Source organism: Chelmon rostratus, chromosome 18 (genome assembly GCF_017976325.1).
Source record: "Chelmon rostratus isolate fCheRos1 chromosome 18, fCheRos1.pri, whole genome shotgun sequence".
Classification (NCBI taxonomy): Eukaryota; Metazoa; Chordata; class Actinopteri; order Chaetodontiformes; family Chaetodontidae; genus Chelmon; species Chelmon rostratus.
This window is the reverse complement of record NC_055675.1, coordinates 16131981-16276159: the sequence shown is the minus strand read 5'-3', so window position 1 is coordinate 16276159 and position 144179 is coordinate 16131981. Positions and strand designations below refer to the sequence as shown.

Below are 144179 nucleotides of genomic sequence, written 5' to 3'. Positions count from 1 at the left end.
TGTTATCTTGCTCTTCTCGACACAACAATATCCAAAATGTTCATTATCAAAGCATCATTTTACAAAAATTCAACTGAAAGTGATTGTTGATTTAGCTGATGATTGTGTACTGCATGCAGCAATACTATATCTAATGCCATCCATTTCTTCATCAGTTAGGAGACTTGTGTGTATGTATGGCCGCTTGTTGATAACATATAGATTATTAAATGTTTAAGGTGAGGATGATGCTGTTTTCTTACCTGTGAAGTGTATCTAACCAGCGTTCTTTCACCTCAGGCGAGCTGTCGGCAAAATAACAGCATGGTACGAGTTACTAATCCACAGAGAGGAACAAGCAGGCCAGCAGATACAGTGGGAGGAATGAGACAAAGTGCGCACCCACGGTCTCTTTTAACAACTCCGATGGAAACGGTAACTCAGTCATGGGAACAGGAAGCAGCGTCACGGCGGCCCCCAACCAGACACCTTCCACTTCCTCCTTCACTATGTTTGCTGTGGTTTGTTGTCCATCAGTGGAAATATGACGACGAAACAGATACGTGTGCCTACATGTACACCTGACAGGCTGCACCTTTTGATAACCTGCAATACGCCGTGGCCTATTTAGCGCCGGGCAGCTTGCAGTCCCATATGGCAGTAAGTGTCAACAAGCGAGCACATGGTTTCTCATACAGGCTCCTTGGTCATCTCAGTGTGAGTGAGAAGGACTGAAACTTTCCCACACTGAATCATTACCAGAGTCAAATCGTCCAATCAGAAATCGCATTTTCAAACAAAACAACTCAAAAACCACCAGGGGATTCATCATCTTGGAAGTCAATAGCGAGGCAAACACAGTTTTATGGTTTTATTAATTACTTTGCAAGAAAGCGTGGGAGTCAATGAATAACACAAATGACTGTGTTTCTCAGTTGGTGCCATTTACTGCCTTTGATAAGACGTACTGAGAAGAAAAGCAAGCTTTCACTCCTTTTGGTCGATAACGTTGTCTTAACATGAAGCATGAGACAATTTCTCCTACGCGTTGTCTTTATTGTAAAGACTAGTATTTCCAGATAAAGTCAGCTGATCCCCTCACATGGAGATTGGTTTGGTGGCCAGCTAAGCACTTCCCATTTTGCAACCTCTTGCGATGCTGCAGGGAGGACTTTCTCTTTGCTACTTCCCCGTTTTCATGAAGGTCACAAATCATATGACCATTTACTATAAGTGTGAATGTTCCACAAACAGCCTAAGATTTCATTTATGTGATGACTGGCAAAAAGAGGCTGTTATTAATAAATACAAATCATGTGTTTGTCTTTGTGAACCAGTTTGACCTCAAGACCTTTAACCCTGTACGGCCCAAATACCCCCAGAGTTTGCAGGTTGTGTGAGTTCATGGTCTGATTGCCTGACCTATAAATCTATCTTGGTTGTTTAATCCATACAGAACCTAAAGAGGTGCTCGTGGGCTGATCTTGTTCATGTCGGACAGAGCCAGGCTAGCTGTTTCCAGTCTTTGTGCTATGCTAACTGGCTGCTGGCAGTAGCTACATATTAAAAAAAAAAAACAGACACAAGAGTGGAACTTAATAAGTTTGGCGTTATACTGAACTAGTCAAATTTTTTTTTTTTTTTTTTGCAATGTATTGTAAACTGTGACTTGAGTAAATACTGACTACAGTGACAGCAATTTCTACAACAAAGACAGACCCAAAAACAGACTAAACACTCCTTGGTGGTCTCTGTGTTTCTTTATGATGTTTTTCTGTAGTCATGAGACGTGGCTGAACAGCACTGCTTCTGCTTTGGTCAGTTAGCATGTAGCTGCTAGATAGCGAATGTCTAATGTCAAAAACACAAACAAGAACAAAGAAATCACCCTGCTGATTTGGATATCTGTGCTGTATTCAGTTTAAGTATCTGTTTATGGGTCTTTTTGGGATAATCCGCGTAAATACTGGTAGGTAGCAGGTGGTGTAAGTCTGTATTGCACATGAAAAACTACAAATATGACATTTTAGTCATGTTTAAGTCGCATTTTGCAGGGCCAAAAAATAAAAGCCAAAATTGTTAATTTAAATTTTTTGGCCATATCATCCAAAATAAGCATATTTCCCACAATGACAGCCGATTCCTTTAAGGCCCTCATTACAACAGGATTTCTTTTCAAAGCAGATTTTATAAGAGGACGGATAACAGTCAGCTTAAGATCTTCACAGCCACATGCAGAATATACACGATCGCGTATTCAGGCACACAAGCTCATGTGAATCAAAACATTTAACGCTGTGTCGACCGTATGCGAGTCGTCACACGTGTGAGTCTGCTCACCGAAAACACACCAAACAAAAAGTGAGAGCCCAGGCCAAGACGAGGGTCACCCTGAGGTCCACATCCTCCGTCGTTCCCTCCTCATCCTCCAGTTCATCTTCAAAACCGTAGAGCCAGACGTCCTTGAGGCTCACTTTGTGCTTCAGGCGGTAGCTTGTGTTTGACCTGTTAAAACCAGAGCAGAAAGAAAGGCAAAACCCATCTGCTGTTTACATTTCACCCCGTATTTTTTATTTTCAAGATCACAATGCAGGTTTCAGTTCCATAAATGTCTGTCTCAATGATTGCTTCTGGTTCCCTATTCATTGTTTTCCCTATCTGCAGCAATATTGAGGCTGAATATAGAAATAAAAGGTGTAATTTATCATGTAAGAGCCTGTTTTGAACCACAAATATATGGAAATCATCTGTGCAGTCTTAACAATTCCCTCTGACAATTGATTCCTGTACATGAAAACCTGGCGAGGAAATGTCTGTGATGCAAATGTTGGCTGTCAAGGGTAAAAAGACAAAAATTGCTTTTTGACGCTGTTGATTTCATTTCTTCAGTGCAGCAAGATGATAACGAAGCACTCACACTTTTGAATAAGACGCCGTCAGCTTTAACAGCTCTGGGCAACACATCGATGCGCTTTATACACCACAGGAGCATCAAAGAGGCTTAACTGACGTTGCTGTAACGGCAGCTCTTTCAATTGTGAAAGGTGGAGAGAGAAGGAAATTGAGTCTGAATGAAAGGCTTCTGTAAATGGTTCAAAAACAGCTTCCACAAGAAGTGGCAGGTCAGTCATTAGAGAGAAATCATCAGTCACCTTCAAGAGCCCATTATTTGCACCACACACAGCAGGACAGCTTTGTCAGTTAAAGTCACTATGTTGTAATTTGATTTAACATACACAAATGTGAATACTGCGTGTACCATTTATCATTACCAGCAGCATTATGTCAAATGTTGCCAGATAAATAAATCTGTGCATTTAGCCAAGCTTAGCATACGGACTGGAGGCAGTGGCAGGCTGCAGGCCGGACTAGTTATGAAAAAATACACCTCTAAAATGCACAGATTTTTACAATGTAGCTTGTTTCTTTAAAGGAATAGTTTAACATTTGGACAAGTAAAATAATTTTAAGTTAATAATAATTAATAATAACTTTAACTTGACTCAAAGAGTTAGCTGGAAGATCTGTGCTAAGTATGGAGCTAGACCCCAGGGGGCAGTTAGATTAGCATAAAGACTGACCTAGAGAGTAGCGCCAGCTAGCTCAGTTCTGAGCTTTAAAGACTTTACATATCTATTTGTGTTCATAAAAAATAAATGACATGTAAAGTAATTAATTAGTAGTTACTGAGCTTTAGAAGTGTTGGAGGTCATATTTTTTAACTTTGGACAGAGCCAGGCCTGCTGCTACCTGCTCTGCTTCTTGCCTTTACGCTAAGCTAAGCTAACCAGGTGCAGACTTTGGCTTCATTTAATGTTCAGGCTTGAACTGGTATCAATCTCGTCATCCAGCTCTCAGCAAGAAAGTTAAAAGGTGTATTTTCCAAAAGTTTGAACTACCCTTTTGAGGTTATCATATCAGTTGATTATTGTGATTTAGCGGTGCTAATTCCTAAACCAGTTTGGGCTTCTGTGGTCCCCTGGAGTCACTGAAGACATTATACAGTTTTCACAACCGACTTGCCAGAATAAATACTGGCATTGTATAGATCTGCAAACCAGCATATGTTGAAACTTAACATTTCTTTACATTCAAACTTTATGGTTCTGTATGTTTCAGTTTTCAGGTTTATGTTGTGACAACGCTGTGGTTAAAGTCTATAGGTACAAAAAACACTTGGCGATGGTTAGGAAAGGATCTCGGTAAAAATTCCAGGTACTGTTGCCACAAACGTGTCCCGACATCTTACCCGGTTTTGTCATGAGAACCAGGGCTCAAACAGTGATCGCTGCCATCACCCCTGATGAGAAACTCAGATCAGATACATGTACCGTTAATCTGATCTACACCACTCTCATACCTATTATAGAAACATTGATATGATACGTGTGAAACGTAGAGATTTAACAAAGCTGTGGTTTGCAGAAACGTACAGTGTGAAAAGTCAGTCATTCTGGCAACTGGGCTGGTTTTCAAAGGATGAAGTAGGCCTGCTCACAATGATCGGAAAACTGAACTCGATGAGTAAAATCTGTGAACACTGAATGGTACTACATACAATCATTTCTAGAAGTAATGAATGTTCATGTATATATATATATGTAGACTCATAAGGCTCCAAAGTCTCTGTGTTGTATCCCAGCTGTGCATACATACTGGAACAGTGGGCAGGTTGTGGTAAAGAGATGAGTGTTATTGTCCTCCCACACAAAAGCTATAAAACTTCCACCGGCTTTGACCGAGGAGGAGCAACCACTTAACACAACGACTTAAAGACTCGTTGATTTAGTCTGTTTAATTGGGTGGAAATCTGGAAAAGCAAGATAATACTATCCAACATGAACGAAGGAAAGTGAGATTTCCATTGTGCCCACCAATAATAAAAATAAGACGAACAATACAAGTAATTAAAATTGGCAAGGCGTTGCCATTATTTTGATCATTTTATATTTAAGATAATGTTATCAATGAACCAGAATTTAGAATTGAAAGTATCTCACTAAAAAAGGCTGAATATGTGTTGACATTACATTTTGGAACGAACACATTTTCGTCAGTGTAAACCGTTGAGTTTCTCCTCATGTGACTCCACTCGAAGGGAACCACCATGCTTTCCTCCTCTAGTCGGTGTGACTAAACACAAACAGTCTGTGAGCTGGGAGAGTCCCCAACAGTCCGAGTGTGCAGTCCAAAAATACACATTTTGCTTTTACTTCCTCTTTCACTCTCCCACACCAACTGTAGGCAAACACATATGTGACAAAATTTTCGGCAGAAAGTTACTGAAATCCACACCTCACCTTTTCCACCAGTTGTTTCAGTAATTTCCGAGTCAAAGTCCTTTGTTTGATTTTCTTCACATTTCACTACAAAAATAACTAATTATTGGCATCTATTTTTTGGGGTACATTGTATATTAATGACTTCTTACTTGAGTTTGGCGAAGACAATGACATCGCTGAAGAGGAACAGGTGTCTCTCCTTGGTCTTCGAGCCCTCGGTCACCTGAACGCGCTCGTCCAGCAGCAGCTCGCCGTTCTCGCCGGTGAGGCCGAGGACGAATGGACTCTGCTCCACTGAGACCCAGCAGGAAGCCTCCTCCCTGAGTGTAAGGACACACACAAAAATGGGTGGGTGACGGGGACAGCCCACAGCCAGACCAGTCTGACTTTGGTATTTATGTTCGTGAAAGTGAAAGATTGTGTGCTTTGCAAGATTTCCGACATTTTCCATCCTCTTAGGACCATAACACTGTGTAGGAGGCCATTGGTATATCTGACATGTGTATTCTCACCAACCTTAAACTGCAGGTGTTTTCATAATTCAAAAAGAAATGAGTGTTATTGACACACAACATCTGAAAAGTCTGTATTTGATGAGAAACAACCAACTAAACATTAGAATTAGTGTGTTCGGTTGATTGGAATTTGGAGACCAGAGCACCAAAACACAGTTAACTCACTTCCTAAACACATTGTGGACGTAGTTGAATATTTTGGGAAGAATATTTTACTTGCAAGTAAACATTTTCTTTTTACAAACTAACAAGCGTTAAGCGTAAAAACGAGAAGTAGTAGTTTTAGAGAAGTAACGGCACAGACACATAATCCCCTAACCCACGTCGTTTTCTCACTTTATTTACCCGACAGACATCAGAGTGGTGTGGTTCCTCTTTCGCCTGTCTCCGGATCAGCAGCTCAGGGAAGTCACAGCTGACATGTCTCGTCTGAAGAGGGAGCGGCTTCATAACATTGCTCCACAGTTATGAATATTAACCATTACCTGAAATTAAATATTCCTTCAGTGTGTCCTGTAACACATTGCATGAGCTTTGCCTGATCATCTTCTGAGAGCAGATAATTAAGAACTGAATTAGTATTCGTGAAGCTGCCTGGTAGCTGCCATAAAGGATTCATCCTGTGTTAAGAACGCGTTACCAAATTCATTACAGATTCATCACCACACCGATATTCAAGACGTTTTGCTCTCAATTTCAAGTAAGAGCACATCGTATGTACCAGAAGTCCCACATTTTCTTCTCTGAAACTCAGGCTGTCTCTTGAATTAATGTTCAAAATTGAAACAGGTAGACTGATCCAGGCTTTCACACATATTAGAGAGAAGAATTCATATTTGTGTAGCCCAACATTGTTGTTTTTCTTCTTTCCTTCTTTTCCTTTATCATCCCATGAGCCAATCACTTTGTTTTATGACCTGTTGGAGGGGTTTTGACTCCCGCGCTGCCAAAAACCAGTCAGGATCAATGATTTCCAACCTAGAGGTGAACATATTCTGCTTAACAAAAAGTACATTATTTTTTATTTCTTTAATCATATTTACTAAAGATTAAGAAATATTCAAATTAAATAATCTGAAAAGGGCTTTTGTGGGCTAATCTTTACTGAACTACACCAATGGCAACAGGTCACAAGAGGACTCTGCCGTGTTTTAAAAGTCAAAAAGGTTGGGAACCACCAATCAGGATCGGCTACACCTTTATCAGTCCCCATCAGTGCAAACAGCTCTCAAATCTGCATCTGTGCGGTTAACACCTCTTGTTTGTTTCATCCTCCTGCAGGGGTGAAGCTAGCAAACACCAGCATTGATACTGCACAACCACTCTAAAGGATGAACGATCACAGCAGATCAAGATCAAGAGTGACTTGAAGAAAGCTGCAATTTGTTATGGAAAATCAACATTCACCGGCCGTAATACCACTGTGATCCATGCCCAAATACCACAAAGAGCTCAGAATCGTGCTTTAATTTGAAGAAAAATGTCAGGTCCATGTGTGAAGGCGTCACCCACCCTTAATGGATCAACATCTTGTCAATATCCTGGTATGATTTTATTACTGGCATCACAGAGGAAACCACTAGGACTTACAGATTTAAGTTTGTTTATGGGTGGATGCATTTTTCTGAGGAGCGGTGACTTCAGATGCAGTTTTCGATTTTAGTGAGGTGTTGCCGCTCATCTCACTTGATATTTCACAGTGCATAGCCTAATCTAAGGATAAAACAACATGGAATTAATAAAAAGATCAATCTTATGTCATCGCTGTGCTGTCATCTCTTGAAAAGGTTCGTTGCGCATCAAATCAACACACACGTCGAGGTGTAGTCAAGAAGTAAGAGTTGTTTGTCTAAATGGTTATGAAACCACTGTCGGTCATTGTTCTTCCCACTGCCTCTGTGTTCAGGGTACAAATTCAAATAGTTGCAGCACAGGTACTTTCCCTTTCACCCTCCAGGCCCACTGAAAATGACACATAAAATACCGCCAAATCAAACAGTGGGAGAGATTAAAACTCCAGCTGGTGTTTATCGCGGTGCTTAGGTGCAAGCAGCAGAAAACAACCACAACATAAGATTTAAGCAGCGGTGGAAGTTTTCAGATCCTCCACTTCAGAAAAAGTAGTGATGCCCATAGTGTGGAAATATTCTGTTACAAGTAAAAGTCCTGCTAACAAATGTATTCAATGTATGAGCATGAAAATATACTTGAAGTACCAAAAAAAATTACTAAACTTTAGAAAAATACTGGATTTTACTACTGGATTATAATTAGTGATGCATTACATGTGTATTAATTATTCATGTTTTGTGTTATTAATCTGAATCTGCAAAGCTACTTGTAACTAATATTATCAAATACATGTAGCAGAGAAAATATTTCCCTCTGAAATGCAGTGGAGTGCAAATATAAAGTAGCAAAAAGAGGTAATACTCGAGTACAAGTAACTCAGAATTGTACTGTACTGAAGTGCAATACTTGAGTTAATGTACTTGGTTACACTCCACCACCGATTTTCAGTAGTTATAAAAGCATATAAACACAGTTAACATGAACCGCTGCTGGGCTACTTAACTGCTATTACCTATTAAAGAAATAGTTCAACATTTGGACTTTCTTTCCAAAAATTAGATATGAAGCTACAGCTAGCTAGCTTATTTTAGCAGCTAGCCTCACTCTAGCTTACCAGCTAGAGCAAATTCTGTCCAAAGATGACAAAAAAACGACATTGGTTGGCGTTGATCCTTCACGTGTCTGGAACTTAACCAACTGTGAGACCACAGCTTGTTGTTTTTACACTTTATTTTTGCAAAATTTGGACAGAGCAAGTCTAGCTGGTAAGCAAACGCTAGCCTGGTTAGCTCCACAGCTAACGGACAGATAGGAAAGTGGTACTCACCCTAATCTGATCTAATTCTCTGCAAGAAAATAAACAAGCAGAGTTAGATTATTCCTTCAGTGTAACTAATGGTCATATTCTATTTACTATGATGTATAATATTAATTAAGACCATGTTGTAAACATTCAGAACGAGTGAGGAGATGTGTGCTAGCATCAGTGCTCCATCCATGAAGCAGTTATTGTTGTGGAATAGTTATCTAAGTAAATAGGCTACATAAAATTAATTATCTTCACCATATATATTTCTTATGCCGACGTACACTCTACGTCAGAGGCAGCCCACTACAGTGAAACTAACGCCCACGAAGCCCCCTCCTCATGGAAATGCACAACGTTTGAGAGCTGTCTGGTCGGAGGCGTGAGTGTGGGACGTGTCTGACTCTCCGTCTTCTTCTTCTTCTCTTTTGCTTTGATGGAGTCGCCCACGGGATGCTCTGGTGGTCCGTGTGACTGCTGCGACAGCAGCCCCGAAAGGTTAAAGAGATGAATGTCAGATGTGCAGGAGGAGGTGATGAGGAGCCGACACACGACAGACTGTAGGTGTGTTACAGAGCTCTCCAACCCAGAGGGTCAAACCAAAAAAAGTTTGACTGTTGGCAAGAGCCTAACGACTGATTTTCTTTCTATTTCTTTGTTCTGTTACTCTGTTATGTTTCAAAGCAGTCCTTAATCCTAAAAAAAATATGAAATCAGGGTTTGGCAGCAGGATTTTTAAGAAAAGCTGAGGTCATGAGCTTAAGTCCCTTCCACAACTACCCACCATCCCAACATAAATAACAGAGACCATACATTATTTTCAGTTAATCTGACTTCCTGCCGTCATATATCAAGTCACCTTTTTCATTACATTGAAGATCCAAGATAAGTGCAGTTTCACACCTTTCTGACCAATGCTAGGAATTAGATTCTGATGGGCAAATACTGTTTTACTACAATTACTCCAATTTAAATACAATGAGTGTAAAAAAAAACTGAAGGAGCTGTTGAAGTACAGACCAAGTGTTTTAACTGAAACTAAACTCCATCCAGTTTGCAAAACCCCCCGCTGAGGACATGACCTCAGTGCTCTCAGTGGCAGCTACGGCCCGACTGAAATGTTATGAATAGATATAAGCGTCAGATACTTTGTTTAACATTATCTTAAATTTTAAGACACAACATTTAACATGAAAAGTTGCTAGGCTCACGTGAACCGTATACAGGCTTAAGAAACCAGCACTGTAAATCTGGAAAAGAAACCCAGGGCTTCATAACACACAAACATTCTCCCAGAGGTGGTGTTAAAACAAGCGGGTGAAGCTGAAGACTGAGACGTTTGTATTTTGTCTGTCTTTAATAAAAGTAGACTGAAGGTCGATGATCGAGGCAAAAGGTAAATGAAGATGCTGAATTTACCCTCTGGAGTTCAATAAATGCTTATCTTATCTTAAGATTTGGCCTCTTTTATGCGTAACACTGGACACTTTCATGCCTTCAGACTTCTAAAAATCCTCCAAACGATACAATCTTTGAGGAAAAAAATTTTTTTTGGTCGAGTTTTCTCGATAACGTTCACATTGAGGACACAAGGGGTCAAAGGCAAAAAGTTTGGAAACTTCTGGTGTACTGTATGCAGCCCTGTGCTACACTGCTTTTATGTATAAAGTTTATTATTGAATGTTGACACTTTCTATCTCTTCAGTCCTGTTATCATTGTATAGTTCTGAGGATCTCCAGTAAATTAATCTAACAATCAACTACAGTCAGTCTGAGTGTGAAAAGGTCAACTTTCCCACGGTATAGATAAACAGTGTGGCAAATGATTTGAAACAGAAGACAGATCAATATCATACAACCAGTCTGGCCCTTAAGGCCAGTGAGGTTCAAAGCTTTGAGTTATGTGTAGGTCAGTGTTTGAAAACCCACTCTGTAAATCCCCTGCAGGCACATCTGCGTCTGTGGCCTGAACAGAGTCGGCTGCGGGTAATATCATGACACCGTTTGACACGTGGGGGGACCGTGGGGAGGGGAAAATACACTTTCCTTTATATGGTACGTCAAGCGCTTCTCTGTGACAGCAGCGGAGATGTTCTGAGAATGTATCCCTGCGTGCTGCCATCTGTTGGCTGGAGGGTGAAGTGACGAGAGAACACAACTCATTTCCTTTCCTCAGGCTGCATGTGAACAGAAAGCACCTCAATTACTTGATATAATCTAATTTGTTAATGAACAGCAAGATTAGTGACTTTATAAATATGTAGCCTTGAATTATTGATGGGCAGCATTTCTTCACTCACTCTGAAATGTGGCCTAGACGAGCGACAGCTCCTTTGAATCAGACTAATGACTTCATTCTCAATTATTTCTTGATTTGTGGATTAATTGTTTATGTCAATAAAATGTCAGGAAACAAACTCAAGATGACATCTTCAGATGTCTTGTTTTCTCCAGCAAACAGTCCAGACCCAAAGATATTCACTGTACTATCACTCAACACAGAGAAATGAAGCAAAACATCACAATTCAGACGCTGCAACCAGAGAATTGTTAATAAATCAATTAATAAGTCGGTTATCAGAATATTCGCTGGTTAATTGTGTTTCAGCTCTGTTTCAGATCATGTTCACTAAACACCAGCGGTCACTCTCTGTGGGTTCACGTCCTACTCTAGACTTGTTCTTGCATCTGTCGCCTGTCAAAAACAAACCAGCAGCAACTAAAATCGACCTGAAGCAAGAAGGCATGAATACACAACTCAAGTACACATAGACACTGACAACTAACTAAGAACTATAAGAGAAACAATTTTAAAAATCAACTCTGCAACTGTCCAAAACAATTCATCGATGGAATTATTCCAACTAAAAACATGTAATGAACAACACTGACCACAGACCAAATGACTGTACTGTATGGAAACATAAATAATAAGTAAACTTTAATCATTAAGGTAAATCAGGATATAAAATCAAGATATAGTGTTATGTAAAATAATGTGTGTAAATGTAATCTGTAGATTACTAGAACTGTAGATGTTGGTTGTCACATAGAGGGTAATGCTGGGTATTGCTGTGGTGCTGATACCAACACAATAATTTTTACACCTTAGTTTGAGGAAAATAACCATTTTTACATTTTTTAAAATCATTTAATAAAGTAGAAGAAGAAAACATTGAATTCAACCAAAGATAAAAAAAAGAGAGCCAATTAGATTCTTCCTTTTATAGTGTACTGCAGCCAAAGCAGCTGTGTATTTCTTCCCTCAGCTACTTTAAAGCAAATGTCAGCCTATAATAAGCCTGAAGAGATAAAACAACCCAGTATTTCACAAGAAAACAGCAAAGACAAGTGAAGTGTCTGAAAAAGTTACGGACCATCTCAATCCCCCCTCACATACAGACATCCTGAGCTTCAGGTGTGGATCTGTTATTACATCCCATATAATACTTTTCATTCCACCTGATCTGAGCAACTTCACTTCACAGCCTTCAGGGGGAAAGAAACGCTGTGAAGAAACAATAACTCCTCAAAAATACACCAAAACAGACTAAACCTGCTGCGAGCACCTGTTTTATTACTTTTACTTCCAGACGACCCACATGTACGATCTGCGTCAGCGTCTCCGGTGGGGTTAAAGCTGTCAGGTAATTGGGTCGCAGGTTAGAGGCGAACTGAAGTTTGGTGACAGCTGCGAACAAAAGGTGAAACAACCCAACAAATTGTTGTTTATGTAACATCACTGAGATTGCGTCATCTAAAAGAAACTATAGGTTTGACCTTTGACTTTTCTGATGTTTTTAAAGCTCAGAATTTTGGTTTTGAGCTTGAAAAACGTCTCTTCATCCCTCATATCATGTGCTGATTGTGCTGACTGCAGTGTTGTTTTAGCTGCTGTAGCCTGATCATAATAGGTTCAGTTTGAATAAGACTATATAAATAAATTGTGGGTTCACGCTTTATGTCATAATCCCGGCAAAGACATGAGAGGTAGGTGCCGGTAAATTGCATTCCTTTGTGTCTCCAGACCGCTTCAGGAAGATTTGACGTGCATCAAGTGAAATAAACAACCTTCCTGGCAGGATGCCCAAACAGCTCCTGTTAAACCGCTCAATTGTCCACAGACAGTTGAAAAAGACTGCGATTGTACTCACCGCTGTATGAATAAGAGACATGGCATTGCAGAAAATTATCCAGCAAATGTTTTAATGGATGGAAAAATGTTTAAAGCAACGGCGTACACACCTGATAGGAGACCATGGCATCCCCAACGCCTTCCCAAAGACCATTGACGGCGCTGAGCGTCGTCTCTGAGCCAAGTGCCTGAGGTGCTGTAAGAAAACAGAGCCGAAACAGCTGTTGATGACAATGTGTTTTACATTGCAAACCACACAACACACCATGCTGTCATTGTCCATCCACAGTATAATTTGTCTCCATATAATCCCACAGAAAGTCTCACATCTCTTCTGACTCTCTGAGAATGAAAGGGTTGTGCTGGTATCTTTCAACCTATTTCCCCACTTTTGTGTCTGAGCGACTAATGGGGAGACTCATTTTTGAAAATGGTCTCGTATTGAGCAAAAGCGCTGCAGACACAGAATATTTTCACATCTCTCTTGGTGGATGAAGGGTTTACTTTGACAAAACCACTGTTGGTGATTGTGGGAACAGTGGAAAGACCAACCCATGCTGTGTTGTCGAGTTTTGTTTGGTCTCTGCTGGGTTTGAATAAAGTGTTATATAATGATAAAATGGCTGTTTCTCTAAATGGAGTCTGGTGGCTTTGACGAGAGCAATATAACGGCTGTTTCTAGTTAAACAAGAAGGACTCTTAGACAGAAATGTCCGTCTCTGTATGGATCCTTTCCGTAACGTTGACACTTAGAATAACAATCTGAGTCTGTCAGTGGCAAAAACAAACACTTGTAGTGGACGGACATTGAGGAACAAATTACATTCTTTAGGACTATTATTGCTACTGTTGTTGTTATGGTCCTCAGGTCCTCGCAGCCCAGGCTTTAAAACATTCCCTGAACCACCGGCTAATGACATGCTTATTTACTTTTTAAAGGACCTGTTCCTGGCTTCTTCACCCCCAGCACTACACTGGAGTGTGCATGTGTTTCTCTTTTATGCACACACAAGTACAGATCCAGCGAGAAACTGTCCTCAAAATACCAAACCCCTCAGACTGATATTAATCACACAATTCTGAGAGCATTACAGCCTCAGCTACAGATACTGAGTCAGAAAACTGCAAAGAGAAAAAGATCCAAGCATCAGCTCACTACATTTACCAGAACAGATCGTTTCTGTTCACTCTGTTGAGCGGACAGACGGCAGCAGCATCACCATCACAGGAAAGTGTTTGAATCCACCCGCCCATGACAATAACATACATAGTCCCGGCAGCGTGTGATTTTGAGCATCTGCCATCGATCGCTTATGTATTAACTCTCCGGTGCAGACAGGATTGACAGCAGATAATATGTTGCCTAGCAACAGTGAGGATTTCACACCGCGACTGTGACTTGGATCAGAGCTCTAGATTAAGCCGTAGCATATCAAATTTTTAATAAAAAAAAAATCTTGTGTCAACGTTGAGACCACAAAACCACAAAAAATGTCAGCCTGTCTTTGTTTTAATTTGGTTTCAGTCATGAGAGTGTGCAATATAGTGGTATTTTGCAGGGTCTTATGGTTTGAAACACTTTAGTGTGTCTGGGTCAAATTTGATAATTAAGACTAAGTAATAGCAGTCAAAATTATGACCAGCAAGTGATCTAGAAATTAAATTTAAATTATAATTTTGAGATACTGTCTCATAATGTTAACAAACTAGAGTACATCACGATAGCTAAATACAGACATTTGAAAAGGAAAATGAAATTACTCAAAAATTAACAAAAACAAAATTATTAGAGCTATGCGTAACATGGCTCATACTGCCACCTTCTGGCAAAACTACACTTTGTGCAGCCTAGTGTAATCACTCCATACCAGTTTACAGAAGCACGCCTAATTTGCATTCGCATTTTCTTTATTGTGACATTTCAAAATTTAGCAATTTTCTTGTCAATAGATGGAAACACGGCTAATGAGACATTACAGTCTGGAGGACGCATCCAGCAAGGCTAGCACCCAACCTTCTCTTTCACCAATCCTAACCTTTAATTTATCTTTTAAAATCCCAGCAGGAACAGCTCTCGCACACACTGACTCTGTTTGCTTCATTTAGGTGGCAGAAAAGAAAACCGATTTTCCACCTCGCTGTGGCTGCTCTCGCGCTCTAATTGCTGGACAAACTGGGTTAAGCACAACTGAAGACAAAGAGAAAAAGAGCAACAGAAATCAAACAAAAGCAGGAACACTTGACAAAGCTTCGCTCTGTCCCTGCAGCCAGTTTCTACCACAGCAATTACTGACGCTGAATGCTCAGGGCTGACACATCACACGCCAACACCTCCAGATACTTCTCAGACTCATCTGGAGTAGCTGAACTGATTTCAATCTGACCCTGGGCCTGTTTCCTGTCACCTAATTACAGTAAAGAGGCAGTGAAAGAACGGACGAATGCTGTTCATCAGTTTCCTATCATATCTTTACCCATCTGGCTGTTGATTCAGGGCCAGAGTGGCCAGCTGGAACATATTCAAGAAGTCTTTTATTCCTTTTGTCATTGAACACAGAATTACGTCAGGGAACATATGAGATTATAAGAACCATACACAACATGTCCTCATACCTAAAACGACCGAATAGGTTGATTTCTGGTGACGACATGCATCACTGTTGGGTAGTTTGCTTTGGTTTAAGCACTACAACTGCTTGGTTAGGTTTGGGAGAAGATCATAGATTGGGTTAAACATTACTGTCACATGCGTTATGTAAAACATTGTGTAAGTTAAAATAAGTCAAAGGTGACTGTTTTGCACAGGATGCAAACAGCAGCCTCCTGGGTGGAGGTCCTGTCTTTGTTTGATGGACAACTCATTGGAAAGTCTTTGTGCAGACTTTCTTACCATTGACATCACGTCACACAATTTACTTGTTGGCTCCATCATAATTAGTACGACCACAAGAGGTCGCAGCCTAACGATAAAGCTAACTATGGGTCGTAATAACCTACTTGCATAGACGACATATATGGATGTTTGTCTGGTTCTTCCTGGGTGAGACAGCCGACATAACCTGTGGGGTCTGTTCTAGGTCCAGTCCTTTTTGGCCTGTACATGCTACCACTTGTCAGCAGAAAGCATAAAAATTAGTTTCCCAGCTATGCAGATGACACCCAGTTATATATCTCTCTACCCCAAGATGATCCTTGCCCCATTGTTAGGTTGGTGCAATGTTTATATGACAAATATATGGATGTCACACAGCTTCCCAGAGCTGAATCAAGACAAGACAGAGATCTGAGGCAAAAGCCCAGAGAGAGTAGCTGGCTGTGCACCCTCAGTCATTAGCCCTTCATCGCGAGGACTACGTCAGAAAAGCCCCAGTCCTGACAAAGACAAGACTGAACAGATATTACATGATTTTCTCATCATTGCATTGGTTGCATCCATTTCAGAACAGGATTTTCTGACTCGTTTCTAAATTACTGAATCTCTCAGATATGCCTTTTAGCTAAATACCCAGCAGTTCTATCAGCTCCTCTGCAGCTGGTCTCCGAGTTGTCCCAAGGATTTCAATGAAAACATCTGAGGAATCGGCCTGCTGCTACTTGAGCAGTTTCTCTGTATTTCTGAAGGACATCTTTAAAAGATTTAACACATTTCATCTTTTGTTTATTTTATTTTTTTTGTTTTTGTATGTGCTGTTCTAATCTTGCTCTGTGAAGGACTTTGGGCAGCATGTTTGTATGTAAGGTGCTATATGAATAAATCTGAGTTGAGTTGAGTTGTCCTTGATATTTACTGGCCTCTTCTCAACCATTTTATCTAGCACAGCCTTTCTCCACCTCATACACAGCAACTAATGAACAAGATGCTGCAGTATAGGTGTCAGATTCATGAGTCTGGAACAATTGCAAAGCAGCATCTTTTTCACCTTTGGATGATGGATCAATACTCACAGGGCGAAGAGAAGCTGCAGCATCGTCAAAGCTTCCTCTCCTCATTGCTGCAATTCCATAATCTGGAGAGTCCATGCTGGTGTCTCAGAGTAAGCCCTCAAACCCCCCGTTATCCTGTACTGTAGTTTGCGCAGTCAGTTGGAGGTTTTTGCTCCGCGAGTAGAGCAGAAATTGTTTGCGTCCCGCTTTCTGCGGTGAACGGGCCAGGGAGCGGCTGCAGAATGACGCCCACTGTCCTGCAGAACAGCTTCTTCGAACTGCTGCTAATGAGCTTTACAACAATGGGGGCCCGGCTGGCACACAAAACAGGAGAGGGGGTTTTTGTGCCCAACCTGGACCTGCACTGCCAGCCTGATCAGAGCCAACCCACAATTCCCCCATGAAAACATCCACCCCTCTCTCCATCCATCACAGCCTGTCCTGTTCCGCTCCAGTGGGGCAGCTTCCTCCCATAATGAGATCTCCGCGCATCCCATCAGGGCCTGCCGCCTCGTCCCCATTTCCAGGCTAACGAGGGCGAGATGCCGTGACATCCAGTGCCCTCGAAAAACAGGGTCTCACAGATTCCCCCCATCCCCCCTGTGCTACATGAATAGGTGTACACACAGATGTAGTTTTACAGTTTAGTTTTAAAGTCTAGTGCAGCCTATGTTCAGTTTAGACAAGGTTAACAACTAATAATTCAAGGACTTGACGAGCAGCAACAAGCAGAAGAAGTATTCACATTCTTTACTTCAGCAAAAGTACTAACAAAACAATATGAAAATACTCCATTACAAGTAAGAAAAAGAACAAAGGTATTATCATCCAAATGTGGAACTGATATATTGTTATATATCTCATCAGATTTTAAATACTTGCATTGTGCTTAAGCAGGGTTTTACTGCTGCAACTGTATCTTTGCTCTAAAATAATGAACTATTGATTTCACACATAATCACCAGGGTGATAGTTGTTTGCATTGCTGTTGTCCAATATGTCTTTTCATTACAGGCAAACCAAGAGGAGTGTTTTCTACCAAAAGTGCATACACCTTATTTCACCTGCATTCAGATCATTTCACAGATTTGCTTTCCTTCATTCATACTTAGAATAAGCATAGCAGACCTGTAGAGGTCTTACAGAGCACGATCACAGGAGAATGAGCTAAACAGCAGAACACGCAGGAAACCTGACATTTTCTGATTCTGATGACAATTTTCTTCCTACTTCGCTGTTGTTGGGTGCTACAGATATTACAAATGCAGTGATAACTTGTCAGTGGGGGACATTCAAACAAACAAACAGAACTTAGGCCCCTTTGTTAGGAGTATTTTGAGTTGGTCCTGGCCCAGGAGTGCTCCATTTAGCCTTGTTAAGAAAAAGTTAATGTTGTCATCTAGTTGTGAAAAGCTCAGCATGGAGGCAATTCTGAGTAGGTTGCTGTTTTCATAACTGGTTTGATCTTGGCTGTCTGGTGGAGTGGCAGTGACCTTCTGTGGGTGCATTCAGTTATTTTCAATGCTGCAATTCATGCCATTTCACATATGTGTTTCATCAATAGATGTGTTTTATCAATAGATCCAGATTTCAGCCAGGTTTCCATTTTCTAGAAGTGTGTGTGTCTGTGTGTTTGATTGGCACTGTAAAGCAATAAAGCACAGCCTCTTTGTGAAGCTTTCCCACACATGGCTTCTTCCTTTCAAAGCTGAATGTTTGAACACACTAACCGGAGCTCCTTAACTGAGTGCAGCTGAAGTATATATATATATATATATATATATATATATTCAGCACCCTCTAAATTTTCCACCCCCTACCCGAACAAGGGTCTGTATCCAATCCCTACTTTCATTTTTTGACTCTACCTCTTTATTTTCTACCCCCTACCCGAACCAGGGTTTGTATTCCCACCCCGCTTTTTTGGTGCAGTTGGTGAGAGGCAGGTGCAGATGATGGTAGTGTGGCAATCGGCAGTTACATGTGGCATCTAGGCCTGTGGTAGCATTGTAGCAGCTAACAATAGCTGAAGCGGTGAGAGTGTGATAGTATCTTAGCAGTTAGTATTGGTAGCTAGCAATTAACATTAACAGTATAGGTGAATCTAGCTTTATTGTCTTCTTCTCTTCCTCTTAGCAGGTAGCGGTTAGCACGTAACATTAGCTAAATGGTAGCTTCGGAACTGTATTGTCTTCTTCTGTTCTTCTTAGCGGTTAGCATTAGCATTAGCAATAGTTAAATGGTAGCATCGGTACTGGCCACTACCTGGAGCATCACTGGGTCAGTTGAATGTGGCGGTGCTGTTTGGATTGTGTAGGAGCAGTGTGAACTGGCACTAGGGGGGGTGACTCTGGTGACACTGCCTAACCTCCTGGAGGTGTAGTGGGCACAAGTATCTTGTGTTTAAATTAACTATATATATATATATATATATATATATATATATATATATATATATATATATATATATATATATACAGGACACCCTGTGATGAGTCGATACAGAGAAAATGCTGTTGCTGGACAACAACAGTGGAGGAAACACATTGCAGCTTATCAATGCAGCCTATTGTCAAGAGGTTATATAATCTGTAGCTCACACACAAAGCCTCGGTACACATGGCACTGCTCATCTTCGAAAACCTTTCACAGGAGCAGTCTGACGCAGTATCTGTAACCAGGGCTTTAATCTGAGGTTTTAAGGTCATGTCTGGTAAAAAGCATTTCACGCGCTGCGGCTTTAAAGCCAGCTGCTGATGACTGTGATCGCGTTTCATTAGCTTTATTCAGACCTGCAGTCAGAAGTGCCGTAAACACAACATTTGCGTAATTTGCTTTTTCACACATCGAGCAGCGTTACCGTTCGTTTGGCTTCATGTTTCTGGCCACCTGATTAATGAGTCTGCACACAGGAGGTGTAGCGTGAGCGGGAGCAGCGGCTTCAGGCTGTGTCTGCACAGGAAGGCAAAGTGTTGAGTGTAGGTCGGCGTGGCAGCGCTAAGAACCCAGAACACATTCGCTGCTGTTACGCACATGCCAGAACGTGAGTGACCTACACTCATTACTGTGCCTGAACACTGACGCTGCTGCTGCGCCGCTCACGTTACGCCTCCTGTGTAGACGCAACGTAAACCCAGCACTCGCGCTTGTTTTAGCTCTGTTTTGGTCTCCGCCGGCTCTTTGCACCAGCTAGGTCTTAACTTTGTCAGCCGTTTGGTGTTGGCTGGGGAGCGTCCTGTCAGTTTTTAGAGCTCTAAGCTGAAAAGGGCCACCTGCTCCAGCCAAAAACAACCAGAGTGGATCCGAACCCTGAAGACGAGGGCCTGAAAGCATTGAGCTGATATAAACATATGTGGCATGATAAATCCCTGTGGGTCATTACTAAACCACACATTCACGTTATACTGTACATCAGTCCGATGTCATTAATGAAATATTGATTTAGCTGCGCTGAATAAACTAAATCATCAAGACGACAGGACAGTTATCACACTCCATAAAGCTCTAATTGCTACCACAGTGGAGAACAAGGAGCGCTTTAAACAACGAGATGAGACAAATGAATCTTTGCCTCATTAACATGAATGAAGCTGTTAAATCATTCAGACTGAGCGCAGAGAAATGAGGTGAAGCTGATTCTGTTCCGTGAGGGAATTTTATTCAATTCCACATATCACAAGAAAATTCGCCCGCGGACTTATTAGAAAAATTACAATATTTGAGCATTTTGAAGCTTGAAATAAAACGTATGTATCGGAGATCAATGAAGAGTGGTGTCCAAGATTTCTTGTTTTTTAATGGTTTATTATTCTCAGTTAAAATGGATTCCATGTTGTCCTGCAGCCAGTGTTTTGATCAGTTTTCTAGGTACATGGTTTTTAAGATTTTTAGTTTCTGTGCATTAATAGAAACACATCAATATTATCAATATATATAATATCACAAGAGACATCTGAGTGTTTGAAAAATAAACTCTCTGGAGCTGCTTCATTAGAACACAAAGGAGAGAAGAAACACTGCAAAGATAAATTCACAGCTCAGTTTTTTTCAGCATACTGTCATTATTATGGGTATTATAGGGAACTGAACAACCATAGTGTACAAAATAGTACAAATACCGTACAAACATGGAGTACACCCAGTACAAACAGCTCACGCACACACATAGACGCACATTATGGACCAGGACAGTTATAGAGGAGTTAATGGCATCATAGCGTTCGGCTGGTCTGTTTCAAAAGCACATTACAGGGAAAAAAGCTAGCGCTCCTGTGTCTTTGTGCTCAGTAGTTGAGGCAGAGTGAGCACAGACGATCTCAAAGTGGATCTCCCGCATGTGAAAATGGCAACTGCAGGCAAAAATTCTGATAAGGAAGAGCAAAAACTGGGAGTGCAAAGAAATCCACAAAAACAGGAGGAATGCTTAAGAGATGCATGTTCAAGTTCATGTATCAAGTATGTACTGATTTAAAGCTTGGGCAGGTAATGCAGTTTAGAAGCATTTTTGTTATAATTGTTGAAATTCTCTTTACATCTCAGCAGCATTCAATAAATTAAATGTTCTGAAAAAAAAGTAGCATCATTGGCTGTTGCAGGCCTGTAATGTTGCTAAAGCTACAGCAAGCTAATCGCACAAGAATGGCAATGAAAATGCAGCCAAAAGTTCCCAAAGCTAACATGCTAACCTGACTGCTGTGAGCACTAGCAATAGCCGTGTTCGTTGTTTGTGACTCTTGCTGGCCCCCCAGCGTTACAGACTGCCCCCTCCCTAATTCATTAATACACACACAAACACATTGAGTGACAGCATAAATACTTACAAAAACAGCATAAATAACGCAAAAATCTGATGAAAATATTTTTGTCAACAGTCATGCTAGCAGCTATGTGTGGCTGTACGTATGCCACGTTCACATATTATGGGATGGATCATAGAGATGGGAGCGATTCCCATTATGTCTTGCAAACATTCACCAAGATAGCTGATATTGGCACATCGATATGCATTGTTCGGTCTTTGGCAGATGTGAGGTGTCCATACTTATTTGGTTTTCAAGCAGTATTAGTAAGATCACCTGGGAAATATCAGAGCTTGCAGAAAAATCTGTTTCCCAGACATAAGATGGCTCAGAAGCTAGTGTCAGTTGTTGAAGCATTTCACTAAAACCAACTTTCTGGCTCTCTGTGGCACAAGAGGAAAAGTCAGGGAATCACCACCGTGAGAAGGAGTCGTCCTCTGGGGAACACAACTGTCTTGGGCTGAATTTTATTGCAACCCATTCAAACTAAAACTTCAAAGTGATTGACAGACAAACTAAAATTCCTGTTCATAGAGTGTGCTGGCGTGGCTAAAAACGCCCTTGAACATTAATGATGGCTCTGTTGCATTTAGCTGTGCCTGTGATCTGCAGCAGTGGTCCAGCATGCTGAATACCATGGCTGTAGAACTAGCGCACCTTCACAGAATTCAGCCATTTATTCCTTCTTGATAAATAAAAACATTCGCTGTGAGTGAGGATGACATGACCTCTCTGTGGCTCCTCTAATTGTAGTGCAGACACATGAATGCAGGTCATATTTGCATGAAACCGGAGGCGACAGTCAGTTTTCATGTCATTCGCGCGCAAAACGATGCAGTTGTGTCTGTTTGGATGCGTAGCGCTGAATGTAACACAGAAATGAACATTTGAACTTGAGCTTTGTGCACGAAGTAGAACTTTTATGACAGCAAAGGACAAGCTTTGCTGTTCAGCTACTTCCCGTGACTCATGGAGAGTGAATGATCTGAGGACTCAACAGAGTGCAGGCTGCTCTGTCAGCTCACTGGTTCGCTCACTAGACAGAAACTCCTATTCATAACCTCATTTCAACCAGACGAAACGAGTGAATGAATTGTTCTATTATGACCGATGATATGCGATAAGTCACTCGTATCGGAAAGGAGATTCAGTAAAAAATGGTGGCTGACGAGGCTGACAGTTTGATGGAATAATGAAGGAAGATACAAAGACAGCGGCGAGATGAATGTGTGTCGCTGTGCTATTGGACAGATGTGACCAGCTGATGAGAACAGCTAATACCTCAATTAACAGTGACAGACGGAGCTCATATAGAGACAGACGGGGAGTCTTTGGCGGATTTATTGTCCAAGGGGGAGGGGGCGTTCTTCGAGCCCCAGCAGGCGTACACCGGCCTGCCCACGACACGGTTGCTGCCTTTGCTGTTGCTGTAAGTTCTGTCCTGAGACAAGCCAAAGTTCTTCTTTTGGACGCAGCCTCTCTCCTGAAGCTGGATGTGGATGGGATGAGACGGCGCTTGGAGGACCGTGGCGGTGTGGACCCCGACTCGGTTTCCTCCCAGCTTGGGCCATAAGGAGAGGAGCAGGCGGCGAAGCTCCTGCTGAAAAGTCTTGTTGAAGTAGAAGTAGATGAACGGGTTGTAGATGTGGGAGCTTTTGGCGAAGAGGGCGGGGAACACGAAGCCCTCGGGAGCCATGTACCGGTTCTCCTTGTGGAAAATGAAGAGGAAGGACACAATGGCGTACGGGGCCCAGGCAACCACAAAGCCCAGGCTGATGCAGAAAAACATCTGGAAGAGGAGGATTTCAGAGGGTTACTCAGGAAACACTTCAGTGCTGTAACGACCGCAATCATCATCCCTATGATGCACATTAGTAACAGAGAAACATAAAAATTTTTTCCTAGGAGACTGTCCTCAAAGGAACAACACTGAAAAGGTGGTCAAGTGGTTTTAAAATATCAATATTTACCTGGAAGTCATCTTTTATATTGATCTGAATAATGATTGTCCTCTCAGAACAGCATCAGTCACACATTCAGAAAATTACATGTTTATTTTCAACAGCAAAACAGCAAAAATGTGTCGTTTCGTAGCTCTGAACGTTGTCTTAAGTAGAAGATTTGGTTGCACAAAGGTGTCTGACTGCCACTGCAGCTTGGGGTTAATATTCAGTGTCCAGTCAACCTCAAATACTCTGTCTATCTTAGTCAGAAGATGAGGTGGAACTTTATTTATCCGATGGGAAAATGTTGTAGTGCAAAATAGGAAAGAGCACAAATATAAAGGGTGCAAATATAAAATATCAATAAACAGAGAAATCTAAGCATGTTTATAAATGTTTACTTACAATGTACATCAGCAATAAGACTGTCATTGGAAAGACTGTGTTGCACTGATTCCAGGAGTGTGTATATGATGTCTGTATGTTCAGATTTGACTTAATTAGGAGCACAAGACAAAGGTGTGGGACAGCTGAAAGGCTGCTGTCTTGACCTCAAGGTTTCGAAATGAGCCAGAGCTCTTTATTAGTCTTTCAGGGAAAGTCTGCAACAAACTGTCGCGTCAACTCACAAGTCTTTTTTTTACCAGGATCTCTTTAGTCTTTAGGAGGTAATGTCTTAAGTAGATGAAGTCTTAGAGCAGTTAAATACAAATTATGTGGCTTAACATAAGGATTTCAGAAGTGGTCCCTCAGGTGACCTGCTGAAAAAAGCCCACAACTCATCGTTTTTAAGCTCTCACCACAGAGAGTCGCTTTTCAGCGTGGCGCAGGTTGTTGGGGATGCCTCTCGCAGACAGCGAGTAGGAGAAGCGGGACACCTTGTAGAGGATCTGACACTGGGACGCCACAATGAGGAGGACGGGAACCAGCGTGAAGCAGGCGAAGGAGCAGATGACGTACAAGGCGTCCTTGGCCGAGGTGTGATAACCCCTCCAGGCGATGGTGCAGGACAGTCCGTAAGGCTCCGGGACGTACTCCCCCCAGCCGAACAGAGGCAGGCTGGACCACACCGTGGCCACGAGCCAGATGCCAACGCACGCTATCCGGATGTTGGCTCCCTCCAACCACACAGCTGTAAAGAGGAAACCTGTTAGTTATAGTTCTGTACAAAAACAAGAGTTTTGAAGCTTTTGTCAACATCTCTTCAAGTCCTCAAAAAGTCCCCCCGACCAATCAACAGCTCCCCTCACCGTAAACCAAGCTGTAGCACGTCTTCAGGTAGTGGATGATGCTGATGGCGGCGATGGTGAACATGCCGCACAGGCCGAAGATGTAGCAGCCGAGGCCGTAGTAAACGCACGTGATGTTTTCTCCCAGCCACGCGTGGTGGAAGGATGACAGGATGGAGAGCGGGTAGAAGCAGATGCAGCAGAGGAAGTCGACCACGGCCAGGTTGACGCACAGCAGCTCAGAGCCCGCCATCTTCTTCCTCCTGCGGTAGCAAATCACCAGAACCAGCCCATTGCCCAGAATGGAGAGCAGAACTGGACAGCGGGACAGACGGGAACAGGAGAGCGTCATTTATGTTTCAAAATGATCACATGACGTGCCGTTCCCATCAGCTCGATGCTGCATTTCAGCGCCTTTCAGCTCCTTGTTTTCATCAATTCATTTGCAGCTGTTTTAAATAAAACATGATAAACCTACTGAATACAACCTGCCCAGCTCCAAACAGCAGGCTAGCACAGTTAGCGCCTAGCTGGTGAACGTAGTGGAGGATTAAAGCTGCTGAAGAGCCAAACATTTACCTCAGGAGTTGGTGGGGACCAAAAACAGAGCTAAAAGCAGAGTGAATGTTGCCCTTAAATTAATCAGGTGATCAGTAATGTGACAGCTGGTCAATGTAGTTTTTAGCAAACGTCATCATCACAGAGGTAAATTGTGCAGTTGTCTCGGACTATTTTCAGACGCGGACTGATACGCAATTGGTGCTGTGATGAGTATTCATAGCAGAGAGGCAGTGCATGTGACGGCCGCCTCAGATTAAACTGCAGAGCTCGTGTTCGTTGTGATGAAGAAACGTGTCGTGCAGCCCAGCAGTGTCACTCACTGATGTGTTTTTAATCGTTCTGGACCACGATGCGAACTTTGGCGACACAAACAATCTGTTAGTAGGCTGGATTCATCCAAACTCTATTTTTTTTACAGAATTTCCAGACAATCAGCCAATGCATTATGCCAATTAATATGCGTTTCACTCCACTGTTGTTAAGCGAATATTAGGAGTCGAGATAAACAGTTTGTGGCGCTAATTCTCCATTTTTTTTTTTTTTCCCCCCATTTTTGTTAAACACCATAGAGATATTGGTTTGTCTCATGTATTAAGTTGAAGGCGGTTACAGTCTCCTCTTTCCTCCACACAGAGCTGATGTTTTTGTGAGCTGCTACATTTCGTCTCTTCATTGGACGTCACCTTCTTCGCGTATATCACAAACTGTTCGCTTCATCCGTTTGTCACATTTTGCTTTCAGCGACACGTCAACTAAACATTTAGAGACAGGTGATTGGAGCAGTCAAAGAGAAATTAAGATTTGTCCTGAGGAGTATTTGCTTTAATATGATGAGGATTTAGCGTTAATGCACAAGGATCTATGTTCATCTGCTTTAGCAATAACAGACATATTGGCTAAGTCAGAAGCAAAAGAGGCAACAGGCACAATTGATTGTAAGTGAATTTGTCAGGTAGATCACAGACAAACAGGTACTAATGTAAGTGTCCTAACTGCAAGACAGACACTCACAGCTCCGTCTAATTACCCCTGCTCAAGTCTATTTAGCCTAATCAGTGCATATTGATAAAGCCCCAGCAAGGTGTTTGGTTGCCAGGCATTGAGCAGGGTCCCTTTCAAGCCAAGTGAGTCCAATGATTCAATTGCAGTTAAAAAAGCCATGTGCCAAGAGGTCATCAGTCTGTTTCGTCTGAAAGAAACAAAAATATGCCGAGCCATGTGTGTTTTGACGCACATTGACATCCAATATTAAAAATATTAGCTCAAGAAAGTTAAAGGATTATTCAGCCTCTCTGCTCTCTAAACACAAATAAGTGGTTAAATGTGCCAGTTGGCTTGTTGACATTGATTCCACATAAAATCTGTTTCTTTCCTGTATGTCAATCAACAGCATCATTTCTTTTTCAGAAGGAAAACACATTTTGAAACAAGTCAAATTGTTTTTAGATTCACTTTTAGCAGAAGACAACAAAAAACATTCTGCTACTTTTCTGTCAGGCTTGATACGACCTGTAGCTCGTCAAGGACAGTCTTTGAAATGTTCTCGGGTAAGACCGAAATGCACAGAGAGCAGAGGGTGGCACATACCGACGCAGAGGATGGTCAGTCCCACACATGTGTCAGCGGCCGGGGTCAGTTTGGAGGTGAACGCAGAGGTGGTCCGGTTGTCATCAGAGGAGTTCAGAGGCATTGGTTGGAGCTTGTTCCTGATGTCGCTGCGGGTAAAATCCTTGACTTGGCTCTCCGTGCAAGATGTGTGCACGGAGGCTCACTTTTATGCAGGCGGATGCGGTCACCATGGCAACTTAGAGCACGAGCTAACGCGCTCCCTTAAAAGCGCGGATGTGCCTGTGGTCTGGTGCAGAAGGATGAAGTCCCTGAAGGAAAGCGGACGTACGGAGTCCCACAGATGACAAACGCCACTGAGGGTGAATCTGATGCGTGACACTGCATAACTAAGCAACACTGAAGGCTTGAATAATGAGCTGAAACAGGCAAATTAACAGTCAAATTCTTAATATCTTTTATCAGCTTTTTTCCGTGAGGCCACCCAGCATCTGATAATGTCGACTGTGTTTGACAAGTCACACGTGTGCCGTGAAGAAGGTCCGTTCAGCTTTAGTTTTGACGATTGGGTCGTTAGTCACGCGCCTGCTGAACTGTGCATGTGACATGTGATTTAAATTAGAGTCCTGCCAAGCAAACAATCAGTGCTCCCCTCCTTAAAAACAAAGGTCTTTAATGACGGCTCTGTCGCTAAATGAGCTTTGATTATCGTTCTGTCAATCTATGTTTTTAAATCCTTCTGTGTCTGCTGCTCTTCGCTGAAGAACAGCGGTTACTCTTGTTTTGTCTCATGATTCATCATGTGTGTTATCTGTTTCCTGCCTTCATTTATTACATGATACAGAGATTCTGCATTTGGGTAATCAAGTGACATATATCTATACTATATAATTTACTGTACAATACTGTCCTGTACCATGCTATACCATACATTACCATACAAGACAATATAATACTATATGATGCATGTGATGTATGCTTTTCCTACAAGTCAAGTGTATGCTGTACCACAACACTGTACTCCACTCTACTATACAGTATTATAATGTACTGTACTGTACTACACAATGCTATACAGTATTATAATGTACTGTACTACACTCTACTATACAGAATTATAATGTACTGTACTGTACTACACAATGCTATACAGTATTATAATGTACTGTACTCTACTCCACTCTACTATACAGTATTATAATGTACTGTACTGTACTACACAATGCTATACAGTATTATAATGTACTGTACTCTACTCCACTCTACTATACAGTATTATAATGTACTGTACTGTACTACACAATGCTATACAGTATTATAATGTACTGTACTCTACTCCACTCTACTATACAGTATTATAATGTACTGTACTGTACTACACTATGCTATACAGTATTATAATGTACTGTACTCTACTCCACTCTACTATACAGTATTATAATGTACTGTACTGTACTACACAAAGCTATACAGTATTATAATGTACTGTACTACACTCTACTATACAGAATTATAATGTACTGTACTGTACTACACAATGCTATACAGTATTATAATGTACTGTACTCTACTCCACTCTACTATACAGTATTATAATGTACTGTACTGTACTACACAATGCTATACAGTATTATAATGTACTGTACTCTACTCCACTCTACTATACAGTATTATAATGTACTGTACTGTACTACACTATGCTATACAGTATTATAATGTACTGTACTCTACTCCACTCTACTATACAGTATTATAATGTACTGTACTGTACTACACTATGCTATACAGTATTATAATGTACTGTACTCTACTCCACTCTACTATACAGTATTATAATGTACTGTACTGTACTACACTATGCTATACAGTACTGTAATGTACTGTACTACACTATGCTATACAGTACTGTAATGTACTGTACTACACTATACTATACAGTATTATAATGTACTGTACTACACTATACAGTGTTATAATGTACTGTACTGTACTACACAATGCTATACAGTATTATAATGTACTGTACTCTACTCCACTCTACTATACAGTATCATAATGTACTGTACTGTATTACACTATTCTATACAGTATTATAATGTACTGTACTACACTATGCTATACAGTATTATAATGTACTGTACTGTACTACACTATACTATACAGTATCATAATGTACTGTACTACAATATACAGTATTATAATGTACTGTACTGTACTACACAATGCTATACAGCATTATAATGTACTGTACTCTACTCCACTCTACTATACAGTATCATAATGTACTGTACTGTATTACACTATTCTATACAGTATTATGGTGTACTGTACTACACTATACTATACAGCATTATAATGTACTATACTCTACTCCACTCTACTACAAAGTATTATAACCTACAGTACTGTACTACACTATACTATATTGTTCTGCACTGTACTACACTTTACTACAACTACTATAAGATTCAAGATTCAAGATTCAAGAGTCTTTATTGTCATTGCACATGTCAATGAAATTTTCATTGCAACCCCCATGTTAGATGGTAAGAAAGATAAGGCTAGAAAGAGTGAATAAAATTAAGATAACTACAATAAAATAAAATAAACCAACATGCAATAAAAAAAATATTCGTGAAGCAATTAAAAATATAACAGAATGAAAATATACTTAGGCAATAAAATATACTAAACAATAAACAATAAAATATGGAAGTGAAATGTGCAAACAGAATAAAATATACAAGCAGAATAAAATATAAAATATACACAGTGAAATGTTCCGACAGAATAAAATATGCCAATGAAACTGAAATGTGCTGATATACTAAAATGTATATAATTATAGTATATGTGTGTACATAAAAGTCAAGTACACAGAAGGTGCAGGTGGAGGTAGAGGTGTAGGTGTAGGTGTAAAGTGCGGTGTGCAGTGTTCACAGTTCACACAGTCTCTCACTGCAGTGAGGGGCTGCCGGGGGTGACAGCTCTAACAGCTCTGGGGAAGAAGCTGTCCCTCAGTCTGTTAGTGGTGGTGTGGATGTTCCTGTACCGCTTTCCTGATGGAAGCGGTACAAACAGTCTGTGGCCCGGGTGGCTGGGGTCCGTGGCGATGGATCTCGCCCTCTTTCTGACCCGACCTTCATATATAGAGTCTAGGTCAGGGAGGGGGCAGCCCACGATGCCCTGTGCAGTTTTAACCACCCGTGCCAGTTGTTTCCTCTCCTGTGCCGTGCAGCTGCCATACCACACTGTCACACTGAGGCAGAGGATGCTTTCAATTGTGGCCCTGTAGAAGTTAACGAGCAACCGAGAGGAGAGTCCAGCCCGTTTCAGCTTCCTGAGGAAGAAGAGCCTTTGTTGTGCCTTCTTCACCAGGCGGGAGGTGTTCATGGACCAGGAGAGGTCAGATGTGATGTGGAGGCCCAGGAACCTGATGTTGTCCACACGCTCCACCACTTCTCCGTCCATGAGGAGGGGGGCGTGATCCGTCTTCCTGGACCTCCTGAAATCCACAATGACCTCCTTGGTTTTTCCTGTGTTCAGCACCAGGTTGTTGGCTGAACACCACTGGGTGAGCTGGTGTATCTCCTCTCTGTAGTGGGTCTCGTTGTTATCTGAGATGAGACCCACTACTGTAGTGTCGTCCGCAAACTTCACGACTGTGTTGGTGGGGTGGATGGCAGCACAGTCGTGAGTAAACAGGGTGAAGAGGGCTGGGCTGAGCACACAACCCTGTGGCGTGCCCGTGCTGAGGACCAGAGGGGATGATGTGATGTTCCCTATTCTCACCACCTGAGGCCTGTTGGTGAGAAAGTCTCTGATCCAGTGGCACAGAGATGCAGGCAGACCCACCGTGTGTAGCTTCAGCGCCAGCTTGTCTGGGATGACGGTGTTAAAAGCTGAGCTAAAGTCTACAAATAGCATCCTGACGTAGGTGTTGGGCTGCTGCAGGTGGGTCAGGGCTGTGTGCAGGGTGATGGAGACAGCATCCTCTGTGGACCGATTCCCTCTGTAAGCAAACTGAAGGCTGTCTAGGTCCGAGGGGATGAAGTCTCTGATGTACCTGAGAATAATCCGCTCAAAGCACTTCATGATTACCGGGGTCAGTGCAACAGGCCGGTAGTCATTCAGGCAGGTGATGGATGTCTTCTTCGGTACCGGAATGATGGTGGAGGACTTGAGGCACTCAGGAACCGTGGACAGCTGCAGGGACAGGTTGAAAATGTCCAGGAACACTCCTGCTAGCTGGTCAGCGCATGTCCTCAAAGTCTTGCCTGACACCTTATCCGGTCCTGCAGCTCTGCGGGTGTTGATCCTCCTCAGGGTGGATGACACCTGGTGCTGCTGCAGGACGAGGGGCTGGTGCTGCTCCTCCAGCCGGGGTAGGTGTGTGACTTCTCTGCTGCCTGATGTGTCGAAGCGGGCAAAGAAGCTGTTCAAGGTGTCAGGCAGGGCGGGGTCGTGGCTGGTGAGCTGTGTGTTCGGCTTGTAGTCCGTTATGGTTCTGATGCCTCTCCACATGCTCTGTGGGTTGTTGTTCTTGAAGTGATCTTCAATTTTGTTTTTGTACTGGAGCTTGGCCTGCTTGATTCCTTTCTTCAGCTCTGCTCGAGCCCTGCTATAAGCCAGCCTGTCTCCAGATCTGTAGGCAGTATCCCGGGCTTTCAGCAGGGACCGCACTGTGCTGTCCAGCCATGGTTTCTGGTTGGGAAACACTGTGATGGTCTTAACAGGGAGGACAGCATCAGTGCAGAACTGAACATAAGACAATACAGATGATGTGTACTCCTCAAGGTCTGCCTCTTCTCTGAACACAACAACATAATGTGCTGTGCTCCACTCTACTACAGTACTATAACCTACTATATACCACAATATACTATACTGTACTGCACTCAATTATAGGGTACTATATAGTACTGTACTGGACTACATGAAACTATATTGTTCTGCACTGTACGACACAATACTGCACTGTACTGTACTCCACTCTATTATACAGTTCTATAATGTACTGCACTACACTACACTGTGCTATAATGTGATGTGTTGTACTATTCTATAATGTACTATATTATACTACACTATACTATGCTATACTTAACTACACTGTATAATATGATAATATACTGTACTATACATAATTCTGTACAGCTGTATTTACATCTCGGCTGTCTGTAATTTTAAGGTTTCTTGCCAATAGTTGTCTACTTTGTGTCAGAAAATATGTAGCACAGATTAGTGTGTGCAGGCCCTTGTTTGATGTCATGTTCAGATCCAGAGTCAGCTTTATTTAATCTCGTGCTTGTACACATACAAAGACTCTGACTCCAGTTTTTACATCACATCACCGCACTTACACAGGGAGGGACGCAGGACAAGACTGTTATATATACACAAGCATGTGAAAAACGTAGGCGTACATATATATGACCATGAAGACACTGTGTGGAATTAAAGCAAACGCAATTCACAAAAGCAGCAAACGTCTCGTCGTGCAGGTCTCACTGAGACTCTTTACGTTTAGTAAAGCAGCTCATTAACATGAAAACCTGTGTCCTGTTTGGTTACTTCTTACAAAAAGCTGCAAACGGCACCAAAGGAAGAAGTCCAATTTTGCTGAACGCTTTGAATTTCCTTTAGAATAAATCTGATTATTAGATATCATTAACGTGGGATTTTTCTGAAGCAAACTTATCTGATCTGATATAGAAAACAAACAAGATATGTAAAACTGCTTAACTGATGATTACTCTGCTATGAAGCTGCAGTTAATGTTGAAAACCATTTAGTAAAACGACATTTTCATATGGGAGATCCTGCTGCTGTGGAAACTGAAGACACGTACATGCTGAATGCTGATAACATAACCTTGCTTTACAGTCAGGAACCCATCTTCCTGCCATCCAAACACATAATGAAACTCAAACTGAAGCTGGTGAATTTTAGAGTTTGATTCGATGGAAGTCTTGTTATTAAACCTCATGTGGAAAAACTGGCACAGAATCCGAATAACAATAAAGCCTGTTTTTCTCTTGGGTAGAGAACTGCTGTGCAATCCACCATAAACCAATTTGCTACTTCATACTCCAGCTTCACTGCATTTCAGTGAGAAATAATGTGCTTTTCACTCCACTGCATTTATTTAATGTTTCAATGAAGATTTTACATTAAAAAAAAATCTATATAAGCTCCCGAAACTCAATGCACTGTAAAGATTCAAAGAAAACAACTGTAAATGTAGTTAAACTACATCTTGTTACTGTTGGTATCTTTGCTGGGGCCCAGGACCTCAACGCTGATGTCAAGAGGAAAAACAAAATGACCTTGCACCATCTGTTGACCTCCACATTGTACTACAACTCCAGCGAGAGAGGAAAAGGAAAGAAGACACTGGGGTTTAGGCCTTGAGTAGAAAGATAAAGTCAACTTTATTTGACGGTGAAACCTAAATAAGATCTGCGATTACAAAACAGGTTCCCCACGCATTTTTTTTTTTCTTTTTTAATGTCACAGAGGTTGGAATGCAGTACTGACACAAAGGCATCACAGGAGACTGGACCGAAAAAAATATGAACTCAAAAGTAAGAGAGCAGACAGTCGGGTTCAGAGGGAACACCATTCAATTTGAAGCAGCTGTTCCTATGATCTACGGCAGTCAGATTAAGTCTATCTATCAACTCCCAATGTCAGAACACGGAAAATAAAGTTGCGAGGAGATAATAAAGTCTGGAGACGCAGGGAGTGAACAGGCATTGATGCTAAAAACAATCCTGATTTTGTGGTGTTAAGCTTTCATTTTCTTGATATCACTACTTTATAATGAGTCTTGTTTGGATATATAAAAAAAAAAACCTTACAATACACAAAAATCAGCCTCTTGTGCATTGTAAAATACCAGATAAGTGGTAAGACAGAAAACCACTTATGTTCCTATGCAGCGACTGCACTTTCCTAGACCATGGAAACAATGTGCTGTACACAAACTCTTAAATTGAGTGGCATTTCCCTTTAAGTAGCCTCCAAACTAACATGTACACACATACGCACTCAGCAAATATACACACTCAAGCGCATCCTGCATCCCATCCTGCATCATAATCCATCGGCAACATGAAACATTCAAAAATATTGGCCTCCTCAAAACTCTGGAAAAATATAGTACTGTACGTTTCATATGTTTTTAACTCTTAAATGGACTTCCTTTAAAGAAATAGTTCAACATTTTGGTAAATACTTGTAATTGCTTTCTTGTTGCGAGTTAAACGAGGAGATTATTGCCACTCACATGACTGTACGCTCAGTATGAAGCTACAACCAGCAGTCAGTAAGCTTATCTTAGCATGAAGACTGGAAACGGAGAGAAGCAGCTAGCCTGGCTCAGTCCAGATGTAGCAAATCTGCCTACAAGCACCTCTTAAGTGCACTAATTGACCTGTTTTATTTTTTGTCTGATTGTTTCAAGCATTGAAGTTTAAAAACAACAATTGAGAAATAGACCAGACCTCCCCTAAAGTGATGATTCAGATAGAAAACTGCCTGTTAAAAACAAGGCTGGGGGCTGCAGTTGGCGAGGCTGTGCTGTTAAACTTGCACAATCCAAGATGTTTAGTTGGATTAACAGATTAATGCATTTAAAATCTTATCAGACGTGTGATTGGCCGATGCAGCGCCATGGTGGATGACCCATAATATTGTAGCTTAAGTTGAACCTGGTTCAACTTTCACGCAGGGCTCAAATCGGCATGAACGCGGCTTTAGACAGAGCCAGGTTAGCTCACGCTTTCCAGTCTTTATGCTTACGTACGCTAGCCAGCTGCTGGCTGTAGTTTCATATCAGCCACACAGGCATGAGAGTGGCATCAATCTAACAATCTAACTCTCAGCAATAGAGCTGATGAATCAATTTCTCAAAATGTGAAATCATTGCTTTAATTCCAGTCGGGCTGAAAAACGTTTAATTCTTTGAAAGCCCTGTTGTCAATACTTTAGTGTGAATAATCTTAGAAGCGCAGGTGTTGTGTTACAACTATTAGCTTCACATTTTCACCCGGATAAAAAAATATTTACCAACACAAAAATAATCTCACAAATATGACATTTACCCTAATTGTGAACCAGATTTAACTTCATAGTCCCAACTAGAGTCACTTACAGAGATATCGGTCCATATCTGGGATCATTATTCTCAAGGGTTTACATCTTTTGGCCACGCGCCTCCCATTCTGTCTCCAACGGAAAGTAACTGTCCTCTACGTTCTCCTGCTCCTGATGATAGCCCTTATCTATACATTAATGGACTCTAAATGTCTAGCTATGGATCTGGTCCCATCTGCCCCAAATACTCCCAAAGTCCGCAGTTCCCTTCTTCCTTAAGGTTTGCACCCAAGTGTTGGCAGCAACAAGGAAAAGCACATTAAAAAATAGACATCTTTAAATAGCTATTCGGCTTGTCTAAGTGCAGCACAATCGGAAACATTAGATTCAAGTCATTATTATTTTCTCCCCTCCCACGTATCATACAATGAATGTAACAAAAAAAAAATCATTTTCAGTTAAGAAACTAAATGTGAAAGGATACATCTTTGATCAGACAAATAGACAATATACTGCAGCCACACTGTAACATCCAAAAATAGTCTTAAGTTGAAATATATATTTTTTTTCTGCCAAAGAAATGCTGGCGTTCTAAGTCACTCTAAGTAGATTTAATATACTGTTGAGGTGTAATTTGTGTTTTTCCGTCTCCGTTAATCCTCTCCTGACAGTCCTGAACACCACGTCAAACCGTCACGGAATAAAAAACTTGACGTCCGGTGTCATTTGGCACATGAGGCGCTCTCATTGGCTGCCGCGCTGACGTCGGGATCGCTGTTGTCTGCGGTGACGGCAGCAGCGTCTAGGCTCTTGTCCTGGGTGTCATCGTTATTATTGTTATTGTTGTTGTTGTTCTGGACACTCGGGAGCCCGTGGCTGTTGTTCTGGACCAGGGTGGTGCTGCGGAGCCTCAACTCCTCCAGCTTCTTCCACAGCTCGTCCCTCTCCTGCTCCTTCTTCTTCTCCCTGTGAAGACGACATGTCAAGACTTTTTTTTACTTCATTGGTCTTCGTAAATATCTGCTTATTCTGAATTTGGTGCAGCAACACGTTTCAAACAAGTCGTGACAGGAGCAATAAAAGACTGGGAAAGTTGTGGAACGCTCCAAAAACACCTGTTTGGAACATTCCACAGGTAAACAGGTTGACTGGTGACAGACATCAAGAGTATTATTCTCATTGTTAGAAAACACAACCGGAGATTCTTTGCATCTTCTCACAGAGGTTGAGCTATACGACCATCTGTTCTTTACTATGAAGCACAGTACAGTACATGAAGTGATTTGTATTCAGAGCCTGCTTTCACAATGTGGGACTCGGTGACAGGGTAACGTGTGTGATGCAAGCGGTGCATACACCTTTTACAAAACTAAAACCAAAGGTCGAACCATCCCGTGGGGGTAACCTGACTTTAGCTGCCACTAAAAGCCAAAGGGATCAAATTTAATATTACTCTCCGGCCAGAGATGATCAGAAAACAGTTTGTATTTCTCTCTTAAAAGGAATAAAATTCCACCTTAAAGCACAATAACACTGATTAGGAACTTTGCTTTGGCTGTTTTGTTTTTGTTCATGTCTTATTCTGATTGTTCAAAGCAGCTTTTCCCCAAACATTTTCAGGAAGTATTCAGACTCCTTCACTTGCTGGACACTATATTGTGTTATTGATTCAATTTAAGTGGATTTTTGTGGATACATGATAAGTTACTAATGACAAAACAAAGCACGTTATTAAATTTGAGATGGTGTAGCACTTTTCTAGACTTACTGAGCACTCAAAGCCCCTTCTCACACACCGTGTACATTTACTTATCTGCAGTATTGACTTTTACTGTACTTTTTCCTTAAAAAAAAGAATTCTACCACATTAGTGTATGGAAAACCAATGTGTTTCTGCAAAAATATAGGACATAATATGAATTCTGTTTTCATTCCTTTAGGGGTCATTGCGACTGACCCAGCTGTACTTTGTTTCTCAGGATTGAGAGATTGTACTGCACAGATTCATTCTTTCAGGGAGAAGTTAATACTCCTTGATGGAGTGAAGAGGACAAACTGGATCTGTGGCATCAGAGACAATTACTGAAACTGGCCCAGAAGATGATTTACAGACCGTAATCTGGAAGTGTCTTACTGACCGTTGCCTGTCTGCTTTATAGGAGGAAGTCAACTCATCGAACAGCGTGCAGTTCATCTCCATCAGTGTCTTCAGGACGTTGTAGACCAGAGCGACGATTGTCCTGCAAGGCAGCAGAGATACTCTGGCATCGGTAACACAGCTAAGAAGCACGACATTCATGTGCTCAGAACAGTGGACGTCAAGGTTTAACTCACAATTCACTTCTAATTCACTGCGGTGTTCATTTAAAGCGTCACTTCGCCCAAATTATCCCTAAAAAAATCCATTAAAAAAAAGTTCCAGCCTAGTTCAATAATAAACTGTGAACAGAGTGTTCTGTGGTCATCATCAGCAATAACAACATGAGCAGCTCAGGTCATGGAAAAACCTTCAAAACACACTACAGCATCATTTTGTCAAATTAAAATTTCTGTTGTCTTTTAGAAAGAGGGGAAAACCTGAATCGGCAGGTCAGTCTTTAAAAAAATAAAAATAAAAAATTAGAATCAGCTAAGATCGGGGCATCTCTGCTTCTATCGTTACCATTGTGGTTTTAAAATTGCTCAATTTATTCATTCAGTTCTGAGCTGACAGGAGCATTCAGCACTTACCTTTGAACTCAGACTCTATTCATTATACAGTTTTCTTTATAAAGCAGAGGATCTGAGTACCTATGGAGTTACCATGGCAATTTAGCGGTGCATGTGTTTCTGTATGTGAATGATTATTGAGGTAGTTGGACAGCTTGGCTGAAACAACCCTCTCTGGACTGGAGTACTTACGGATTCCAGTGCTCTTTGGAGATTCTGTACAGGCTACCGAACATGATGGGAAGGATCTTGTCGATGTTCTCCTCGATGAGGCTGAGAATGTACTCGTTGTTCCAGAAGTACAGCGCTCGCTCTGCTACCTGCGAGGACAGAGACGGACAAGACAACAGTCAGCGGGTCAAATCTCCCCATGCGGCTGACTGAGAGGCTGTGATGTTGTTGATTTTCTGCTGAATTCACTTCAGTCACAAAGAGGTTCAGATGGAGAGGAGAACAAAAGCTCCTTTCAGACACCCATCTTGTAGCGTAAATGTGATGGAAATTTCAAATCACATGTCATGTCTGGATAAGTGCACGTGTCACTTTAACGTGACAGCAATCTCCAAGGAGAACACACTCAGCTGCCAGTGCATTAGGTAGACCGAGTAAAAACACATACAATACTTCTGCAATATCCAAATCCCAAGAGTTTCAGTTTTTTAACAAAGGTAAACTGTGTCACAGCATTATAAACGAAGCATTGTGGTGCTTCAGAGGTGGCCGGGCTTACAAATCGTATTCTCCAGATGTGAGGGAACCTGCTTGTTTGGAACAGACCCCAGTAAAAATAACATCATCACTATTTAGATTTTTTTTTTTTTCGTGAAATGAAATGCAAAAATGACCATTCCCACTAAAATCATGACTCATATTCGTCAAAAATAATTGCAATACGGACATTTGTAAGTATTATGTTCAGCATTTGTCAGTAATTATAACTGCACTCCTATGACGACATGTTCTATGTTATTACAGCTGTGTTTTACTATACTGCCATTTATTATGTTTGTACACCTGCCTCCACTCATGAGTGCTCACAGGAGGAGTTGCAGCTGTTGACATTAACAAACATGTATGTGCTTACAACAACATCATGGTGTTACAATCCTTTTACTAAATGTTTCTATACTGTTTATGCTAAACAGTGTGTTTCTGTATGTTTGTGTCACAAGTGTACCTGAAAGTGTGGATTAGCCACACATTTAGAGATCTGTTTGAACAACGGCTCCTGGATTTTTTTGAATTGCGTTGGCTCAATGACATCCAGGATCTCCTCAATCTCACCCAGGAACATCACCTAATCAGAGAGGAGATGCAGAACATGAAGCAACATTTAGATCTGGCTGACAAGTGTGATAAGTGTGACGTGGGTTTATAGACAGGATACCTCTTTCTGGCTGCAGGTTTTAGGCCAAAACTTCAGCAGCCCGCGGATCACCTGTGTAGACAACAAGAGAATTTCATGAGAGTTTCTGGTTAATTTCTGTCTAAAAAAGCGAGTCTGTTTGAGTGGGTGGCTGCTGGCGCCCACAATACATTTCTCTGCAGTGTGAGTAGACTAATTTAGTGCTTGAGGCTTTTTTGCTTTGAGTAGGAGGAATGATTTAAAAAAAAGTACCGGTTCAGTGAGTGTAGGATCCTTCTCCAGGAACTGGACCACACAGTAGGCCAGCTGAGGGACACAAAAGGAAAACAGTAAATGTACCCAAAGACTGCATCAGTCAAAGACTGCATCACACAAAACTTCCTCTGAAAAGATAGCTCTTGTTTAATGTGTATTGGGGGTCTATGATCTAATTATTCTTATAGATTCCTGCTGTGGAAAATTTAAGAAATTTAAGATGAACACAGACACAATAATAATCACTGAGTCAGTGCACTTCCACATCCACACCACCAGGAGATGCTGTAGTACACAGATTACACCATGACAGTGCTTCATCCTGGTTCATTAATAACAGCTGTATAATTCATCTACACATTATGTCAAATCTTTTCTGTGCAGTTTTGAGTGATATGCAGCCAACACTAATGCGAGTTAAAACAAAGTAATAGAATGTATAGTAAACACAGTTTCTCCTACCTGCGCATGGAAAAGGGACAATGCTTTCGCTGTGTGTAACGGGATGAGCACCTTCATAAGGAACTGCTTGTGCTCTGCCTTCAGAGGCAACGCAAACCCGTTGATGATACTGTAAACAGAAACACAACAGGACACTGTTCAGACAGATGACTGCACAGAAAGACAACACAGCAGCACAGGCCGAACGCTACTAAATCAGAGCGGAGCACAGTGGTGAATATATTCAGCTCCTGAAGCGGAAAAGAGATTTGGAGAGAATTCACTGCAAGATGACGGAAGAGAAGGAGCCTGAGGGGCCTTTTAGTTTAGGACTGCAAGAGAGTCCTCTAAGTCATTGGACACAGGTAACATTCTCCACAAGCCTGTTTACAACCTGGACTGTGTGCAAGACAGGAGCTAAGTGCTAAGACCGAATAAAGACCAGGTTTCTATTGCACTTCTTTGAGAGTGTACAAACAAGAGGGTTTCACGAAAATGTCAGTTTTACTGATTACCAGACACAGAAAGAAGTGAAAAACAAGTAATGGTACTTGTTAAAGGATGGAAAGTAGCCAAAGTCGCTGGCTGAAAGTTTAACTTTATTCAAATGCAATTTTTTTTACAGCCAAATGTGTTTACCACCAGCTGAACATATTGTGAAGAAGTTTTAAAGTTTTGCTTCCACGCTCAAGCCAAAGGATATCAAAGGTGATTCTTCTGTCACATGACGACCAAACCTCATTACTCACCTTCCAAGGATTTCCAGCAGCTCAGCAACTCCGTTGAAGTGCTCAGTTTCATAGATGAACCTGCAACAGCAACAAAAACTATAAAGCACACAAACCCAAAAAGCGCTAAGTGACTCGGGCAGCTCACGATACTGCGTTCCTTTCAAATATCGCCGCTCTTACTTGTGAGTTGGGTTTTATAAATAAAATCTCACTGGTGCCCCATGATTCTCAGACACACGGACCACAAAACTCAATATATCATATATCAATATCATTGCCTTTATCTGATGCTTTTTTTTTTTTGCCCAAACAAGTTGTCAGAGTGCTGCATTTGGACTGCCGTCAAAGTACAGCCTACAGGTAACTGGGATCACCTGTACGTTCTAGGCCTGAAATCTCAAAACTCTTCATTTCTTAATCGATAAAAAGCCCAATTTAAATAGCTGATGAATGATTACTTGAAAAAACAATTTTCAGCTGGAAACCTTAAGCCTTACATAACGTGATGATCCATACATCGTTCACCTCCTCTGTTTTGCAACCCTCTTCCATCTAGCCGTGCACCCATGGTATGCACAGACAGAGCCTGACAACTGTGGCACTATTTTTATTCCCAGCGACAGATGGTCAAAGTGGGTGCACCCATTTTGCCACCTTGCCTGTTGGAAACGACATCAAGTGGCCCCTGCTTCAATCATCTGAAGCCCATTGTCACGCAGCAACAGGAGGCAGAAGAATCAACACACTGCTGTTGAGGATATCTGATGCCTCCATCTGAACATTCTTCCTCTTCCTCTCTGTCTAAAGGGGCCAGGATGAATCTGTTTATGACTACATAGTGTGGTGCCATGTTGAGAGAATTATATCTTTGATGTCTAAAACATTAAAATGAGTCCTAGAGGTCTAGTAAAGTAGAAAACAAAAAGCCCCGTCTGAAGACCTGTGAAGAGTAGTCCAGTTCAACTGCTGACGGGTCATTTTTACGAGGAAACAACAGCACAGAACCATCATGTTGTTTGTATCTAACTCACAGAGGTGGAAAAGGAGGCTGAAAACTCAAGAATCGCTCATTTACTAAACCACTCACTAAATCTCTTAACTCACACTCTCTTTGTCGCTTTTCTTTTAGGAAGCGAACAATGTAATCTTTGTTTTGTTTTTTTACATTAAAACATTACAAGAGATTACAATCCTTTGCCCTAATACTGATACCGTTTGCATCATATATTGTATATACGTTTATACTGAATGAAGCGGAGCACAAGTTGAAGCAGGATCTCCGTGTGAGTTTGACCAATCAGCGACGTCCAGCCTTGCAAACTCTGCCCTGATAGGTCCTGAACCCTCTGCGGGAAAGGCCTTTGTGACACCTGCAGCTATTGCACAGGAACTAGATTTCGTTTGTGTTTCCTCTGGCTGAAACACAGATTTAGTTTCTGATTTCCTCAAAAGGTTTTCAGTCCTTTGGAACATTTCCTATGGTGGAAAGGCCCTGCAGGACTCCTGGTTCCTTCCGTATGGAGGCAACACATTTGGCCAAAGGCTCAGTGGTGAGTTTCAGTTTCCCATTTCAACTGGCTGATGCATAACAAAAAAAAAAAAAAGGTAACAGGTGTTGGGATCTAGAGACCGTTGGGATCATAAAAACAGATGCACTAACTTAGCTGAAAGCAGGAAGTGACACAACACCCACTGTGATGTGTGTAGTGATTTTTTTTCACATCCCTGAACATTACACAGACCTGTTCTTTTGTGGCAGTTGTCTACATTACACTTTGCTTTAATGCCGCCTTCCTGGCCAAGTCTCTCCTGACATTTTAATCTCAGTGAGACTTTTACCAGGAAAAGGAAAAGTAAGACAACATGACTACGTGATGGGACACGTTGTCCTGCCTTTTGATCATTTCACTCACCGCAAGAAAATGTTGTTGATCTGCTTCCTGATGAAGGCCCGCAACCCCAGGAACTTTCCATAAATCCGATGCAGAATGGTCTTCAGGAAGTCCCTCTCCCTCGGGTCCTCGCTGTCGAACAGCTCCAGCAGCTGAAAGGACGGACAGAGAAGAAGACAAACACACACGGTTTCAGTTTTGAGTTCTGAGTGAATCGATAATACTCTAATCTTCTCTTGTGTCTCCATACTTTAGACTTAACTGTATTGTCATGACTAGGTTCTTGTGCCTCTACTGGGATAATTTTTGACCACCAAAGCATTTGACTGAACGGGAAGAACATCAGGGTTTTGGTGGTAAATGCTGGTTTTGATCGATTGGGCCGTTTAGCTCTAATTTTCTCTGGTTAATTACCGCAAAGTGAACAGATGATGTAATCAATCGATCGATCACCCGCTGAGCCGGAGACAGACTCTGCATCTTGTCTCATTATCAATGCAGTTGCCAGACAGCTCATTCAATATGTGGCTTTTGTTATGTGACGTCCTGGACAGTTTTCCCTGCAGGTTCGCCTGAAACACTGCTGGATGCTGCGATAACTTATCGTGAAATGAGCTTTCACTATATCTATCTTTTCACTATATCTCCCTAACCCTAGCTAACCAGCAAACTAGGGATGCCTTTTTCAGCAAGCGTAACACATTTATTGTGCTTACTGTCAGGCTGCAAATAATCACTTCATATCCTACCAGCTACCAACATCTTATGTAACAAATGTACAGTATGCACTGTATGCCTGGATGCTCTGTATCGTAAATGGATTTGAAATCTCTGGCATTTAACAGCTATTTCCAGCAACATACGATGAGTCATTATTACAATCATGTTGAGGGCAGCAGAGCCAGTGCCATTGAGTTCAGACACAATGTTTTCAGGCTCAAATCAGAGTTCTTATCATCCACCAGCGAGCCGAGAGCACCTCAGTGACAGGTGCCTATTTTTAAACATGTATATCCAGGAAAGGGTTTCATCGTGGACATATGGTCTTCTTCTGTACTGTGCTGAATCACATGCATTCAGCCACACATATTAAAACCTGGGAGTTAAATGGCGCAACCAGTCTTTCCTTGCTGCAACTGAGCAGCGCTAATGTGGCAACTGGAGATTTGCTCAAGTGCGTCATGTGTTGTGTTGGTTGTTTTTATGCCCATACATATTTTAGAATTTAATCCTTCTAATTAGCCGTAACTACTCACCATCACCTTCCATACCGTACCAAGCAGCATTGTAAATAATAGTTCTGTTTGGAGCCCAACCAATATTAACTCATAGTAGATACATCAGTGTATATGTTGGCTGATAAATGACAAGAAAGTACAAAAACGTCAAAAGACTTGTCATCATTCTGTAGTTTGTCCACTAGAGGGTAATGACAAGTTTGTTTTTCGACTATAATATTTAAGGAAACTGTATCAAAAATGTATATTTATGTTACGGGTTGTGTGAAAAAAATCAGCTTTAGCCGATACATCTATAAATCCTGTATAAGTCGGGCTATAGTTTATCTTTTACAATCCTCTTATATCACTTTATTATTGCTAGTACTACCCAAGTCATGTTACATCTGATTTATTTATTTAGCCCTTCAGGGCTTCAGAATCTGTACAGAAAACAACTCCATCTACCCTTAGACTGTATTCAGATAAAGACACTTCCCTTTAAGTCGCCTTCAAAACTATTGCTCTTACCTGGGCCTTATGGAACAACACATACCCTGACAATAGAAATTTGTAAACAGTCAGAGACTTTGACATACAAATTCCATCAGGCAGCCATCTCTAATCTCTCTGAGAGGGATCAAGCCTTTGCTTTAAATGCTTTAAATTAATGTTCAGGACTACTTTATAGCCAGTATTGGATTTACAGGATTCTGCCAAGCATATAGATTTCCAGCTATTAAAACCGTCTACCAACATTTCCTCAAATGTGCAATATCATGACATACATACAGTATGCTGAAATAATGCAGTAAATGTGTGTCATAGTGATAGACGATTATATCCATATTGTCCACCCATGTTTATTAATTAATAGCTCAAATTATTGATCAAGCATAAATGCCAAACATTTTCTGGTTGCAGCCTCTCAAATGTGAGTTGCTTGTGTCTGTTTTTTTTATTATTGTAAATTAATTATGTGTGTGTTATGGACTGTTATTGTGACACAGATTGTAATTTGACGACATCGCCTTAGGCTCTGGGAACATTTTACAGTCCAGGCCTAAACAGCGCGACACCGATTGCCTCATGAAACTGATGCAGGTACATAGAGGAAGGGAGGAAAATGGAGGCGATGTTTTTGTAAATATATTCATGAAAAACTTTTTTTTCTACAAACTTTAGTCTTGAAAAAGCTTTGACCACTCAACTGAGCCGTAGGTGGTCGGAGGACAACATGGGACGCAGACATCGGCTTTATTATGAAACAAAAGCTGCCCAGAGTATAATTCAGACATGCAGTGTGTGCCTGAGGAAATGTCAATATTCAATCACAATAGGCCACACTAGGATTTGAGTTTTCTCAGGAGCCAGACCAGAACATGTCCTTGAATAACCGAGGCAGCCACAGCATGAATTTTACCTAGAGTCCACACACAAAATATTGCTAGGCTACATGTTATCTCTGTAGTTAGACACAAGGTGCAATCATAAAGGCAATTAGCTTAAAAAAATAGCTTTTGATATTTACTTATAAAACCTCAGGCTTCATCTGGCTTGATGATGTCAGATCAGAGCCTAGTTCATCTGTTTTCATCTGTACCTTAATATGATTTCATTTTGTTTTGTGATTGAATGTCTTGTGTGTGTGAGGATCAGTACAGCCACAAGGAGCTGCTAACAGGGATATATCAGATTTTTGCACCCCGCTACAGCATGTGCATCCTCGGTAATATGATCTCAAGTGGACGGAGCTACACACAGGCCAGAAAGCAACCTAAAACACAGAGGACACGCTAGAATCTGATCATTTAAAAGCCACACATACAAAGTTAGTAGTGAAGCAAATGTGTGATGCAAATACGTGTTCCTGACTGCTCTGAAAGACTGCTTTATCAGCTCTGTTGTATGGAAACAGCAGGACAAAGCCACCACACACGGTTTGCGGCTGAAACGGGGAACTGTCTAACTGTCTCTCCCTTTGTAACTGCATAAACTAAACATTGTGTGCAAAAACAAATGTGCTTTACAGCCGAATAGTTTAGTTACAACTAGACTGAGTCAACAAACCAGTATTCAGCATGCCGGGCTTGGGAATGATTAAGCTTCCGGATTGTTAAATTCATCTCTAACAGGAGCTTTTCAGTTCACAGCTATGGTTCACATGAACATTAAACTGAGGAAATTAATAACACAAAGAATAATGAAACTTTTTGGGTTTGGATTTAAAGGCGTCAAGGTTTTGAAAACCTAAACATTTGATATTAAGCCAGAAACTGCGCAAAAACAGGTCTCCCACACAAAACAAAGACACACTCCAAAACATTGTACCAGTGATCCCCGACTAAAAAGACCTAAAATACACCCTGACCACGTGTCTGACCACATGTTCTGCTCTTAACTTCACATATGGCTGTTTTCCCATGTCGGAGGCTGTTTTCAGCAGCAGCTGTTTTCTGCACTAGTTGATCACACATGGATCATCTTTCTAGCACTAGGACATGCCACCAAGAGTATCATGCATAGCACAATGCTTTTTGCCACTTCGGGATGCTGTGGGACAAGTACGAACAACATGATAACATATAGCAGGTACACAGCTTCACAAAGCGCTGACTAAATCAAAGCTGACATCAAAACATTTTTCCCACGCTGAGCGGCTATGCTGCATGTTTGTATTACTCCACGCCCATGTTCCTGGGATTGCTGATGCAAGACAATAATACAGCAGGAAACACCTTAAAGGACAAATGCCAGTCGTCCACAATGAGCAATGTCGTTCCAGGGGTCACCCAGATACAGATAAAGGGACGCTCTGAGGCTTTGTATGGATGCCCTAGAACCTCATCTTTTTGATCACTGCAACACAAAAATATCTCCTTCCATGTTAAAATGCCCTTGAGCAAACCGCTGAACCTCTGCCTCCTCCGGGGAAGCTTCGCCTGGCTGCCTTTACGCTTTGACCTCGATGGCGAATATGTATGTGAACATCTCAGAGGTATATTTGAAGACCCACTCCTGTGCTGTGTGTATTATGATAACTGAAATCAAACAAACCACGGGCCTTCTTTCACAGCCTTTATTGCCTCCCAAACCTCCACGTCGCTCCCTCTGCTCCAACCACAGTCTTTTTCTCTCAACCTGAAGAGTAAACAACATGCAGCTATTTAAAGCTCCCCCACGACACACTCACATCATGGAAAGTCGGTCCAGGCACCTCGGATGTGGCCCAGCCAACATTCCAGGCCCTGTGGTCCCCCGTTAGCTGCTGCTTCGCTCTAGAGCTTCATAAAAGCAAGGAAGCATTCCTGCAGTACGCTGGTGACAGATGTAGCCGAGCTACACCGTATTAATGGTTTGACTCATCAAGTAATTGTACTGTAGCGTTGCTGAACTCCCAAAACACATTGCAATGTGCTTTTAATTACTGTTGTTAGGGTGTTCACTGCCTTAAAAAGCTATGCATTTGTCCAACCAGGTGCAGTGATTAATCAATTAATAGCTGAAGTAATAAGACAAGCAAAACGGCAAAAACTCAAGCTTCTTAAATGTGAATATCTTTCTTCTATGATATCAAACTAATTATTTTGGGTCTTTGCGACTGCTGGTTGAATAAAAGGAGACATTTGAGGGTGTGATGGCCACTTTTCACAATTTAACAACATCCTTAATTCAGAACAATTATTCGAATACATAATGAAAATAATCTTGATTTGCAGAATTGTCGCAACCGAGTGTCCTTGGTTAGTCTTTAGTCTGCTCTAATGTACAATTATGACACAAATTACATCATTTCAGGTGGACAAAATATAGTATGTCCTCTTACTGTCTTCTTAGGCATCACTGCAGTGACCTCAGGTTTCTCAGACCTGCAGTGATGCATGTGGAGTCATAGAAACTATTGATAACAGTGATCTAATACGAAAATGTCTATATTAGAAGGAATCTCGATGAATGCCTGTAACTGACAACCTTGTCTTATCATGTTTCATTATCATGAATCAACTGAATCATGCTCATTTACCTGCAGGACAAATTTCTGATCAATGTAGCGCTTCGCGATGCTGGGCTGGAAGTCTGGGTTCTCTAGAAAGCGCAGGAGAAACTCATAGACCAGCTGGAAGATAAAAAAAAATTTAGGGAAAACATATAGAAATACACTATCACAGCACACAACGATGGAATCTAAAGGTTGATGAGGACAGACAGGCTGAAGTATCGGATCCTTACTTGAATATGAGGCCAGGAAGCCTCTAGAGTGGGTTCATCCTCCTCTGGGTCAAAATCGGGGTTGTCACTCGGTGGAAGAGTCCGGAAAATATTGGTGCAGATCTGGAGGGGGAGGAGGAACAGTCTTATTAATTAAAAAAAAAAAAAAAAAAAGAAAATGTAAAAGAAAAAGAGCTGACATCCATGGAGGGGATGGGAGGAGATACGTCAGGAAAATAACACAGTTATTCACTGATAATCGGCAAGTGAGCCTGAAATTTGATGGGATAAAAGCGAAAACTGCTAATGATATAACGTGCAGTATTTGCTTAAAAAGGGGTCCATTTGCTTATTTCTGTGACAGATTATTGTGACTACTGTACGCCTATGACGCACATTAGTGTTCAGTGTTTTTCCACCAAATGTTGTTCATTTTCACTAAATTGCATTTGGTTTCCAGCGCTCCACACCCATGTCGAATAAAACAAGATGCTTGTAAGTCCCTGCTCTGAACGGGTAGAACAACCCAAGAGGAACTGAATACAAACCCACATGTATGAACTTCCTGGGCAGCTTGCTAATTGGAGTGGAAAGCCACTATTTCTGATGATATCTAATAACACTACCAAATCACAGAGGGGCTGGATAATACTGCATCTGTCACAACCCCCTATGAAAATTCTGAACCAAAGACAATCACTGTAGACAGGTCACCGCCACCTCTATCCCACCTTGTTATTTTTAGCAAGGGTAAATCTGAGAGTGACACGCATAACAGTGGGGAGCTGGAAAAGCTGGCATTATGTGCCTGGGTGCACACTCTCATGCTGAAGTGATAAAGACAACATCAAATTATTTATTGGCAGCTGGAAAATCCAAATGACACTAATGGGAGGGGAAGGCAGCAAAGGAATTTTAAACCTGACAGTGGCCCAAAATGTGACAAGCTGCAAAACTCACGGAAAAACTTGGCGAGGGAGAATCATTTCTGAATGGGCTGGCAGAAACTCCACAGATGGAAATGGTAAAAACACAGCGTGGACGCTATTTTGCAAGCCTCCAGCCAGTCATCCTTTTCAGTATTCATCATCAGGAACAGTCTAGCAGCAGCTTCACTCCAAATGTGCCAGAGCAAATAGTTCACACAGATAAAGCAGCACAAAATCCAACAAAGCAGTCAAGAGGGTTGCTTTATCAAAATGTAAATGATCCCAATATTAATTTCATAACCCAATATCCTCATCCTCTCTGTTATTTCAAGAATCAGGAATCAGGAATGTTTATTCCTTCTCAGGCTGTTTTAGCTAAATACTCTTAGAAGACTGGGGACTTTGAAGGATCCAGTGATTCATAGAAACTACAATTACCTCCTCATGGTTGGATGCCTCAACCAACCAGTCAAATTGTATTTCGATCCATGTCTGTCCAGATTCGTATGTAATAAAGATTCATTGTATGATTCCAGTGAGTAACTTCAAGTGAGAACATGCTGTCTTCACTTAGAGACTATTTTTACAGAGCAGTACAGAGGACTGATAGAGAGCTTCATCACATGGTGCAACAACAATCACCTGAAGCTCAATATCAGCAAAACCAGTGAGCTTGTGGTCGAATACAATGCTCCTAATATTGATGCTGCTGCAAAGAAGCTACAAATTCTAAGACATGGATGCTTCACATGAATCTTCAACCGGGCAGCACAGAAGATCTATGCAATCAGCACAATTTCAAGGTGGACCTCCAAGATTAGTGTCACCAACTCAGTGTCTGAACAAATCTGAAATGTGGTCAGAATCTCCCCTTCTGTTCCTGAGCTAAGGGATTGAATGATGGCCTGAAAAGTGTTTTTTACAGACCATTATGATGTCACAGTGAAGGTGACCTTTGACCTTATAAACTGTCATCACTTCATCATTTTAGCCAATGAGGGATTTGTGTGAATTTCTGTTATAAATCGCATGTGAATTCTCGAGTTACGGCCAAAAGTGTGTTGTGTGAGATTTTTCATCCTTGGGTCCTGAGATGTTCCAAGATGTTCACGATAACGGGACGGACAACCCGAAAACATGATGCCTGCGATCACTGCTGTCGCAGGGTGGAGGCATAAAAATAAGACACTTCGGAAAGGGGCGGGGAGGATGGTTGGGGTGGAATCCCATTTTTATGTACGGTGAAATTATTGTCATTAGAACTTCTGGCCATTGAACGTGGGATGGAGGTCAGCATAGTCGGGGTCAACGCTAAAGTATCTCCTCAGTCCCTGTTTTGCTCCCCCAGTGGCCTAAATGGTTCAAGAATCTCTGATTTAGAACTGCTCGCTATGTTCCATTAACCCGGATTAATGACTTGATAGCATAATACAGTGAGTGCAGATTTTCACAGGACTTGTTTTGGCTGTGAAGTTACAAAAACATTCATGGAACCACCCAGAGACAATGAGGGCTCTGTGACACAATACATCACCCTGCTAACATGGTCAGCAACAATGCTTAGGTGCTGTGACATTCAGATGATCTGATCTTGGTTCTCACATGACCACGTCAGCCTGATCTTGTTAAAAGCTGAAAAGGAATGGCACCCAGCGTGGCTGCTGTAGCCCATCCCCTTCAAGGCTGAATGAGCTGCGCATTCAGAGATGCCCTTCAGCTCACCACTGTTGCACTGGGCTGTTATTTGCCTGCTTGTGTTCTTCCTGTTATTTTAGAGAAGTCTGAAAGTGGAGTGCAGCTGTTTCTGAGCTGCTGAAAACACCCCCTGGAAACAACAATGCTCAAACTTGCTTACATCCAGCATCTCATCCATTCTTTAGCCAAAAAGTGACAGAACCCGTTGACTCGCTGCATGATTTTTACACACAGTAATCCAGTCTTTCAAGAACACTGCAGTAAAGTTGCACATACTGCACATTCTACGCATTTACCACACACCCACAAATACATCTGACAGTCATTACTTTCAGCTTCACTATGCCTATGACATCTGTGACTGGCAGTAAACTTCAGTAATTCAATGCCAATGTAGTTAAAAGTTTCGAAACAAAAGACAAATGAACTGTGAACACTTGCTTAAATATAAATTGTTTAGCAAAATTGTTGCAAATTAATTTTTTGTTGGTCAACTAGTCAATAAACAGATGATGATTTCCTCCACTACAGAGGCCTCTAACCTGCCCTACTCACTAAGACTGCTCACCTGTTGGCTCCAGTAGTTTCATATCTGTGTGACGGGCCTGTGTCTACTTTTTTTTTTTTTTTACTGAGGATTAAATTCAAGGTTTAACCTGACTCTGGTACCAGCTAATGAAACAAGCTTGTCTATTAAGATATAACGACCTCACAATAACATAGCAACAATTTTCCCGTGATACAAGGATGCAGCACAAGTCCTCAGGTAAGACTGACCAGCCCTCGAGACCACAGTAATGGCTTTTACATGACCATCTCATCTGCAGAGTATGCAGATGCTGATAATGAGGCAGATGAATAATAATCAGTGTGTCACCTCTGTGAGTGTATTGCTTTGCTTTCCCTGGTGTGAAGCACATCATTGGCTGAGCTGGAATCAGCTGACTCATGGAGCGAGTTGCCAGGCGAGACCACTGCGCCTCAATGTGATGCCCATTTTTCCAGAGGAGTGCTCTGAAGGCAAATGCTCAGAAAGTCAAGACAAATGGTGGGGTTGACAGCAGTGGGGAACACACAGGAGCAGGATCTGAACCCCATATATCCTGGTAATGCCTAGTAATGTTTTATAAGTATCATATAACATCACAGCAGCCTGTCATCACTGAGAGTATTAATCTGTCTAATCTTTGGCACAACCCAGGGTGGCAAACACAAGGTGCACCCTGGTGTTCTTAAAACACTGGAAAGTTAGTTATTGTGGCTTGACAAATTGCTTTGGTTCACTTATAAACACGATCAGCAGATGGAGCAGCAGCAGTGGCTGTGACACACAACTAATGAAGGCAATTAAGGTACTTTCCTTCTGATGGCCACACTTTGCGTCAAACAACGTACTCCTGAGTCATACTGTAACTCATATTTGAACACACACTGTAGACAATACATATATTTTTAGATTATTCTGCCAAACGATATCATTATCTTTGATCTGGTGATTCGTGAATGGTTACACTGCATACAGGAACTGCTACTGGCTAATTCGGCATGCTCCAATGTTGCCAGTTTACCCAAATGTAAACAGATATAGAAAAACCGGGCTCAATCTGTAGCCCACAGCTAACTCACTGGCTCAGTGGCAACATTATACTTTCTGTTTGTAATCCCTCAATTACGGGAACTACAGTTATAGAAATTGTAAGCCCCCAAACAAAAGTAATCAAAGAATAATAATAGTGAAAAAATGCATGAATAACAACTTCAAATTACATTTGCAGGCGTGGAATTACATAACTTTGCAATATTAAAAAATAACTACAGTTGGACAAAACAAGAGAATATATTGTGAGTGCATAGCAAACAGTCGAGGTGTGTGAGACATTCTCATGCAGGGAAAAAGGAAACAGTCTTTTGTGCATCAAAGTGATCTTTAAACAGTTGTTCCTAAATGACAGTAAGTGAAACCAGTGTATGCTTGCTGATGACAAGGGAGGCTGCAGCCCTGTACGGGGTCAAACTGAGGTTGACACTAGTAGCAACCAACACCTAGCAACACACAAGATGAGAGACAGAAGGGGAGGAGGGGAGTGAGATAGAGGAAAATGTGTATGTGGTGAGTGCAGCATTAGCAGAAAGGATAAAGAAGGTGGAAATTAAAGCAAATAAAAGGGGAATTATGGCTCATAGATGCACCTTTTCACAAACCCTGCTGGCTTTTCACTCATGTCTGGCACAGAAAAGGAAGAATTTAATCAAAGCTGTCTGAGAGAAGTGATTTTCTATCATATAACTGTATCACTAATTATAGAGATGGCATAAGAGGCAAAACCTCCTTTTAGCTGGTGAGAAACCTTGCTGTTTGCACTCTTAACAACCTTGGTGATCAAAGCAGTCCTCACTGCAGCAGAATAATGGGCAGCACTTTGAACACTCACCTCTTCATTATCATGTGATGCCAAGCATGGAGTATCTGCGAGAGCTATTATCAAGCCAGCGTTCTGAAAGTGCAGCTGCTATTTGTCTAACCTCATTCAGAAGTCTGTCTGTAGTACAGACACTCGGCACTGAACTGGGTTTTCTCTTGAGCTCAACCCATGTCCCTCTGTTCTGCCCTGAATAGATAAATGAGATTATTGGGAAGGCCGCTGACAACAGCAGCTGGAGTCATGCATTTAAACTACTCCATCCTTGCAAACCTAAGAGGTCACTGGTGTGCAATGTGCAGCCAAGCTACTACATGTTAAGTAGCTCATTATGAAGTGGATGACCTGCTGCTCACACTTTCATTTGTGCACTTTTCTGGCTGCAGGTGTTCTGCCACATCATGATTGAAAAAGCACAGAAACAGAATTTCAAATGCTTCAGATCAAAGCATCGTTCACTCACACCCACATCAAATTTGTCATCATTATAGGGGCCTGTGATTCGATTCCTGGCTCCTCCGGTCTGCAGGTCGAAGAGTCCTTGGGCAACATGCTGAACCCCAAATTTGTCCTGGCGTGTGAGTGGGTGAATGTGGCATGTGTTGAGTGGTCAGTAGACTCAAGAGTGGTATATGAATGCAGTTAATCTACTTCTCATTCCTTACTTCTGGTTAGTGTGATATATTAATAGGATTGCATTAGTGTAAGTATAACTGATCACTTTCATTATTAATACTTTGGACTGCTGACATCAGAGGGTTTGCTGCTCAGTTCACTGTCTGTGTTGGCCCACTGCATGCCATGTTGCAGACACAACACAAAATCCTATATATCTATCCTGCATTTACCACAAGGTCTAATGTTTATATCTAGGACACATTCACTCTAGTACTCTACAGAGAGGAATATGATGATGTTAAGACCACAGTATATCAGCATGATGGTAAAAACTAGGAAAATACATTGAAAAAATAAAATAACCTATATTTTGTATTTCTCTTAATGACCCATAATTGATTGCTATGTTTGTTTGCTATGCTTGTTTATAGAGTTTTAACAACTCATGAAAAGTAAAGGTAGAGAGCTAGGACTCATTTAAATTCTGGTGGTCAGCAGCTACAACTGACAACAGTTCCTCGCTGTGTGTGCTTCTGGTTGCTTTAAGGGTGGGACCAGGACAATAACAGGGTGCAGAATGTTGCTAACACATACTGTATCTTAAACACAGATGTTGCACCAGTTTAAACATTGACATTAAATATAAGTTGATGACACTGTCAGCTGTCAATTTTGTATTTACCCTCCTATTTCATGTTTACATTTCTTCTTGCTACCAACATCTGGCAAACTGTGGAAGCAGTACCTGGAGCTGAGTAGAGTCCCATTAAAAACTTTTTTGCAGGAGCGATTATTAGTTTTTTGTTATTTGGATTACAACTCAAACACTGTCACTATTTAGGACGTTCATCTTCTTAACCGGAAATGGCCTATTTCTTGATCACTGTAATCAGACATCTGCACCTCACAATATTCAACATGTGCAGTTAGAGACAAAAGAATCCAGAAAACATCATTCAGCATGTGAAAGGCTTTCGCCCCCAATTTTCTTCTAAGACAAAGCAGTGTTTCATGTTTTTTCTTGAAATGCATAATGTCATCATGCATCAGTGTGACTGGCATAGCCGTTGCAGAGCAATGAAACCAGTCATGGGACTGACTGAGAGATTATGCATTAATCACCACACCCTCCAATTTATATTCCACTTCACCGAGCCCTTTTGCACTTTACAGTGTTGTACCTACATGAGCCGTAAGAGCAGGAGCTCCTGGTGACGCCCACTAACTCTGTGCACACAAGACCAGCAGTTTTGCACTTGTCACAGCACTTGTTTGATTAAAGACGGCCCTTCAGTCTTCAAAACTACGGTAATTTAGAAATCACTTTTTTTTTTTTGCAGAAATCTGATGCAAGAACGTAGTTTCTACAACTACCACATCTTTGAAAGACTGCCAAGTGCATATCATCTGCATAAAAAAATCATTATTTTAACCTGTAAAACACCTTAGAAGACAAACTGAATCTTAAATCAATGGTTGCAATGTATGACATGGATTAGTACCTACAGTCCATTAATAATCTGAAGACTCCTTGACTCAGCTGTGGATGTGCTCACTCGTATCCATCGTGATAATCTGCTGTGTGGAGTGAATCACTGCAGCACTGACTACAGTACTGACTGCTGTGTTCTAAATGTTGCACATGAGTCATTATTGTACTGTAGGAGGAAACTAGGCTGCTCAGGGCACCTGCTCCATCGACACAAATCTATAGCGTGTTGGCCAAAGATGCTTTGCAGAGGGTTGGGTTGATTTTCAAACAGATCATTTTGTTCCTGCACTAGCCAGTGTGTTCATCACTGAACCCTGACCTTCATTAAGATGGCCCTGCGTTCTGACTTTTCTAATGAATGCACTCATGGAAGCATGCTGCATCTCAGGATAATAAGTTACTAAAATATGATTTGTTATGATGAGTTAAGTACTAAAGTGTAATTTTCACATGCAACTAGGTGACTTTCTCAATAGCTGCTATTCTGATTATTTCCCATGCATGATGAGTGCAAAACAAGTTTGCAGACTTCTAGAAATACATCTAATTCATGCGACAGAACCCTGATTGCAATCACACCAGACGAGGATGACAACCAGAAGGGGCTCAGATATGCCTCTCTTGCAAATTTGCTGTAACATAAACTGCCGTGTAAATAATACTGACTGACAGAGAAATAATGTGTGACGACTCCTGGCTTTTAAATACATATATTGGACCTAATGGTTCAGATTATGATAATTCAAGAAGGAACATTTTAATCTTTGTGTAACATTCAAGCAATGTCTCATAATGCAAGTACTTTCTTACAATACATTGAAGAAAGTACATGCAATACATTGATGTGTGGATAAGGATGTCACATGACTTGTGGTAATGCAGGTCACATGCCACCTTTGCCCCCCAGAAGAACACTGCTTCTTGGAGTTTGGAAAAAGCACTAAGACAAGGGTGTAAAAGAGCGAGGAAGTCTTTTCAACAAAGAGAAGTGTGTGTTAAGTTTGTTGTGAAACAGCTAAAGGAAGTCTTGTGTGACAGACACTGGCCTTAGCTTAGTGTAGGTTATTTAGGCTTTAACTGAGGTTAGAAGTTGGTCTTAATCGTGACTCAGAGGATTCGTTGTACACAGTGAATGAGATGGGTCGTGAGCCGCAGTAAACCTCAAACCTCTGGCAAATATCATTAAGGTTAGCAGTACTGTTCCCTGTAATGTGGCTAGGATCACAAAAAAAGAATGGGTAGATGTCATCATATAAGCTTTCAACTGCAGCGACCACTAGTAGACAACATAAGCAACGCTGACACACAGCACCTCTCGAAATCCAACTTGTATTTGAAGGAAATTGACAAAAAGAAAGTAACTAAAACAGTGTCAAGATGATGAAAAATCCAACTTTGAATTCTGCTCTGCATGTACCTCCCAGAAAAACAATTTCAGCTGCCCTGAAGTGAATGTTAATAACATAGTTATTATTATTATTAACATAGTTTATGAAAAATCAATAACAGCTGCATACACTGGAGTGTCTGTAAGTGTCTGTAATGTTAACTCCAAACTCAAAGTACTTTTACTTCCAACCTGTACTCAGCTGAAGTACTTCAGAACATTTATTTACTGTAAACTGGTTGTGTTGTCACATTAAACTGCAGTTCACGGTTTAATGTTTCAAAACATAAACTCTCAGTCCTGCCTGTGTTTAGCTGTTAGCTCTGTTAGCTCTATTAGCTCTGATAGCTGTAAGTCCTATTAGCTGCATAAACCTTTAGATCCATTAGCTGTTTATTCCATTACCCAAACACACCGCAGGACTCCGTTGACTCAGCAGCTAACGAACCCTCCTGCCAATTTCAACATCTCCGTTCGCCCCAAACACATTTTTTGTCATGTCTCAGTGGGTGAGAGATGGAGCGGGAAAGAAAAAGACAAGCAAAACTTCAAATAACGCCAAGAATGTTGGGTTTTTTCCTGTGTTTATGCTGTAGACTTCATGCTTAAATGAAACCATGGAAAAACATATCTCTTTAATTTAGTCTGTAACTTGTTGTGATTGTCCTGATACAAGCCTGAAACACGTGTTTTCACCTTGCCACACGCTTATGCACTTCTTTTAACACGTTGTATTCAATTCGATTTGATGCATTGTATGTACTTTATTTTGAACTTTAGTATTATTATCAAGTGGGTTTCACTTCCCTACTTATTTTATACAATGATGGCATTCTGTCCCTGTTTCCATGTTCATTCTATTTCTTTTTTCATCTGAAGCACTTGGTACATGTAATTTCTTCATTGTAAAGCACTTTGAGCCGCATAGCTTGTATTATTATTATATTATTATGGTCACGCTCTGCTCACATGACACACCCTGTCTAGACACACAATCAGCCTCCATTTTTTAATCCTGCTCAAGAGCACAGGATGTTACACAGTGACACAGAGAGGAGACCTCTTTTCTGTTTCATAATAAACACTGGTAATAGTGATTAATTGCTGCTGTTGTTGCTTTGGGCTGTGCATGCAGAATTTTATTTGCCAAATCTAACAAAAGGCTACAGAAATTGAGGCAAGCATCACAGAAATTAAAGCCCTGTATATCTGTTTCCTCACCATATCCGTGATCTCTGGGTACGCAGATTCCACCAGCACCCCCCTGTTGGTGGAGACGTAGTCCACAAGCTCATTAAGTGTGGCCCTCTTGATCTCCTTGCTCTTCAGGTCTGTCACTGAGTCCAGGAAGTCGAAGAGCATGCAGCACTGCTGGAGTTTCTGGGTGAACAGTTCCTGCTGCTCTGTGGAGGGGGCATCTGGAATTACACAAAAGAAAGGAAACACACTGATTCACTGCTTATATACATGAGAAAGCACAATTTAATTCTCTATGGAAACAGATGAGCGAAGAGGGGATGACAGCTGTTCCCTGAGGTGGTGAAATTTGCAGGGCAGAACTGTAGGAAATGTGTGTTTTTTAGTGCATTTTAATAAGGCCTGGGTTTAGATTAATCGCTGTTTTTAACATCCTCAACTAACTCAAAACAACAGTGAAAGGGATTAAAGATACATGGACACAAAATAAATTGCCTATAAATGTCCTAAATTGCTCCTATCAGCTGGTTTATTGCACAATGCTACATATCTAACTAAACGGGACAAACAGGCCGAAAGACACAATACACCGATGTATTTTGCCTCACAGAGGCAGCGCAGTCATCCTCGGCTTTGATTGTAAAGCCTTTTATGGATTAGACGGTGAGTGCGTTCAGGGTTATTAGAGCTGTCAAACTTGACCCGAGCTAAGCTATAAACAGCACTTGGCCGCCGTCCAAAAATGCAGTGACACACTGTACAGTGATGTTCTGTTCATTGCTGCAGACACAGGACTCTTTCTGTAATGGTAGCAGAGGGACACAGTTCAGAGAACCAACACTGTAGGTCTGATTTACTACACCTCCAGAACCAGATACCACAAAGGTTCAAGGGTTACACAAATACAGATGCCATGTATGACACTTGTTGACACTGAGGTGCTAATAAATGTATTAATTAAAATGACTGTCTAAATTGCACATTTTTCTGTGTAAATTAATGAATGAAGTTAATACATTTGGATCGCTTATCAGGCCATTAACATTAGCATTAGTGATGTTTACCATGTCTACCTGAACTTGAGCCACATGTGAGGCTGCATGTGAACTTAACCCCCCTGAAGTAGTTCTCAATATAGGTACAATGGCCACTGATACTCAAGTACAAGATTATTGATATGCATCATCATATTGACCTAAAAAACAACAGAACTAAAAAAAAATTGTTGATTAATTGATTTGTTGATCTACAGTAACATTAAGTGGAAATTTATCGTGTGAGTAATTTTTCAAGCAAAAATGTCAAGCATCTGTTGGTTCCAGCTTTTCAAATGTTCAGATTTTTTTGTCGTTGTATATGAGAGTAAGCTGAATGTCTTTGAGTTTTGAACAGTCGGTGTGAAAAACAAGCAATCTGAATATGTCATTTTGGCTTTTTGGACAAAACAATGAACACACTTGTGCATTCACACTCCTGTGCCACAAACAGTGTATTTTAACAGCAAAAGAAGAGGAGTCAGGATGAGACGTGTCAGTTTCTTACTGAGTGATATTATGCAACTGAAAAGGCATTATCCATAAAATAGTGTGGCATAGGGGCAACGCACAGTCACACAGTCAAAAAAAAAAAAATTCACAATGGGTTTCACACCTACTGAAATGTTCCAGTGGTGTTGACAGCTGACAAAGTACTTATGCAACTGAACTCTACAGGTCAGACCCCTGGCTGCTGCTGCTGCTGCTGCTGCTCAATATCTGAGTGTAACTACACCAAGATGACTTGTTAACACACTACTTTGCCTTAATGCCAATTTTCCAAAGTATCGAATCTCAAAGGATTCCACATTCAAAAGGCAGACTAAACACCAGACAAGAACTAGAGAGGAAAATGGACCATGATGCCCCTGTGGCCTGATTGTGCTGTTACTAACATGAAACATGGGTCACATTTCCTTCCTGCGAGTTCATAAACTGACATAAGGTAGACTTGTGTAATGCTGGGTGTCATCACTTTGGGCAGGCATGCTGGACTCAAACCTTTAGTATTTTCTGGGTGCACATCAGTGGTAGTGAAAAGCACATTTGCACATATTCTAGCTTCTAAGTGAGACTTAGCCGTCTGACTGCACCTTAAAGGAACACATTCACATTCCAAAGCTCTACACGTGTTCTTAAATATATTTTTCTCTCAACAACATGCTCCACAATTCTTTCATAAGTCATGGTCAAGTTCAAGAAGACAAACTTGGCTTCCCTTGCTGTTCATGCAAACAACATATTCACACATTCAGAATGCAGTTTCTGTAAGCTTTCGGAGCAACCAGAGAGTTTGTTAAAAAATAATTTTACAGGGAATTGTCTTTATCCCCCTGAGAGGAGGGATGGCAGGGCCTGTTCGAGTCTGACATGCAGATGCTTTTCCCAATGTGACGCTATTTTTGCCTTTCAGATACAGATGCATGAGTGCACAAATTCCTCAGGGTTCTCAGCAGGGACGGGAAATATTTCCATTACAACTATCAAACTAAATACGAAAAACAAAGAAGAAAACATTTGAGACATCGGACAGAAATTCTAAATTAATCAGACTGTCAAAGATCTACATGGATTTTGCTATTGAGAAATAAATGGTTGTTTTAATCTGACGGATATAACAGGAGTCTTTCACTCCCACATGAAATGTTTTATCTTGGCATCACAATGCAGCAGACACTGGAAGTAAGATGAGGAAATGCACTGAACAAAAGCGATCTCCCTGTGTTGCATATTCTGACTGCTGTATCTTAGACATAGCTTCAGGAATCACTTAAACAATTACCTTGATGCAATAACATGCAATTTCATAACCACACATGAGTAAGAGGTGGTGGGGTTAAAAGGAGAGATAGATACGGCACAAGAAGTATAATTATTCTGTGGAGTGAGTTTGTGTAAACTCCCAAATTCATTCATTGTGTCTCAGTTGTTCTCTGCTGGTGCTGGTGTCTTAGAGTTGAACTGCTGTATCTTTTGAGTATAAATGCCTCTACTGAGAGGGGCTTTGTAACCGAAGGAGCCCTGAATTACAGCTTTTACCATTCATTACTGACCTTTTGAATATCTTAAAGATGATAGCATGACCTCAAATGACAGACACAAGACGCACCATTTCGCCCAGACGGCAATTCAGCGAGAAGCCATTAGATAACATTACAAGTCAAATGGAGTAAAACAGATTTAAAGGGAACTTGAACGGTTTCTGCATATTTTTGTGAGCAGTCGTCACCCACAGTGGAATAAGATCCGAGAAGAACCACACACAACATCTACCAGGTCCTAAAACATGCTGCAGCTTTTTCTGTTGTGTGATAAACTTTAAAACGGAAAGAAACGCATCAGCTCATCTGCTCTGTATTTAGCAATACAAACTCTAGATGTTCCTGACCACTGTCATGTAGAAACCAAATGTTGCACAAGCTATTCAGTTGTAATGCTTTCTGGGTTTGTCGTATTTTTCAGCCTGGGTGAATACCACATTGGTGTGTCATTATGAGACAAATACTATGTTGGGGTTTGTTAAGCACCATACTTGCAGAACAAAGCATGTTTGGCGGGCTGCACATTGTACAATGCTGTTATTTCCAAATCCTATAATTGCATATCCAGAAGATTTGACGAAATGAAGTCTTGTTCATGTGCTGACATTAAACTCAGCACGGGGGGACTCATCACAGCACTGACGAGAGCGGTAGCGAGAACTAGCTTGTCTGGACTCATTCGCTTGACTTTTAGCTCACCCTTCTCCTCAAAGTGTTTTTCAATGCATTTAGTCACTGTAGCTCTCAATGGCATAATGTTCTCAGGCTCGAGGTACCCAGCTAGCTCTTTGATTCCCTCGCCCTGGACCACATTCATTGGCAACATGTCATCTCAATCATTTGGGCACACATCACAGTTAGCTAGCAGTGGTGTAATCTTTGGCCGTGAGCTGTCCTTGGACATGGTAACCAAATGCTTCTTCTTAATGTGGTACAGCAAAGTGCTAGTGCTCCTCCTAAAGAGTAGCATCATACAATTTATATTTGATTGTGTTGCCTTTCTGGAGGAAATGTTCCCACACAAAGCTTCGATTACTAGCTGTTACTTAGCTGGCAGCTAAGTAAAGCTGTAAGCGTGTGCGTGTGTGTGTGTGCAAATTAACCTTCAAACCGACATGCCGAACTACATAAACGGTGGTTAACCAATTAAGCATTGAAATCACTATTTTCCAATCCAATTCAGATGCCTGAATTTGGGCATTGATAAAATAATAAGCCGTAAGCCTCATTGTGTGGAATAGACTGGGATCATTCTTTTAAGTTTAAGGCAACAACAAATAGTGAAATACCTCCAAACAGCTGATACGTTTGTTGTTAGCTTCCTCCCTATGTCAGTAGCTCCTGGTTATTATTTAACCTCTGTGGGCAACAGTCAATGTTTCGGGGCTGGGGTGTGGCCAGCAGATAAGCCAAATAATGGATATCCAGGCCAAGACTTCCTCTTCAGTGGTCTTCACCGGTCATTGTTTACAGTTCAATTAGTAATATGACTTTTAAACTCGACGACAACTTAACATTTTGGCTAACCTCTTTAAACACACATGTACATGAATGCATATCAATTGTAAAAGGCTAATAAAAAGCTAAATCAATGTCAGACAATAGCTGATGGGTTGTGACATTGCATTTCGGCCAATGAGTTTTGTCTCTTTTAATCTCCAGCATGGATCGTTTACGTCCATGCAGCCAAAGCCTACTCAAACATGATTGGTCAATACTACTTGGAGTACAAACAGACACCATATTGCTTCTGATTCTAAACCCTTGCACCTGCAGCCATATGCAGATATCTGTTTATCACGATCAGCTTCCTCCATGCAGGGTAGCTCCCCCCTTATTCATTCAAGCAAAATGGCCAGGCATACCGATCCATAAATGTCTCCAGGATCGGGCTCATTGTCATGGATCCAGCTATGTAAGTCAGTATCAGACCGATATCAAATATCAGAATTGGATCGCAGAATTGGTTACAAAATGATGCAAGTCTTATATTATGGTCTTCACAGACACCAGATCTCTACCAAACTGAACACCTACATGACATTTGGAGCCAGCATGTTAGACAGCAGTCTACTATCATCATCAAAACATCAAACAAGGGACCATCTTTTAAAAAGAAGGGTGTTCATCCCTCCAGTAGAGTCACAATAACTAACAATGACAAAGCAAAAGCATATTTTCATTAAGTTGCACCTGTGTTAAAATTTGTGTAAAGATGTGTCTTATGTGCATGCAGTACCTCTTTAGACCCTTTGCTGTGAGACCGGAAATGTTGTTTCATTTGATCACTGTTGGAAACCCAGTGAAGCCATTTTGAGATGTGTGTGCAGAGAAGGATTGAAAACAGCAACAGTACTGCAGAGGGCTATAGCAAGAGGGGTTGAAGGTGAGGTATTGTGCATCAAATTGCACATATTTCTCTGAGTGAAGGGCAGAAAGTGTTCAATATTCCACGAGAGAAACATCCCTTTCAGCACCAAGTAAATAATTATGTGTATCCAGTGATTTATAAGCATGAAAGCTCTCATTAACATACACAGTGAGATTTTCTGTCAGGTGTCTGGGATGCTTGGACTGTCTTGTGCTCACAGAAATTCAACCAGAGCAAATGGTCAGATGGTTCATGGGCCTCTGGGACTGATGTGATAACACAGGTGGGCATTATTACTGCTAATAGCCACCATTTCACAGTGGAATTTGATGTTTTAAGTTGAATAGAACAGTGCGGTGACGAGGAAGATGAAAAGTTTCCAGCAAGTTTCTAAAAATGTCGACAGGTAACCTACTGTGAGAACACACCAACTCGTTTGAGACCCAGGGCTGCATGCATATACACAGGAAAGGTTTCTGTAATTTGTACTGGGCATTATTTAGAAAGGCTAAACCTGTCCAAATAAGGCTCTACAAATAGTGCTAGAAAAATAAAAAAAAACCTCAAGCCATCAAGTCTGAACTCTCAGTAGACCTGAGTAAATGCAAAAAAAAAAAGATGAAGGTTCCAAGAATCCATCAATTTGGAAACAGGACATTTCTAAAAAGTTGACCATGAGCCAAACTCTGTACAAAACCGGTAGGCCTCTTTGATACTGGAAAGGCATAGACGGAATTGTACAAAACAACTGCAGATACAAACATGCTGCTCCATTTGCATCTAATTTTCAAAACCGTAGCCAGCTTTCTCAGCATAACGTTAAAGCAATATCTGGATCATCATGGCTCACTGTAGTTATGCAACTGTTTTTCCATTTAAGCATCCCTTGTTTAAATGGCCCAATGCCTGATGTGTTGTGCCCTGGATGAACAGTGCTCTGCTGCTTTCTCCTACAGCAGAGGGCAACGGCCATGGAAAACAGAAATGCATCACCGACAGGATACATTTGTGGCAATCGTGCAGTTTTTTCTCAACACAAGTCGATTTGCAAGAGTGAAGTTTAAAGATAAACTTGCCATAATAAACTTTTCATATTGATAACATTCTCAGTGTTATGAGCAAACAAAGAAAATGTGCAAAAAAGATATTTTTCAGAGCTATGGCAGTCTGATACTGTGCAGCGAGAGTTAAGTGTCTGACCTCTATTTGCATTTTGATTACATTGTTCAGTAGCAACAGCACTTCGCATCTCTTTTCAGTTCAAACTGTGGCTAAACAGTAGGAAAGTATTGTCTCAACCTATAATTATCTTTCTGTAACTGTAACTGTAAGGGAACATATCAAGTCTCAGTATCAAGGCATAATGTTTATGTAAGTTTGTCTAAGTGTGTTTCAGCCAATGCTTTGGCACAACTGTAAGGACAGATTTGTAGTGTGATGTGAACAAAGAAAATTAATCACAATGATGGTAGAAACACTAGGGTCTTGACCTTGCCACAGTTAAATATACAACAAACATATTTACATTCTACCTCAGAGATCCAAAGCTTACTGCGTCAAAACTGCTTTACACTAATCCCTGCCCTTTCGCAGTCCATCAACATTTCACAGAACTATAGCCAAGCAGAAAGTGACCAAAACAAACTGAAGTATGCAGGTCAGGTGACCTCTGAACAGCGACAGATTAGTCCTGCACAGTCTCAGACTCCACTATTCATTGTTCAGTTTGATCTTGTACTGGCACAAATGTGCTTATAATGCTTCTACAACCGGCTTGATTTTTTTGATTTTTACAAACACATCTTTCCCTCAAGCCACATACAACCATTAGCTCAATGACTGATGCTAAAATTATTTTAACTATTCTCATGAGATTAGAATTAAGGTTGATTTACTGTCTTGCTGTGTCAAATGGGTAAATTTAGTTGATTACCATCTCAATTTAAGATCATGATTAACAAACATGCTAGTGGATTGAGAAGGTTTAACAGAGCTCGAAAGGCCAGAAAAAAGTGTAATCCGAAGAATGGTTTCTTTGACTGTAGCCGGCTTTATAGGAGCACTGAGACACTTTTCCACAAAAAGCTCAACCAGCGTTTCAAGTGATTGATGGTTAATGTAAAGACAAAGACCATGGCTTAGGTTACAGTCTGCCAATTCAGCCAAGGAGAGATTCATACTGTATGCAGCCTTGGAGCGAGCCTGAGAGGCTCAACCAAGAGGAAAAGAGTCCTCTAACTAATACTGATGATAACTTATACTCATACATATTTTACCCAGATCTAAAAGAAGTGAAAAGTCCATAAACTAATGGTTAAACTAATCCGAAAACTTCCAGAGCACCAGCAATCAATTTACAGTAGGAGATGACAGCCTCTGAGTGCTCCATTATTGTCTACACTGGTTGGGATTTCATTTCTGCCTATTAGACAGACATATGATCCTTACTAGCAATATATGAGAAATAAAATGACTGAATTGTATTCCTGGTGTCACAACACTGAAAGACATGTTCTTACACACACTGAAGGACGTATGAAGGGCCTCAACATGTGCAGAATGACTGGTGAATTGTAAAAAAACAGGAGTGACAGTGTACTGTAGGCCAAATGCGACCACTAATGCATGACGGCCGTGATGGCACGTGGGTCATACTGCAGCTGCTGAACTGGTTGGGTAAGATTGTACCACATCTATACTATGGACTTGTCTCCACATTTGTTTGGAGTGTACATTAAAATAATGCTGGCACAGCATGTCACAACAGCAACCAACAAGCATCTTAAAAGGATCACTAGAAGAGTTTTCATGTGAACTACAAACTGAAATTGCCAGAAAATTAAACTAAATATTATGGTAAAATTAAATTTAATTCACCCAGTACCAAGTTACATAATGTCAGACTGAAAATGCTAAATATATTTGCATTTTACTATAGTTTAAAAGACATGGTACAATTTCAACAGGTAGTATGTCACCATTTATATTCTTCTTGCACTGTATCTGCAACACAATCTAATATTTCTTCACTTAGAGAGCAAGAGTATAACAGTGAATAAAAAACAAACTAGACATTTAATACAAAGCAATAAAAAAAAGTCACAGCAGCTCTGCAATGATTTCAAGCTTAATGCTTAATACTGCTACCAATATTCTTCCTAACCTGTCACTCCAGATAATAAAGACTTTGTTAGCTTTCCCTTTTAGCTTTGCTAGAAGGGTGTGTTTGTTTGTGTGTGTGCGTGGATAAGAGGCCATGTGGTTAACACATGTAGTTTCAGCCCATCCACAATTTTGCCTTGTGCATGAAAGTGTATTGATTCAGAGCTAAAAATCTATGTGTGTATGTATGAAAACTTGCTTTCAGAGGTCTAACTGAAAAAGTAACCTGTACTGCTGTCAATACAGAGGTCAATAGGTCAACACCCTCTGCTGGACCACAAGGCAAACTGCTTCAATCTGGCTGATGCGCTTACAGACTGTAAATTTAGAATTTGGACAAGTCTTTATAGTGTGAATATCTAATTTTTCCCATGTTCAAACCAAAGGTCAAAATTTCAAATAAAAATGACAGTAATGCCAGCTTTTGACATTATGTGGCCCTGGCTTGCTGTAATCATCAGGTCTGGGATGAACAGTTGCATGAATGGTAAAGGCAACAAGCAAACAAGACAAATTAAAACCATACTATAGGACATAAGAAAGGCATGCAATCGGGGCAGTAAACTGAAAGCTGTTGTCAGCCAATCAGCCAACAGAAGAATGCTAATAAGTAACAGCTGTGGTTAATAGGTTTGTTTACCCAACTGGGAGCCTCAGTAGCTAACCAGCCATCATTCAGAGGTGTTTTAAGATCATCTTTAACTGGACAGTGACAACTGAGTGGCAAGATTCTGGACTCAAGCTAGACTGGTCAAAGGTCATAACATGCTTCTTTCTCTAATTAAAGTTATTAGTAATCAAGAATCCAATCCAAACCAGTGAAAACAAGAAAAATCCTTTGCTTAGTTAAAGGATGATCCAAACATGAAAGAAATCCTCGGCAAGGAATCAAACTCTTGAGATGTTCTATTTTAGACTTTATACTGTACTATGAACAGTAATCCAGCCTGTCTCAGAGAAACTACTCGTGCCACTTTATGGGTCACTCTGAAACTTGAACATGTGTTAGACTTGCTGAAGAAGATGAATGTCAGGCGATCTGGCCAAGGGGGGTCAGGGCTGTGCATGGAAAAAGCGTGAACAAACCTGGTAGGCCGGATGCCCGGCACATTCCTACTCCTGCCTCAGATACTAGATTTCGACACGTCAATGTCCACTTTCACGTCACTGGCTCGTCAATTATAAATGGTCCCATAAGGCATGTTCACACTATTCCTCTTTCCAAGCTGTCAGCGCTTACTTTTACATTCAAGTCAATGGGGAAGTGCTTGTAATTAGCGATGCAAAGATAAGTTGATTATAGGGTAGATTTCGCGCTGTTGGTTCTCTGGCACATTAGCTGGTTCCACATTAAAACAGACAGCAAATATGTTCAATTCCTTTTGTTTACTTTTCATGTCCTGAAAGTTCTCATCAAAGGCCCGAAGGAGTTTTGCACACTCTCAAGCATATTCAGATGTCATGGCAGGCTTCTGTCCTTGCAGAGTAGCAAAATACACAGTGTTACTCCTTTCCAGTTGCATTTGCCACAACTTTTTTCAACTTGTTTTTAGCAAAACAAGACATCTAATGACATCACCTTGTGTTTGAAGATACCAGTGATGGCCATTTTTCACTGCAAAAAGATTAAGATTAAGATTAAGAGAGAAATTAACTGACAGAGTAATCCATAATTAGGGATGCATGATGGATATTGGGTGGTAAATTATAGGCTGATTATGGAAAAATTTATATATTATGTATTATTCTGATAATGAAATCATAGCCAATAATAGAGCTAGCAATACGAAGCCAAACTGCATTCATTGACTTAAACGTTGGTTTGCAATCCGCCAATAAACACAGAGGAGGAGAAGAAGACCACAGCCAGGGGGCTGTTGTTGTGCTCATGACGTTAAACTGCTGCACCTGGACAGAGCAGTGCGGTGTAGACTAGAGGGCCAAACATGTCGTCACCCGTGTGGACATTTTTTTTTACAGTTTCAGAAGAAGACAACGGCATTACAATTTGCAATACATGTTCTGCAAGAGTAGGAAAAAGTCTGAGTGTTAACACAACAAATCTTCTATAGTGGTGTCAGTTAGATGTGGTTAGGTCAGAGCTATGGAAAAGAAATTATCCATCTTTGCTCACCAAATCTTAGGCTATTTTACCCACAGTCAAGCATGCTCACCATTATATGGATTTGATGACTGATATAGCACATGGCATATGAAGTGCAGCAGCAGTGCTACTGAACTAACCCTAAAAAGTGAGCATGCACTTCCTTTTTTTTTAAGATAAAATAAATATTTGTGTGCTCATAGAAGATTAGTTAAGAGATGAAGACAGGCAGGCCCAAACGATGAGGAAACATTTCTGCAATTATATGAATGTTTGAGAATGTGCTTTGCTTTCAACACAAGTAGCTTTAGCTGCGGTGGGAAATGGAAAACCACAACTAAGACCTTCTTGTCTGAGCTACTAATTAGTCACTGTCCTTTTGAGAAAGCCGGCAGTGGAAGGACATGACATAACTGTATCTTTGTCAAAATGCGGTTTCCATCAAACCAGCTATATGAGATGGCTTTATGGCAATGGTGGAAATAATGCATTTGCTATATGCTGTATCAAACTACAAACATTTTACCTTAAAATCCAAGAGTTGTAAAGCAGTTACACACGCACACAGTCAGCTGTGCACTATAAGAAGTTCTTAAGTTTCATGATGTATGAAATTTTGCATCCACGACCAATGAAGTACATAACCTAATCTCTCGGCAGAATGAATAAGTACTATACCCAAATCTCTGCACTCCATTCAAAATGACACATTGAATTTATGAGGGGAAAATTATATACTGCGGTATACATCTTTACCACCCAGTCCATGACAAAAATGTATTATGCAATGGCGCCCAGCCCTAGTTGCAGCTGGTCATTATGGGAGCACAGCTTCACACAGTCTGTGTCTTCAGCCGGCAGACTACCAGCGCAAAATAAAGTAGAGGCAGCAGTTTCGCACAAAAAGCTGGAAGCAGACCCCAACCTGCCAGAGGCGACAATTATGACACTGACAGCAACAGACACAAGGACACAAACGCCATCGCAGTGCATCACAAAAAGCTTTGTCCCTTTTTTCCTGGAAAATTATTTATCGATTTGCCATCTGCTGGCAGACATGATGGAAACAGATTGTGTGGCACACACTTGTCAATCAATAGGCCAATAGGATGGACATGTTTTCCATGAACAGACACTGATGAACAATTGCTTAAGGTTGCAGTAGTCAAAACGGCCTAAAACTCATGTTCTTAAGCTGTAACCAATGTTCATGTTTACTTTCAATTAATATGTTGATTTTATGATGTCTTCAAATTATTTGCTTGGTCAGATCAAACAAGATTCTCAAAAACAGAGAAAAGCAGCAAATCCTCACATTTAAAAAGCCAGAATCACAAATTCTGTTTTTGCTTTTAAAAATGACATGCCAAATATCTAATTTTTTTATTTATTTTCTGTCCATTGACTTCTGTCCATTGAAATTAATTCATTGTGTGAGGTGCAAAATGAACACACAGTCAATGCTAGGACTAAGTGAGGCCAGATGAACACACAGTAATATGAACACAACTGAAATGAAATTAAAATATACAGTATGCACAACACCATTCAAGGCTTAAGATAAAGTTTAATCACAAGAGGAATTTTCTGTGTGGGAACCATTTATGGAAATGAGGATCAATGCGCTTTTCGACTGATGCTGTGACTACTGTATTTAGGCTACTGACCACCGCACCACCCAAACGTAAGCTTAGGCCTAGTTAGGAATGGCTCAGCTCAAAAATGCACCGCAGTGACAGAAATATCAACCTAAATGAAGCAGTCTGTATTTGGAAAGTGAAACATTTTCCTGGCTTGCTCTCAAGGCTTCTGGCTGCCATGACAACAATGTTGGTCTCTGAGTGACTCATCTTTTCAGTGTCTATCACACAACAGGAGCTATAAGCACTCCAACCTCTCCACTGCAGGAGGGAAGAAGCATCTTTGCAGTCTGCAATCTTTTAGGACCTGAAACCTAGTGGCTGCAGAGATTTCAATTATAGCCACTATAACAACCAAGAATAACGGTGATAAATTGACCACTGAAACTCAGTTAAAGTAGGCCAAGTAAGCATGTGCTCTAATTTGAGAAGGCATGTTAAGATGCTTGGTTTACACTCATAAAAGGGGCTATTGTTGCATGCTAACATTTTACTCGTATCACTTTGGCTTTTATGCAACTGTGTAACTGACTTAAACATTGCTATAAGCCGATAGCTCAGTACCCTCATTATTTTCTTTCTATGTACAACAACTGCACTCTTGTTTAGTTAGAGATGGTGCAAGTTGCCAGCAGGTGACAAGGATATTCTGTTAATTTACCAGTTTGCAGTAATATGGATATTTACGTCTAAAGAGTTTCAACAAAATAACACCTTAACATACAGCAAGTATGGACAACCATGTCTGTGCATGTAGCCTATTTGTAACCACACACCCATGTACTCAATATGAATCATACTGAGTCATACATTCATGTGCTACTGAAGAACGAATGGTGAATCGATGACTATAAACAAGCTTGAACAAATGTGACTGGTCCTGCAAACATCCTCAAGGTAAAGCACTAAAGTGGGTCTTATAGTAAGCAGAAATACAAATGTATTAGTTATGGATTTCCATATATGAATACAGTGAAAAATACACCTTCCTTAAACATGAACATGAAGTCCTGAAAGTGCTCAGAATAATGAAAGTTTGAACATCCATGACAGCTTAGAAAACCCCCTCTGCTGATTAAGAACTTGTGATAAAAAGTCCCAGAACAAGCATGTAAGGGGACCTTAAAGAAGACTGTTTTGTCCACTTCACTACAGTAAAATATTTGTGAACATTGGTGGTGTAGAGCTGGATTACGAGAGTACACTGTAATCGTGTATCACAGTATTTAATACACAAATTCATCCCAAACACAAATTCAGAACTGCAACATGCACCGCATTTCTTTGCTGTGCCAACCACATCCTTATTCTATTATACAGACCGCACTTGTGTCTGATTGTTACAACAAGGCATAAAGAAACTGATATAGAATGCCTTCATCAAAAAGTGCATATAAGTGAGCATTTTCTGCTGCACCCCCCACGCAGCAGATGCACATCGAGTGTTTGACTATAGACACGGTGTGCGCTGATCGGGAAAACTAAACTCAATTTTAAAGGTGTTTATTCACAGATGTGTTCCACTGCCACAAGAGAAAGCTGCAATTCCATGCATCAATCTGTGGTGAGACACAAGGCTCCACAAAAATCCCCTAAAACAGTGCAAGTTTTCATTTTACAGACACATTTGGTGTCCCAGGCATTGACAATCCAGGCTATCCAACATCACAGTTAGCTGTGAGTCATTACTGCTAATGTATTGATGGAGCTACCTACAAGATGAGCCAAGGGTTTGTAGACTGCAATGGAGGGTTGCCGGCAAAACTGTTAATAGCATTTTAGTTAGCATGCTGAGTGACTACTGTTTTTTTAAATGCTAAAGTTTCTCAATCTCGTATTAGATAATGGCATTGAGATATTAATTTATCATTGTACTTCCATCTGATTACCATAGTTATTATTCAAAGAATCTCACCATTCACAGGGAATTCAAAGGGGACTTTCCTTCTCTTCTCCCCTTTGCTGTGATTCATAGACGCTCTTGCAGTGTTTCAAACTGATTCACCGATACAAAAATCCCTAAAGCTGTACAAGTCTAACTTTCAGTGTGTGGATAGCCTTCTGGTGCTTCCATGCACATCACATGCCAATAGCTTCTTCACAGTGAACACTTTCCAGCTCTGCCAATAATCAATTACAACACTTCAACACGTTTCCGAGTCATGGAAGGGTGGTTGTACAAGCTCTTTGAAAGCCTTTTTTCAACATAACATAAATAGAAATAAAATTTGGCTTGGATAATGGCCAACTAGTCAAACCACTGACCTAAGAATGTGCCCTGAATAATAAAAATAAAGACAATACACAAGAGATGACAGACAAGCCCGTATTGGGCAGAATCAACAGAATCATACAGTAAATAATTTGCACAACTTATTCAATTAAAAAAAAATAATTAGATAAAGTTTTTCTTAATTCTATGCTAAGCTATTCTATGACAAGGAACAACTCACCCTCAAGCTTTTAGTGGAAGAAAGTCGAATAATTTGGCTGTCACTTTCATACTTGTCAAGACGACAGTTGCTCACTGTTTCCAGTCAATTTTGGGTGTTGCTGTGGTACAACGCTCAAGTTCAGAAAATCATACCAAGTATTTCAAACTGCTGGAAAATGACTTCTTTTAAGCATCTGCTGTCTGTATGAATCAAACAAGATTCAGAATGAAATATTTGACACTACATTTTCTACAATCCTGTAATATTGTATGATAGCAGTCATTGCTGATGCCAACTCATCCGTGATATATTTTGTTTCCTGCCTCTTGAGGAGTTGCATCATGCTGAAAGGTTCCCACAACTTGACCGGGCAAGTCTTTCTAACTTCAACTCTGCTCTTTCCTCCAGTAACACAAACACTGGTGATAAGCTGTTGAGGCTTGTCTGCATAAGTTTGAGCAAATTAGTCACTAGATTTTACGGTAACATTTTCAATGTTCACATATGAAAAATAAATAATGTGACTTGTTAATACAAGCCAGGGTCAATACATCAAATTACATGTTTTAGTGTGGGTCAAAACAAGATTTAACATATCTAATTTGATATGATACATAGAAATGTCTCTGCATGATAAATTAAATAAAAAAATAAGGAGTGAATAGTTCTTAGTGTCATATATAGTGTTATAGGTTATGTTTTATCTCTAATATACTGAAGTAAGTAGACATGGTTCAATCAAAACCCCAATGTAACATTTCTATTCCTCTGTATTGTTCGAGCTTTATGTAAACATGTTAGATGTATGCTGTGCTGCAGTAATAAAAATAGTGAAAAGATGTTTATGTACGCAGTGGAAGTGCACAGGTTGTTGTGAATGGAAGTTACACATGCACACATGGTTGTAAGTAGGCTCAGCTCTGTTAGATTTAACCGCAGGGTACAGGAAGACGACAGGTGTCTAGTCGGGTGCATGCTTACTTGTGTCATGTTACCAAAGTGTTTGGAAGAAAAACCTAGGTGACATCGGTGAATGAGCTGAGGGTTATTTAATGTATGACAACTTTAAATTCAGCCAAGTGGGTCCAGTTTTGTGTTGGATTCATTACAGGTGCGCAAAGCTGTGAGTTCTTGCCAATGCACTTTTCAAACACACATTTGACTGCTGCCAAGTACCATGTCAGTAAACTACAATGACTACAGACCATTATATGTATGAAAAACAGCATTTGAGCTCATACTAATCGAGGGGTGGTGGTGAAATAATTTTTTAGGTAGAATTAGAAACAGCCTGGTGTTCAACATTCAAGTATAAAATATAAAAAATTATCTGACATAAAACTCTACAGTAGAGAAACAACCTGCCAACTTGCAGAAAACACTGCCAGCGTTACCAGTAAATACAGATTTTACATTAACTGCCTCATTTGCAAAATTATAAAAATGTCTATATGTGTCATTTGTGATTAAGATAACATCAAGAAAGGGAAAATCTCCTTTAGAAAGAGTAGTACTACACTTGACAGGTGGGAAAGACTCCACAATCAGGTCACATGCCAAACCTTACAAGATGCCAAAGATGCCAAACCTTACATGTCTGCCTCCACCTACAACAAAGTACTGCATCAACTAACCACAGACCTTCCAAAGTTTGATAATGGCCACCCATATTATCCCACATGTAGTGTTCCACTTGATGCATTTTTGCTCTCCTGTATTCACCATTGCACTCATGCAACTGACATACATTCATTGCAAGACGGTAACAACATACACATCACTTCAGGGTACAGACATGCTCCTGAAAGACGAGCTGCAAAAACAAACTATCTGGTATTCAACAGGTAGTTCTACATTTTCAGGTGCAGCGTTGGGAGACCTCTTACCAGGTCAGTCTTTCAGTGTTGGAATACAACTGCAGCATTGTGAGTAAGCTTTAGCATCAGGCTGGGATCACGTGGCTTGTGACCAGCAGCTTACAAGTTCAAATTTTTAGACTGGCTTGGATGACTTGGCCAGTACATAAAAATGAACGGGACTAAGTTAAGACAGCTGTGGGCTTCTTTGTTGAGATGTCCCAGCAATCCTTCCTCTGGCACAACAGTTGAACTATACTTCACCATGTTTGCACTGGAAATGGCTTTGCGACATCACAGAATGTAAACTTGTCAAGCTGCAGAGAAACGATTTCTGTGCCTTTCTTGAACTTTTCCAGTGTTGTATTCACTATCAACAGTCTCCACCAGCATCAACCTACTGAGGGTAAACACAAGCAGCTCATTCTGACCAATCACATGCCTCGTGTTCTACACATTGTTTCTCCTTAACCCTAAACCGTAGTCACTTTTGTGAGATGGTATGGAAACCTCCACAACACCTTAACGCAAAAGCATAAATCCCTCTTAACCCCTTCTTCAACATCTCTGTGAATGTGCCTCTGCATGTCAATTCAGGCCCAACTGCTCCAGTGAGGCTACCTCTGGGTCTCAATAAATAACTCATTGTAACTTAGAGGCAAGTACAAAGCAACTGTAATGCAAGGAAAGCAAAACAATCTGAGTTGACAGAAGTCAGTAGTATGCAGTAAGAACATAAAACTCGGCAAATAACTACTAAAGAAATATTTGCAGATGTGTCCACAACTCTTAGATAAATGTGTTGCCCTGTCCAGCAGGTTTAAACATACTGGTCTAAGACGTTTGCACAGTTATGCATGTAAAATGTGAAAAATATTTGCACTCACTTTATGTGTGTTTACTGAAAATCTTATGATGTGCACACAGAATGTAGTTGCTGCGCAAATAACAGTGCACAACACACCGGTCATGACAGTCTATTTTAAGCGGCGGACCCCTTCATCCTCTTACCGTACCTTTGAGCTGCGGCAGCGGGGAAAGCTCAACCGGAGCGCTCTGAGTGCGGTACTGAGAAGAGCCCTGGGATTTTCTCTGTTTCTGCGCCTTCCTCATGGACTTTCTGGTAAACCCGTCCACTTTCTCGGATGCGGAGATGGCCGACATTTTGATGCATAAACCGACGAAGACTTCAGACGAGCTACTGTATCCCTAGGTCAAATGAAAGGTTTCCTCTTCGGTTCCCACCGTTCGCATCAGCACACAAATATGGGGCCAACTGCGCGACTTGAGGCTCGTCTCCTGTCCAAGTGTTATGTTAGTCCGTATGATCCAACATGGTCGCTCGGTATTGGGGTTAGAAGGTGTCCACAAACTGCATCATTAGGGCAACTCGTTTTTAGAAACACGGGAAGAATCCTCAAAACACGAGCCAAAAAACAAAACTACAACTCATGACATTGCCCACAGGATAAGTTACCAACGCACGTAAATTATTATTTAACTTTCTAAATTTCGTATGTTTTACTGCCTCGTCGTGTTTGCTAATTAACTAACTGTTGCAAAACGTGTGAAATACATTGTCATAAGAAAAAAAGTTGTTCAGCTACGCTGCCAGCTATTGTACCTAGCTAGCTTGCTAAAATTAGCTGACGTTAACGTATGCCACTATGACAAGTTTGCACCGCTGTTGAGGGAAAGAAAGTTACAAAAGATAGTTGCCCCATGAACCTCTTCGTATTAACACGAAATCCAATTCTTCAAGCACTGCTTTTAATCCGAGTAAGACTTCCGCTGAGTGTGTTTTCAGAAGAACTATCCGCGATCGATGAAGTTCAATTTCGCTCGACGGCTGAGTCTCATTTAGCACTTAAAAGTTAGCTTTGTCCACAATCGAGTGCCTCCGTCTTATGTACATTCCTCGGTGAAAGAAGAGGGGTAGTTTCTTTGTCACGGCCTCTAAAAACACCGACTGTTCTGAAATAAAACAAATTGTGTCGTGCTGACTAGGCAGCCATAAAAATGTTGCCAGTACAGCCGTTGTCTACACGACTTCGCTGTTCGGAGGACTGCAGAGCCTGACAGTCGTACGTCATTAAGTGACAGCTCTAACGGCCAATCACAAACAGGGAATTAAAACGCTTGAAACTTTTTAAACCAATCAAGTCGCACAGACAGCGGGCCCTGAACATGTGACATGTGAAAACAAATACATGACGTTGTACATTGAATGAGGAGTGGCAGATGTAGTGGGCAGTGCTGGTCAGAGAAAGTAACTGCAGTGACTCAAAAAAAAAAAAAAAAAAATCTGCAACAGTTACACATGGTTTACTATTGATGAATCACAACTTTGCTACTATTAAAATAAAATTAGACCAAAATTATTTTTATTCTCTTTATGTGGTTCTTATCAGGGAAAGCAATCATTCACGTTTCATTTACCTTGGGACAGAGGGAGAGAATGAGAAAATTCTAAGTTAAATAAGGGGACAATTATAAAATAATACATATTTTAACATTAAATCAGCCGAGAATTGAAGATGAGTGGTTCACAACCGCAGGACGCCACTGAAGGGCTGTTATACAAGTATTTTTCTATCCTGCTTTGGTTTTCGGATAGACTTCGAAAAGCTGAACACATTAGGAAAACCAGGGAAGAAGCATTTCATCTGCAGTCTTTATTTTCTAATCTGTTCCCTTTCTCTTTGAATTACTGAATTATTTTAACTCTCCATACTCCTAAAAGTATTCAATTAAAACTGTCAGAGAAAAAAAGGTGTGTAACCTGTGAAGAGGGGTCATAAGGAGACCAACTTTGTAACCACTGCAGTAAATGATTAAAGTCACTATTTTATTCTCACTTGTGGCTCACCACCAAGCACCCTTTATAACACAAACACATGGATCACACTGATAATATGCTACCAAAAGCATGGCACACACTTTGAAAACTATTTTCAATTTAATAACATCTGACCACAGCAAAATTGTGTCAATTAAATACAAAGGAACCAAGAGACAATCATTGGTTATTTTGTACATATAAACAACTTAAGCATTTGCTCAAGAAAAATTACATTTTGCAGAATTTTTGTAAGACAGATGTCAAAACCCATACATGAAAAAAACCACAAAGAGATGAAACGATGCATCTTAGTGAAGTTCATAAAACGGCTGAAAGATGTGGATCAAATTATTGGCATTGTTTTTCAGCAGTATATAATATATTTCCACACCTGCAGACAAATAGTTTTCTCTGCACTTGAGGTTCAACACGTGGTTGACTTCTTGAACAACTTTATTAAATGTGGGTTCTTGTATCAAACACTAAAGCATCTCTTAGAGTTGTCAGGTTTGAGTAAAATGAAAAATCTACTCAGCAACGTGCAACTTGATTTGTTTTAACAGATATTCCACACAGCACCAGAAAATTGTGTAGGAGGCAACAGTAAAACCTATGACCCAATTAAAATAAAGCAGCCTCTCAGGATGTGAAAACCACAGCATCAAATATTCAGACTTACGGTTCTGTCGATCTCTGTGCGGCCCGGGGTCATGTGCTCATGTCATCCGGACACAGAGGCATTCTCAGAGGCTTATTGTCTGTGGGTTCAGGTTAAAAATACTCAAAATAAAACATTTTAAACAGAAGCACAGAGCATCTGACTGGCACAAGAGGTCACTCCAGAGGCCTTCTTGTGAAATACGTGGAGATTTTCTTCATGGTTTGTGGTGAGCGGATGGTCTGAAAAACAGCAAAAAAGGGTAAATTCAATATTCACCTTAACAGCTAGAAAACATCCCCATGCATGTAAGCAGTAGCACTGACAAGGAGTGACAGACCACAAATACCAAACAATCATCCCTCTGAGTATCTTTACTCTTAGGCAGTTATTCTCTCAGTGACTTCCAGTAAAGAGCGTAAGCTTGAACTTCTCGACTGACAACATTCCAAGTAAGTGGAAGCAAATGAAGACATCCACAGCCAAAAGAAGTGATACATATTTTTATGTCCTGAAAGCAATTCTACATGACCTGACACGACAAGACAGCTCCACATTTTGGAAATACAAGAATCTTCTTCCCTGAGACTTACATGAGACATAAACACCACACATGTCTGTACAGTTAATATGAAGCTTCCAGCAGCAGACAGTTAGCTTAGCTTCAAGCAAAGACTAGAGACGGGAGGGAAAAGCTATCTGGGTCTGTCAGAGGGGACAGAATGAGTTGTAGTGTGTTAATTAGTGAGCTTTAGAGGTGCTGACTAACAGGTTAAAGGTTACCAGCCTCTGGACAGAGCCAGGCTAGCTGTATTTCCTATTTCCAGTCTTTGTGCTAAGCTAAGCTAACCGACTGCTAGCTCTTTTTGAAAGCCCCCATAGAGGACAAAGGCAGACAGGAAACGCGGGGAGAGAGAGCGACAGGGGTATGACCGGAATAGAATCGCGGACATTGCAGTTATGTGGTATCTGTCTCGACCATCCGGCTCTGAGGACGCCACGAACCAGCGGCGAGCTGTAGCTTCGTATTTACCTGACAGATATGAGAGCTGCATTCATCTTACATCGAATGCTCGGCAAGGCAGAAAGTAAGCCAATTCGCCAAAATGTCAAACTTTCAGAAAGTGCTGCTCCTAAAAGAACTTCATTATTTCAGCCTTCCATAATCTAATCACAGCTGTGACAAAGGCGTTTTTTGATGGTGAAATGGGAAAAAGCTCAAACACTACACAACAGGACATCATGGAGAAGCACTAATAATACTGATTGAAGCAGGGAGCATTTCTGTGCGTACCGGTGAAGCTGGTGTCTTGCCATCTTGTTTCTTAGAGGCGCTGGGGCTTCTGGGAGCACTGGGGCTTTCTTGACCTTTCCTCATCTTTTGGCCCATCACCGACAACCAGTCAACTGCTCTGGGGGAGCAGTTCTCCTTGCCGGTCTGTCTCGATGAGGCTTGCTTGTTGTCTTCTGAGTGACAGTCTGTTTGTACCCGGCTCTCTCGAGCGGGGCAGCAGGCTGCAGACAGGGTCCGGCCTCTCTTGGCTGCGGGGTAGAGTTCAGTAACGCAGTCACACTGTTCTGCACCATCGCAGCTCGCGGACGCACCGTCGCCGGTCTCCAGCCTGCGTTTGGCGCGTCGTTCTGCGGGAGAGGTGCTGCCAGCGGGGCTCTGGGGACGCGGGCTCAGCACCTGGCGGAGCGGGAGACTGACCCGACCAGGAGATCCACGGCTCGGGGATAACCACTGTTTGATAGAGGACGGTGTTCTCTGGCGGACAACAGCGGCCTTAGTGTCCTGAGAAGGGATGGGTGAGGTGGTGCTGGAGGGCAGAGGCAGGGCCGCTCCACTGGGAGCGCAGACAGCAAGCTGGGGCGACGCCAGGCCACCGAGACTCTCTGTCCTTTGGGTCTTGGCTGGGGTGGTTTCAGCTCTGATCGAAGGCCCTTAACAAAAGCAGAAGTCCTTGTTAGTTCAGATGTGACACCATGAATACTTTGAATGACACATTTTGCATTCAAGGCACACATTTCTCACGCCGAGGTAAAGCACCAGTAGGAAAAATTGAGCAGGAATCAAAGGAAATTGTATATATCGGCAGTTAACCGTAGATGTAATACTTACTTGAGGGAGACTTCGGACGCGCCCAGCCCACAAGGTTGGCCTGTCCCACTGAAGACTGCACTCCATCCATTTCCCGCCGAAGCCTCCAGATCCGCACAGTGTGGTCATCAGAACAGGAAGCAATCTGCCAACAGAGCAGTGGGGATTACACGGAGCCTAAATCCACCTTCGGAGCCTATTAAAACAGCTCAGCTTCACAGCAGGGAGACACAAAAACCTCCGAATCCAACCAAGGTTTTGCAAAAAGGAAACAGGATGGAGATTACCGTAGCTGTGACTGGTTATATAGCTACAGGTAACTCAAAAAGTCTTTGAAAAGTTCAGACTTCACAAAGAAATATGAAAGTTTGTTGCCTCACCTTAGTGAAATCTGTTGGGCACCATGCAACAGATGTCACTTCCTCACTGTGGCCTTGGAGCATTACAGGAGGATGTTCGGGGTCAGAGATCTGAAATGTGAAACTATGTTTAAAAACAGCATCACATGCATCCTAAAACACGACAGAACGAGTTCCCATTTTAATGTGCTGAAATAAAACAGCGGCCGTACCTTCCAGATGTATGTGTGGTTGTCACTTGAGCCGCTGGCCAAGAACTGGTCATCTGGGCTAACAGTGGACTTTATATAAAAGGAGGAGTTCTGGTGGCCACTGAAAACTGCCACTGTGGAGGAAAATAAACAGAAACATTCGAATCACTAAATCAAGATTCCACTCGGAAAGCGACTGATCCTGAAACAGAATGATGCAAACACGTGACATGAGCCTCAATGAGCTGATGAGCGTGGTCCTGTCTATTCCCCTGTGACTCAAAATGGCTACCTGGCTTGCAGTGTGTGAGTGTTAGCCAACTGATTTGATGCTGATTAGGGGTCCACATCCCTCAGGACTTCACCCATTCAAAGCTCTGATATAAAGATATGAGAAAACGCTTGTACAAGCACACAAAGTCTTCACTCTCCCCAGGTAAAGCCTAGCACATTAGTTTGCAGCACCATCTAGTGCTGTGCAGTGGCAATGTACCAGTGATGTTAATGAGGGAATGTCTATTTTGGCACAGACACACACATATAGATATATATATATATAATCAGAGTGGAGTCCTTGTTTACCTGGAGTCGTTTTCACTCCACTGACATTGAACATGTAGATACTATCATCAGTGCAGTTACAGAGGACGCTGGATCTCGTGGAGTCCAGCACAAGACCGGAATAACCTGCGACACATGCAAAACAACAGTCAGCTTATTCTGGTCGTTTGCATATTCAGGTGTACATGATGTCCAGCGTTGTGCAAAACGGACCCAGTCGCGTGCGCATGCAGGACCCCGGGTACGGGTACGTCTGCAGCGGAACAGGATCCTGGCGGTGTGCGGTGTAGTTCTTCCTCAGATCCCACATCTTGATTACTCTGGTTGAGACAAAGGAACAGAAAAATGAATATGGCCGTCTGCCATTTAGAGTGGCTGGCTGGATTTTTAGAGACAAGCACCGGTGGTTTCTTACCCATCGACAGCCCCAGAAGAGATGAGGGTGTGCTGATCCTGAAACAAAACCACTGTGACGCTCTGCTGGGTATCCTGCAAGACAGACAAGACGCCCGAAGATCAGCCTTCCCTCTGTGCAGCAATACTTTGATTAAATGTGTCAAGTTGTTGAAGAAACCCACCACACTGGGAGCCATGCCACGTGTGCTGCTCCTCCTCTTCTTTGTTCTGGTGAGGGGGTTCGCCTCTGCTTTGTTGTGAGCACCACTGATCTGTTTCACCTGTCTGTAGAAGCCATCTGGGAGCAAGATACAAACATGATCACACAGCCTGCACAAACTTAAGATGCCCCCTTATCTTTCAGCACTTGCACCATACGGCCTTATACAACTCCTGATTCCAAAAAAGTTGTGTTTACTGACAGCAACTCTTCCCCAGCCCATGTAGTAACATCCGTTATACAGTCATGTGTTCACAAAGTGGTGAACCTCGCTCCATCCCTGCTTGTGAACGACTGAGCCTTTCCGGGATGCCCCTTTCATACCAAACCATGATACTATCACCTGTTACCAGTCAACCTGTTTACCTGTGGAATGTTCCAAACAGGTGTTTTAGGAGTGTTTCACAACTTTCCCAGTCTTTAGTTGCTCCTGTCCCAACTTGTTTGAAACATGTTTTTAGCATCAAATTCAGAACAAGCAGATATTTACACAAATCAATGACGCTGATGAAATTAAACATGAAATATACACATTTTGTTTAATTTCTGTTTTACAGCATCACAACTTTTTCAGAATCAGCGTTGTATATTAAAACATTTTAAGAATGAAAACACTACATATTACACAACATGAAACCAAAGTCCCTGGAATTGAAATTTTGAATTGATACCTTTTTTGCTGCACCTGGTGTCCCAGACCATAATATTTCCATCTCTGGCCCCAGTACAGAACACAGCTGTTTCACAGAGAACAATGCATCAATAATGTGATACAACAAATAATCATTAATGCAAAAGATATTCAATTAAAAAGAAAAATTCAGTTTCTCATGCCATGAATCTGTTCTTTCCTTTCATTTTAAATCTGATCGATTTTTCCTTCCTGGCATGCAGTATGTATTAGTGGTCATTAATGCCATACTAACAGGCGAAGGCCTATATAAACACTCCGTGAATAACAGGCTGCAGTATTCTCTCGTGACTTTTGAGAAAAAACAGGGAACAAAATACAGCAACCCCTCAGTATATAGCATACCTTTCTCCTCCGGTGTGAACGCAACAGACTTGAGGCTGCAGAGGTGACCCTTGAAGCTGCCTAACAGCTCCCCTGATTTCACATCCCACAGCCTGGCTGTCTGATCACCGGCAGCAGTCACCTAAAGAAGAAAAAAACAAAAATCATTTAAAAACAAGGCTATAATGCTATATGAACAGTGGTAGATAATGAGGAAACACAAACAGCCAGTTCAAAGACAACACAAGAAGACTGGTGAGACAGAAATAACCTGAAATGTACTTACCAAGTGAGGCTCCCCTGGTACCCAGGCGATGTCAAATACAGCATTCTCATGAGCCAGCCATTCTGCAGACATGCACACACTATTAGCCACTGATATTTCCTGTTGAATTTTTGTGATAAAAAGGGAGCCTGTCCACACACCTTTAAGAAGCGGCTTTTCTCGGCTCTCCGTGTTGTAGATCCGAACAATGCCTTCTTCATTAGCTGCTGCAAGGACATTTTGCAGGTCCCCGGCTGAGGAGAGACGGGAGAAGAGGGCTCACTAAAGTTATACTGATGAATGGCAACAGTGCATCGTCTGATGATAATATGGCTTGTGATGCACGGGTGGGTTACCAGAGGAGAAAGCCAGTCCAAACGGTGGCACAGACTCGCCCAGGTTGCCGTAAGACATGTGTTCGTCATGTCGGACGCACTGGTAGCCTTCTAGCAGGGAGCTCAGAGGGTACCTGGGCCATGGATCTGCAGTGAGGGCTGGATAGATCAAAGAAACTATTTTCAGATGGTATAACTTGTGTATGTCAATTTTGTCAGTTTACGCCACTGTATTCAGATGGTAAAATGTGCTAGTTATGCTACTGCATCCACCTAATGGCTGTAGTTTCTTGTTCTTATTTGACTTAGTTAAAGCCAGTAATAAAAGGCAATAACTTTCTTTTAACCACATTCCATCAGTTATTAATTACACTAAATTATAATTAATAACTAACAGAATTAATTAGTGCAGGGCTTGTTTTTCACATTTTAGTCTGAGTTTAGTCTGATTAGCGCTGCAATGATTAATCAACTAATCGATTGAAAAAGAGCTAAATACCAACTATTTTGGAATCAATTAGTCATTTTTCAAGCAAAAATGTCAAACATTTGCTGGTTCCATCATATTAAATGTAAAGATTGGCTGCTTTTGTCATTGACGACTGGTTCTTTGGGTTTTTGACTGCTGGCTGGTAAAAAGAAGTAATTTGAAAACATCATTTTCGGCTCTTGGAAATTGTGACAAGCATTTTTCTTTTTATAGGATTGATTGTGAAAATAATCTGCAGGTTAATGGATAATGAAAAAGTCGTTATTTGCAGCCATCTGATATAATGCATAATAGCAGAGCACAGGCTTTGTACATCAGTGTCATTTTATTCCATATTATATTAACTACATTTGTCATATCGTGATCGACAGTGTAAAACCATTATTATGAATGTGGTGTTATTGGTTTCAGCAATAAGTTGCCACCCAGGCCTAAACTGCTCTTCACTGTGAGTGTCTTAGATACGTTTTACCATATATATACCTTTACACAACGAAACCTTTTCATGTTCGACCACAGGCGAACACGCTACGTTACTAACACTACGTTAACAGTTTAACATGAGATAAAGTTAATTTGAGCTTACTTGGAAAGTTACGTTTTAGGTCATTACCACGGCAACGGACCAAAGATCCAACTGTAAACTGTATCATAATGGTTTTAACTGCAAGTTCAAATATAAAATAGAATGGTTGGGTTACATTAGCCTTGATGTTAAGCTAACTTATCCAGTAGCTGGGTAGATAGCACAATAAAGCACAGGGCACACCAGGACATACTAATTCTCTCACCATTCTGCCTTCGTCGGCCCACTCCTCTGTCAACAACCGAGCGGAAAAGCATCCCTACACAGCGGTAGAAGACGATCTGCAATATTTTTATGCAAGACTAAGAAGTTTGTCAGATCGCTGGCTGGCGATCTTCTTTCTGTGCTGCTGCTGCTGCTGCTTGTCTTTCCCGCGAACAGATCGTCTGAACGCAAGGACCGAATCCCCCGCTAAACTTGCGTTCCACGCTCCCATTGGCTGAAGCAGCCACTTCCTGTCCAGCATCGACTCCACATCCGCTTCCCCTGCGCCACAGTAACCGGCGACTCGTCCGTCCTTTCAAAATAATTTTATACCGTTGGGTAGTTTCTTCTATAACAAAGCACTTTCCTCTTTTCTTTTATATTATAAGTACTGATGCATCAGCATTACTTTTGATGTTGTATTTGGTAAAACTAGCTACATATTGTTGTGGTAATTTAGTACGATTCACCTTTTATAAACCTAATTATTCGTGAACAATATAAAACCCCTTTGAAAATTAACTACTCATCATATTCATCATATTTCGCTCTGAAATGTGGTGGAGTAGAAACATAAAGTAACATGAAAAGGAAATACTCAAGTAATATACAAATTAATTGAAAAATTGAGAAGTACTCCAGTAAATACACTTTGCACTTTAAACGGAAATAGTTTATCTTAGCCTGTTTACATAAATATTTTGATTTTAAGAAAACAGGAAATAGGCATGAATGAAGCTTCAGAGTGGTTATGAGCGCTTTATTTTGAAAACCGAAACTGTAGACAGGAAGCAGTGTTTCTTCAAATTTTCGGTTTGTGTTTGAACGCCTTTACAATGAAATGCTAACAGCTTGTGGGTGCTGTCAAGCCTCTTTGTCAATTGAAGAAAAAAAAAACAAAACAGTAATGTCGCTTTCAACTGCGCGTTCATTCTTGTCAGAGGCTTGTTATGGCGAACAAGAACTCGACGCCAATTCCGCTCTCATGGAGCTGGACAAAGGTGCGTGAGCTAGCTTGCTAAGAAGTTAGCATATGGCTCAGCGGTTGTAGTCTGATCTCTCTGTGTTGTGTCTTCTCCATGTGTCGGCTTTGCTAAATTTTGCTGACTCTGTGAGTTGTCCCTGCTTTGTTGTGACCGGTGAAATTACTTCTATTCCAGGGTTGCGGTCGGGGAAGCTGGGAGAGCAGTGCGAGGCTGTGGTGCTCTTCCCCAAACTCTTCCAGAAGTACCCTTTTCCCATTCTCATCAACTCTGCATTTCTGAAACTAGCAGATATATTCAGACTTGGGTATGGATGCATTATAAATTCATATTGAGACTATTGTTCAGTTGACTGGAAAAATATTAATGTTTTGTATAGAATTACAATGCTTGCGACTAACCAACATTTGTGTTGCCAGTTTATTAGGTACACCTAGCCATGCAATAAATCCCGATCTCAACTTTAGACACAGCGTTCAGTAATACATTATGCAATTCAACCCCAAAATGATCATAAATATTATAAACAAAAGCTGAACATTAAATTTCATTATGCATTATGGTCAGATTTATTGCAGGGCTATAACCTTAGATTATATTACTTTGGCTGAGGTTTACCTAACTAACTGACAACTGAGTGCATTTCAAGTAAAAGCTGCTGATTACAGCTGATTGCTTGTGTGCATTTTGTGTAATTATTACAGCTGTAATGTTTTTTTGGCTGTCAATCATACCTTGTTTCTAAAAGCTTGTCCGTCTGATTTCAGGAACAACTTTCTGCGCCTCTGCGTGCTGAAAGTAACTCAACAGAGTGAGAAACATCTGGAAAAGATCATCAATGTGGACGAATTTGTCAAAAGGGTGTTTTCTGTCATCCATAGCAATGACCCTGTGGCTCGAGCCATCACTCTGAGGTAAAAATGGGTACTGTACTGAGGTTTTACATCATGCTGGTTGGCACAAGTTTTCTAATTTAGAATGGAGGTGCCAGCATAAAGAAAGAAAGATGATACCTCCCAGATATCTGAGGCTTAAAACAAGCAACTTTAATGTTATTCCATCTTTTCAGGATGCTTGGTAGTTTGGCCTCCATCATCCCAGAGAGGAAGAATGCCCACCACAGTATCCGCCAAAGTCTGGACTCTCACGACAATGTAGAAGTGGAGGCAGCCATATTCGCTGCTGCCAGCTTCTCTGCACAGTCAAAGTAAGGAAAACTGCTGTTTCACCTGAGCTGTAGTGCATATATTTGGGTTGATGTTTTGTTTAACACAAATTTGGTGTGTTTTATGCATTTTCTGATTTTCAGAGACTTTGCAGCAGGGATTTGCAACAAAGTCAGTGAGATGATTCAAGGTAAAATCTCTTCTCTGTACGTAGAAGGTTGCAGACCAGTTTGACAAATGTAACAGCTGTCCTGCAAATGTTCCAACAAATTAAAATAAAAGCAGTCAAGGGCTAAAACTGGTGATTAATTGAGGAGATCATAGTTAAGACACCATGTTAAATGTGGTCAGTGTTAACATTGTAGTCCACACTAAAATAAATACAGTTTATCTGACAATCAAAATTAAACATGCAACTATAAAATTATCATTCTTCTCCCTCTTCTTTTTGTTGTTCTTCTTCTTATACTGTACAGTAAAATACCACCAAATATTATTCGTATATTTTACAATCAATAAGTCATTGCAATACATTGCTCATCACTGAACAAAGCTCTCTGTTCAGTAGATATGTGTTGGTATGTTCATTTCATCTTTTATTTAATGCTTTCATTCATCTTCTACTTATGTCTCAACTCCACTCAACTCCAGGTTTAGACACTCCAGTGGAATTGAAGCTGAAGTTGATCCCCATGCTGCAGCACATGCATCATGATGCCAGCTTGGCCTCCAGCAGCAGAGAGCTTCTTCAGCACCTGGTCAACTCTTACCCCTCCACCCCCATGGTCATTGTCACCCTGCACACCTTCACCCAGCTGGCTGCCTCCTCCCTTGTCGATATCCCAAAGCAGGTAGTACCATAACAGCTGTGCTTCATTGTTATTGGTTAGTTACGTTGATGGTGGGTTGACACATGTGCACTGGTCATTGTGGATGGGAGCTGGCCTTGTAGCCCCGCACCACCTGATGAGCTACAGAGATTTAGGTACTCGTGCTCAGCACAACAAACCCACAGACACCGCCTACTACTTTGTATCTGTGTGTGTGAACGTAGCATAAATAACTACTGCAGTTTTTTGTGTTGAAAGGAGATCTGGAAGTGCACATCCTTAACGTTTGGCTATTAATGTTGCTATTTTTGCACTCCTGTAGCTTTTGAAAAAATCTCAATGATTCTTTTATTCCCTGTCTGAACAGTTACAGCTCCTCCTTCAATACCTGAAAGATGACCCAAGAAAAGCTGTGAAGAGACTTGCAATTAATGACCTGAAGCTCCTGGCTAAAAAGGCTCCTCACCTTTGGATCAGAGAAAACACTCAGGTAGAGTTTCAGATGCTGACAGTTGCACTGCAGGATTTTCTCCATTTTGGTTTAAAATCTGTCAGTAATCTAATGGGATTTTATCTCTGCAGACCCTGTGTGAGTGCGCCTTGACCAGCCCTTACAACAGTTTGAAGCTGGGAATGTTGGCTGTCCTCTCCACCCTCTCTGGAACAATTGCAATCAAGCAGTACTTTAATAATATGACAGGTTGTGATCACTTTCAAATTGTTCTCCATCACACTGGGAATTTTTCCTGTGTCGGAATTGTATCTCGAAGGGCATAACTGTGCTGATCTGTATTCCTCTCAAACATTCTTCTCAGGTGGCTCTTTGGTTCCCCCTCGGCTCACTGACCTGGTTAAACTGGCACAAGAATGCTGTTACCACAGCAACCTGGCTGTGGCCGCTCATGGGGTCATAGTGCTGTCCAACATCGCCATTTCCTGTCCAGAAAAAGGTTAGTTACAGCACATAATGGCTCGGCTAGAGGCTGTTCTAATACCAGTTCCTCCTAACCCTTTGATCTCACAGTCAGTCCGCTGATGTTTGCTCTTCTGTGCCGAGGCTAAGTGTTGCTGTGTGTGCTTCTCCTCCTCAGATATAGTACAGTTGGAGCAGGACACAGTTTTGGGAGTGGAGTCCCTTCTGATGCTATGCAGTCAGGACAGCAGCCCCAGTGCACAAGCCACACTCAAAGTAAGACAACATTATAGCAACAAAGCAGAGGGCGTAGACTGCAGGAATATTATGACATTCAATACTTTTTTGGTACAGTCCCAAATGCTTTTGTTGTAGGGATGTGCCCTATCACAATATAGCAAAGCGATGATAATGCAGTGTCCATCTTTAACATCTGTTGGACGTTATAGGAGGCAAAATTATTTTGATGCATTGTTCAGAAAAGCTGAATTGTTACAACTTTTTCTAACTCTGACAACTATAATACCAGTATTCTTTAACTCAAACATCTAACTCCACTGCCATCCACCTTCAGGAAATGTATGTAGCGATAATCGATTACCAGGACAATGTTTACCATCAACTGACCCTCGTCTACACTGTGACGTAATAATACCCTTTATGTGTCGACCCTAGACGGCCCTCACCTCATTAGTTAAACTGCTGAAAAGTCGACCTCATCTCAGCCAATCAGCCGTAGAGTTCCTGCTCGGCCAGCTCCACTTATCCTGTGACTCCTCCCGCGTTCTCATGTGCCACGCTCTGGCAGCCATCGCCACCCACCTGCCGGTGCTGGGTGATGGCATGCTGGGAGATCTGGTGGACCTCTACAGAGTGGCCAGTCACTCCTCCACTGACAAGCAGCAGGAGCTTCTGGTGAGAGATGGTGCATGAGTCAGATATCAGCTGCTGTAAATTAAAGCTCTAACAATGCTTAAATGTACTTTTAATTTTTTTTTTTTAAAGCACAGGAGACTCACAAAAGCATGTACATGGCAATTAAGATGTAATTGTTTCATATCTATGTTCTGGTGGAACGTCAGCCAACACATGCATGTTTTCAATTAGAAATGGAGCTTGTTGTTATATATTTTAGCCTTTGCATTACTGCTAAACCACAACAACACCGCATTCAATATAAAAATCCTTTCTCATTTTTAGATGTGCTTTTGTTGCTCTTACATATCTCTGATTTTGGATTTTAACACTCGCCTCCCCCACTGTGACTGCTGCAGGTTTCCTTGGCAACAGTGATTTTTGTTGCCAGCCAGTCGTCTCTGTCAGCTGAGGTGAAGACTGTCATCAAACAGCAGCTGGAGAACGTCGCTAATGGCTGGACGGTGTACCGCATCGCCCGACAAGCCTCGCGCATGGTAATCTCATCTGCTCGTACATAAGAAGCACCACCCAGCATCCTCTTGCTTAAATTAAGAGGCCGCTTGAAAGACATTAGTAGTCCGATGGAAGGTGCAGTATCTGATAATTTATGTGTGAAGCTCTGGCCACCTTAACTGTACTCTATTTTTTTTCTAACTCCAGACCTCTATTTGAGCCACCATGATGGAAATGCAGACCTAATCTCTTAAATGCCCTTAAGTCTGTTGTAGAGCTGGGACAGGTGCGCCTTGGCAGTAGCTTCTATTTGTTTGAATTAAAAAACTTTTGGAGCCTGTTTTGGCAAAATGTCTGTATGAATCTAAAGCAAGTCCAGTTGACCCTGACTCAGCCCTCATGGATATGTCACAATGATGAAATATTACCATTAATCCGCAGGGGTGCCATGAGTTCTCCAGCGAGCTGTACCAGAGTCTGCGGACCCGTGTGGCATCAGAGCACTTCTACTTCTGGCTGAACAGCCTGAAAGAGTTTTCCCAGGCAGAGCAGTGCCTGAGTCACGTGGCGGATCGAGACTACAGCGGAGCCATGAGCGCCATCGCCGAGGCCCTGCGCTCCTACCAAAAGGGCATCGCTTCCCTCACAGTCAGTTCACTGCCAGGCATCTGCTTGTCAAAAAACATTAGTACAGTTCCTCCTCCTACTTCACCAGTGGCAGAAGATTAAAGCTGCTGATTGATGCTGATTTTGCAGCATCTCAAACTGTTAATGGGTTAACTCACCTAATACCTGACGGTATCTTCTTAGGCCATCTCAATGAGATCTGCGTTGCTACTTAACTGTAGTGTTTATGTGCTGTTATCTGATTAATTCCTCCTCCTCCCCAGGCTGCCAGCACTCCTCTGAGCCCGCTTACATTCCAGTGCGAGTTTATTAAGCTGCGGATCGACACCCTGCAAGCCCTGTCGCAGCTCATTTGTACCTGCAACAGCCTGAAAACCAGCCCTCCTCCTGCCATCGCCACCACCATCGCCCTCACTTCGGGCAATGACCTGCAGCGGTGCGGCCGCATCGCCATGCAGGTAAAACGCTGATAGTGTGGTTGTTGGAGCTGGTCTGTGCGAGGCTGCCGGCCTGTGGGGAATCTGTTCTTTTGAAATGATGGTCGGGTTTGAGTTTAGTTCAGTTACATCGGCTGGTCTAGCTGACTTCATGTGGTGCTTTCAAGTTGTTTTAGTAAAAATAGAAGCAAGGAAATCGACAGGATGGAGGCATTTTGATTTAGTCGTCAGTGCAGGTAAGAACGAAGCAGTTGGTTGTGTAAAATGTAAAACGTGTGGAGCCCTGATGAGATATGACAGCAAGAAGAATTCAGCCTTGCAGCGACATGTTGACAGAGGTCGCAGGCTGATCAGATGCATGACACAGCAACACAAACTCAGTGCTTCAGCTGACATCAACTGCGTCGGGTTTGGGTTGGGCTTGATTTTGCTTCTCTCAGACACAGAACAGTTTGGACAGAAAAACACGACCCGATCCACATTATGAATCACAAATAATGTCCCATTTTCATTGAAATAGCATTTTAGTTTTTACATAGAGTATTAATGTGAGGAAACAAGGATGTAAATGGGACAGATGTTTGCCAGGTGTGATTGGTACAAATGGATAGAAAGAACAGCTACATGCATTTTAAAATCTTGGCTGTGGATCAAAATCCAGCAGCAGGTGTGAATCAGGATTGGGGTATGTGATGTTCTAGAGTATATACTGTGCGATGGTAGAAATATGTCCACCAGTAGAGATTTCCTTATTCCATTTCCACCATGGGAGCTATCCCCTGTAGTCTCCTCTAGATATTCGGGGCATGCTATGTAGCAAATTGGGGCTGGATTCTGGATCAGAAACCTGATTTGGGCAGCAGGACTGCTTCCCAGTTGGTGGCTGTAATGCGCCTCTAAGCTCTGGTTTGCCAACTGCCGCAGAAGTCAAGTCAATTTCATGTATATAGCACCAAATCATCAGGGTACTTTTCATATGGAGTACGTCTAGATTGTACGAGAGTCCGGAAGAAGAGGGTGACCAGAAAACATGGAAGAGGAGGAGGAGGAGAGTGAAATTGTAAATACAGAGCAGGAGTTGTATAAAAGCTCCAAATAGAAGAAGAAAATCATCAAATTTATTTTTTTTCTTTAACTTTTATTTAACCAGGAAGTCGCCCACTCCTAGTGTGGATTAAGAAAACAGGCCAAGACCTTTGCTGCATTTACCAACAGGATTCGTGCCTCCAAGAAGATTAAATAATCAAGTCACTGCTGTTTCTCTTTGTTCCAGATGAAGGTCTGTATGGATGAGTTCAGAAGTCTTGCAGCTCGCTACGCCGATCTACACCAGTCGTCGTTTGATGCCGATTATGCCACACTTCGCAATGTGGAGCTGTATCCTTAAACACACCTCAGTCACATCTTGTCTCGTTTTTCTGACGACCCTGTCGTCTCTGCTGAAGCGTCTTCTTTCTGTAACAGCAGTCACGCGTCTTTAACTGTCTGCTCAGACAACAGCAGAGCTGCCTGCTCGTCTCCCATGTAATAGAAGCGCTGATACTGGACCCACAGGCAGCCAGGTGAGAGCTGCTGTGGTAGGAGGAACAAAGGGATTTGTACTCATTTATTTCGAAAATTTGATATTGAATTTAGTCTAGATTTTATCTTTATCTATCTTTATCTGTGAGGAAACTGCTGTAGAGTGAAATGACTTGTACATTTATTAATCTCCACAGTTTAGAGGGTTTTCACTGTGTTGACATGTGAGAAAAGGTAGATCCTCTGTGTTAGTACAGTGTGAAGGGAAAAATGGCAGGAATGTAAACATGCTTTATTACAGCATGATGTATCTTTTTTGCAAGCTGCGCATTTGACATAGATGACAACGGAATGGAAATAAATGCGTCTTATTTAATTTGATATAAAGGTTTTTCTCTGCACCGTGTACTCTTGTGTTTTCTATTGAAAGTGCTTTGCCATAACACGCACATCCCCTGAAGGCATTTTCCTGGCAGACGTTTGACTGTAACAGATTGTCTCCCTCCGTCTCTGTAATCTAGTTTTCAGGAGTATGGCACCCTGGGGTCGGTCCAGACAGAGAGTGAATATGAGCGACGGATGATGTCAGTCTTCAGTCGCGTGTTGGAGGAAGTGGAGAGCCTCACCAAGAAACACCCTCCTGTTTCATGCCTGGTGAGATTAATGTCGAACACTTTGTGAGCACAAGATTAATGCTACATTTTACCTGGAGGGAGGGTATTTTTTAAGTTGTGCTTATTCTGCTGCTACTCTAACTGTCTTTGGTGTTTGCTTTTAAAAAAAATGTTTTTGGATCTGGTTACTCCACTCCATGTGCATACGTTATCTTAAAAAGTGGATATTGTCTAAACTCTTTTTCCATCTTGGTCAGGTCTCTCGCGAAGGAGAGATTTTGATCGGAACAGGACGGCGAATAAGCAAATTGCACATCATGTCAATAATGAAAATGTGTTGTTTGCTGTTTGTTTTCCAGCACACAGGCTGTCTCTGTGATGCTGTCATAGCTTTGCTGAGGGTGCCGCTGTCCTTCCAGAGGTATTTCTTCCAAAAGCTCCAGTCCACAAGCATTAAGGTACGGTGACTCATTTTATAATCATCTTAATCACCCAATTTGCAGGTACAAAACAGAATGTAATACATTAAGAATGGTAGAGCGCCCACTACACTGCTTGCTATCTACTGCTAAGAAAATGTGTGCATTACAATGTATGAAAGATATGATTTGTGTGCATCTCTTGTTTAGAAATAAAAGCAGTACACGAGAAATGCCCTTTGGTAGATTTACATATCCTGACAACACAAGTGTGCAGAATGCAGCTGACTGACAACAGCAGCTCACATACAGTGCAAAGGAACAGAAGATAACACTTACTGTGTGATCCTCGTGACAGACAGAACAGTTGCAGCTGCAAACGACCAGATCTGTGGCCATCATTAAAGTTTAGAGGTTGATTAATTGTCATACAATTAATTACAGCAGTAAAGTCTTAACGGCCAAGCTCTTATTTTCCAAACTGACATTGGAACCAGTTTATTTGTCTCAACTAGCTGATAGACACACACCTATTTCTCTAATTTGTTGCAGCATTTCTAACATTAGCCATGTTTTCATCCACATCTAGCCCAAATTTTAACAGAGTTCACAGAAAATCAGCAACAGAAAATGCAAAGCGATGTCTGTTTCCATCCACTGCCATTACACGGATATAAGAAGTTTAGCGCATTGAGATATACAGCTGGTGGAGCTCATTCTCTGCTCAGGTGCCATTAAGCCATAGCAGAAGGAGGGGGGGAGCAAGGAGACGTCATGTCATTAAAACAACACCAGTCAAACCTCAAATGGTGGAAAATAACATGAAAATAGTGATGGAAATATGACATTTCTGTTAGCTTAGTGCAGCTGATTTTATCCAGGTGAATGGAAAAGATTGTGCAAAATGATCATGGTCAGCTCAGACAATCACGGTCAGGCGATTATGTAATAATTGTGACAAGCCTAAGTGCAGCATTCTTCCTCTAGCTGTCTAAACACTGACCCATGTACGTCTTATATTTTTCCAGCTTGCCCTCTCTCCCTCCCCACGAACGCCGAGTGAACCAATCCCAGTGCAGAACAGTCAGCAGCTGACTCTAAAGGTGGAGGGGGTGGTGCAGCACGGTTCGACTCCAGGACTCTTCAGGAAGGTCCAGTCTGTCTGTCTCAATGTCACCTCGGTTCTCCAGAGCAAGACAGGACCGGACTACAAGGTGTCTTCTGTTTGCTGCACACTGTTTTATCACACTAGTTCTGGCTTTTGAGCTCCCATTTCTTGCATTTTTGGTGAATTGTGGCTGTGCTGCTGCCCGGTTGATGATAACACTCCCATATTTGTCCTCTTCTAAGATTCCACTCGACACTAAAACTAATGAGATCGAGCAGCGGGTAGAACCTCACAACGACTACTTCAGCACTCAGTTCTTGCTGAATTTCTCCATCTTGGGCACTCACAACGTCACTGTGGAGGCCTCTGTGGTGGATGAGAGTGGCATCGAGTGGAAGACCGGGCCCAAGACGACGGTGTCTGTCAAATCCCTGGAGGATCCTTACTCTCAGCAGCTCCGCCATCAGCTGCAGCAGGGTGGAGCTCAGCCTGCTCCACAGAGGAGTGCATACACTCGCTTCTAATGAATTTCTCTTCAATTCTTTGTGCTCAAAAACAGTTTTATGTTATGTACTTTTACCTGTTTTGTTGTGTAGAAACTGAATATGTACATATTTTTCAACGATTAAAAGACCAGATTTAATTTTAATGCAGCACATTGAGTGTAATCCTTCCAAAATAGTGTGATCAGGTGTAAAGGACACATGCTTAATCCAATAGCGTTTCATGCATGCAGTGATCTCCTGGGCAATGTAGTATTGAATGTCCTTGGATTTACTGTCATCCATGCTGTATAAAGTGTAATAACCTGAAGGGCCATCAGGGGGCAGACCCTGGTCATTCACTGGACATTGTCTGAAGAGCGCTACAATCTCTGTGATGCCAATTCCAGACTTGTTAATTTTAGACTTTTTGAATACATAGTTTTATATGTTCATTCCTACAGTCCAACATTTAATTACCTATTACCAAAACACAATCTTGTACTTTTAATGTTATTTTTCCCTACATTTAGACGAGACGCTAGCTTTTCATTATTTCACATTCTAACATGCTTTCATCATGATGCAAACTCTGCTCAAATAGCCCACTCTGTTTTTGGTTATAATGAAATCATATTCAACGATTTAAACGGTGAACTCACGGAGCCACACTGATGGTGTAATCAAACAATAACTTGCTGCCGTGATTGAGTCCAGATGACTTCGAATAAAGCCGTAAGATTTAGTCACAACACCAAAAAGGCAGTTTCTTCTTCAGAATGCTGAAACCATCAGCACTTGACATTAGAGAGCCTGCGCACTTAATGGCCAGAATTTGGCGTCAAGTGAACAGGAGCGTCAAGAGAGGAGCAATACCAATTAAAGTTCCGCACGTGGTTTTCAAAATAAAAGGTTTTACTTTACGTTCAATGTTATTTATTCATGCCACATTATATCCCTTTTCAAATCTTTATCTTAAACGTAAGTAATGATGGTTATTGGGCAACACCATAGTGTATTCAGTTGACAGAGACAGCAAGAACATGCCTTAATAAAGATAAGCAAGGTTTCTCTTTGTGTAAACCAATATATCGTTAGAACAATAACAAGCAAACTATGTAAAATGAAATCAAGAACAAAATATATGTCAGTGATAGCAAATGAATATTTTGTTATTATGCTTTATTTGCTAGGTATTAAAGTAAACAATATACATACAATACAATGGGGGTAGTTTAGATTAGAAATATCTCGCGATCGTGCGTGGAAACGTTCTTTCCTACGACTCAAACTTTTATTATGAAGGTAAAGAGGAGTCACTTCCGTTCGCACTCTTTAAATGTTTTGTGTGACTTAGCGCTACGTGAATCTGGGTCTGAGAAAGATAACGGGTCCTGCCAGCCCAGAAACGAAAAATCGCCGTTCTTCGTATTTGATGTTCATATGTGGTTTTCGGTTTGTGCACCGTTTGTCTAGCGGCGTTGATGCCAGACCCGGCCGGAACTGCCTCTCGTCTGTATTCGCTAATGGGAGTTCAGTAGCTAGCTAACTTGACGGTGATGATGATGATGATGATGCATCAGTGGAATTATCCCGGTGTCTCTGACTGAGATGGAGCCAGCGACGCTCAAGTGGAGTCGCCTGCTAGCTAGCTAGCGAGCTAACGGTGCCCACGGGGATTTACCGTGCCCGAGCAGCACTGGATAACGTTAGCTAAATGGGTGCAACTGCAGTTTTATCGCGCGGGGTTTGTTGTAACGTTATCAGACGTTTCCACCACTGTCCCCAGATTTGAGAGAGACTGGCCATGCCAACTAGCAAAAAATGCTAACTTAACCGTTTAGGTTAGCTCCACTTGACACAATTGATTTCGCTCCAACATTTAGCTACATCTCTGGCCGTCCTTGGATGCTTCAGCGACATTAATTGGGTAAGTAACACGAGCTGCTAGACTTTTAGCAAAAACAGGGTCGGACTATATTCGGGATGAGGCACACGGATATTGCGCTTTGCACCAGCCTCCAGACATCCAGCGTTCGAGTCAACGTTTGGTCTAGTCTCATAAAATACTGGACTACTTATTAGCCACCCTGTTGTCTGTGCCAGTGGGTTTTTCTCAATAACTATCCAGCCCACGGGTTGTCACACCCGACACATTTCCGAACGACTGCTCCCGTTGTGCTAACTCAGCCTGCTGCTAGCTAGCATGTCTTGAAGTGGTCGACCACGTCCCGTGCGACTGGTCCTTATATGGTCCTGTCTTTGCGTGTATTAGTGTTAAGGCTAGGGAGCTAGCTTGCAGGATGTCACGAGTAACAAATTACCACAGGTCGGGATAAATGCTCATGTATAATAACCAGGAGATAGCGTCCACTACGCGCGTATTACATTTAAATTCAATGAAACAGCCTCACCCTCAACCGGTTAGCGGCAGACTCACCCCTCGGTGTTTCCGGAGTGCATGGTGTAACGTTGGGTTTTTGGGGGATTTGTGTCCACCTCAGAGCACACCCGTTTGTTTACAGTAAGGATTATGTGTGCACACATGGCTCGTCTTGTCTTTTGTCAAGCAATCCAGTCCGAGCCGAGATGCTAACTGCTGCTGTGTCTCTGTTACAGACGGTGTGTATCAGGATGGCACAGCTCTTGGACGGGGCCGGCAAACTGGGCTGGGTTCTGCTCAAGGCTGTGCTCCGTTTTGTGTTCATGTTCCTCAACAACTGTGTAGCCATCCCATCCTACTGCTTATACCTGCTGCTTCTGCAGCCGCTGAGAATATGGGACAGCTCCACGTTCTGGCACATTGAAGGAGTCATGTTCAAATGGTTGCTGGCCATGGTGTCTTCGTGGGGCTGGATCACAGGTTACACAGGTGAGAGAGCTCATGATTTCATACACATTGCCATTGTTCTGTGTGCTGCCTTGCATGCAGAGATACATTTGCATGCTTGACTCAGTGGTCACAGCTCACTGCTGGGTAAGCATGCACATAATTGCTATGAAATTTGCTAGCCATAAACTTCATGTATTTACTTTGAGTCACGGAGATAAACCTGTGTTTCACTGAAAAACACATCCGTCGATATTTGGTGAGCTCAGACGGTTGTTTAATAACGCCCAACCTTTGTTATAAAGATAACCATCTGGATTTATAAATAATCTGTTTACTGCCCAACTCTGTTTCCTAAACCAAACAAAGATGGTAAAATGACAGATGGCTTAATTTAAACAATGTGAATCAAAATGCAAACTTTATAAGATTGGTTATATTTGAAATATAGATTTTGCTTCATATTTTCCTAAAAAAATCACACATGAATATGAAAAAATATATTTTTTTCATCTATATTTTTGAAAGAGTCTCTGAGGACTAAATATATCTACAAGCAGTCTAGGTAGCAGTAAGTTTGTTGAACAACCTTCTATGCTCGTGGATATATATATTTCAGAAAAACTAGAAGACTCTGATGAGTACTGACCAGTGTGTGAACACAGACACCAATGTGTAGTCGTTATCCCACTGCCCTCTATCACTAGGTGTTTTCTCCTGAATTGGAAGTAAGTCAGTAACAGGTGATTGTGCTTGGATATGTCACCTTGGCCTCTCAAATTGTGAATGGCATATTTCACATTTCATAGACTAATTGAAAAAAATTGCCCGCATATTAGCTCATAATGAAAATAATTGTTGGTTGTGGCCCTATTTACTTGATTTTCTAAGTCGGGTCAAAGCAGAGAAATTATTTTGGTAATAATTGTACAGACAACAAGCATACCTTACGGTAGAGGAACAGCAGCGTATAATAAGTGTTTGTTGGTTCTGCTCAACTGGCTGGTTGAGTATCTTGAAGTGATTCAGGCAGTCAGTGGTGTTTGGTTGCACAGAGCTGCGAGCAAAATGCTTACAAACTGCTAAGTGGTGTACATGGGGAGCAACACAGCGTGCTGATAAATAATGCACAGCTTTCAGCCTATAGAACACCTGGTCTTGAGTTGAGCAATATGTGTTACACACCTTGATTGACGGACTTTACATACAGCCGTGTCATGAGAATGGTGACTAAAGTCTAAATCAGATATAGTTTACTCTGTAATTTACAGTCTGGTCCTTCTTATATTTATTTTATACACTTGTGCATTTACCTTTTTTTAGGCTACATTCAAACAGCATGTAAAATGGCCCATATCATGTTTTTTCTCTCTCTGCATGTGTGACACTGATGTGTTTTTATTACAAATTTAACAGAAAAACCTGACATTTTTGATGCTAATTTTGATCTATTCCATATGTGCTGCAAGCCAGATTTGAGCTAATGTCACCTTCATCTCAACAATCATAAGAACAATTATGGATTTTTGCATCTACAGTTGTTAAGAAACAGTGAGGTGTCAGGAAGAGCTGAGCAATTTGTCAAACTATTCTCTAAATTGTAATATGGCCAAGTGCAATATCCAATAAATCCATCGCAGGTGCTGCACTGTTTTCATATCCTGTATCATTCAGCTCTAGTATCAGGCCACATGCACATTTCTCTTTGGAGATGAATAAAGTATCTATCTATCTATCTATCTATCTATCTATCTATCTATCTATCTATCTATCTATCTACATAAATTCTACTCATTTTAAACGTCACTTCATCTCAGCAGAGCTTGTGACGTATATAAAAACAAAGATGGCTGAATGGGGCCACAGGATGACGTGAGTGCAAAAGTTAAGAGCCTCAGAGTGATCTTTAAGGAAGCCACAGACTAATAATTGAAGCGACAGTTGGCATTGTGTCGTTTTACTGCGAGTTACACTGTTTTGTGTTTGAGAATCCCAGCTATGACTCTGTGCAGCAGCTTGATGACAGGCCGTGAAGAGTCATTTAAATGAAAATACCGTCCAGTTTATTTGTATACTCTGCATAACCGTGCCAAGTGTTAAATCTTTGGTATTTTTGTTTGGCACATGTGGGTCAGCTCGGGAGGATGACTTGTGTAGACTGCTGTAATACACTGGGCACATTACAAAACAAACTGAACAGCATGACAACACATGATATCTGAGCAGTAGAACAGTATGGAACAATAAACACTGGCGATGTAAACACAGCGTTAGATCAACTAGTGGGGGGGTCAGCAGTCCTGGAGCATGTGTGAGCATCAGCGTTGTGACCCACACTCAAGGACATTTTGACAAGGATGGGTCAATCAACCCTGTTACCTTTCCCTCACAGGGCAGTCCTGTGCAACCACCAGCCACCTGCGCTGTGAGAATGACCTTTGAATCTGGACAAAACAAACAATTTAGATGCTCCAGGTTTTCTTCAAGGTCACAGCTTCACTGTAACACTTGCAGTACATTTTCCCCCCCTATTCTTTAGAAGAAACAGCTGCTAATGATCTGTGTGTAGGTATCTGTTCCAGAGGCTTGAAATGCAGACAATCTGACATGATAGAGCTGACCACAGACCGGTGTAGGTGTCCCATTCAATGTAATGTGTTTTCAGACAGACTCTACTTTGAAGTCCCATGTGTAATAACAGCAAAGGTAAATGTTTGCGGAGTGTCCAAGTTTGCTAAAATTCCTGGTCCACAATTTATCATGACAAGCTTAAAGACAAATATTTAATTTTGGTTGCATTGTTCCCTATGAAGTACATACAGTAAATTCCATATAGCTCGTTTGTTCAGCCTGCTCTTGCACTGAAGAAATGCTTGATGTGTGTCAGGGAAATGTCAAGGTATGCAGCTTGACACACTGCAGCCTGGAAGCTGAGCTTTGGTAAACTATCAAAGATGAAGGATGTTGCATCACCTCCACTGGAGAAGCAGAACAATGGCACTTTGTAGATAATTTACAACCATGCTTTCAGTCCCACCCACATATTCTTTCTCACTGGGGTAATTTGGACAGAACGACACATAATGAAATGCAGGAAAACTTTTTGGACTGACCACCCCTGTGTTAGAGATCAGGGCTCAAGCTTCTCATGGAGGTGGGGTTTGATCATTTAGTGAAAGGTGCTAGTTGGAGTGTCTATGGTATGGTATGGTATGGTAAATGTTTCTTGAACTCTTAACTGAAACTCCAAATGCAAGAAGCGTTTTCACTTTGTGCCTCAGAGACAAGCTCAGACTCTAGTACTCCAGACGTTGACTTTCCTGGTTTGATATCAAAAGCCGGGCTGCAATGTTCAGTCAGAGGAAAGATGTTTCAGACAGTATTAGAGGTACAGTTGCAACTAACAGCTATTTTGATAAGGGATTAATCTAGTGATTATTACTTCAGTTACTTGATTATTAATTGGATGAAAATAAAAGAGCAAATTTTATTATTTCCAGCCTTTTGTTTAAAAAAAAAAAACTAAACGTACTCCCCGTCTTCTTGTACATTGCTTTTTCAGACAACTCAGCAAGGCAGGCACAGCCAAGGCCACTGCAATAAAAAGATGAAAATAAATAGAACATCGGACATCGAAGTATTCCAAAAACTCCATAACATTACGTTTATACCACAGTGTCTCTCCCACCTAATTTCACCTAATTACTGTTAACTAAATTAAAAGATTTTTGAACATTTTGATTGACAAATGTACAAATACAGATTCATGTAATGGGTCAAGATATACCAGGTGCATTAACTTAAAAGTAGCTTTATCAGGGCCCCAGCTATGTTGATCCATCACAAAACAGAGAGAAAACAGACGGCCGGTATTTCTCTCCGTTACGATTGGTTTTAAATTAGAATCTGTAATCGTGCCTTTTTCCGCTATATCGTTAATCTCTGCCTCCACTATTTTTCAAATACTTACTGCTGAGACAAAGCAGACGCTGTCGTTTCCTGTAATTCATCTCATGAGCGACACATGGTGCTACATTGGCTGGCTTACTGCCCCCCCATAGGGGACATTGCTACAGCGCGTGCTGTGCATCATAACATTGACCCAACCCATTGATAATGAAATTCCTTGCCAGCTACTTTCATAATGATTTTAATCAATTAGTTGTTACAGTGAGAAGTTATTAAACATATTCACATAGCTTCAGGCAGAAGATCTGTGACTGCAACAAAAATGTTGGCCATAAGGTTTCAGGAAGTCTGTCAGTGCTCCACCCCGTTGTTCTTATAGAAATGTCATAATGACAACTGCTGGAGTTCAGCTCTCAGTCAGTGAGGTCCGAGCAGTACATGTGTATGCCGTCCAGCCATAACTAAAACAACTGAGCTCTAGAAAGACTCAAATTTTTATTAAAGGACAGGCTTACCCCAGCCAAACTAATATTGCTATCACTAGCTCGACTGCTTCACTCAGCAGTGCTTCACAAACCCCTTCCCAGTTTCTTTTTTTTTATTTTATAATACAAGCTATTGGCATTGGAAGATAAGATACTTGCATGAGATAATTGAGGTTACATTTCAAGAGCTGTCACATGCTGATGTAAGATCAAGACCGACAGACATGCTCCAAAAAAAGATCTTCACGATATTTAAATCAAGTTACTGTTTTGGTGTTCTGCTGATGCTCCTCCTTTCAGTTATCAGCACGTTTTGACTTTTGTGTGTATACATTTGCACGTCCGTTCAGTTTGTACACCACAGATGCACTGTCATTGGTGCAGCAAATTATGGTAATTACAAAATGTTAGCCCACTTTGCAGAATTAATCTTGATTGTTTGAAAAATGCATTTCTGAGAACTGTCGGCTTCATGCGTCAAGAATGATTCACCCTGAAATTGCCTGTTTTTAAAAATGTTGGATAGTTACACAAGTTCCCTCAGAAAGCTACTGACAGCGTGAACATTATGCAGGAAACAGTCTTGTAGCGTATTTAGTGGCATTACTGTTATGTGGTAACTTGTATTGTCATTTGACCTGACCCCCTTTCCCCTGTTGTTGACAAAGGCAGCACAAATGCATGAGCCCTGATCAGAGTGACACACACAACAGTGGACACAAACAGGTGCACTAAAGCCAGCGGGATTAACTTTTCATTGCATGTTCCATGAGTGAGTGGTCTGTTGGACATGTGAAGAGATCAAAGATTGCAGACATTGCACGCTTGTTTGCCAGTTTTGAGTTATGTTTCCAGGTCTTTGATCATACCTGATGTTTACATGAAACACAGAGTCACCCGGTTATTCATGTCCTTGCATACATGAATATTGCATTATCCAGACTTCTGATCTCTGTCTGCTGTCCGAAAGGGATAGGGTGATATAACCTAAAATTTATATCACAGTAGTCCTTGTTGTAGTGGTTTTGTTGTTATTATTATCACAGTATTACAAAAAATAAAAGTGGTACTCTTCCCGAACATGAGGGTGTTCTGTTAGCAATGTAAGGGAACATATCTAAAGTAATAAAAATATTTAAGTAATCAATTCTTTTTGACTCCAAATAGGAATGGAAATGAGGCATAGGCCCACATGTGTTTTGGAAAGAGTAACCTGCCCCATAATGTAGGTTAATTAGTGAATGTAATGTGATTCATTCTCAGAGTTAGACAAGGGATAGGATGAGGCATCTCAACAGCATTTATTTGGCAGAAAACCTAAAGTATATTATGTAAGTACAACAGTCGGTGTACCATGGGGCATGTCGATCAAGCACATTTACATTGCAGCAGCAACAGACACATAGACCGATGCGGCACACAGCACTGGGGGCTTTGCGGTACGAGGTGTGGAGACTTCACTTCAGGTCTGGCTATGTGAGACTACTCAAAAAGCAACATGAATAAACAGTTTCCCACATCCATGCTACTAAATTAGGCTTAATGTTCAGACTGTTTCTCTTCGCTGTCAATTAATATAAAGTACTGCAACATTGCTTCAACTTGTGGGTGTACAATACATGCTACTAGCCACATTAGCCGCAGAACACGCTGAAGCCAAATTCAACCGGCTAACCAGCAAAATCAACAGTAAAGCAAACATATAGCAAAACGTACAGGTTTTAAGTTTAGTATCGATCCATCCTTGAGCTGCAGTTTTGGATGTAACCAGTTCTGTGAGTATGTGCATAGAAGATTCACCTGCAACAATTCTGCTAACCGTTTCAGTAACTTTATGAAATCAAAAATGGCAAAAGTTCACTGGTTCTAGCTTCTCAAATGTGGATATTTGTGAAATCCCAAAGCCCAAGCGGACATGAAAATTACCTGTTTTGTGAATATTTGGAAAGTGCAAATGAAATATTTTTAGGTTTGTGACTGTTGGTCGGACAAAATGGGTAAATTGGATGTGTCAACTTCAGCTTTGGGAAGCTCTGATGGAAATTTTCCACACATTTTTTTAATTTCTTGCATTTTTTTAATAATATTTTATAGATCAAAACAATTAATGGATTAATGGAAAACAGCCAGACAAATTCATGAAGAAAATAAGCAACGATCATGTTCCAGACACCTGTTTAAGGTCTTCAGATGGTACAGTGTTGTTTTTTCTTTTAAAATAACTGCTAACAGTAATTATTTCCTCTTTGGTCTATAGAATAGAAGAAAGCAGTGAAAAGCCTGTCATTTATTTTCCGACTAATTGTTGCAGCTCTGACTGTAACAAACTAGCATCAGGCTCCTGGAGGAACCAGGAGAAAAGCTTGTCATATTTCTGTTTGTATGCATGCTTGGATTTCAGTGTTCCTGCAAATGTTTTGGTACAAGAATGGTCAGATTTCAGATGTGCTAAGCAGTAGGTTTGGCTGGAGTGAATTCAGTGTGGATCATTTCACTTTGAAGCTATAACGGAAACTGCTCTTGGTTTGTTAAAGCCTCTGTACAGCCATGGTGCACCCACACAAGTGTTATCAGTTACTTGGCTGATTAGACTTATTCTCCGGGCTGTGTGGGTGTGCACAGATCATCCTTGATTGACATATCCCTGACTGTCCCACATCGTCTTTGCTGCATCTGTTTGAATGAGACCGTTAAAAGCTTCATGATTCTCTTCAGCACGTCGACCTCAGCTGAGCTCTATCGTGCGTCAGATCTTCGTCAAGTTATGTCTGGTAGTCTCAGGTTTGACGTTAACATTTCAGGTTTTTTGAACAGTTTTCCTGTATGCTGGCCGGGGCTTTGATAGATGCAAGGACAGAAAGCCCAGAAGCAATGCCAGAAGAAGATCCAAACATGTATCTTGTGATAGAATCCACTGTGAAAAAGCAGCTCTAAAAGCATCAGCGCAGTGCAATTTTTAAAGCTTTTATTTCTGTCTTGCCAACAGACTTTCCTAAAAAATTCTGTGTATAGTACATGGAAACATACTGCAAGTCAAGATACACATGCAGTCATTCCTTGTAGCATGAGTGAAGGGGCAAACCAGCACGGAATAATGGCACTGCAGCTTGGGATCAGTTAGATAGCATGAATGGGGATTAGCATCACTTTTGTTCTGCAGCACAGAAACATGTTTGTATAAGTGGAGGATGATGTTTTATTCCCTGGAGTATTGATAAGGATGAACAACACTTAACGTGGGTAATCATATTTTAATGTTAATGTGTTGTGATGTAACTGATGCAGCTGCAAACTTCTAGAAGCAACGGATGGGGTCAAATTAGCGGATAGCTTTTAATGAGCATAAGAAATGAAAGACAATTCATGAGACCCATTTAGTCCATTGAACCAACACGGACACTACCGGCCTGGGCTTGATAGGTGAATTTAGCCTAGCAGCACACTCTTTATCATGTTAGGTCTTCACACACACTGATTGCATCCTGTTTCTATACTGTCAGATGTGATGCACTGGACAGCCCTGTGTGTACCGGTCACGGATCCCGAACAGTTTGGTTTTCTTTACAATGAAAGTTAAGTCTGGCTTCAGACTTAAGATATAAGTTAAAATAAATGTTGTTTTTTGAAACAACCCTGACTAAGATATGTACTGAGTGCAACATTTTACAGTTGGCTTTGAATACTATGTAGTTGTGACACTCTTTTTCTGTTTTACAGTTTCATGTTGTATATTGGCCAGCATATACACCAATAACAATATACCTGCAGTAAGCTAATACCAGCCCAGCTCTAATCATGACTACTGCTGACTGTGCCCTTGGCTACTCTTTTTAGAACCTTTGCTCCCTTGTAACTAAAGATCAGAGTTACTGTAAAAGCAGAAAGACTTCCACTTTACTATTATGTTGCTTCCATTAATTTATCACTGTGACTTGTCATTCTTCGTCAGTTGACCCAGTGTCCAGAAAGCTTTAACTCTCAATGGTTAGCCACATAGGTCTTATATTTTTTGGGACTTTGGAATTTCCTCTTTGGCCACACTTGGATGTGGACAGTTACATTTTTATGGAAGAGATGGTGTGATGCCTTGCCACATCTCACTCCTCCTCTAGAGAGGGAGAAAGAAGTGTGGATGGGCAGCAAGGTCAGCTGTGCACCGTTTAGCTGTCCACCGATAGCGGATTAGACAGTGTGCCTGCAGCATGGCTGTCATCCTGCTGTGCTAACTGTGTCATCTCTCAAAGACAATTTCCCTAATGTATTCTATCTGACAGATGACCCATCTCTGTGATATCATTTATGCTAGTCTCCCGCAACAATGAGGACTTCAGCGAGCATGAAGGCTTGCTCCTTATGAAATGACATTGCCTTCAGGGTACCTACACCCCACACAACCCTGTCAGGTGTCACAGATGTGTCATTTTTCTACAAGTGTGCTCTCGATTCCTGTGCTCATGGGGATTGATCTTATTCTCTGGAGGACAGGAGGTGAAACTAAGGACTAAATTGAACATGCCAAAAACTTGTTCCCCTCTATCCAATTTTTTTTAAAAATCACTTTCTTTAACCTCAAGATCTTCCTGTGAGGATGTGTGATGTTGGAACATTCATAAGCCGCTTGTGTTGCCAGGCTGCAGCTCACTTATAAAGTGCATTGACGCAGGTAGAATGAACAATAATTCAACATGTTGTCTCTTATATCCTAGAGTCTGTGCACGCACCAAACAACCATTAGTAAGCATGAATGCCTATTTAAGTGGCTTTCTTATTTGTGACTGTTCCATAAGATAGTAGACTAATAAACAGGAAGCTTCCGGCATTAAATATTCGCAATTATTGTTCATGCTTGCAACCATGGAGTGTGTTCTCCAGTATCTGCAAGTGAACTGCTGATTAAATAAGTTGTGCATTAGCATTACATGACAGTCTAATTTTGAACATGCTGAATAGCTAGCAGCAGGTACAGTGGGTTGAATTTCAAGGTAGAATGAGACCAGCTTGCAACCTTTGTCATTGAAAGCAGTCCTGTCAGGGAAATGCCTTGGCCTTTTACGGTGAGTCATTCAGAAATGGTTAATCTGACGGATTGCTTGAAATGCTTTCCTCCTGGGGTAATGACAGCAGATCTTACACCTCATTCAGTGGAGTGTTCGCTTTCAGATAATTGCAGAGTTTTGGCATAAAAGGCCTGTATTTGGATATCTGCCCACATGGTATATAACTGACACGATGAACAGATTTAATTTTTTTTTTTGACGTTTCATTTAAAGAAACCTCTTATTTGCTTGCATTAAAACAAATGGCTCAATCAATCTTCAAGAGGGAATGTGTGAGGAAAAACTTGCCACACATATATACTGGTATTGCAGAAATACCATGCAATAGTGCCGCCTCACCCGCAGCAAGGTCTTCACAATAACACTATGCAAGCATCCCAGTTGTGTGCTGCACTGTCAGATCCTTTGTCACCTTATTTTGTACCAGTACTGCGTCCATCCATTTTCTAGATCATGTTGAGCCTTGCTAACGTACCACATGGTACGTTGGACTACTACTCAACTTGACACTCGCTATCCTTTTCACTACTGATGCCAAATAGGCCAAGGCTGCTGCTCCTGAAGAAAAAAAAAACTGCTTTGATTTCCCACAGCTGTCTTAGTGTACTCTTAGTTTGTGTAGTGGTTTCCTTCACTTCCCAGAAAGTGTGCATGACCTTGGTACTTTTGTGCATTTGTGTACAAAGACAGAGCTGTAGCAAAAGCAAGAAAATTGGATTTTACAGTAAATTTCCCCTCTTACCCAAACTGAAACATTTGCCGCATTGCATTCTGGTCTTCTGAGGCTAAAATCAGTGGAGACAGTGTGATATCATCTTTTTTTTTCCTCTGTGACTGCTCTCTGTGTGACTTGCTCTTTCATTCCGACACCAAAGCCTGACATTTATCATCTTCAGTCGTAATGTTGTTGTGTACGTTGTGTGCAGCAGCAAAGTCATCCATTTAAATAAGAAAAACAGAACACCTAATGTAGTAATAATAATAATAATAGGCCCAGAAATGCCAGTTACACCCTCAAGAGTTTTTTTTAGATCTGTTTTAAGGTGTTTTTTTTTTCTTGAAATAATCTGTATGACTTGTCAAATTTGAGTGGTCCAATCTTGTCTTTGTCTGAGGTCCTTTTGCATTTTGTAATGCACCAGATATGTCAGTCCTTTATCTTGTAGCTGTCCTGTATTTTGTTGGTGTCATGTTCTCGCTTAATTAAATGTTAAGCATGGTGTATATAAACAGATCTGGTTAATCTGTATCTGCCAGCAATCCTAACGTTAACTCCCCCATACAGAGGAAGCGCTCACTCTCTCTGCACCCTGACTGATGCAACATTTACATTACACTGAACTGGAGCTGGTCAGATCCGCCCAGAACTGTGGGGATTCCCAGTAAATGACTGCAGCCCAGCCAAATCTTTTCACCTCCTCTTTACTCTGTTAATATGCAGAGCTGTCGAAGTGCGTTTAAATCTCAAAGGAAGCTCTTGTGTTCTCCAGGAGGGTTATTGTTGTCACCCCCTCATCTCACAGCCGTGTTTTCAGTTTTTTTGGTTGCAGCTGCCACATGTTTTCCGTCAACAATCAGATACAGGTGAATGGATAGTAAAGTAGGCTGTGTGCTCTGAGGCCTGACATGTAAATCAGAGAAAGGAGAGCAGGGGGCTCTTGGAGATCGAGTTTGATCGAGTCTGTTGGTGCTGAGACAGTGGTCATTGTCTGATTGAAAGCGTTTGTCTAGTAGAAGCACTGAATTAATAAAAATTATAAACACGAGCAAGTGCTCACTGATTTACCACAGACTCCTATTTAAGACCATGCTGTCATTATACATAAATGATGTATATCTCTCTCTTTCAAATGATTTGCTGTGTGCCCAGATAGATCATGCGGTACAAGAATGGTAGCGATTAATTTGATATGATACACTGCAATTAAAAACTCCTTTAATACAACTCAGCCATTGTTTCAATCCCAGAATTGGCTGACTGTAAAGTCACAAAAACAGGAAATGAGTCATTTCTCCACAACATTTTGCCGGATCATGATCAAAATTGTTCTTTGGGTAGATAAGACCTCATTGTACCTGTGTGCAGTGTACCCTGCTTGATGTGCCTGTACTTGGCCAAAAGAACTGCAGCTTGCAGCTATATTTTGCATTGTATTATTTTTATCACTTTGACAGCGAACAAAGCCCTGGTTCTGTTCTCAGCCGTACATGGAAGCCTTATGTGGTTTCATTGAAGAGGGAAGCATTATTTATGGATCGTAGACATGCAAATAAGCCGTATGTCCTGTTTTAGCAGGATGTAGGCCTAACCTGCTGTTTATCCAAATGAAAAATGTTATTTAAGGCTGGGAGATTCCATACCAACAAGTCTGCTGATGAGTATGTTTTTTAAACTGAATATTCAGACTGTAATCTTTGTCAAGTACCTGCTGTGTTCTTTTCTAAAAATAAATTAATGCTGCCTAAAAAAAGAAATAGGTGCACAAGTGCAACATCTGATACTAAGTAGAACTGATTGCGCTAACATTTTATATCCTTAAAGATAGTTCGAATTACTGTAACTTGCCAGAATGTTATAAAATGCCACTAAATAAGTTATTTATAATATTTATAATATATTTGTGATTCTTGTCAAGCGATTACTGTGTTTCAATTTTTAAACACTGGTGTAGAAATGCTAATATTGACATACTTCATAAACATAACACTTTGAAATGCTGATTTTGCCACCAAGTAGGTTATGGTTTCAATATGTTTGTTACTTGTTTGCTTGTTGGAACGGAGTAGAAAAAAGGTATGCAGGTGTGCAAAAGCTCTATGCTGGTTTATTTGGAACCAGGCGGAGCCAAGCTAGCTGTAGCAACGGTCTGTCTGTCATCATCTAAAATGGGGGAAATTAGACAACATTTGTACAGCATTTCATTTAGGCTTTCTTAGTCAAAGAAAAAAATTGCTAATCCTGCCTGCATGGCGCTAATGTCATTATAACACAGGATATTTACTGTCTGTAATGGGTGTGCTGCTCAGCTGGGAAGCAGTGATGCTCGTGCTACATAGAATATATCAGCATATTGCTTGTGTTTCCCCCCTCACTTGAAGACATTACAACTCACACTGTTCTCCATGAAATGAAGCCACACATTGGACTATTTCTTCCTCCCTGCCATGACGCCTTCTTGTTGCATGTCTCCAACAGCGTGGCTGCACGAGTTTGACGTCATTGTTTTGCACGATTGTCAGAAACACATGCCGGCATCGTTGATAAGCTTGGAGGCGTGCGATTCTCAACTGGAACTGGTTCTCAGCTTCCATCCATAGTGGATACATGAATCGGTTTGAATTTAAAGTATGTTACAATTCGTACATCTCGTGGTTCTACCAGAAACCACAGATGACAGTTCAGACAATCAGACAAGGCTTTGAAAGTCTGGCACTATGTAATGAAATTACAGACCATCCCCTTTTTTTCCTGGACTGTTTCCTCTGCCCTGCTCGGAGTGGTCAATAATGAAAGTGATTTCCTGAAACTCACTTCTCCCTTTTCAACTCAAACCACAGAGCCAACATTTTGTCATTCCCTTTCAATATCGATTAATACACATGACTACTGTAAAACAGTAAAAAGGCAAATGCAATGTAAAAAAAAATCTAGTTTTAAATGTGCCCTTTACAAGGTGTAGTCCTCTAAATGAAGAGCTGTCAGTCACTTTTGAATGATTCAGCACTCACTTGTAATACAGACAAAATGGATTTTAACGTGTATATCAGAGATGGCTTAACTCTCCATTTTAGTTGTGTTCACACAATGAACCACACAATCTCACAGTCCATGGTGTTTAAAGCACACTTGTTGCCATCACTAACTAGCTTGTTTTAAGTCCCACTACAAAGTCTTGTCAGCAGTTTTCAATGAACTTGTGGAAAGAGGTTTTAGATTGTCTCTCATTAACTGTTGCACTTGAATGAAGAACAGATGTATGTGGTGATGGCCTGTCTGTGTGCATTTTAAAGCTGATCTCCATCTACATGCACATTAAAACATTTTTAATATTTACATTTCAAAAATGAGAGGAGAGTGCATTTTTGCCAAAGGTAGGCACTCCTTAGTAGGCAGTGAAGAAGCCAGCAAGCAAACATGGATGTAAACAAGGCATGATCGAAGATATGTTAAAGAAGAAAATGCATTCAACATGTTTGTTAGATCTCAAACATACACACAGTGAGTTTTAGAGACAAACACACAATGTAACCAAAAGCTTTGTTCACAAGAATCTTCCACAGGGCACAAGATATTATGGGCACAGCCTGTTAAACTATGATGTGTGTTTATTTTGTCTTGCAGTAACGGAGTGGGGCGACGACGTGCGGCCCATCTCTGAAGAGGAAGCCATGGTCATCGTCAACCACCAATCCACAGGAGATGTGTGCACCCTCATGATGTGCCTGCAAGACAAGGGCACGGTAAGAAGAGAGAGAATGGTTACCTCACTGTATCCCTTTTAGGAAATCCAACAATATAACAAAGACTGACCAGGGTCACATCACTGTAAATAAAAGACATGCACTAGTTTGAGCCTGCGGGGCACTTGGCACTGTCTGTGTTTTTGCAGAACAGGATGCTGTCTGAGCACGTTTGTATGTGTTTGTCACTGCTAATGAGTTCCTGTAGAACTGCACACGTTGCACAAAAAAGCCTCAGTTAAGTTTATTATTACAGTTTGTTTAGCCAAATGATTGTTGCAGAGGGTGTTTGTGAGGACGAGGTTTAGTTATTATGTAATGAAATGTTATTTACGATTACTTTTTTTTGTACTGGTCTCTTCCATTTTACATGTGGTCTTTTTGAGAGTATGGCAAGAGGAAGTTGTTTTTGTAGAACAGGAGAGTCATCATGATAGGGCATTACATTTTTCAAGTCAAAACAGTCGACACAGTAGAGACAGGCGCCGGCACAACGCTGTGGTTTGCTGCATTCAAATTACAAAATGCACGTCTCGAACCATCAGCAGAGTTTCTCAGGCAGCAGATGTGCAAAGATTCAGCAGCGGCTGCTGCTTTACATTCTTTTACACTGATCATTTTCAACAGGCAAGGGAGGAAGACGGTTCAAACGTCAGTGAACACACCCATTCCTCTGTTTACAACAAATTTCCACACAAAACAATATGTTGTATACACCAAAAAGGCCATATAGTAGATAAACATACAGATTGTGTCTGTACTGGATAGTTGGATATATTGACACATGAAATTGGCTTTTATAGAGAGAATTGGAGATGTGAAAGCTGAGCAGCATTTTGAAAGTTTTCAGGCAGGATAGAAGGACATTAGAAAGGCCCAAAATTCCAGCAGAGCACCTTCGTCCTCAGGCACAAATGCCAGCACACTACAAAGTGTACAACACCAGCCTGTAGTGTCAGTCACTTTGTTGCTGTGTCGACTGATCAATCTGTTTTTTTCCTCTGTGTCAATCTGACGTTGTTAGGGGCTCAGCAGCTTGTTTAATTGCCAAGGTTGACATGTGTCTTCTGCGTTTTGTTATTAACTAGATGTACCTGAATCACATACAGAAATAACTTCTATTACCTGGAAAATAGCAGCAGCGGCAGAAGTGAGTTTGAAAATAGAACATGAGGAGATAAAAATGACATTATCTGTCAAGCCTGAAAGTCAAGGCTGTCACTTTTCGCTCCAAAGAATCAACTATTTGACAAGGTGTAGCTCGCTATCCTGCCACCCCGAACAAATCATTCTCGATTGGCTGTGAATTTCTGGGCTGGCGGGGGCAGCTGTGTTGTTGTTGTGTTTGTTTGGTTTTTTTTTTGTTTTTTGGCTGAGGCTGGCAAGGCACCGGAGCTGCCGAGCTGCGCGGCGCAAACATGATGACATGATCCGCCTCAACAACTGCATCCCTGGCCCAGTTTATCCTCTTAGCACTGAAAGGACAGAAAGCCAAAGCGGTGCAGGTCATAAGGGTGGAAGTGCTCTGAGGGGCTGTATAAGTTTGGGGCTCTGGCACCGAAACCAAAATTGTGCGCTTCTGCTTGCAAGCAAATGTGGGATTGAGCAAGATCATGCTGGGTTTTGCTCCAGATTTTCATTGTATTTCACTTTTTCAGGTGGTACGAAAAATGATGTGGTTGATGGACCATGTGTTCAAATACACCAACTTTGGCCTAGTGTCCCTGATCCATGGGGACTTCTTCATCAGACAGGTAAGAGCTGGCACCAACCGTCTTAGTAGGTTTATTTTTTTTAAATTGTGTTAAATGTTTCATGTTTAATTTGTTTGCTTTTATTGTCACGCCTGTTCTTCAGCCTGAACATTAACATGCTCTGCTGCACATTGTTAACACTACATATTTACATCCAGCAAGCTGCCCAGCAGGTTTTTTTTTTTTTTGTAGTTGGTAAGTTGGCCTCGAGGCTACACCAACAGTTCTTGCTAGGTGCATGACTATTTTCCCTCATGTGAACACCTCGTTTTTCCCTAAAGATGTCAGGATTAAAACATAGACCTTTAGGCCATAACCCAACTCTTTCAACCTCCCGGCTACTGCTGACTTGTTTTTCTGTGCTCTGCAAAAGCGGAGTCAGTACCCATCTGCTTGTCCCAGCTGGGCAGCAGATATGTTAGTGGGTTTCCTACGGCCATGGCGTCCTCTGAGAAGGATAACGGCAGTGGACAGTAATGTGGGAGGGCTGCTCAGCCCCGCTGGGTCAGACTGACCCTTTTGTTGTGGGGGCAGCTGGAACAGAGCAGCCTGCTCTGCCAGGCCTACACATTGAGCCTACAGGGCTCCTGTTGGTCAGGGAATTCCTGGAATATCAGTTTGAGTCAAGTTTGAGAGGTTAATTCCAGGCAGGGAACAATGATTCGGGTGGATTTGGGTGGATCCACTCAGAAGAAACTCAAAAGAGAGCTGATTTGCATCGACTGCCCCAAAAAGGTTTTTCCTGGAACACTGTAACATATCATTTTGTAGAACTTACCTCAGTCAACACTGCAAGGCTGTCATTGTTATGCAAATTAAAAAGAATACCATTCAGCCATGGACTGTCATCTGCGCCTGCAGTTTGTGCTTCTTGACATCAGACTGATATCTGCGGACAGCTGGCTAGCTAGCATTAGCTACCCAGCAGGTAGAGACAGACTGAACAAAGTTCAATGTGCATTAACTCTCATCAGAAATAATCGCATCAGCAAACACAAACTGAGAGCACAGATCAGTTTTCAGATTCTTTTGTCAGTCTTTCCCTCAATGTTTGATGCAACAGTGAAATTCACTGTGAGGGGACACCTCGTTTGTGCAAATAGTATAACTATCCACTTCACAGTATATGGGACTGTTGTAACACAAAGCAGCTAATGTAGCCAGCTATGGTAGTTTTTGACTGGGAAAAAAAACTTTGCATGTTTGAATAAAGTGTCACAATGTAGGCAAATAATGCAAAAATGAAAATTTGAATTAATCAAGTAAATTTGATTGATCTTCCAGCCGTACTACTGCATGTCAGAATACATATTTTCCCCCATGTATATTCTCTGTGGGACTAAACAGGGCTTGCTGGCACCAGCTCCAATAGTAATGATATTTAAATATATCATTACTTAATGATAGTGTCAGCACTGCTGATAGATCGTCTCTGTTGATTTGTTTTGTCGGGAGAATTAACGAAAAGCCCATACATCTCTCGCTCTCATTTTTTTGTAGCTGCAGAAACACCACAGTCACAGCAAGAGGGAATTAAAATTTTTAGGTCATGGAAATGCTTTGCCATGGAATTTCACATGGGGCACTGTGCCGAGGGTGAAGCACCCTGAGCCTGCTCGCAGCCAGGCGAGCTGTAGCGGAAGGCCCGAGCAGGCCTCTCTCCGTGATCCCCTCTGGCGTTCCTGTGTGTGCATTCTTGACATCCATCCCTAGAATACTTCACACATCCACACAGCGCAGCAAGCATCTGCCCCAGCCTCCCAAGCATCTGCTGTCCACTCAGGCTGGCAGACATGTCTCCAGCATCATTATGCACAGCACAACACAGCAGGCTTTGATGGCAGTAACACAGTTATTTGTGGTGCAAGGCTGTACTTGAACTTTTTGCCTTGGTGGTGTTGGTATTCTCAAACTTGGGAGACCCTTCAAATTAAAGGGATATCTAAAAAAAATCCTGTTTTTTTTTTTGTTTTAAGGATGTATAAAGGCATATAATGTTAAAGTTCATCTAATGAATACACTTAAATTATCTGGTCACAATTGAGCCATCTAGTATGTGTGTATGTATAGTGCTAAATCCTCACTGTGGAGTCAGGACAAGCTGGCAAGTAAGGTGTACTCTGTACTGTACAGGCTAGCATAGTTACAAACAAATGTTTTAGGGAATATAAACATAGGTTTGGCATTCTTTTTTATAACAGAAAGCAAGAGGGGGTCAAATCGACTAATCTGGCCAACTAGTGAAAAAAGTTCCCATGGGAGGAAATTACAGGGATGAGATGTAGTTTTAGTTAGCATTAGCAGCTTTGGTAAAAAAAAAAACAGGAAAGTGTTTGCTTGGCTAAATGGCAGCAGGTAACAGAAAAAATGTGAAAGTGTTGCTATGCCTGCTCCAGAGACATTATTAAATAAAGTGCATGAAAACACATCTGCACCTAGTTCACATTTTCACATTCAAATTGAAAATAATTAAAAATTTAAATGTAGCTTTTAGGTATATTTCCAAGGATTATCTTATGTCACCTGGGATATTTGCTTTTCAAATTGAGCACCCTTCTTTTAATTGATTGAATTTGAATGTTCACTGTGATTACACATCTGACCGGTAGTGAATGCATGTATACTGTGCACCCTTTGCTTTTATATCATACACTCAGTTGCCAGTTTATTAGGGACATCTAGCTAAAAATAATTGAAAGAAACTGCTCAAACACAACAGTCCTGCAGTAATACCATGAAAAGGTGTAGTGTACAGCTTTTGTTGTCGGGGCTGTCAAATTGTATTAATTTATACTGACAGATGTTTCTTGTATTTCATCCACCCAATTTATGTCAATGCCTACAAAAACACCTGTCAGTGTTTAACAGTATACAGCAGCACCACAAACTCCAGCCTCTGAAATAACAGTTTAGTTCAATCGGTATTTGTCAGTTTCAACAAAATTGAACATTTTCACCTTCATGAAGGTAGGATTTACTGCAGGACTGTTGTATTAGGCTGCATTAGCTTTAGCTTGGCGTACCTAATAAACATGCACGCACAAGCATATGGGAGCATAGCGGAAAGCAGAGCAAGTTGCTCACTTAAAGTGTGGACAAAACATCTGATAATGCAGTCAAACCAAAACCTATGTCCAAATGCAAAACATTAAATGAAAAAAGATATTCCTCTGACATAGGGAAACAGGAGAGGTACTCAGTCTGACTTTAACAACAGCATTGTGGAGAACATTTCCCTCAATTCATGTGGCTCTTGTAGCTGCAGTTTAACCACAGCTGCAGCCTCAAGGTCATGTATAGGTTTGTGATGTGTTTGAATGCCCGTCTCTCTCTGTGAATCAGAGAGTTTGTAACTGCAGCTAAGACTAAATCTTCACTGATTTTTGTTTTGGTTAAAAAAATCATGGTTTTTAGCCATTGTCCTTATGTTGTGTTATGTTATGTTATGCTAACAGTTTTACTACATACAGCTGCACATGTGCTCACATGACACATACAGAGTTCAGCTTGGCAATGCTAATGCATTTAGAATGGCTTTTGACCGTGCCTAGCTAAAAATCAATCCCATTCCTCCTCGTCCCGTCACTGCTAATGCTCTTAATGTTGTCAAGGCCATCATGTTTTTGCATCCATTTCAGTTGTGCCATTAATGCTGCTCTGAGTGCTCCACACTTTTACTGCATCTAACTTCTGGTTTGTGGTAGCTTGTTTTCATTTGTTTAGTTGTTTGTATGCTGACAAAAAAAACATCTATCTTATCAAGTGAATGAATTAGCACTTAGCCTCAATTACTTTGTTTCCTTAAGGCAACTAAAGAAACCGTTTGAGATAATTGCACTTGTTTTGAGTTTAGTCACCTAGTTTAAGACCCCTTTTTTAAGTGCTGGTGGTCTGAAGCAACTGAAACCCCACTGGAATCTCTGCCATAGCTGTTTCACCTGCACCTAAATAACAAATTAAATTATGATGCTTAGATTGTTTATTTCCTGAACAAATCTCCTCTGTTCCTACAGGGTAAAGCTCACCGAGACAAGCAACTGGTCTACCTAAAAGATCACCTAGACAAATACTACCACAGCCGCGACAGGAAGTGGATAGTGCTGTTCCCTGAGGGCGGCTTCCTGCGCAAGCGACGGGAAACCAGCCAGTTGTTTGCCAAGAAGAACTCTCTCCCCCACCTGACCCACGTCACGTTGCCTCGTCTCGGGGCCACCCACGTTATCCTGAAAACCCTGTCAGCTCAGCAGGAGAATGGCAGCGTGGGCAGTGAGACTGGGACCCCTAATCAGACAGGTAGCTAACTAACACACATACACACACACAAAACTTTTCTCTGTGTGGCACGAGAGTATTTGTGGGATCTAATTGGATCTGTCAAGTTTGTTCTAGTTAGGACTGGGTCTACTATTCAGGATTTTCCTTAGAAAAAAAAAATGCATAGACTCATGCAGAAGTATCCATCCATACATGTAACCCACTGAAGTCTCGCTGTGTATTTATTATCAGAGATCCTGCCCTCTGCCCCAGTTTTCTTAATTTCTTCATATTTCGCTGTGGCTGGGACATGTCTGGGCTGCAACCTTTGGACAATTGGTTTGTACCAAGCCACTGCCGCCATGCAGCCGATGTCGGGGCTTTATCAAAAGGTAGCGACCAGGTGCCAGACTATAAGCATGCCTTTATGCCTTGATTTGAGAGCAAGAAGTTTTGCTCTGTTTCATAGGCTTTTAAAAGCTATATATTAGTTCCATCATTTCTAAAAACATTCATTCTATATACCCCATTTTAATCAGAAGCTTAAACTTTAATCAGTTCAACCTGAAATCAAAGATAAGCACAAAAGTGAGTCTCCAGGCCAGCCCAGAATGTCTGCTTTTTGGTTTCAATCTTATGTACATGTACTCCCCAGGGTCTCATCACATCTTAAAATGAGGCAAAATGTATGCAAGCCCACTTCAAAAGCCTCAGCTGCTACTCCTTTGGCTGTGAGGTGAAAATGTTTTCACATTAACATGAATCTGGAACAGGCTTGGGTTTTTTTTTCTGATTGACAGCCATTGATTGAAATGTTAGATGGATTTTGAGTATATTGTATAAGGCCTTTTGATTTCCTGAACACAAATGAAGTTGGGATTGAATTTGAAGGTGTTCTTTGAAGTTTTCTGGGTCTCAAAAAGTAGAATGCTATTTCTGGGGAAGTCTGGCAGAAGTCACGTTTTTTCCTCCTTTACTTCACAATCGTTGTGAGCTCTTCGCTCTGCTGTGTACTCACGTAGATCAAATGCGGTCTTGTGTTGGCTAGAGAGTCAAGGATGGAGCATGCTTCAGACATGAAGCATTAAATTATCACCTCTGTGTCCCATGGTCCTCTGGGAGTCCTGTTCTTAAATGAAAGGTGACTGGTGGTAGAGATTGCCAGGAGTGGAAAGAGGTGACATGCACAGGTGCCAGAAATTGCATCAAGGTCCCTGAAACCCCAGTGGTTCTTTGCAGGAGAGTAATTTTTCTGTCTAGAGACCAGCCCTAAATACAGCCAGTGAGCAGGAAGATAACTCTGCAATTAACAACCTTTGAGAGGCAAATTTCTCTTTGGACACTTGGTTTTATTTGCAACAATTTAACTGTTTTACAAAAGAGAAAGCAAAAATGAACAAAGCAAGAGAACAAAAGTGGGGTGTGCATTTTTTACTGTACTATTTCCATATTGTCTTTAGATCCATCTGGATCCAGATACTATACAGCTGTCATTTTCGTCCCATTATTTTATTATTCACTTTTGCTGAATTTGACAAACAACAGTTACCATGTCTTTCATGCTACCTGGATCTGGCCTTGCTTCAGGGGGAGGCTAGTACCTCCTTAAATCTGCATGGTGGACTAATGTAAAAATACATGTTCATGGTTTTACTAAGCAAAATTATCCTGATTACTCAGCAAAGCTGCTTCTTGGAACCATCTCAACAAAAAGAACAGTGTTAAAACGTCCATAAACCTACAGTAGCAATGAGTCCCCCATGCCCATGCACACTGCACGCTTACCCAGTGGACTCCCCTGGCTTTGGTTCAAAATCCATTTTAAGGGTGTGCTGTGTTAATTGTAATTTGGAGAGACTTTGGGCCAGCATTATTGAGAATGTGGCTCAGGGAGTTTAGCCTTCCGCAAGCTTGCTAACACAGCTCTGTGTCCTACAGCCTCAGCACTAACAGCAAGATGCCGTCAGTTTATCCCTCTACAGGACAGACTGTCAAACCAGAGGAGAAGTATTTCTTAATCGGCGGTCATGAAATTTAGATAAAGGCGAGCACAGATTCATTTATGTGCTAAGTGACGTGCTGTATGTGCACTTCTTTCTTTTTGCTTTTCGGCTAATTTAGCACAAGTCTCTACCATCTCATCAGTATCAACAAATGCTGGTGACGGCAGAGGTTTTGTTTATAACCTCTGGCAGGATGGTGATTTTCAAGCACTTTAGATTTTTGGTCATGTCCCCCCTTTTCACGTGTACTGGCACATGAATTTTTTCCATGCTGTTGTTTACTGTAGTTTCAGTTCATATCCCAGTTCTCTCTTTATCTCCCTGTGTCCTCTCCTCTGTTCCAGGAGGAGGGGAAGCTGGTTGCTGCAGTAGGGCTTGTCCTTCCACTTGAATCTAGCTAATGGCATTAAAACCTAGGGCAAAAAAAACACACACACACACAGAAGAGCGCTCCCATCCTGTGTGTGCGTGTGTGTGCGCGCCTGTGCGTGTGTGTGTGTCTGGCTGATCAAAGACACAACTCTGTCTCCCTCTGACCCTCTCTGATGCTCTGCAGAGGTGCCCACAGCTTGCTGACTCACTCAGAGACAAATGGGCCACTTGGAGAAAATAGGATTTGATGTAAATGTGTGTGCCGCTGTGTATCAGCCATGCAATGTCAACCGGGCTAAAATACACTGCTCAGCGCAGATACAAAGCACAAGGGTCGCTGGTCGCCAGTGCAGTTACTAGTCTGCAGATAAGGCTCTGTGTGCTGCTAAGACTGTTAAGGTTTACTGTATGTGCTATAAAACAGTATTTACAGTTGACAGGTAGGTAAAGTTCACAGTTGTGAGTCATGTTGGGTGGGAATGGAGCTCCATGTGACCGAAAGGTAAATGTGTTTGATAGCACCAACCAATCAGAGGCAGTTTTTACCCACATTTTAGTCAGTGGGAGGTACAAGTGTTGTAATTGGTCTAAAGAATGGCCTGATGGGGAGTCAAATATCTGCCATTTCCTTCCGCTAACTGTTTCCAGAAGTACAGGGCCTGTCTGATGTCATTTTAAATTACCTTGGCTGCTTTTATTACAGTATTGTTTGTCACAGCGTATAGGGCACCAGCGATACCTTGGCTCAGGGCCGCGGTCTTTGGCCGGCCACTCACAGGAGACGATGGCTGCCTTTCAGCACACTTGGACCAAGATCTGGATCCAATTACCCACACAGGGATAGCTGTGGTGTTCGCCAGCCCCATCAATACCAAGGATGCCTATCACGTCACAGTAGCATTGGTATAAATGAGCCAGCAGCCCGTGCATCAGCTGCTTTTTTTCGTTTGCTCAAGGTTTCTGAAACCAGTAAAACCAGCTAAGTAACCAGCGGTGTGCATTCTTAAAGGTCTTGTGTGATTCATAGTCCTCTGCCCTCAGTTTTCATGCAGGTGCACAGCTATGCAGAGGGCTAAACAGAAAATGACAAAAATCCAATATTGTTATAAACTAATCCTGCTCATTGACCTCCAACATGACAATCTCTATTGGGAAAGACACAGTTCTATCGTCTCATGGATTATGTCGTCATATCAAAGTCTTCTAAATAGCTAGCAGTCAAAATGAAATGGATTTTGTGGTTACTACGGGCGGCATTGTTTGTTGAGAATAAAAGGTGTCTATATTGATATGTACTAACAGGCTAAATCAAAGGAGTTCTGTGTTTGTAAACCATAGCTGTTTGTAATGTCTCTGTCTCACTCTTCTACCACCTCGCCCAACATTTTTATGCGTGCAAAAAGATTGAAATTACCACTCGTTAGCAACATGCCCTGCTTTTACTGCTGTTGACACGTACAGAGTGTAACATGGCTGATCAGTTGTAAAAATTTCGCTTGGCCTTGTCACACATGCATGGAATGTTTACCTCGCATAAAGAAGCCTGTGTTCTCAGAGGGGGGAAGCGCTTTGCGGCACAGTAACAGCAGCCTGGGCTGTGACATTAGTCAAGCAGTCAAATATGCTGCACTGCCTCACGTCAACCTCATTTTAGATGTGTCCGTGCTGACTGAGGCTGCTTGTGTTTTCTCCTTTACACTTGACAAGCTTGTTCAGCTTAAAGGAACAGTGTTTGGTTAATGCACTCGTTTGCTGTCAAAGCCAAATCCGGCTGCTAAGGTTGTTATCGGTTTCATATCTGCATGTTCAGCGCAAAGGCAGGTCTGGGCATGTCTAGTATGGCTTAATTCCAGTGTTGGATGCAGGTGAAACATGCGTGCATCAGTCTAAAGTGAAGAAACGTGGCTTTCAACAATTTAATTGTGGTGAATCAACTCTTGTATGTTTCTCAAGATTTACCGCTCCACATTGTGACACACATCAACATACTGTGGAAAGACACTGGTTCCTAAGTTGTCAAAAGCCACAGCAGTACTTCACACCCACAACTGATGTTGGAGTCAAGCTCAGGCCTGAAGGTTTCGAGTGAATAACAAGGCAAGAAGTGTAATGTAGAGAGGAAGCACAATCCCGATCGTACACCTTCTTTCATTTATTATATTTTAATCTTATTTGCGGTTACATGCAGGTGAGCGCAAAGCTGACCCTGCATAATGTACATAAATACTTGCACACATGCACCCTCGCAGCTGATGAATTTCTATCAAGCGTTTCTCTCCCATCTGTCATCCTGCACCTTCCTGACTCACTGCTTTCTTCACCCTTTTTCATTTCTTCTCCACCTGTCTCACCCTGCCATTAATGGAGGATGAGAAATTTGTGGCTTTCATTTGGTAAAATAACATGATATTGAGGTGAAAATATTTCTTTCACTGTGACTCATAGACCTAGCCACTAGCCAAATTTGGTCAAGTTAGGACTTCAGCTGGAGAGACTGTTTTCCACCAGTCAGTTTGGCAGGTAACCAGCCTTCATTTGGCTGCACTGCTGTCAAATAAAAATCTACTGGGACATCTAATAGTTACAGATACTGTTCCTCACCTGGACAACCAGGGTTCAGCCTCTTTGATGGCATGCATCTGATCAATGGAAGTGTCATTGACTCTCTACCAGCTGTGAGGCTGCTGTCCTTGACCTCAGGGCCTTATTGGTTGCAGCCAAACAAGAAGGCTTTCACTGTGTGGATGATTTATGTACACCATGCCTAAATTACTGGGTAGAGTTGAGCATGTTCTTGCCTCGATCCCTGCCTTTCAGATGTGCTCTAACTCAGTCCCTGTATTTGTGTTTCTTCCATGACAGTTAATAAACGTAAAGGCCTGCAGTGGGTAATAGATGTGACCATAGCTTACCCCAAAGCAAGGCCCATGGACATCCAGACCTGGATCTTTGGCTACAGGCCTCCTACAGTCACACATGTACACTACAGGTAAGAATAAAATTAATACAAATTTTAGTCATTACATTCACATTCAGATTTCCATGTAAGGCAACTCGTTTTCAAGTCATTTGTCATTCGCATGAGAAAGAACAACATACACACACACACACACATCCTTCATAAGAGGACTCTATATTACAAGAGAGTCTGTGATAGAGATATAAGTCACTTAGGCGTGAAACAGAAAGACTTTGAGACTATTCATGTGACTCACTATCGAGGGAGACCTTGAGGACTGTCCACCCACTGATAAAACAAGTTCACTGCAGAAACACAGCTGTCCAGAGGGCCCCTTGAAAGAGTGACAAGGTGCGTTCACATATCTCAGCGTTGTCTTTGTGTTCGCCACCCTGTCATTATGTTATCTCATGTATGCAACGTGTTTGATTGCTTTTCCCCTGTGTTGATTGTAGGCAGAGGTGGCTAAAGAGTATTTTCTTGCTAACCTATGCTTCAGATCTGACACTGCATATACATAATGGCATTAGGCATTTACAGACACTCTGGCCCTGCTATAATACATTAAAAAATGCTGAAATGGTTAAGTGCTTAACCGACAGCAATTTGAAGATATCACCTTGGACTTTTGGAAATTATAATGGCCATTTTTCTCAATTTTACTGGCAAAGCAATTTATTGAGAAAATAATGAATCAATAATGAAAAGAATTTGTAGTTACAGCATTAGATTGTTGTGTAGTTTTAAAGTTGTGTTTCTGCATATTTGACAGCCCTGTTTTAGTGCTGATTTAAAAGTGCTTGAATGTGAATGTGACAATGACAATACCCCAAGAAAGAATTTTGGGAGGTGATATTGCAGTGTAACCTTATTGTTTTTTAAAGGACATGTTAACTTGTAATGTGACAACTTGGACAAACAAAAATGTGGGCTGTAACGAAGACCGAACACATTCATCAGCCTGTATTCTGTAGCGAAGTATATCGCTGCTCTTATGCAAAACAAATGCATTTGCCCCTCCTGCTGTCAGTGCCCTCCAGGTTCCCCTCTAATGCTAATCCATCCACTCAAGGATATGATGGTGGGCCAGGATTAGATTTTCTGTAGACTCAGTTCAAGATAAATGTGGCCCTCTGTGCATTGTCTTGACATGGTAGATCAGCAGGGACATATCCTCAAGAGTCATCAGGTAGAACACAACTTGACCCTTAATGCTTTCTTCTTTGCCGCAGAACAACCCCCTGACACAGCTCACATGTGTGTTCACCCACGGGTGCAGGGTGGGATAGGGCAAACTAAAAGGTGATTTATGAAGCCCTGGCTTGCCGGTCCCTCTCCAGTGGCTTCTCTGCCCACTTGGAATAAAGCTAAGGACTCATTAAGTCTGTAATTAGACGAGCAGAGGATGCACTAGTCCCACTCCACCTCGGGGACTCTCTAATCAGCCATTGACACAATCAGCTTCCCTCGCTTGGTCAGCAGCTCTGCAGCCTGGGGACGGACAGGAAGGCACCCAACCAAGCTAAAGGCACAGCTGTTCCTGTTACAACTGTGCACACTCAGTTCCAGCCGTGTAGATGACACTGATCATACAGAAGTTAGTCTCATGCTGGTACAGGCGCAGAGTCAACAAGAGGATTAATCTGCCTGCTGATCAAGGGAACACTGTGGGGGAGTGAACAGTATGATGCACTTTGGTGATGCAGATAGGAGAGGTGGCTAGACAGGTGTGCCACCTGACCCTACCCGAGTGTTTCTGCTGGGCCAGTTTAGGACAATGTCTGTAGTGAGTGCAGATTTTTTTGCACCAGCCTTCCTACATGTAATAAAACTTAAAGAATATCATAGAATTTTGAGAGCTAATGCTCCGGTGCACAGCAAGGGTTCAGGCACCATCAGAGCATCATAACCAATACAACAGTCACACAAGTCAATTAGTGATCGTCACACAAAGCAAAGACAGACGAACCGTTCCCAACATCATCATCCATATCATCAACAGCAACAGTAACAATGTAACAGTAACATCAAACAAATCTTTTAAGATTTTGGGCATTGGTTGTAGTGTTTTGAGAGTAAACAGTTTTTTTCGGCAGACTCTGTGTCGGAAAGTTTGTCTTTTTTATGCCGCAAAACTTGGCAAACCTCAGACTGGGTCAGTCAAGGATTCTGAGTTCTCCGGGGAAGTCTGAGAATTTTACAAATGGGTCATTTCACCAAAATATACTGCTAATGCGCAAATTGAACCAAAAGATCTTGATGAAGAACCAATGTGGGGTCACAACGTCGGACTTTTCCTAATTTGATCAAATAAAATGAGCTTTTAATAGTGATTCCTTGGGAGGCACAAATTTAAAAACCAACCTGATTACACCAGCAGTGAATAATACTCCAACATGGTGAGGATAAAAGTGAAATTTTGTATCTGGAATGTTCTGGAAAACATTGTTGTTGAGAAGTTTGGTGGACTAGTTGTTGCTGCCGTCACAGGCGTTGAATGTTGATGTATGTCACCTGTTAGCTAGGTGTCAGCTGCAGTCTTGGTGGTGTGTTCAGGTCCAGCAGTTGAACAGAAGGCACGATGCGTTTGAGCATTCTTTGCAGTCGTGTTGGTATTTTGAAGCCCCTAATCTGCCTGCTTCTTTGTGAACTGTCCTTGGTGATAGGCCACCATGCTCCTCCTGTGGTATCTTTTTACGGAGCTGTATAGATTACTACTGCGCCTAAGCCTCAGCTTCAAAACAGCAGCTGAGAATTGAGTAATATTCTAGATGAATCCACGCTGAGCGCTCTGCACTTTTTTTTTTTAATCCTTCCACCTCCCTCTTTCTCTCACTGCCTCCAGTCCTCACCCCTCAGCCTCACCCTCCCTCGCTGTGTCTCCTGCCCTCTCCCCATATAATCTCAGACTTCCAGATTGCAGCATCATAAGCCCTCTGTGAATGGCAGATGGGAGAGTTAGGTGGGCGTACAGAGGCCGAGCAAGGGCAGTAGTGGGTGTTAAATACGTTGAAATCCTTTTCTTTTAAATGCACCTTCTCCTCTCTTTTTTTTTTTTTTTTTTTTTGCCGCTGTGTGCGTTTCTGAAAGCTGCTGTTTGAAAATATCTGAAAGGTGACGTGATTTATGGAGTCTGAGTCTGCCTGGTCATCACATGGATGCTTTCGAGCTGCACACCTGGCTTTCTCTCCGAGACCATGCACTCACACAGAATTGTTGAGTTTGCAGCTGCACCGCGTTCTTAAGATATCTGAGGCAGATTTTCTTTTTCTCCAAGCACTTTGTAGAAAGGTTGCAAAGTCTGTAGACGCTAATGTAAATCAAACACTGCATTTCCTCCTTTTTTACTGAGGTTCATTCAACACCTCACCCAGGATCAATATCTCTCAGACCTGTGTTTTACCTGTGAGTCTAATGAGTGCCTTGGTCATTAGAGGTGGTTTGTTGGGATAATGAATGAGTAAACAGATTTTTTTTCCCCCAGTCATCCCCCACCCATGTTCACTTCATTCCATGGAGAATCCTCCCCAAGAGGTGCCAGAGCTCAAAGCCCACCAGCAGATGTGGAAGATTAGGTATTTGCTGGTCCTTAAAATCACTGAAATCAATTTTCTCAAACAAAAGCCTTAAAAAGTCTTAAATGTCATTCACAAAAGTCTTAAAGGTTCAGTGTGTATGCAGGATTTATTGGCAGTGTAGTATAATATTCAAAGTAATACTTTCATTAGTGTATAATCACCTGAAACTAACAATTGTTGGAACTCATTAGAATGAACTCGTCATATCTACAGAGAGCCACGGAGTCGGCCATGTTGCACCACCATGTTTCTGCAGTAGCCCAGAACAAACAAACCGAACACTGAGTTTAGAGAGGGCCTGTCGCCGTAGGGGAGGGTGAGGTGAGGGGTCTTCAGCTGGTTGCCATCTGAAACCCCACTGCTAGATGCCACAAAATCCTACACTCTGGTTCTTTAAATATTTTTGTCTTGCCTGCAGACAGTAAGGTGAGTAATAAAGTGTTTTTGTATCAGATAGTAGGTACCTATAAATTACACAAGTAGTAGATTTTTTTTCTACAGTGAACTGTGCAGGCAAGAGGCTTTTTTAACCCTGAATGCCACAACCAGTGGGTTTGAAAGGCATCTCTCCTTTTAAAAAATCACCCAAATTACACCACTTATTTATAGCAACAAATGGTTAAAATATAAATTGTGGGCGGATTTTCACATTTCCAAAGGTCTTTGAACGAATCATGTGCAAGGAACGCTTCGGTCAGGAAAAACAACCAAATCCAAGCTTAAAATGTTGATATCCCTGAAGTCGACTGAACTGCATTTACGTGAGCAGAGAGGAGAGGACAAGAGAGATCATTTGTAGAGGCTGTAGAAATGTAAATAGTTCAAGATGTCTAGAATGTGGAGCCCCCCCCTTTTTCTGCCTCCATGCCGGTGACAGCTGTGTTTGTTTTTGGGTTGTACGTATGTCGTCCCATTCTCATCTTAGAAATGCCTTGAGGGAATTTCTTTAAACTTGGCACAAATGCTCACTTAGACTCGAGGATGAACTGATTAAATTTTGGTGGTCAAAGGTCACTGTGGCAGTAATTGTAGTTCCCAGTGTTGTGGACACTTTTTATTATTTTTGGCATTGTAACTGTGTTATACTGCATAAAAGAAAATTTTCAGCTCTGCCAACTTCTAGCCATGATTGTGCTGTTTCCATAGAGGTGCAGGACTTGCTGTTTATTACTGTGTAAAACGAGCCCACAGTGAGTAAAAATGTGACAGTAGCATTAAAAACGCCCAGAAACTGCTTGGGGTTCTGGGTTCATAGTCATTTTTGTGGCTCCCATTAGACCTGTAGCAAACGCTGTCTCTGATGCTCGCTGCGGTAACTAGGAAACTCCTAATGGTCAAGACTTTAGCAAAAACTTGAATTTGATTACTTAAAGGTTAACTTTTGTTTTTTTACAACCTGGACTTTATTTGTAGCATTAAATACGACCATTTACTCACCCAGACAACTTTGGTGGCATTTGGAGTCGTTTTGAAGAAATTAGCCCAAGAGGAGCGGCGCGTATATCTGTATAATGCGAGTACTCGGGGCACCCGTGCGCAGCCTCTGACGTGAATGATGTCATATCCGAACGCCACGCAGCCACAACACGGCTAACTCTGCAGCTAAAGATTTAAATGCGCAATAACGAACCATAGCTGTGCCAAATTGCAGCTAAACTAGCCTACCGCCGCAAGAGTTAGCCGTGTTGTGGCTGGCTGCTCGCAGCGCGCGGCGTTCGGAAATGACATCATCCACGCCAGAGGTAGTTGCCTAGAGACGCTGGAACATCCCACCTCGGGCTCAGAGGGGAACAGCACCAGCATATCATAACAAAATATTGGAATATGAACGAGTTTCGCAGCAGATTATGCGTTATATAGAGGCTGCGCATGGGTGCCCCGAGTACTCGCATTATACGGATATACGCGCCGCTCCTCTGGGGCTAATTTCTTCAAAACGACTCCAAATGCCACCAAAGTTGTCCAAGTCCATGTCAATTTAAATAAGTATGTCGTTCTGAATTGTTTCGTACTGCTGGGAAGTACAGAAAAAATGTGATATTAAAAAATAAATAATTCTAGGTTGTATTGCCCCTACTGGTTTTCCATCATGCTTTTAACACTACTTTGGCCGGTATGATCGTGCAACAGGTATTGAATTGTCTTTAATGTGATGTTAAAAATACCTTTCAACGTTTTAAATTTAACTTTGTGAACACTGCAGAAACCCTGCAAGAATTTTCATGTAAATGTAGTAATAGAGTAAAAATTACACAATGGCATGAATGGAAATACTAGTAAGAGTACCTCAAATCTTAACCTGAGAATGGTACTTGAGTAAATGTTTGTGAAAATAAAACTTATTTAAGACTTCCAGAGGCTTTTGTTAAACATATTCAAATGATAGCATGTCTGTCTTTGGGAGGAGCTTTTAATGATTAAACTGACCTCAAACATGTTCAGAAGCAGCAGGGTGTTCTGACATCTGTGTGACTGTAAAGTCAGTCCGAGACAGAGTCCATATCCACCTGTGACGGTGCTTTTATGGCCCCTTACTAACCTCTGCACTGATAAGAGGTCGATGCTCCCGTGCTTGGCTGTTATTAACCTCTTCACTGCTCCTCCAACCCCCTCCATCTCTCCCCTGTGTCCACAAATCACAACAGCAGCGCTCTGCCAGAGGCATATGGTCATGGTGACCCGATAAAGGTGTGCTGCTGCCACGTAGACACAGAGATCAAAGTGGAAATAAGGGGAACAAAAACATTTGCTAGTCACTCAAGTTCAAGTCCAGAACAGTCACGTTAACACCTGTAGTTTTGTTCGGTTGATTCAGATACCAAGTGGTATCAACATGAACTGACAGATTTATTGTCAGCCGTCTTTCATCATCTGCGCCACATGGCCTCATGACGAAAGTCACGATCCGGTAACTGACAGGAGGTCATGCGACAGTACACTGCCGCTTATTATGCATATTTATACTCTCTGGTGTCACAAATAGCTCACAGAGAATTAACTAATCACGAGCATTGTTGTTCGACAGTGCAACCCAACCTCACAATTCATAAATGGTGACAAGGAGACAGAAATGGGACAATAAAGAGGTACTTTGTAGCATATTACAGCAGGATAGTTGCTGTGTGGTGGCTATTTTTCACTCACTTCACACACATAATACTGGAGAAAATGTAAAATGCAGGGAGGCTGCAATCTGTGCACAAGCGCATATCTGTTTTAACTCAGAAAGTCACCTCACTCAAGAGGTGACGCATTAACCGTGCCTATAAAATGATCTTTTTTAAGTATAGGCCATACATTGCTTATACAGACCAAGAGATTTCTTGGCAGCTCACAATCAGAAGATGGATTTAATAGTAGTTAAGCTTTTCAATATAAAATTATGTGGTTGGTGTGCTCTCACAAAGCACCAGAGTCTGCTGGGAGGTCTTGGTCTGGTTGTTAAGTCCAGAAGTTTAGTCCACACCAGCCAAAATTAACTGAATCAGGCAATCCTTTTTAAAATACTGTTTTAGCTTTAACAGCTTTTAAATATTGGCTGCTAAGAATGTCAGTTATATCCTTGTATCCTTACAGACGTGACAAGCTCATGTATGATCCATGTGCAGTATGTGACACATTTCAGCTGTGATGTCCACTCTGCATGATGGAAACAACGCCCTCAAGAAATGTTTCTTGAGTGTTTCCATAAGAGAGCCACTTTAACAGATGTTAAGTCATTTTTAAAGACGTTGCAAATTAATTGTAAGTCATGGGTAATGAATAATCGTCAAGGCGTAATACATCTTTCTACAAGTCTGAAACATCATGAAGCTTGTTAATGTGATAACATCACCTCACCAGTGCAAACACACCCGGACAGAGATGGGATTTTCCCTGCAATCGATGTTTACTTAAGGATTAACTGTGTGTCTACTGGGTCTGACACGCTTAAAGTAAACACTGGGTTTTCCTTCCAAGACTTGATTTACACTGCACTATTCCATTTTAGCCACTCAGGACATTAGTGATTAGCAGTGCACCTTGAAATAGTTGAAAATAAACCCTGCGTAGTTGTAGTAGGCTTCATTGAAAACTTCCACTTTCATTTCAGCTTGTTGATCACATCATTTAACGACATGATTCAATGGCTAAATTCGATGTAACTGGAGTTAACGACGCACCTGCACACCTGGCAGAGAACGATCAGAAACCTCGAAAAGGTGGTCTATCAGAGTACTGATCCAGATTTCTCAAAACTTGCATAAAACCTTATCAGGGTTTGAAACAAGGATATGATATCTACATACTCCAAAAACCTGCTCAATTAACAGTGTGAGCTCTTTCTAATTAAGATTAACATTATTAAGATTCAGGACACAAATACTGAGTAATACTGTGACAGCATTGTCATTGGAAGAAGTGTTAATGTGTTAGTTGACACATTGTAAATATTAAGTCTGTCCAGCCTTTTTTAAATAGCAGCCATGTTTACGTTAAGTGAGCGAGTTTGCATTTCAGATAAGAGAACGTGGCAGCTGGTCTGCTTACTTCTGCCTCGCCTCAAGGTCTTAGCCAATGCCTCAGCCTTAAAGTGAGTGCTTCAGTATTCTGAATAAGTTTGTATGTGAACAGAAAGTAGTCTTACGTATCAGTATGTTGCCAGTTTCCTCAACTTCTCTCCCTCTGGCCGAGCCCCTTCTTCACATCTGCTGGTGAAGATTCTGTCGTGTCCGTTGTTCTGCACCAAACCATTTCCTGGAACATAGACAGCCTTGAGCTAGAAAGGAAGCAGATTAAAGACTAAATGGAGCAATTAAAGAGTGGACTACCGTCCCTCAACTCCTCTCTGATTGCAGATAAGCACTTGGCATTCTGCATACAAGAGCCATATAAGAGTTGTGTGCATTGTGTGCTTTATCGTAAAATTATACAAGGACATCTCCATCGTTCTTGATCCAGTGTGGCACAAATGTTACTAAACCTTTTATATGCTTTATCATACTTTAAGTTATTCTTTAATTGTTGCTTTAGTGGTAAAACTGACCTTCACTCGACAGGAGGATTGAAGGAAAGAACACAAAGGCAGCAGGTTGGGATTTGGAGCTTTATTGCACATAGATGAGGACCCTTATCTTAACTAGAAAAAGACAGGGAGCAGGACAGGAGACCTTTTTTTGGTCCCCGAGCCACACTGGCTGCTAATCTCAATATTCACCTTTTGCAACATTGTGCCCGAGAGCAGGCCTCCCAGGGCACCTCTTTGTTTCTCCAGATTTCACAGCCAGAGAGATTTAGGGCCCTACAGAGTCCCCAAACAATGACTGGCTGCCCTCCAAAGAGACTTGTTGAGTGGACAGACTTTTCCAGCAACAGTCCAAATTTAATTAGCTTCCCAGCCTTGTTAGAAGGGGAAACAATATCTCAAGAATAAGAGCTACACAGGAGCTAAATGGTTCAAACAAGGCCGTAAAGACAGAGGATCAAAAGCTTCGTATTTGCACTCTTTATAACACTAATTTGTCTTTTTTTCTAACGGAAAAAAAACACACGAACAACTGTTAGCACAACTATATTTGGTTTTAACATTTGTCTCCTCTTCAGGAAACTCAGAAAATAACAGCACATATCAGCCACAAACATTAGCAGTTGCAAGCAAGGAGGCGTGTGCATCTGTTGGATGTGGTGTACGTCACACACACACACGGTAAAAGTCCGGTATCTAGAGTTATTGACATCAGAAGCTGCAGCCCTCTCTCACAGCCGTCTGTCTGTGCACCAGGGTGTCAGGTTAACAAGCAGGCTGCTGCCAAGTGGGTTAGGGTGGAAATGAAAGTGAGGCTGTGGCCCCATGCCAACACATTACCACCAGTTCCTCACCACCACCACCACCAGCACCATCTCCATCACTACTGTACACAATGTATGCCAGCACAACAAATACAAATACGGTGATGCTCTGTTTCTTTTCACTCAGCATAATATTGACACTGTACCTCAATGTTTCCATTTTTCACACTACTGCAAACAGAACCATGGCACAGCATCGTAACCATCCTTATACTCACAGTTGCCATTCATTGTAACTGTGCAGCCTGCAGGCGAGATGATTGATTAAAGTCTGTTTTCTATGAGCCAAAACAGGACCACTTATGTTGGCCACAGCTCGAACTTTTACACTGTTGCATCAGACAAGACCAGAGAAATGCTGCAAACTGTGTAGTTACACAAGAATGTGAAGTGACAGTTTGCAGAACCTGCTTTCTTATCTTGTCACTTTAAATCCGGTTGGCCACCTACGTACACTTTTAGTGTCCTTTCAACTACTGTGTAAGTGTAACGTAATAAATTCTTGGGCATTTTGGTTGGAAAATGCTCTCTGAAAAAATCAGAGCACCTGTACATGTGCATCAGTTAGAAAACACAATAACGTGCAAAGAAATCGGCTCTGTAGAATGACAAACACGCAGCATCGACTTTATTCCATGAGCTGACATTTAAGCAACAGCGTGACTCAGAGCTTAAAAGAAAAGCATGACGGCCTCGTATTTATCGCTTTCTGGGCATATGGATGTATGAAATCATCTGTAAAGTGAATAATCCTTTAATTAAAAACAATTGATAAAAGTTGTACAAAACATTTAGTTAAGCCCTATTCCAAAATCATTCAATTCTGCAACAGTAAGCATGGAGTTTTCTAAAGTAAACTCTACCTCGACATAAAGTTTGGATATGCAGAAATGAAAGAAAACTAAGGCAAATTGATTAATCGATCGGCAGAACATTATTATTATTATTATTATTATTATTATTATTATTATTACCTTGTTTTGATCATCCATCCATCCTTTCAGTCATTTTTCAAGCAGAAAATGCCAGCCTTTAACTCATTCCTGCTTCTCAAATGTGAGCATTTGATTATGCTTAGTTGCATCTCTCATCTGAAATTTTATCCATGGGACTGGAGCAAGACCATGTGGTTGGTAGCTGCCTAAATGTAGAGTCAGGAGTGTCCAGGGCAGTAAATGAACCCAGTGAACTTCCTACATGCTGGTTGAATTCGGCTGTGAGAAGCCACTCTTACAGATGTGACTGCAGACGTTGTTCTCCAACAAGCCCTGCTGATAAACCAGGGAAAGCAGCTGATGCCGGGAAGATACTGTATGCTAACGAAGCATGTTTCTGTTTATTTGTTCTGGACCCGAATCAGCAGCGCCTCCTTCATCCTCAAGTTTACTTTTTAATGCAGCCCAATGTCACAAATCACAATTTGCCTCAAGGGGCTTTTCAACTGTCCTCAGCAGCTAGATGGCGAAAGAGCCGGATTTCTACATGAATATTTCAGCTGCAGGAAAACGCTGCGGCAGCCGCCTGCTACGCAAGGCCCTAAACGCTGAAACCTTCTGATAAGTGGCCCGAGCCGGCTCCTATTGTCCTCTGCCAGGATAACAGAGCTATTGGTTTACATTGAAGAGCAGAGAGGGCCTTTGGCAGGCGTCCTGTACCAGAGCAGGTGTGAAACGCCTGCTACATTAAATCATACATTTAATCATTCATTTACTTATATTTAATAACAAAACCACCATCACCAATCACTGCTGTGACTCCAGATATAAACTCTTAATGAAAGCTACATGTGCAGCTAAAACCAAAAATGACCACCTATCACCACCAACTACGAAGCAGTCACAGTAAAGCGCTTCTTATTGTTCTTGTGGTGACTTGCTTGATTTATCCTTTGCTTTAATTACTACTTTTTGTCCACATATTATCACATCAGTGTTACTGCTAAGAGATGCTGACGCGTCTGTTGTTCTCTGCCTCTTTCTGGACTCACTTTCTCCTCTTGTAGTGCTTTGAGAACGCATCAGTGCTAGTGGTCGGTTTGTGTAGCACATCAGAAATGTGTAAGATACCTGATATCCACAGACGCAGTAGGAGAAGCCTCGTGGAATGTCTTGCTTCGGCCTCTAATCACCCTATCAGGTGGCACCAGCAGCGTAGCTCCAGTGTTGGGCAGCCATAGCCGCTCAGGTGTTGCTGTTGGTAAAAGGCTGTTTTATCCTCAGAAAGTCAGCTTTCTTATAACCGTTAACAGGATGAACACAGTGGATTTCACTCAGTTTTATCTTGAATTTAACAGGAGTTCATGCTGCTGTGAGTCTAAAAGTTGCTCTTCTTAAACAGGACCTCGTTCAGGCTTGCCATAGAGCAGCACCCACACAGTGAACCGCCGGATAAGAAGTAGAAGGGTCTGTAGCAATGCACCTGCAATACACAAACCAAACAGAAGTCTGTGTCGAATCATCTGCTCCTGTCCTTCTTCCTGTCCAAGCCTTTTCCTGAATTGGTCATACAGATTTATTCAGTTCAAAGACTTTCTGTAGTGAGTGTCCATCTGGACTGAGTCGTGTCTGGCGGGAGCTTTTAACACCAATAATATTCAGAATACGGGCTCAGCGCGAATAGAAATGCTTCATGTAAACCTTTTTATCAGATTGTTCTGCCTCATTCTTTTAATTATCAAAGGGGTGTACCTTTTTATATTTGCCATCTGAACACATCGTGTCAAATCTGCAGATTATTTTCTCACATGATCAATGAATCATTTTGTCTATGAAATGTGAGAAAATGGAGAAAAACGATTTCCCAGATCGTATGGTGACATCTTCCAATCAAAATCCAAAGATACTCAGTTTACAGTAATATAAGACAAAGGAAAGTAGTAAATTACATTTGTGAAGCTTAAACCAAAGACTGACATTTTTACTTGAAAAGTGAGGCAATTAACAAATTAATCGATTATCCACTTAGTCGCTAATTAATTTTCTGTCCTTTCAGCTCAGTTTTAGGCCACTAATAATAATACTTCAGGGGCATTCTGAGCTAAAATGCGTCATTTAACAACTTATTCAGACTAAACTGGCACACTCAAAGCAAACAGTCCTGTGGGAACGCTCCTGACGATCTTCTATTCTCATAATATTTGGACTTTGATTCAGGGGACCATGTGAACGCTGGCTCATGTAGCCGCAGTCGTACCTGCAGTAGAGCGAGAAAGCGTGTCTGCTCTTAAAACACGAGACCTCATCCTGACAAGAGTGCTTTTGCCTTTGCTCAGATTGCTTTTTAATATATATTGATCATTTTAGTAATCAATACTGCATCACTTATGACTTGACAGAAGCTTCCCTCATAGGCACAGATGCACCCTATCTGGCCGGGAGCACTGAGGAAATGTTGAGTGCAGAGGATATGTTTGTCTGAGGGAGGAGACTGTAACCTCTATTTGAAGGTGACCAGGAGCTGGCTGTGTGGGTGTGCAGCTGACTGGGGACCCCTTCTGGCTGGAAACAAGATTTCATCAGCACTCTCATTATTGGCTTGTAAAAGTGACCCTTTTTTTTATAAGCTACCTACTGTTTTTCACAGTGTCAATCAGTGTGTTAGTCATTGTGTTTTCTTTAAAAGGTGTTTGTCATTTGTGATTGTGAATATTTTATTGTTTTAGCCAGCTGGAAATGATTAATTTGAGCACTAAACAGCTTGTGGAGGTTGACCACTAGATGTTAGTCAGCCTGATGCCTGGAGAGGCAATTAGCTTATTGACAGGAAATTAACTGGCAACTACTTTGACAATCAATTAATCACTTAAGTAAACTTGTGAACAAAAATGGAAGCAATTCTCTGGTTTCTGCTTCTGAAATGTCAGAATCTGTCATGTCTTTAATCTTCTGCAGTAGTAAATTGAATATATTGGAGATTTTATGACTATTTTCTAACTTGAGAATGCACATATAGTCATAATAATAATCTTTAATCTTCATTTAAAGAACACTTTTCAAAGTTTAAGTTGCAAGTGTTTTCAGCAAAGAGTCAGCAAAATAAAACACACACAGGTCATAAAATCATGAGACTTTCAAAGAAAACATAAAAGACAAGAAAACAGACGAACCGAACAAGTGCAGACTAGTGTGAGCTTAAAGAGGCGCTTATATACAGTCATGCTACTCTTATATCCCCATGGATACCAAGTAAACAAAACAACGTTATCATCCCACTTTTCCCACAATGTAATTACTCATGCTGGATACAAAAAATGTATAACAGAAATGTGAAAGGCCAGAGACGCGTCACCACAGGCTCGGGAAACTGTAGGCCCAATAGTTTCAGAGAAACTTGAGAGCAGACTCGTCAGCGATGAAAATAATTGTTAGCTGTAGCCCTGCTGATGCCTCACTGTACCCCCATGGGCACCACAGACCCCACACAGATGACAGACATTGTCTATGACTGCAGCTTAAAAAGTCAGCTCTCTGCAGAATTTGGGTGGTGCTGCTTCTCCCTGGCTTGGATTTTCAGCTTTTTTTCTTTCCACACACTCTAACCGAACCCATTATGTGGAGCTACATGACTTGTCTGTCTCCTGTCGGGGCTCCCCTCAGCACTTCTGTCTCCCTCTGACACTCTGATGAGCCTGCCAGCTAATGAACCCCTCCCCAAACAAGCTGAAGCTACAGCAAACACAAACCACCGTAATGGATTCCAGTCTGAAATAGACTGCTCTGCTCAGGGGCCGCGGCTTACACCCTGAGTTTGGACTGCAGCTTCCACGACGGATCAATGCAGACAGTTTCTGCTGAGTGAGACTTCAGTCATCCTTTTTTGTGTTTCATCTCCCCCTCTGTCTCTCTCTTTTCCTCCAGGATGTACCCAATAAAAGAGGTTCCTGTGGAGGCAGAGGCCCTGACTGACTGGCTGTATCAGAGGTTTGTGGAGAAAGAAGAGCTGCTGGCCCACTTCTATGACACAGGTCTGTTTCACCATGTCAGTTGGAGTCAAATCTGAATTCTCCTCAGTGTTGTGTCAGGAAATATAAAATATAAATGACTGCAGCTATTGAGCATATCTTTTTTAATATTCAAAAGAGGCTAAAACCGTAGGATTAAAAAATATATATTTGTGAAATGATGTCTAAGCTTATATTTGAGCCGTTGTTGCTAGGAGACACGCTGTCCCAAATGGTGTTCACTGTTTTCAACAAGCCCACAAACAATCAGCCACTAGGAACTTAAAGCACCTGGCACGTTCCAGCAGTCAACATTTGGGAGGACCCACTGTACAGTCAAGTTTGTATTCTAGGGTAGTTAGCCTAGCTTGCTAACGTTAGCGCTAATTCCCACTGGAAGTTAATTTTGGTTATTTTAACCAAATTTTGTGTGTAATGATCCCTTCTTTCATCCCGTCGCTCCACTGTCACAGTGATACTCTCCCTGTCTGGTCTTTATCTGCAACAGGTTACCCGCACTGACTGACTGTGCACTGTGTTCCTCGTACGTTATATAAAAGATGTTCATGTCACATCATCCAGATGTGGTGACTGCAAATGACAAGACAGTCAAAAGTCTCAGCAACAAGTAGTCCTGTAAAATCAGGTCTCCATATGTTAAGCTGATTCAAAGCACCAGTCACAACACAAAGTAATACCTCATTCATGTCATATCCAAGCGGCTGAAAAATGAAGCTAACGCAGAAGTGCCAAGAACTGCAGTTCCTTGAACGGCCACTTGAGGTCAGCTCCAAAAGCGAGTCAATCACCATAGAGCCCCAAGTTCATGACAACTGTACAAGGGCTGAGTTTTTATATAACTCACTTGTTTCAATTATATTAAGGCTTAAAATTATGCATAATTATGGGCATGGCTGCTTTAAGTAACAGTTAGCCGCTAGGTTTCAGCAACCAGGCTTCATTCAGCCTGCCTCAGCTCCACCCATGCTCTTTGCCCATTTTGGATTAGCCAGGAGTTTAGCGGAATAAATCAGATTTAAATTTCTTCCTTTTGGTAATTACAATTTTGAGTACACAAGTCAAAACAAACACCAAATATATTCTGTACACTGATACAGACACATTTCTCCAAAAAATCTGTTCTCAACCCTCAATCTCAACATCCATCTGTGACATCCCGCTTTAATAAATCTTACATAATGTGCATAGGAGCGAAGTTCTGACTCGTCTCTATTCACATCTCACTCAACAGGATCATTCCCCCTTGAAGAAGGACAGAAGGAGGCAGTCTCCCGGCAGATGACCCTCGACCCCGTGTGGCTGTGTATTATCCAGTCGTTTGCGTTCGCCTCCGGCTTCGTGTGGTACAGCGTCCTCCAGTACCTCTACTGCTGTTTATTTTGAGTGCGCTGATGAGCCGAGAGTCTTTATCGGACCACTGGAAAAGCCTCAGGATCAGTTGGTGTGTGGCCCAGCGTCATACTTGCCCCCTACGATGGATGAATGTACATTTTCACCAGTGGAGAGACTTGACAGGAAACAAAACACATAGGAAGTACGCAAACACTCAGATTACAAATACCCATACAAGACGAAACTGGTCACAGGCGTAGTTAACTTTTACACAACCCTAACACCACACACTCGCTCCAGCGGCCTAGCAGAATAATCTCTCGCACTCGTCACGACTCACATTTCGATGTTTACACGTCCTCATACACGTAGACGCTCACACGTACATAACTTTTTATTCGAAGTTAACGAACCGAGGCTCAGGACTCCTCCAGAAGATGCTCTGGACCGGACTCTCTCTCTCCTCCTAGGCTTTAGCCGTAGTAGTTTTACAGAGTATAAAGTATGTATGGACGTGTGCGTGAGTGAATATATGTGACTAGAAGCATAATGTCTGCCCTTATTCTTCTTCCTGGCGAGAGTTGATGAAGCCCACTGGACCTCTCTTTCAGCCCGCCGACTAGCCGGCTGGCCACACCTTCCAGAGCGAGCGGCGGTATGAACGTTGAGGCCGCACAGCTCCTCTGGCCTTCATTGCACTAAGGATCCATACTGCCCTAACTGCTCCCTGTCCCAGGAAATACTCCTGAGTGGTAGCTGTCAATGTTTTATTTTCTTTCGTTCTCTCCCCCTAACCCGCATATCTCCACAACAACGGCCATTGTATTTGTTGTTGACGTCTTTTTTGTTGACTTTTTTTTTTTTCCCTTCCCTGTTTCCGCCTGTCTGTCGAGGCAGTATTCTGAGCTCACTGAGAAAGGGGGATCATGTTTACACTGGCGGCCCTGCTGAAAGCCTAAAGGGATGGCGGCTGACGATGCGGCACTCGATTAAGGATCGTTTGCGGCAGACGTTGAAGGGAGGAAGAGGAGACGGTGCTGTTGTGCTAATTTAAAAAGAAAAAAAAAGGAAAAAAAAAAACAGTGGTGCCATGCAGGGCAAGAATTGCAGTCTGATCAGCTAAAGAGTTACTCCCTCTTTGTGGATTCCCCTTCGTCACCCTCTGCTCTCCAACACACACACACACACACACACACACACACACACACACACACACACACAAATACTCGTGCACACAGAGCCATGTGCAGCTACACACAGCAGAGTAGACGTCTGTCTCCAAGGATCATCTCAGCAAGCCAGACTGAGAAGGCAGAGACTCTTATTCCCCCATTGGACTACATAGTTTTACAAATATTTAAGCCATATGCTTAGTGTCGTCGGGGTGGGAAAAGACATGGGGAAAAAATATGATTTTTATAGAACGCTACCCTAATGTTCAGCATTCTAAAATAGAGATTTTGGCTTACAGAACTATAGGTGTCATTACTGTAAATTTACAGCATAACCTGCCTAAGTGAGTGTGTGTGGTTGTCTTTTTCCCCCCCATTTTTGATATCTATGATTCATGTCGTGTTGCTCTGTGACGTCAGAGTGCGACGGCGGTCTCACCACGAGTGGTCAAATTTGATTTCATTTTAAAGTTCATGTACTGTCGTCCTCATGTCATGGTATGTTTAAATCTTGTACATAACGAAGCTGAGGAAGAGTTTTCACTGTTGGAAATGACTGAAGCGTTTCTCTTTTGGTCCGTGATAATTTCTGACAATTTTAGCTTAAAGTATCATGAATGTTTTTTTTTTGTTTGTTTGGGTTTTTTTTTTTTTAATAAGGTGAAAGCAAGGATTTTCCCTTCATTTCTCAGTGTTACCTTTTTTTTCCAGGAAGTTGGTGTGCTTCAAGACATTAGAGCTACTGTACATCCGTGTGCTGGCTGACACAAAGTCGGCAACACACAGTCCAGTTTCAAACTAGTACCATTGTACACAATGATCAGGATTTTGTGGAAAGCCTCGACTATCAAGCCTTACCTGATGTCCTGGTCGACCACACTCCAAAATAATGCCGTTTCCTCGCACTCCCTCTTGACGAAACATTCGGGCTGTTTGTTGTGCTGATGGTTTCATGGTGTCGAGCTCAAACTTGGCCCGTGAGGAAGGGGATCGCTCTTCACTTGCGAGGGAAACTCTGGCAGGGCCCTGCATAGATGCAGCTGTTTTCTCTCAAATGTACTTGTGTTGTGGTTTTGAGGTCAATTATATGTAATTTGCTTAGCCTGCTTTAATTAGGAAAATTATAGAGGAGCAGCAATTATCATTGTCATAAACGAATGCATAAAGGGTGAATTTTAGTAGTGATCTGCCCTCCCTGTGTGCCACTGTTGGTAGAAACTGTGTGTGAAATGCAAAAAAAAAAAGGGCTACCTGACTGGGTAGGTAAAACATTTAAAATCAGGCTGTAAATGTGATTCATCCAGCGGCCCTTTCAGATTCCCCTCCATCGTGAGAGTGACTTGAAATAAAGCTTCATCTTTTTTTTTTTTAACCTTTTACCCTTTTTTTTAATTTTCTGACCATGTTTCCAAAGAAGGCAGGGAAATAATGTTTTCCTAGATGTGGTTTTAGGAAATAAACACAATAGGGATTTAAACAAATTATACTAGAACTGTCTGTACTTTTCCATTTTGTACTTCTCCTTTAATTCCTAGCTACACAGCCATTTTACTACACGAAAGACTTGTGCTGGAATAAAACATCATAAAGACCCTAACAGTGTAATGCTTGTCCTTTAACATGTTGTATGGACTTAAGATGATAAGTGTTATATCACAGTAAATGTTGACATAATAAGGCATTTGTATAATTCAAAAAAAGCTTAAAAGGATTTGTTTGACATTTGGGAAATTAAGCTTTTTTTTTTTTACTGGGAATTAGATGAGAAGATCAATACAAGTGTCATAACTGCTTCAACTGTTTGTACTTATATCTACAGAGGGAGCAGGACCTCTTCCACAAGGTCCGCCATGTTATACCACCATGTTTCTACAGTAGCCCAGAATGGACAAATCAAACACTGGCTGCAGCCGCTGTAGGGGAGGGTGAAGGTGGGGGTAGCAATCTGCAGCCTCACCATTAGATGCCACTAAATCGTTCACTCTGGTCCTTTAGGTTAGCTAGCTAACGTTAACTCTCTTCAACATGTCAAATAATTCTTTAATTGCAACCCCAATTGCAAAAAAGTTGGGATGCTGTGTAAAACATGAATAAACACATAATGAAATGATTTGCAAACTGTTTACCAACTGTTATTCAAAGTGTTCCTGAGTCCATGCAGTAACATCCTTTATCCAGTCATGTGTTCACAAAGTGGTGAACCTCGCTCCATCCTCACTTGTGAACGACTGAGCCTTTCCAGGATGCTCCTTTCATACCCAATCATGACACTATCACCTGTTTACCTGTGAAATGTTCCAAACAGGTGTTTTTGGAGCGTTCCACATCTTTCCCAGTCTTTTGCTTCTCCTGTCCCAACTTGAAACGTGTTACAAAAATCAACGAAGCTGATGAGGTCAAACGTTAAATTGTGTTTGTAGTGTTTTCAGTTGAGTAAATGTCAAAAAGGATGAGCAAGTTATCACATTCTGTTTTATTGATGTTTTACACAGCATCCAAACTTTTGTGGAATGGGGTTTGTGTTCAGCAGAATGCAGGAATCCTGAAGGTCCAGTTACAAAGGGAAAAGCCTTTCCAACTGTTTTAAATTAAGCTCTTCTAGTAGGTGTTTTCCCTGGCCTGCTAATGTTAATGTCAACGCTGACATTTTCTCCTCGCTGAGTTACTGGCTGGCAGTGATCTCCAGGTAACCAGAGCCTGTGTTTGCGCAGGTCTGTGCCCGTTGTTTAACCGCGGTGTCAGTCACTAGCTGTTGAAAGCCACTGGTTTGTGTTACAGAGCTCTGATTTCAGCCACGATGGAGGCCTGATGTCAGTGTGAACTCTCAGCACCCGACTGCAGAGCAATCCTAACCCTGGCAGAGGCTCGTCAAACGCAAAGAGACGACTGTCTTTCCTCTCTGGAACATGTGGAACAAACCTGTTATACAGCAGATCCTTCAGTCAAAGTACTAACTAATACTGATTTTAGAATAGCCTGTAACAGGTTGATTTCCATTAAAAACAGGTTGAAAGATTCATACTACATAATATTTTATTTTTTTTATAGAAAAGAAAACTTCAAAGACTTAATCACAAGCAGAAACTACTTCAGTTTGTGTCATTTTTGTGTAAAACATGATATGTAAAGTAAAAAGTATGATTTTTCCCTCTGAATTCTGGATATGTAGTGAAAGGTAGCATAAAAGAAAATAGTATCTCATCTAAGGGAATAGTTTAAAATTTGGAGTAATACACTTATTTTGACTTCTTGCCAAAAGTTGATAATGATAAAGTTGATACCACTCATGGTTAAATCTGAAGCTTCAGCCAGCAGTTAGCTTAGCTTAGGAAACGGGCTAAAGCTAGCTCGATGATGTCCACCAGCACCTCTGAAGCTCTTTGATTAACATGCTAAACCTTGTTCGTCTTCATCCAAATATAAACCAAAGTGTAAAAACATAAAAACGACAGGTTGAGGGTTTTGTACAAAGCTTGTGTCTTGGCCAGGAAGCAGTTGCCAGGCAACCAGCCGAGACTCCAGGAGGAAGTAGCTTGTCCGAGCCAAGAAATAGCTCCATAATCTCTGTTACACTTGTTCAGAATGGACAAACTAGCAATTTGTTAATTAGTGAGCTTTTATAAAGACTTTTGATACCTTCTGACAGAGCCAGACTAGCTGTTTCCCCTTCTTTACAGTCTTTATGCTAAGCTAAGCTAACTGGCTTGCTGCTGTTGCTTAGGTTATCAAGTCACATTTTACCCCTCATATCTACTAACTGTCAGTTGCCAGGAAATAATTTAAAAAGCCACCTTTCCTGCCAATCTGCTTTAATTGGATTTCAATTGTATTCACTGGTTAAGTGGAAACCAAAGTGGCTTTTCCACAGCAGCGTGAGAGATATGTAGCGGGTCGGGTCCGCAGGAACGCCACATGCTTAGGGCAGCCAATGGGAACCCAGGGTGAAAACAGCGGGAAGTGAGCTGGAAAATGGGATTAAATATGCACGAAGCCTCACCGACATGCCAAGGGGCTAACAGTCAGGAGCCAGGGTGGCTGTTGCTCAGTGTGGTGTCCAGATGGAGAAGGAGTGGTTTTCCCCCGCGTGGAGAATCCAATGCAGCTCCAAATCTCCTCCCAAGGTCACCCACATTACACAGACAAATTAGTCTCCAGAGGAACTTTTGTGTCCTCTGCAGAAGCAGCGCTGTTCCTCCTCGGACACCTGCAATGAGCTATTTCACGCCTACCGCTCCCCAAGGTCCTCGGTGTCACGCTTTGGTGTCTCTTCCCTCGTGGGGCCCGCGCTCGTGGTGGCGTCCCTCGCGTCAGCAAGCAGTAAAGCACCCGGCTGTGGAGAGGAGGCCCGGGCTTGAATGTCACCGCAGCAGCCACGGGCATCGCAGACTCTCCCTCCTGCCGTCACAAGAGGGCACGA

General features: G+C 41.5%; 6 protein-coding genes across 7 annotated transcripts in view; 2 read left to right on the top strand and 4 right to left on the bottom strand.

Moving 5' to 3' along the window:
* The window catches only part of tagapb (T cell activation RhoGTPase activating protein b), a 6692-nt gene extending 5758 nt beyond the window's left edge, over nt 1-934 (bottom strand). The window contains exon 1 of the mRNA XM_041958908.1: nt 243-934. The gene's annotated coding sequence lies outside the window, so the exon portion shown is untranslated. The remainder of the gene's footprint in view (nt 1-242) is intronic.
* A 21884-nt stretch (nt 935-22818) lies between these two features.
* opn8c (opsin 8, group member c) lies at nt 22819-26935 on the bottom strand. The gene is made up of 4 exons (XM_041959390.1): nt 26833-26935; nt 24706-24999; nt 24256-24587; nt 22819-23301 (listed from the first exon to the last, which is right to left on the bottom strand). Exons 1-4 carry the CDS (start codon nt 26933-26935, stop codon nt 22819-22821), a joined length of 1212 nt encoding a protein of 403 aa, XP_041815324.1.
* Nucleotides 26936-33226: 6291 nt separating this feature from the next.
* Nucleotides 33227-76164, bottom strand: ppp2r5a (protein phosphatase 2, regulatory subunit B', alpha isoform). Of its 2 annotated transcripts, none has more exons than XM_041958266.1 (13): nt 75130-76164; nt 57494-57690; nt 47753-47854; nt 47547-47639; nt 42327-42457; nt 40432-40491; nt 39704-39812; nt 39239-39292; nt 39008-39058; nt 38798-38917; nt 37813-37940; nt 37050-37151; nt 33227-35877 (listed from the first exon to the last, which is right to left on the bottom strand). In XM_041958266.1, exons 1-13 carry the CDS (start codon nt 75275-75277, stop codon nt 35634-35636), a joined length of 1539 nt encoding a protein of 512 aa, XP_041814200.1. In that variant the 5' UTR covers nt 75278-76164; the 3' UTR covers nt 33227-35633. The 2 variants fall into 2 exon arrangements, with proteins under 2 accessions (XP_041814200.1, XP_041814201.1); XM_041958267.1 differs by having other exon boundaries at nt 39239-39289.
* A 402-nt stretch (nt 76165-76566) lies between these two features.
* dtl (denticleless E3 ubiquitin protein ligase homolog (Drosophila)) lies at nt 76567-84493 on the bottom strand. The gene is made up of 15 exons (XM_041958912.1): nt 84338-84493; nt 83078-83215; nt 82883-82975; nt 82743-82804; nt 82478-82598; nt 82113-82178; nt 81404-81519; nt 81241-81314; nt 81039-81145; nt 80847-80951; nt 80286-80398; nt 80095-80184; nt 79736-79859; nt 78908-79557; nt 76567-77855 (listed from the first exon to the last, which is right to left on the bottom strand). Exons 1-15 carry the CDS (start codon nt 84387-84389, stop codon nt 77790-77792), a joined length of 1977 nt encoding a protein of 658 aa, XP_041814846.1. The 5' UTR covers nt 84390-84493; the 3' UTR covers nt 76567-77789.
* A 714-nt stretch (nt 84494-85207) lies between these two features.
* On the top strand, nt 85208-94968 carry ints7 (integrator complex subunit 7). The gene is made up of 20 exons (XM_041958771.1): nt 85208-85337; nt 85497-85626; nt 86087-86233; nt 86389-86526; nt 86629-86675; nt 87137-87336; nt 87683-87805; nt 87898-88015; nt 88131-88265; nt 88407-88504; nt 88904-89143; nt 89503-89640; nt 90041-90247; nt 90490-90684; nt 91937-92040; nt 92157-92225; nt 92706-92838; nt 93158-93256; nt 94246-94431; nt 94568-94968. The coding sequence occupies exons 1-20, from the start codon at nt 85244-85246 to the stop codon at nt 94847-94849; spliced, it is 2883 nt and encodes a 960-aa protein (XP_041814705.1). The 5' UTR covers nt 85208-85243; the 3' UTR covers nt 94850-94968.
* Nucleotides 94969-96195: 1227 nt separating this feature from the next.
* On the top strand, nt 96196-141350 carry lpgat1 (lysophosphatidylglycerol acyltransferase 1). Its single transcript, XM_041958562.1, has 8 exons — nt 96196-96737; nt 97427-97679; nt 111431-111549; nt 113208-113303; nt 117317-117596; nt 122795-122921; nt 137155-137261; nt 138490-141350. Exons 2-8 carry the CDS (start codon nt 97442-97444, stop codon nt 138639-138641), a joined length of 1119 nt encoding a protein of 372 aa, XP_041814496.1. The 5' UTR covers nt 96196-96737; nt 97427-97441; the 3' UTR covers nt 138642-141350.
* Nucleotides 141351-144179: the final 2829 nt, after the last annotated feature.

Excerpts from the sequence above, each read along its gene's own strand:
- lpgat1 (XM_041958562.1), top strand. The coding sequence starts at position 97,442 with ATGGCACAGCTCTTGGACGGGGCCGGCAAACTGGGCTGGGTTCTGCTC. Across the intron at positions 97,680-111,430 it reads CTGGATCACAGGTTACACAG|TAACGGAGTGGGGCGACGAC; the intron begins GTGAGAGAGCTC and ends TTTGTCTTGCAG. Across the intron at positions 137,262-138,489 it reads GGCCCACTTCTATGACACAG|GATCATTCCCCCTTGAAGAA; the intron begins GTCTGTTTCACC and ends CTCACTCAACAG.
- opn8c (XM_041959390.1), bottom strand. The coding sequence starts at position 26,935 with ATGCCTCTGAACTCCTCTGATGACAACCGGACCACCTCTGCGTTCACC. Across the intron at positions 25,000-26,832 it reads ACTGACCATCCTCTGCGTCG|TTCTGCTCTCCATTCTGGGC; the intron begins GTATGTGCCACC and ends CCCGCTGTCCAG. Across the intron at positions 23,302-24,255 it reads CTGAAAAGCGACTCTCTGTG|ATGTTTTTCTGCATCAGCCT; the intron begins GTGAGAGCTTAA and ends CTCCTCTTCCAG.
- dtl (XM_041958912.1), bottom strand. The coding sequence starts at position 84,389 with ATGCTTTTCCGCTCGGTTGTTGACAGAGGAGTGGGCCGACGAAGGCAG. Across the intron at positions 81,520-82,112 it reads CACCAGGTGCAGCAAAAAAG|ATGGCTTCTACAGACAGGTG; the intron begins GTATCAATTCAA and ends TCTTGCTCCCAG. Across the intron at positions 81,315-81,403 it reads GTGGCATGGCTCCCAGTGTG|GATACCCAGCAGAGCGTCAC; the intron begins GTGGGTTTCTTC and ends TCTGTCTTGCAG.
- ppp2r5a (XM_041958266.1), bottom strand. The coding sequence starts at position 75,277 with ATGTCGGCCATCTCCGCATCCGAGAAAGTGGACGGGTTTACCAGAAAG. Across the intron at positions 42,458-47,546 it reads ATCAGAAATTTGTCCTGCAG|CTGCTGGAGCTGTTCGACAG; the intron begins GTAAATGAGCAT and ends CCGTCCTTTCAG. Across the intron at positions 37,941-38,797 it reads TGGCTAATCCACACTTTCAG|GTAGCAGAGCGAGCGCTGTA; the intron begins GTACACTTGTGA and ends CTGTCCTCGCAG.
- ints7 (XM_041958771.1), top strand. The coding sequence starts at position 85,244 with ATGTCGCTTTCAACTGCGCGTTCATTCTTGTCAGAGGCTTGTTATGGC. Across the intron at positions 85,627-86,086 it reads GCAGATATATTCAGACTTGG|GAACAACTTTCTGCGCCTCT; the intron begins GTATGGATGCAT and ends GTCTGATTTCAG. Across the intron at positions 92,226-92,705 it reads CTGGACCCACAGGCAGCCAG|TTTTCAGGAGTATGGCACCC; the intron begins GTGAGAGCTGCT and ends TCTGTAATCTAG.